Source organism: Cyprinodon tularosa, unplaced genomic scaffold, assembly GCF_016077235.1.
Source record: "Cyprinodon tularosa strain WSP-4 unplaced genomic scaffold, ASM1607723v1 ctg989, whole genome shotgun sequence".
In the NCBI taxonomy this organism is placed as follows: Eukaryota; Metazoa; Chordata; class Actinopteri; order Cyprinodontiformes; family Cyprinodontidae; genus Cyprinodon; species Cyprinodon tularosa.
In genome coordinates, this window is record NW_024039772.1 from 223,333 (window position 1) to 348,347 (window position 125,015).

General features: G+C 36.3%; 1 protein-coding gene, 1 long non-coding RNA gene and 1 pseudogene across 4 annotated transcripts; 2 read left to right on the forward strand and 1 right to left on the reverse strand.

The window, feature by feature from the left end:
• Positions 1-4,915: 4,915 nt before the first annotated feature.
• Positions 4,916-38,446, forward strand: LOC119777187 (L-amino-acid oxidase-like). 3 transcript variants are annotated; one of them, XM_038275993.1, is made up of 9 exons: positions 4,916-5,044; positions 28,230-28,339; positions 28,630-28,679; positions 29,920-30,140; positions 33,980-34,092; positions 34,419-34,620; positions 34,717-34,785; positions 36,420-36,556; positions 37,427-38,446. In XM_038275993.1, the coding sequence occupies exons 3-9, from the start codon at positions 28,649-28,651 to the stop codon at positions 38,226-38,228; spliced, it is 1,575 nt and encodes a 524-aa protein (XP_038131921.1). In that variant the 5' UTR covers positions 4,916-5,044; positions 28,230-28,339; positions 28,630-28,648; the 3' UTR covers positions 38,229-38,446. The 3 variants fall into 3 exon arrangements, with proteins under 3 accessions (XP_038131921.1, XP_038131919.1, XP_038131920.1); XM_038275991.1 differs by lacking the exons at positions 28,230-28,339; positions 28,630-28,679; positions 29,920-30,140; ... (3 more) ...; positions 36,420-36,556; positions 37,427-38,446 and adding exons at positions 12,644-12,703; positions 13,162-13,394; positions 14,229-14,341; ... (2 more) ...; positions 19,673-19,809; positions 24,306-25,131 and having other exon boundaries at positions 4,917-5,044; XM_038275992.1 differs by lacking the exons at positions 28,230-28,339; positions 28,630-28,679; positions 29,920-30,140; ... (3 more) ...; positions 36,420-36,556; positions 37,427-38,446 and adding exons at positions 12,647-12,703; positions 13,162-13,394; positions 14,229-14,341; ... (2 more) ...; positions 19,673-19,809; positions 24,306-25,131 and having other exon boundaries at positions 4,917-5,044.
• A 12,100-nt stretch (positions 38,447-50,546) lies between these two features.
• LOC119777186 lies at positions 50,547-53,753 on the reverse strand. Its single transcript, XR_005279892.1, has 3 exons — positions 53,689-53,753; positions 51,083-51,164; positions 50,547-51,008 (listed from the first exon to the last, which is right to left on the reverse strand). It is a non-coding gene; the product is annotated as an uncharacterized LOC119777186 (long non-coding RNA).
• A 64,692-nt stretch (positions 53,754-118,445) lies between these two features.
• On the forward strand, positions 118,446-123,001 carry LOC119777194 (annotated as a pseudogene).
• The last annotated feature ends 2,014 nt before the right edge of the window (positions 123,002-125,015 follow it).

Genomic DNA, 125,015 nt, shown 5'->3' on the forward strand with positions numbered 1-125,015 from the left:
TCGGAGGTCTGTTTAAAGCGCAGAGAGGATCACGAAGAACAAGGAACACACCAGGCAGGTCCAAGATACTGTTATGGAAAAGTTTAAAGCCAGATTTGAATACCAAAAGATTCCCCAAGCATTAAACATCCCAAATAGCACAGTGCAAGTAATAATATTGAAATGAAAGGAGTATCAGATGTACACCTGAGGCAGGAGACTGTCCATAGGACAAAAATCAGTTGTATACTGCACAAATCTGGCCTTTATGGAAGAAACCATTTCTTAAATATATCCATAAAAAATTATGTTTAAAGTTTGCATACCAAATTTTCCTATTTTTTATTTGTCAAAAAAGATATCACATAGATTTTGTTCCACTTTTTGATTGTAATATATGAATATTTATTTACACACATACATATGTATATATGTATATTCATATACATATATGTGTGTGTGTGTTTTTCTCAATTTTTGTTAGATAGGTAGATCATTTTGAGTTCCCTTTGCTATTTATTTGTGTCCAACACCTGTTAACCTTGTTTGTCCACTAGGTGGCACGATCAACAAGTCTGATGATACCAAAGACATCACAACTACATGTTTCACTTTTTATCTTCTCAATTAAATTTACTGTTATTAATTAAACCTTCATTAATTCTGCCAATTAATTAAATATAACATCTCATAAAACACATTTCAATAATAGTATTATGTTTTATTCCAAGATTGTTTTTTTTTTTTTTTTTTTTTTTTATGTATTGAATGAATATCTTCCCCTAACTGTCAGACTGAGCTGGTGATAAAAAAAATCTGATCTACCTGCTTTCTCTGAGAAAGAAAGAGAATTGACAACTCAGAATGAGTTCTGGTTTAAATTCCTGCAGCCAGTCAAGTTTATACTACAGGCATAAACTTTCTTAAAGTTAGTGCATGTCTGTGGCACATGAAAGCCTAGATCAGACACACAAAGCTCATTAGAAAATGTGTGTCCTTTACTGAGGGAGTATATAGATTTTAGAGAAAAAATATCATATTTTTCTTTTTTTTTTTTTAAAGTGTCCTGTCTGGCAATGTGGCAATAACAATAATTGTCTTGATGCCAAAAAGAGCCCAACAGATTTTACTTTCACAAGTGTAGCAGTATGGCAATTGCCCCCGGCGCCGGCACCAACACCCCCACCCCGAGAGAGAAAATAGCATTACAAGTGGGTTGAAATCCTGTAACTGCATTTAATCAGATACTATCTAGATAGGTATGTAGCCATGTGCTACTTTAAAGTAGCTCATTGATCACAATTCCTTATAAAAGCCTGTTTTGAACCATATGAAACCATTACATAAATTAGCTGTTAAGTTTCAGTATCTCCAATATGCAGATGTGGCTGAGCGAGATTCAAAGTTTTTAGCCTCTGACCCACGAAATGGTGCTAGAGTTGATCCATGTCACAAACTATTGTATGTGCACTCATTTTATTCTAAACTGGTGAAGATAAAAAAGAGAGGTAATATTTCTAATCTATTATTTTCCATTAATTGGGTTCCTAATAAACCCAGAATATAAGTAATATATTCTTTGTTACATATAAAGCCCTAAACATCCAAGCTCCATCAGATATCAGATATCTAACAGTCCTTTATATCCCTAACAGAGCAGTCTGCAGGTTTACTAGTAGAATGGGAGGCAGATCTTTTAGTTATCAGGCTCCCCTCCAGTGGAAATAAGCACCAGATTAGTCCATGAGCCAGACACCCTGTCTACTTTTAAGACAAAGCTTAAAACTTTCCTTTTTGATAAAGCTTATAGTTGTCATGGTTTTGACATGAAGATCCAAGTGTGATAAATATTTATATCAACAGTATGAAGGGCAGAGGAGGGGAGATTTATAAACAGCGGCTCTGGGGGTCTGGTTCTCTGAAAAGCATGGCACAGTGTTATAATGGAACGTGGCGGGGATAAATGCAGCAGGCTTAATCTTCTGAGTGACAATCCTTAACCATTGAGAGGTGAGTGGGATCTCAGGTTGTGGCTGAAAGCTTGGTAGAAGAGAATAGATTTTTCAGGTGGAGGTTGTTAGTTCAGGTCGACGGCAGTTGCTGGGCCAGATGCAAGGAGGAACAGTTTAAGTCTGTTCCAGATCTCGTGAGGGTTTCTTGGAGAGAAGGCTCTTTACCCAAAGGCTAGTAAACTCTAAGGAAAGGTTACCTGAAATGACTTTCACTTGATTTAACTAAATGACATTCATTTGATCTAACTAAAAGTTCTCAAGGGGCGTAGGATGGCTTAAAATTATATGGTCTTGGTTCTGTTGTACTTTACTTTGCTCCTTGTTTTCTAGTTTTATTGGTTTAATTCCTATTTTGTTGTAGTTTCTAGATTTATGTTATGTCTTTTTTTATAATATGGTGTACAACAGGTAAAATATTCATTATGTTTTTCAATGCTGTAAAGATTTGTATGATAAACAATGTAAACATTTCTGTCAATGAAAATTTGCATCATAACTTGCAACAGATGTTTCAGTGTGGTGCTGTGCCAGGCAGGTAGCCCCACGGTCTGCAGGTTCTCACAGATTTGCCCCTTTTTAAGTGCAGATTAAAGACTCCTTTTTCAAACTATCTTATGGAACACACTGTTTTATGCTTAGGATTTTTGTGTTTTACAATGTTTTTATCTTTCTGTGAAGTACTTTGGTCGTCCTGGTATTGTTGTAAAGTGCTACACAAACTTTGATTCACAGGTTAATTTATTCTTCTGACACATAGCCAGCAGGATATGTGTTCATAAACTATATAACACAGTCCGATTATTCTCTGATTAAATAATATATTTACCACCCCTATTGGGGTGGGCAAAAATATAACATAGTTGCACGACAGAAAACTGTGTGCCCTTGAATCTAAACCTAAAAAGACAAAGATTAGTCTAGTCTTCATAAAACAGTGTCTGTGGTGGTACCCTGAGATGAAGCTGAGGTTATCCTGTCTGCTTTGTGCATTTCCTGTTTCTCAAAAACATAACCCATCTTTTGTCACGCTTGGTGGTTGCTTATGCTGTAAGAGAAAAAAAGCATGGTTTTGCTTGAAGATGGTTTCGCTTTTGACTTGAAGTTGCATTTATGCCCCAACAACTTGATGTGCTGCTAAGCAAAGCTGACCATTTTAAAGTAAATCAAAGAAATAATAGGTCATGTTTGTATATTGAGTAATTTGTGTAAGCTGGTTTACAATGAGGAAAGGTTACTCTGAATGCAATATGACCCTCAGCTCTAGTTGAGTTGAGTAGAATTTCAGGCTGTGTTTTTACCAGAGATAGCTCAAATATCAATTAATGCGCTCTTGACTCATTAAAAGTGTCAAGAGTGTGAAGTGTAAAGTCATGAAAATTAACTGAAGACTGAGATGCTAAGGGGAAAAAATATTGGGTTCTGCGCTTACAAAAGATGTAATAAGTAACTGAGGGAAAGAGAAAATTTTTAATAAGAACTGCTCCATGGGACGAATATAACTTTATTTAGTGAGAGCCCCGCACTTTGCGGCCCACCGCCAGCTTATTCACACCTGGACACTGGGAAGCTTAGGGTCATTTTTAGCCTGAGTGCGCCTGAGCTAACCAGGTGAAGCCAGTTACGATATTTCGTCTGCATATGAAGAGCTTGGCTGAATCCTTGCTCAATGAGATAGGAGGTGCATGAGATGGACCCTCTCCAACATTACAGAGCAACTGCAGAATGTCCAGAACAACACTTTTCCTCCTTATCATTTTGGAGATCAATGACAATTGATTGTTCATTACTATGGAGACCGTTCTTGCTCAGATTGTCCAATCGTGGTCATTGAGTCGATGGCGACATTGGGGTGTACTGCCTTTCACCCAGCAGTTAAAGCAGCAGACTCGGGTTCTTGAACTTAAACAACAGCTCGATTTTTAATTTGGAAACTATGAAAGTTCAAGATGTAGAGTTCAAATATACTTCTTAGAAGCAAAATTTATATAAATCAGTACTCATGCACCAGTGCCCCCCCAAAATGTTTAAACTGCTTTAACCAAACTTACTTAACCAAAACTCAGAGTAATTATAGCAACAATAGGCATGTTTCCATCAGCTTTCTCTAATAAACATTTGGAAGTACTGTATCAGAAAATCTGGATGGAAATGGTAAATTTGTGGTTATTGCGCAACACAGGCAATTGAACTAATTTTTTTGAATCAGCTGTGATGTAGCTAACTAGCTACCATGATTGATCAGGTGTTTCTGCTAATGACTTCTTCACCTGATGTTCCGATTCTATGCGGAGACATGGCTTTCATCAGTTTCTGACAAGTTTTATTGTTTGACAAGAACTGAGCGGTCAAAGTATTTCACTGTGTTTTGAAAGAAGCTGAAAAAAAAACATTATCTTCAAACAGATACTGGAAAAAAAAAAACAAATGTGGTATACTTTTTTATCTCAATATCAATATTAATTTGGAGTGTTTTTTTTTTATTAATTCTTTAACTACTTCTGGCACTGATTGGCAAATTAGATATTAGATATCTTGGATCAGAATATGGTTACAAATTTATACATATATATATATTGTTTGTTTCTCCTTAACATTGTTGCTGATTGTATTCCTTGTATTCCCTGTGGTAGGGATGCAGCTGAGTTGTATGTATTTACAGTAGTTGTTGTTTAGCGAGTTTGCTGTGGTGCCAGAGCAGTTAATGACTAGGCGAACCAGGTGAAGTGATGATGGCTGCCAGGTGTTCTGTATCACACACAGACACGCACAAGCTGATAAAGGTAGATAAAACAGAGTTGATGTTGAGTTTTCATCAGGTAGTAGGCGTGCATGGTAGGTGGAGAAAAGCAGAGATTCAACTTGATAAGCTAACAGTGCTTCGAAAGAAGGCGGATCTTCATGCTCACTGAAAATCATACCACAGAACACATTCAGATGTAAAGAGTATGTGGCATATGGGGGAAGGAGGGTACAGTGAAACAACAAAGAGAAACAGCACCTAGATGAGGACATATGAAAGACAGGATTTTTACAACACTTAATTACAGCTTGATGTAAGTACAGTTTAATAAAAAATGATTTTGTGAAAAAGAACTATTTGTAATTACCATAGCAACTGATGGGGAGGGATGGGGAGATTGAGTTTTGTCTAATTTTGTCCTTTTAGTCTTTGTTTCTAATAATCTCTGGAAAATGAGTTCATAATTACACTTTTAACATGTTTTAGGAAAAAAAGCTGAACCATCTTTACAAATACATCCAAAAACCATCCTCCTTCTGTTAGCATTTTCAATGAAGGCCATCAGCATGGTTTATTTTAATTTAATGCCGAAAACCTTTGGACACAAAACAAATAAGCAGTATATATATATATATATATATATATATATATATATATATATATATATATATATATATATATATATATATATATATGAGAGTTTGCAGGAAACTGTCAACAGGTTTCAGCTTATTTGTGATAAATGTTCACATCTACATGTAAAGCGTTTCCGCTTCTCTAGTAAAACTAAACTTTAGGAAGTCATGTTGTAAGCCAGTACTTTACTTCTTAAGCAGCTGACGTCTTTTTGTAATGCACTCATTCTTTCCAACTTCTGCTTTCGAACATTACTGTACAACTGAAGAGCAAACTGAAAGTGTTTTTTCTTAAAAACAGTTGGGTTGACATAATGAAAATGTAATCTTTGATGAAAATGGGGCCTTCTTTACTTTATATGGGGGTTTTAAGGTGATCTTCACAGGAGTTGTTGATGAATAAGACATCATTTTTAGATCATCTAAAATGTGAATGAGATAGCTGAGCAGAGGATGAGTTTAGAGTCATTTCTAAATTGGGTTTTAATTATTTGAAAGAAAAACTGCTGTCTACTGAAAGATAGCTCTAAAGTTTATAGACACATTTTTCCTGAAGTCTGCAATGGTTTCACCAGTAACATCGGGTATACTGAAACTGCTCCCCCCTTCCCCTATCCTCCAACATCTGTGGATGCGCCCAGAAGAACGCACTCATCCTACACACACTACTGTCTCAAATGGGATTTCATGTGACCCCAGCCTTGCATGTGACCGTCTGCTGAAATCTCTGTCTTGTGTTACATGTGTTCACTTGACCTCTCAACTTGACCTCTTTACTCAAGTAAAAAAGTATGTGCACAAAAACTACCTAAAGTATAAAAGAATAAAGTAACTTAAAAAAAAAAAGCCAGATGCCACTATATGAATTTTAAAGCTCAGTTTTTCGACTATTTCTAAAAATTCTTTGAGATAGGGCAAAGGATGATGGAGGTCTTGTTGGTCTCTAAAGTGTGAAATATGCTTTTTATTCCCCTCTCCTTCCCAAATGTGGCTCCTATCTTTTCACATAGAAAAAGGCAGCATTATACAGCTGGGGCCCTCGGCAGCCATAAGAACTTGCCAAAGACAGCGTTCTGCGGCACGCATGACCTCGGTAAACCATTCTCCCTCTCAGCATGCCCCCCACCCATCCCACCCCACCCCAATGTATGTGATGTATTGTGATAAACGGTTTGTTCTAAATTGTAGTTTAATTTATTAATATTAGAACTGGTTTCAGTTTGAGCGGCCGTTAGCTAAACTGATTGGTCAAAACGTCCCTCTTTTCACCTAAACTAAGTTAATTTATGTTGAAAATATCGAAGTTCTAGCTTTGATGGCTACTCCCTGGTAGGTGGAACTCTTGAAAATTATACTCCTGTTGTTAATTTTTTGCCCCAGCAAATACTGTCTCAAATGAGAGGTGGACGTCACTACAGCCGATAATTCACACCTGGTGGTGCAGCAGTTCTGCTCTGTAGCAGACAGTGTATGATCCTCTGTTTCTCTATACCTGAAACCTCTCCTAACCCTGCTGAACAGGAAACAAAACAGTCCTAATACCCAATGGTGGATACTCAGAGTCTATAAATTAAAATCCCTTCCTAGCTTTCCTTCTTCCTGTTCACTTAACCAAGTTATCAGCCCTCAGTCTGTGTTGTAGAATTGGAAATACATATGGTTGGAATTAATCTCTGTACAGGCGCTACCAATACCACATGAAAAAGGAAAGAAATGAACTTGATCCAAGGACAGGAGCTGATATCAGGTGCAGCTTTGCTAATCAAAGGCCTTATAGCATTTGGTCTTGAATGGGCTTGAGTATAATGCATAAGCTATATAGCCCAAAGTGATCGGTTCCCACTTGCTGACAAAAGCTACTAACTCAGCAGCTCTGTGGTTTTTGCTGTCTAGCATGAAGGAACAAATACAGATGTCTCTCTGGTGCATTGGTGGTTGTAATGGTGCCCTACATATGAAACTGAGGTTATATGTCTGAACGTGGCTGGGGTATTTCCTGCTTCTCAGAAATGTGACCCATCCTTTAGTGCTGTTCTCACACTGGTTTAGATGTTGTGGTTTTTATGTTTAGGGGAAAGACTGGTGGTTCTGATCTATGGTCATAAATATTCTGAACAACAATCAACAGAATTAGGTGTGACCTTAAGCATGACTATGCAGTATCTGAAAGCAGATAAATATCCATAATAAAATACTTTTAAGTTTAGAGGTTTTACAGATTTCTTTGGTAATTCTTTGAGTAAGGCCGAATGCCACAGACCAACCTGTCCCATTTACAAAGAGATGGTCTCCCTGTGACCTACTGACAGCCTGTTAGTAAATAATCTAATTCGAGTCTCCTACACTACACATTGGGTAACATTTGACTTAAAAGAGTAATGCTTTTTGCTCGCATTCTAACTTCAACAAAGTTGTGTCTTTATAGAGCTGTAAACTATATCATGGTTGATGATGTAGACATATTTCATTTCATCATTTTAACCAAGAAAATTTTAAATAATGCACTATTTTTTGTGCATTTGCATTAGTGGGCCTTTATTTGTGTGAAATTGTGAAATAATTCACAATAATTTATAGATGCTGGAGATTGGCCTGTTATCCAGTGTAGTCCTGTTTCTCTGACCGTGACTGGCTAGATGTGCTCTGTTCATCCTTTGACATGCTAGCTGGCTAGGTGCTCCTCTGCCTGGCTGTGTGTTTCCTGGACGGGGCCGCCTTTTACAGCTGCTTTTTGTATCTCTGCTTCTGTCTCCTTGAACCCCAGTCGGCCTCGAGAGATAGCCACTCATACTGAGCCTGGTTCTGCTGTAGGTTTTTATCTGTTAAAGGGGAGTTTTTCCTCTCCACTGTCACTACAAGCATGCTTAGTCTTAGGGATTGTGTTTGAGTCAATGAGTCGATGCAATCATATGGATACATTTATAACAGTGTATGAATGCATCCATATTTGATGGGGTAAATGCATTTTTTTTTTTGGCATGTATTATTTTTCTGCGTTTCAAATGTAACATTTGAGAAACATGTTTCGAACATGTAATATGGCAGCTTTGCTCTACTAAAGAGTATCTGTAACTGGCCTACTGAACACATGATGGTTGCCTCTGGCATCAAGTAGACCAATGACATTACTGAAGAGCCTGTGTTTATATGACCTTCAGTTTTCTGCACTGTCTTCAGTGTGACGAGCGAATGTCGCTTTGGAGTAAAGTATTTCCAAAGGTCAATAGGAAAAGTAGATAAAGGAGAATAGTACTTGAGGTCACAACAAAATTAACATTTTCTGCTGCTATGTGTTTATATGATTTAATTCCAATGTTAATAAAATCAACAAAATAGACTATTTGGGGTATATATAAATATTAATCCCACTTTTTTTAAGTTCATTGTTATAGATTAAAAATGGGAGATGAAGTGTTATTATTGTCATACTTTTTCATGTAAGTGGGTGTGTCTAATATTACTGAATTTTAAGTACATTCCAATTTAAAGAAGAAAAACATACTGTGAGTATGTAGTAGTACTGTGTGTGTATGATATAGAAAACAGTATTAGGACCAAAAAGGCGTTGTTTCAAATGACATCTTTAAAAGAGGCAATGAACAAATGTTATTTTATAGAGAAAGTGCTAAAGAAGAGTTTTGTGAAGAACTAAAAGGTATCTGTTAAGATAGACTACAGTGTGATGACAAACACCATCTCTCTGAGTTTTTTTGCCGTCTCTTTTATACACAGCCTGGCCGGCCATATGTGCATGTATCTACATGCTTGAGAGCAGCTTTGACTCTGACATAGCCCCTCCCTGCCCAGAAAATGCCAGCGCCAGGCACAAAATGGTGGAGAGCACGCCCAGGGGATCAAACCGTCCTCCTGCTATTAGCATTCTTAAGTTATGAGTAACTTGTTTACTGAGTGATGATGCTGCCCTGCTGTGTAATTATCCTATGTAAATATGTGCATGCAAACTGATGGGTAAGAGTGTAGCTAGCAGTGTTGTTTTTGATTGACAGCCATCTTAAATTTAGTCTTAGTTTTCATCTTCAGGATGAAAACTATTAGTAGTTTTAGTCAAATTTTAGTCATTACTGTATGTGATAGTTTTAGTCCAGTTTTAGTTGGCTAAAACTCAAAAAAAAATTTTAGTCTAGTTTTAATCAGTTTTAAGTTGCAGCTCATAAAACATGTTACAGTTGCTGGAGATACAATGCTGCCATATAATTCGTAATTGCTGTGGGGCACACAATTTTTTTTTTATAAATGAATGCCCTACTTTACACAAAAGTGTCTCACAAGAGTTGTGAAAATAGATGATGTAGTTCAACACATCATATTGTTTAAAGTAGAACACAGACAAGCTGACAAAATTTACAATAAAGGAATGATTTTAGACATACAAGGTTAATTATGCATTACTCAGAGATCAATAAAACCTTAATTACTCCAAAATAACAAAGAACAAAAACATTGTTCTTTCTACTATGGCAATTTTAACTTTATTTCTATGAATTTACCCCTTGAAAACCGCTGCTTAGGGGCCAAAGTAGGTTAAATTCATAGGGACCTGATATTAGATAAATTACACAGAGAACCTGCATAAGTGCTGCGTAATGCCATGGGAATCCGGACCTAAATGCCATGAATATGTTGAATACAATTTTGAAATATTTCAAAGAAACAGAGAAAATGTTTTAATAAAAATACAAAGAAACGTTTACATCATATTTAAATAGATACAGACAAGAGTAGACAAGTAGTTTTGTCTTTTAACTGATTATAACCATGGCTTTAACAAGACTGAAGCAAAACATGCGCTAATCAAAAAAACAAAAAAGCATCTCCTTTTAATTCCTGCGCTATAAATCTGTAGCCAAGGTGAACTCCTACAAATCTTAAAAATACCATCACATTTGCTATGTTCACATTCTTGATAATTCCCGATCTGTAGATTCTACAAAAATTAAGATTTGAAATTTTTTAGACATGCTGGGTAGCAGCCTTTTTTGTTGTTTTAGGATTAAAAGTTTAGTATCCCCTATAATTCAATCCAATTCAAATTAATTTCAAAATTATTATATTAAATGAATGAATTCTATAATAGTAAATTAGGTTTCCTACAGCCTGTCTCGGGGGGGCATGGTGTCTGAGGCCTTGCTGCCAACAAAAGTTCTGCTTTTAATGAGGTGAAATCATAATTTGGAGTAACTAAGGAACTAAATATTATAGTTTTATACAGTATTGTTACATGTGATTTATACACTTATGCTATAGACCTTGTTTTATTACAACCTTTAAATCAAAGTACATAGGATCATAAAATTCCTAACTAAACAGAACAGAAGCATAACTGAAAGGAGAAAAACTTGTTTATTTAAATATATATTTTAAAATAAAAGTATTGAACCAAGTGTCAACAGAATATAACTAGTTTTAGTTACTTTAGTTAAGTTGCGATAACTATGTACTGATACATTTAAAATGTTTGTTAAAATGCACTGCCTCTAATAAAAACTGATTTCAGCTGTGAGAGAAGGTTAATGTTGTAAAAAAGTACCTTAGTCCTTAAGCAGCTGACTTTTTTTTTTACAGCTTCTGTGTAATAAACTCACCATTTCCAGATTCTGCTTTCAAACAGTACTGTAAAACTCAGAGACCAAACTGAAAGTGTTTTTACTGAAAACCAGGCGGTCAACATTATGCAAATGAAATCTTGGATGGTGAAGAGAGGCTTTTGTTTTAAAAAATAATATTTACTTTAGTTGTATGTTTTTTGTATTTTTTTATAAGGAACTTTATAGGATTCTGTGTTGCAAAATACAGACAGTTAAAGCCTGAACCAGATAGCTGAGCACATGACGTCAGAGGAAACTCAGCTCAAATGTGGGTTTTAAGCATTTGAAAGAAAAACAAGGAACTAAAAGATGTGTTTGGAGTTTATGCACAAACTGTCCCTGAACTATTTCATTATTTCACTGCTTTCACTCTCTTATAGATTATTTTGTGAATCAAATGAGGCAGTCTAACTAATCAGAGAGCTGGTTATATCCGAGGAGCAACTGGGATTGGTTTAACTGGTTTCCAGTGGCCAGAAGCGTCAGGGGAAAAGTAAATGGAGAGGGTAAAGCAAAACAAAAATGGAAAAAAGATTAAAACAAGCAAAAAAGGGAAAATCAATTAGAAATTATCTTTTATAAACATGTATGATTAGAGAAAGTTATTTATAACCAGATTCATGAATTGTGTTTTTAAATCATTTAGACATATGATTTGAAAATACATTTACAAATCACAGTATTTAATGATGGATTAATAAATACATTTTACAATTACTCTTTATTAATTTGAAATGTGCAATTAGAAAATACTATTCAAATTGCCTGATTGAAATGTTAATTTGAAATTATTTTTTTCTTTTTTAGTGACTCTCTAGGTCCTCCCTACTCTTTGAACTTTTCTTTAATACAGTAGTCAGGGAGATAAAATTTGCAGGTACCATGCCCCGACTTCTACACCAAGAGTCTGACTTCAACATAAATTCAAAAAACAACAACATAAACATGAGCTTTATTGGCACTGATGTGCATTTTGTTTTATGGGTCGTAATATCTGTTTATTTTCACGTAACGTTGTGTCTCGATAAAGGATGAATGGGAAGGCTGTGTAAACCATGAGTCATACAATCATGCAGCCTAGCTTGCTTGGCTAAACTAAATCCAGCAGAAACTGAAAGTGTTTGTCACAACCTTTCGAACAAGTGTAACTGCGTGTCAACCGTAGGTAAGAAACATCTATCTCTTTAATATAAATATTTAAATTTTCTTTTGTGAATATTAAATTTTTTCTCAATCAAAATTTGATATTTTTTATTTGTTTTTGTTTATTCTTGTATAGCCAGTCCAGAGATATTTTTTGGCAATTACTTTTTGTAACAACTACTACCACACCTGAACCCTGAGAAACATTTCTTTTTTTTTTTCTCATTTTGTCTCTCTGTTAATTGTAGGAAGAAAATACATTTAAATGATGATCAATTTTATTATTATTATTCTATTCATTTAAATCTTTGATGCAATATATCTGTGAATAAATGTAATGATAAAAATGCAAGACATTTTCATGTGAAATTTTTTGGTAAATTTCTTATAAAACATCAATCAAATTACCTTTAAATATAATTATGCCTAATGAATCGTAGAAATTCCCTGGTTCAAATGTTTGTCATTTATAGGCCAGGCTTAATCTTTTTAAACAACCTTATTTCTGTTTGATTATGTTTATCAAAGAAGATAGAAAACAAAATCTGAGATCCAAGATGGGACGGCATGTGGAAAAATCCAAACTATGTAAGTATTACATTTAAGATAATTGATAAGTGCTTAGTCTGCATATCAGCTAAAGAGTTGGGAAAAATTGTATATATGTATTAATGAAGCAAAGTGAAAAATGAAGATATTACCTTCCATTTTTTTTAAAGTTAATATCAACAATCTCACTTCAGTGTCGTTATTTCCTGTCTGCAGGAAAAACCACTGAAGAATCTATAGTTCTGCTTTGTGACTTTGAGGTTAAAATGACAATTTTGGATTTTTCATTATTGCTCAAATCATGTGAACTACTTTAAGACTGAGCTTATGTCCTTATGTGACATTTCAAAAAGTAACAGTTTTGATTTTTTAGCATTATTTAGGGATGAATTATACAAGTTCCAGATGTTGCTTAACTGCACATTAGCTTTAATAGTTTGACAGTGCTTTCAATCAGTTATGCCATTTTTAATTAATCAGTGTTTTAATTCAATTAGTGTATCCAGTTGCCATTGGTTTGCTGCTGCTGACTATGTGCTGCTGCCACATCACTGCTGTCAGTCTGAAGGAAAGTCTGGCCGAATGCTTGAAGGACAAAGACTACAATGAACTGCTGGAAACAGCAAAAAATGGCCTCCCTCACATTAACACCTCTAATCATGTAGTTATTGTGGGAGCTGGCATGGCTGGACTGACAGCAGCTAGATTGCTTCAAGAAGCTGGGCACCAGGTACGTGTAACCCAACCACAACTGTCCATTCTAGATTCACGAAAGTTTACTATTATGCTATGAAAACTTCACCTATGAGGGAAAATTATAGTCTAAATCAAACTTTTAGGTAAGGCACACATTTTCTATAGCCTCTTAGCTTGTTAAGGGTGGGTGCGCTGGAGTCTATGCTAGCCTGTTGTGGGGTAGCTGTTGTATTGTTTAGAGTAGAAGCCATTAAAAATATTTTCTCACTTTCCGTGATGAGCCCTTGGCCGGTCCCCTAAAATTCCTTTTAAAACATCAATCTTTGTACTAAAATATTCTTTCTCTCATGATTTGCGGACATTAAGATCTAAAGAGAAGCATCATCTCCTAGTCAGACCTTATAATTCAGTGAAAGGGTGGAGTCAGAGTAAAGAAATATGCAAGAGGGGTTCACTCCAGTGGCTGGAAGTTGGGCGGGGTTTCACTGGGGGTTGGTGGGAAGTGGGCTGCCATACGGCTGGAGTCTTGCTGGGAATGGCCATTTTGAATTGGCTGCTACTGTCGACCAAAAATCTCTGTGACAGCAAAAAAAGTTACTGCTTTTTTCAAGAGCCTTGAGCAAACAGTGGTAATCATATGAGTAAGTATTGCTAAATGGTAATCATGTGATTACCAATAAGTAGTGGCCAAAAAAGAAGAAAATCCCTGATTTGTTCACTCTAAGTTGGCTAACTCTTTCCAAAAGTAGTTCAATATTTATTTATTTTTTCATACAGTTTTAAGCAATTTGTGTAAAATTTGAATGTGTAACTTTGAAAAACAGACTCTGAAGCTCCTCTAAAGCTTACATTTATTTATTTAAACAAGGTGACGATAATAGAGGCCAGTGGTCGAGTTGGTGGACGAGTTGAAACCTACAGGAATAAAAACGAAGGATGGTATGCTGAACTGGGGGCCATGAGAATCCCAAGTTTTCACCGGTAGGTTTTATAAACAAAGTCTTTATGTCATCAAACCATCTTGAGATTTTATTAGAAAAAGCTTAAAGTGCTGCAACTAATATGACATATGATTAGAATGGATAGGAAAATGTCTTTAAAAAAAAAACCTAAACAAGAATTATGTTCAAGACATAATACTAAAACCATTGTCTCTTTCAGCAAACTCAAATGCCACTATTCCTCAAAATGTTTTATCTCTAATAATAGGCTTATCAATCACTGTCACCTGTTTTGCCAACAGCATCGTCCTTTGGTTTGCAGAACAGCTGGGCGTAAAGCTGAACAAGTTCACAATGGATGACAATAACACTTTCTATTTGGTCAATGGGGTCAAGAAAAGAACCTATGCAGTCAAAGCAAACCCTGATATCCTCAACTACAATGTAAGAAAGAGTGAGAAGGGGATGTCAGCTGATGATCTGCTACAAAAAGCTTTGCAAAAGGTATGTTGGAATGAGAAGTTGTTGGTGGAAAAGATGAAAATGATCTCCCCTTGATAGTTAAGAAAAAGTATGTTCTTCAGATTTGCTCAGTCTTTCTTATATTGAAAAAGTGACAGAAAAGGTGTTCATCATACAACAAGTAGTGAAATTTACATTTAACCCTTATATTATGTTAAGGGTCAATTTGACCCATTTCAGTTTTTGTGTTGATCAAAGTACTGGTTATCTTTTTTTCTTCTTCATGAAATTTGGTGACTTTTCCTCATCTGGGGTCATGAACATGTATGTAAAATCTGGCCACTCTGATGTGTAGTGGAGTGTCTGTGCAGAGTATGTATACAAATATGATGTTATGGGTCATTTTGACCCGGACACTTCAATGTGGGTAAGTAGCCATTCAGATAAATAAAAATGGCTCTTTGATGTACTTTACTCCTTTCATTTGCCTCTGAGACCCAGACCCAGGTGTGGTAAGGGAGGGAACTTTCTTACACTAGTTCTTGTCCCTGCTCTCACGTCATCTATATGAAAAAACTCACCAAAAACTGAGCTCCTGAAGGATTACAGCTGAGTAGTCTGTTTCACAAATTTTGAACTTGGATAGTGATGTAGAGCAAGAGGTTTCTAAGGCAGAGGATATTTCAGAATCAGAAGACAAAGTTATTGTTGACCCACATGACCAATTCTCCTACTATGAGATGGACTCAGAGGAAGAGTCTTCTATTATCCCCCAAACAGATGAAAGCCCAGGAATGAGGCAATCATCTTCTGCAAGAGTGACAACATCACAACACCAGAGTTGATGCAGACTATCATCAGCTAATTTGATAAAAATTCCTGGTCCTACCAGATTTGCAATCACATGAATTGAAGAGATTCAGTCAGCATTGCTCAGAATGCCCATATCATAATATAGGCAACCTGAGGTGCAAAATCCAGCTATGCATGATATATGCAAGTATACTGTATACTGGAAAGCTATCTGGAGGAAAAGCTTAGAAGAATCAGGGAATGTGTTTCATGCTGGAGATGAATGAAGGGCTGCAAGTCATAAAATCACTTGTGACGACCTCTATGTCCTACCTGTTTGGAGAAGAACTTCAGAAAAGAAAGCTGACAAGGTTGGGAACAGAAGGTTCTTATCATGAATATAATGCAAGCTGATATATCTCTGAGAACAAGAAAGGACTTGAAGGCACAAATGATCCTGGATTATAACTTAAAGGGATAGTTCGGTATTTTTGACATGAATCTGTATGGCATCCCCATCACCAGTGTCATGCAATCACACTGACTTACCCCTGGCCGCATCCTGTGAGCAGAGTTCTCGTCCAGTTTTGGTCAAGCCGAAAGTAGTCCGGCAGGTTTGCTAGACCCAGCGAAATAAAACGTTTCTCTTCCCAAAACATTATGTGTTCAAAAGAGTGATATTTTTGCATCCCAAAAACGTTGTAGTGGAAAAAGTCACACGTCGTTATCACTTGGTCCTATTTTCTCTCTGTTCGTATCAGTGCGCGCCGTCATTCAGACAGCGAGCTCAACAACAGCCAGATGCATGTCTCCCTCCGCCTAGCTCCTAGCTGGGCGGAGGGAGACATGCATCTGGCTGTTGTCAGGTTAGTAGGCCCTAGCTGTCTGAATGACGGCGCGCACTGATACGAACAGAGAGAAAATAGGACCAAGTGATAACGACGTGTGACTTTTTCCACTACAACGTTTTTGGGATGCAAAAATATCACTCTTTTGAACACATAATGTTTTGGGAAGAGAAACGTTTTATTTCGCTGGGCCTAGCAAACCTGCCGGACTACTTTTGGCTTGACCAAAACTGGACGAGAACTCTGCTCACAGGACGCTGCCAGGGGTAAGTCAGTGTGATTGCATGACACTGGTGATGGGGATGCCATACAGATTCATGTCAAAAATACCGAACTATCCCTTTAATCAGAGGAGTAGTTGACAATCTGGACAAAGTCACAGCAATATACAGCTGCCAGGGCAAGACTGCCCACTACCCAACCAACATAAAGTGGAGATGGGTGAAGAGAAGAGGAAAAGGTCCCAGCTCTGTTCCTCCAGAGAGGACAGTAAAACAAGTACATCTTGTGTAAAATGTATGAATTCCATCTGCAGAAAGCAGTTACATTCTTCCCATCATGTGGAGAACTTTAAAATTGTTGAATGTTCAAAATATTAGTAACTAGCGAATTTTAAAGCTAAATTTCTAAAAAACAAAATTTGTGAAGAGGGAACATTTTAAACCTAAATAAAGTGTGTGAATTAAAACTGTATGGTTTGTCACTTGACTTAATGTTTAAGTAATCTAAAATAAATTGGTTATTGGTTTAACCTGTTTTCTTGACTATTTTGCTTGTATTTACACAGTGCGGGTCAAAATGACCCGCAACATAATGAATGTAATTTTTTTTCAACATAATATAAGGGTTAATCTATTGAATTGCTCTATGACTCTATGAACCTTTTCCCCAAAACAAAAAATTGAAAACCCTTTAGGCCTGTTCACAACTCTCAAATGAAAGCAGACTTGCAATCTTGGGCCACATATCCAAAAGTTTAAATTCTGCACAAAAGAACAATAAACATCAAAGACAAAAAGGTCTCTGCAGCCTCATTTAAACATGGGGTGACAACAAAACGGCTTGAGGTAATTACACATACATCTACAGTACCTTTTTTTTTTAATCAGAAGTAGATTTTATAAAAATTTTCCAAACCAGATGTTCACATGCATCCTCCCAATGATGATTTTTGCTTGCATTTGGCCGTTGACTCTTCAGCAAAAGCATTATATTGATAGTGTGGCACTATAAAAGGAAAGATTTACCGGTACACATTTTCATGACTTATATTTTCCCCTCTAAAAATATTTTTTTAGTCAGCAGATTTAAATTACTTTCTACTATCTACTAGTAGGGGACAGGAGGATCCTAACTCAAATACTGTAACATGTAGCATAGTGTATTCTATATCGTTCATTAAGCTGTTACAGAACTGGAGAGCGCCATAGATACTGCAGAACTGCAGAACCCTAAGGGAACAAAGGGGCGCTATGACAGTACCTTCCTCCCTTAATGGTTTTCACTGCTCCCAGAAAGCTGATTAGATATTTAAATACCATACCCTTTTTGTGGACATTTCATTTAATATTACAATGGTTTTCTTCAAATGATTCTTGAAATGTAGATTTTCCTTTCCTCTACAGTCTATTCTAACCTTTTGACTTTTCTGCTTTTTTTTTTTTTTTTTTTTAGTTTTATGTGTACGGTACATGTCTACTTTAATTTAGTTGTTTGCATGTCTGCCCTCACACCATGAAATCATCCATTGCAGGACAGTAAATAAAGCATAAATCCTACTTTTTTGCATTTTTTTAAAAAGTTGAATTATTGCCAATAATGTAGTTTCTCAAGTTAGTGCATTTAAAGGTATGTGTAAATCCTTATCATCTGCATACGCTTACAGATAGAAATCAACTGTTTGGTATGGATGTGCAGAGCCAAGGCATGTTATGTCATGCAATGCATATCATAGCCTGGAGTCACGCAACAAGTTTGTGTACTTCTAAAACAAAAACACCTTGTCAGTTGCTCTGAAGAGAACCTTCTCATTTGCAGCCCAGAAGGTTTTATATTTCCTGTTGGCAACATTGTGTTTACAATCTTTAGAACATCTAGAAAGATGATTATTACAAACTGACCAAAAGATCTAGTTTAATTTATATAGCATTTAGATTGGTTTGATCTCAATCAGTTCATATGTACTATGAAAAGATCCCAATTTCCTGTAATTTGCATTTTCTTGAAAAGCCCAAAAGGATAAAAAGGAAAAGGAAAAAAAGGAACAGATATTAACCTCAGCAGCTATAAAATCTCAACTTCTGCTTCTTCCATGATCTAAATTTTTTTTCTTTTTTTGTAGGTAAAAGATGAAGTGCAAGCACATGGCTGTGTGGCTGCCCTCAAAAAATATGATCACTACTCAGTTAAGGTAACACACTGCATCATTTAATTGAACAGGCTAAATAAAGGACAAGAAGTACAACAAATACAGTTTAAAATATTTACATTGAAACCATAGTTTGCCTTTGACAATCAAAACCAAATTAAACGTAACTGACGGACCAAATAGCTTTTACTGTACTTTAACTACAAGTCTTACGCCATATTAAAATTCAGGAATTAAATATGTGTTGTTGTTTTTTTTTGTTTGTTCCTTTTGTTTTTTTTTTTTTTTTTTTTTTTTTTTTTTATAGTACATAGATGGCCAAAGCCTACCTTGTGTATTGGTGAGATTTATTACACAGTATAGAATAACAGCATGGGTCACCGTGTCAAAGTTTGTAAACAATGGGAAAGGTTTCCACTTAAGATAAAATCCTCAGTCTAAAAAACGACCACATCACAAGTGAACAGATCTGCTTTTCAGAGAATTAAATATAATTAACCCCCCAAAAAATGTACAGTATGAATTAAAATATTGTTCTGGAAATTCAATACTGTCATTACCTCCTGGTAATGGCTGCAATGAATAACCTCAGCCTTAAATTACATACTTTATATGCAATATGAATCTCAGAAAAAAACCTTAGTATTAAAGTTTTGCCATTCAAAGAACATTTGTATCTGCATACCCTTCTTATATCACGAAGCTCACTTGAGGTCATAACTAAAGAAGTCCACTGCTTCTTAATTAAACTGAAAACTGAAACCAATTTATTTAAGGCAGATGAGCTCTCCAGCCTTTTTTCACACTGCTGTATTTATCAATACACGTTTTGGCTTTTCAAATTTGGGGATAAAACAAAAGTAGCATAACAAGAATATCTTGCTTTTCCCTTTTTTAACAGGAATATTTGAAAGAAGAAGGAAATCTGAGCCTTGAGGCCATCCGGATGATTGGAGTACTGTTGAATGAACAGAGCCTCATGTACACAGCACTCAGTGAGATGATTTATGACCAAACGGACATCAGTGATAACGTCACGTAAGGAAAACTAAAAGGGCAAAATCTGTTTAAAAAAACCCTTTAAGGGCAGAATCTCTCATCTGATTTACATGTGCAATATTGCCTATCTAGAGTTGGAAATTAAAATCAAATGAGTTTAAAAATAAATGAAGGTTCTCAAAAAGATAAAGAAAACTTATATTTATGGGTTATAAACAGAATTATATTTGGTAAAGTCTACTTTAATTCTTGCAATAGCAGCTGATTGCAACGCTTCAGCAGACGTCTAAGCTTTCACTTTAAGTTTTCTCATGTAAACCGCAGTTGCAGCTTTGTTATTTCTGCATAGCGCCCTCCATTTATCACCCACACCTTCTCCTCTGGCTCTCTGCCATTCCAGGCAAACAAAACCTGATTTCTGTATCATAGCTGAAGAGTCTGTTGATTTGCCTGAACTTGCTCAGTGGGGAAGATGTAAAGCCAGACTGAGGTGTCTGAGAAATAAATAAAAATGGAACATATATTCCAAAACAATAAAAATAATAATTTAATATTTAATAATATAGGTTAAAAAAAATGATAGAAGCAGTGTGTGTGAAATAACTCCACCTAATATCCTGTAGATCTGATGTTATGGAAGAATGATGACCCATGTTTCTTTGCAAGCCTAGTTTATTTAATTGGAATTTGCCATCTTTTATTTCTTTTACAGCTGTCTAAAGATCCCACCACAGAACCACAGTAAGGCTGTGGGTGTGGAAAACATCAGGGTTTATGAAATTGATAGTGAAACTGACTGTTGTGGTTCGGTTAGATTCAGTTTTTTAGAGCTATGTTGTGACTCTAAGGACATTCCCAGTTCTCACTTTTCTGCCCTGATTTGCTTTAATTGCACTTTCCTACTGATGGGTATGAGTGTGTCCCAGTTATTCAGAGTGGTTTTTTGCTACACCCTCTATGCTCCCTTGATCCATACTGCAGCTAAAAGGGCTTCTAAGTAAGACTGCAAAAACAGGGATAGATTGTTTTTTGTGCCTCGTTAAGATGGACCCAGGAGGCAGGGCGAGAGTTAAGACAGGGCCTAAGAGGGGATGGCCAAGTCCATTCCTTGAGACCTACCACACTAAAATGTCTAGATCCATCCTTGCTCCAACACACCTGATCAAACAGCTGACTTCCCTCACTAGAATTTTATTTAACTTTGTCGAGGCCTGGTGGTAAAATATTAATGTGATTTAGGTGTGTTAGAAAGAATTAATGCATCTAAAAGTTTGCAACTCCTGATGACTGAATTTAAGCATCTCTGATCTAAGACAATTTTTGTTCTTTGGTAGGACATATTTTACTTTGACGATTTCCGGATTTATTGCTGGAATCAGCTTCTTCTTTACAGACTTTGTTAAGTTTTGTTACATGCACACCTGACAGTTTTTCTTAGCTAAGCAAAGCATTTAAAAAACAGCATGAATAAACCTAATTTATCAAATTTCTGTTGATCTTGGGATGTCCAGATCAGTTAATTTCTGTGAGTTTAGTTTTTATTTAATATAATGCTATTTTTCATTAAGATGTATAAATTTCAACCTGGAGCGACTCACACAGAGAAAAGCTGCTCAATTTATTTCAACAGGTAACAGAGTAAGATTCCTTAGGTTTTCTACCTAAGGAAACCCAGATGATTGCATCGACTCATTGACTCTGCAATCCCTTGCACTAAGCATGCATGTAGCGATAGTGGAGAAGAAAACACCCTTTTAACAGGATAAAAAACCTCTAGCAGAACCAGGCTCAGGCAGACTGAGGTTCAAGGAGACGGAAGCAGATATCCAGATATTAACATGGAAGAAATAAGTTATTTGGCACTCTGGCCCCGGCAGAAGACATAGACGCTATGAACATTTGTTTTGTTGTGTAACCACTGGACACTGGTGGTGGAATAAGCCAGAGGATGAGGGGGACTGAGAAAGAGGGAGATTGGGTGAAGGTGGGTCAAAGTTTTTTTGCATGAGGGAGAAAGAAGCTAGACTGCCAAAGAAAAAAATCTAAATAAGAAATTTCTTTCTTAAAATAAGTGCATTTTCCTTGAATTGAGGAGACACTTTGCCAATGGAACAAGACAATTGACATCTAAAATAAGAAAAAACAATGGCATTGTCTTATTTCAAGTACATAATATCTGACTAACTTATTTTAAGAATAAAAATACTCATTCCATTGGCAAATCATATTATCTACCTACTCAAATTAAGGGTAAATACAATTGATTGGCTTCGGAGAAGGTGTCCCCCCCCCAGTTGATTGGCTAGAGCTGAACAAGGGACATTGCAGGCGATTTAGGTGAAGCTGATAAGAGTCGCCATACTGAATTTTCATTTAGGCTTCATAATTTTAAAGCTTCATAAAAGAATGCCTCCATAGTTGATTGGTAAGAAGTGATAGAATTTTAGCTTCATTGTTTTACATGTCAGTATTCATTATTATAAAAACTATGGGAGAATTATCCTGCCATAATGCAAGAGCACATAATTTCAATTTGAGAAAAGAATTTAATCTTCTTGCACTCAAAACTTATAATGCTCACACTCAAAACATGCGCTCTCTCTCAAATATTTTCTCTTCTCTCTCAAATCTTTGTTTCTTCTCTCAGATTTAATGCTTCTTGCACAGATATTTTCTCCTCTCGCTTGCCTTCTCCTCTTTACGCACAAACCGCGCTCTGCTCGAGTCTGAAATGCGCTCACAAACCAAGAGGCTCTGCTTGCGGATTTTTTCTGCTCTCTCGCGGATTGCAGTTGGATCGTCGCCTAGCAACCTTTTCAGCCAATAGAACGACAGCCTGGGAAAGGGTGCGCTTGTTTAACCCTACTGAGTGTGCCTGTGCTACTACGTCACTTATAAGAGCGCCAGCTGAAACTGCTATTTACAGTAGTTTTGTGGCTCGATTCAGCAAAGTTGAGTACTAATGGATAACCCAAACAATTCTGAATTAAGTACTTTTAAACAATTAGTGGTTTGTTATGTACAAAAGCAAAGAACCAACCAAATTATTATCTTGAAATACTTTGTTAGTATTAATTTCAAAATGTAGGGGAGAAAATAAATTTTTTACAAAAAGTTAAAATGTTGGATGGTTATTTCCATTTATTATTATGGTGTTATGTGTCCAGTCAGCTTTCTTATTGACGTGAACACCCAGGTATTTGAAACTCTCCACAGTTTCCATGTCCTGCCCCTGAATGTTCACACGGGGGTCGTCTCCTGAAGTTGATTACCATCGCCTTGGTCTAACTGGGGTTTAAACACAGGTGTTTTTTCTCACAACAGTCCACAAAGTCCATGATGACTGACCAGTACTCCAGCTCATTCCCCTCAGACACACAGCCCACAAGGTGAAGGTGTAGAGGGTGAAGAGAAATGGAGACAGGACGGTGGCCTGGAGGCCGCAGTGCTGCAGACTGCCACCTCTGACTGATAGCCTTGCAGCCACAGGGCTGTCAGTCAGAGAAAATCCTGACTTTGATTTTCTTATAGAAGTCAGGAGAAAAAGATTTCTCTTCCAGGGTCAAGTCATCCACGCCTCCGAAAATTAACCATCTCACTCTTAACTAAATATAAAATTTGAGGTCTGATTAAACATGATAATAACATTTAAATAAAAAAATACAAATTTTAATATCATAATACAGTACTTATTATTTATGAACCTGCTGATATAGCCAACAAACCGCATAGTTAGTCCAATGAAAAGCTCCTTTGAGGTGAAAACAGCGGTGGCTTTCAGAAGACATAAGTCTCCTTTCCTTGTAATGTCCTACTTGAGCTGCGATTGGACTCCTCTTTCGAACCAATTGTCCACTCATCCAACATTTTAAAACATTCATAACTCACTGACTGGTTAAAACATAAAGATTTGCCATTATACTAACAAAGTATTTCAAGATAATAATTTAATATGTTGGTTCTTTGCTTTTCTACATAACAAATCACTAATTGTTTAAAATTACTTAATTCAGAATTGTTTGGGTTATCCATAAGTACTGAACTTCGCTGAATCGAGCCACAAAACTACTGTAAATAGCAGTTTCAGCTGGCGCTCTTATAAGTGACGTAGTAGCACAGGCACACCCAGTAGGGTTAAACAAGCGCACCCTTTCCCAGGCTGTCGTTCTATTGGCTGGAAAGGTTGCTAGGCGACGATCCACCTGCAATCCGCGAGAGAGCAGAAAAAATCCGCAAGCAGAGCCTCTTGGTTTGTGAGCGCATTTCAGACTCGAGCATAGCGCGGTTTGTGCGCAAAGAGGAGAAGGCAAGCGAGAGGAGAAAATATCTGTGCAAGAAGCATTAAATCTGAGAGAAAAAACAAAGATTTGAGAGAGAAGAGAAAATATTTGAGAGAGAGTGCATGTTTTGAGTGTGAGAATTATAAGTTTTGAGTGCAAGAAGATGAAATTCTTTTCTCAAATTGAAATTATGTGCTCTTGCATTATGGCAGGATAATTCTCCCATAAAAAACCTCCATCTTTCTTGTTTTTCAGGTACTATGAGGTGGCTGGTGGGTCAGACCTCCTTCCCAGCGCTTTTCTGACACTGCTTGATGTCCCTATTTACCTGAACTCCAGGGTTCAGCGTATCAAACATTCACATGAAGGCGTCACCGTCTTCTACCAGACAGATCAAGAGTCCTCTCTAAGCCACATTAATGCTGACTTTGTCTTGGTGACCACAACAACGAAAGCAGCTCTTTACATGGACTTCGACCCACCGCTCTCCATCCAAAAGATGGAAGCCCTGACCTCCGTTCACTATGACAGCTCCACTAAAATCCTTCTGACCTTCAGCGAAAGGTTCTGGGAGGCAGATGGAATCAGAGGAGGCAAGAGCATTACAGATCGACTATCACGCTTCATCTATTACCCGAGCCACAGTTTCCCAGGAAATGACTCCATCGGCGTCCTCCTGGCCTCCTACACCTGGTCTGATGACTCCCTCCTCTTTCTCGGCGCAAGCGATGAAGAGCTGAAAGAACTGGTTCTCAGAGACCTGGTCCTGTTGCACGGTGAGCGCGTCAGGTCTCTCTGCACTGGTGTTCTGGTTAAGAAGTGGAGCCAGGATCCATACAGTCATGGGGCCTTTGCTCTTTTCACCCCCTATCAGCACTTGGAGTACGCTACTGAGCTCTTTAGGAATGAGGGCAGGATTCATTTTGCTGGAGAACACACAGCGTTCTCTCATGCTTGGATTGAGACTGCAATGAAGTCTGCAATCAGGGCGGCTTCCAATATTAATGATGAAACAATACTGTTTTCAGATAAATGCAGAGGAAGGGATGAGCTTTAAATGTGTTAAATACTGTCATCTTAGTGAAAATCAATTATAATTTGGGGTACAGATAATTCCAAATCATATTTAGAGAAAAATATTGCGAAATGGGTATTTTTCTGCTTTATGATGCATTTTTTACTAATAACTTTTTCACAATAATGACATTATTTCGTTGTTTGCTTGATAAAGTTTTTAACCTAAAAATAAATTTAAATGTAATAAAAAGGTTGCCCGTTTTTTTTTTCTTTTTGTCAATAAAATTCATATTGCGAACTTATCTACTTTGAGTGTTTTCATTTTTCCCACAGATTTTTTATGAAGTAGTTAGTTTATATTTACGCATCTATCTCTAGAGTCAACTGTATACTCTCTTATAATAGTGCAGCACACATTTATATCAGTCTGACCCTCCACTATAATTAAAACAGTAAAAACTTTAAAAAAGAAAATCACATTTAAGTTTCCCAAAACCATAATAGAAATCTGACTTTTAAATGGATTTACTTGTCTCATGCCATGAAAGTCAATTTTTTTTTAATAAAATAAGTTACTTTTCTGTCACAATAGCATATATTTAACTCTTTCAATCTTTCTGAACATAACTTTTGTTGTGAAGTACTCTAAACAACCATATTTGTCTAGAGTGACATATGTATCCAGAGGAATAATAAAAAATGTTTGACAACTACATTAATACAGCCATTTAATGGAAAGAATCTACAAAATGGAATGATTAAATTGATAGATATATAAGAACTGCTGAAAGATCAGAAAAGCAGCAAACTGCAAAAACGATCTAGAAATAAGTAAAAATGTATTAAGATAACTTTATTTACCCTTTATTTTACTCTTAATATAAGATAAATAGATAATATGCACTTGAAATAAGACAATGCATTTTTTTTTCTTATTTTAAATGTAATTTGTCTTGTTCGATTGGCAAAGTCTCTCACTTACCTCCTCAATTCAAGAAAAAAATCAGTTATTTTAAGAGAAAGTAACGTATTTAGATGTACTTTTCTGCAAAACAGTCAGTGGTCTTGTTTTCTTGTATTTTTTGACTTTAGGGGTAAATCATCAAAATTGTATTGTTGAGACCAAGATAGTTTAGACATGCCTCTGAGAAAACGATGGGTGCTGAGGGCTAGTAGCAAAACAAACAGGAGTGCTTTGAAAGAAAATTGGTTTTAACTCAGTTTTATTATAAATGCTTTATGGTGTTGAGAGCATCTAGGTACTTACGTTTTCAAAGCCGTAGAGTAATGACCAAACAGGGTTGCTGTCATTTTTAAGAGGCACTGAGATTTATTTTTGGTATTGGTAACACAAGCATAAAGAGGCCATAGTGCCGGTACTATGGCCCCTCAAGGACTACGAGGCCCCCTTGGGTTCGGGCTCCAGCTGCTTTTGTCTGCCTTTCTCTGGTGGGTGTGGCTTTCCCTATATCTAACCTCCTTTTATCCCAGTGATCTGGGGTGCCTGTGGATATCTCGGGCTCATATCGCCTCTTTTTCTATCCAGGGCCCTGTAGGGCAAGTCTAGGGCCACCCACACCTTCCATTAAGCATAGTTCCCTTCTGAAGTAGCTTTGTAAATCCTTTATACATGAGCATGCCCATACATACATACCACACGAGTTTGGTTCCAGGTGTTCACAGATACACAGTAATACTGTATACTGAGCTGCAGCTACAGATATATACCATCCTGAATAATATTGTGTAATCAACATAGGTTTTGACCCCAACAAACACGGCTCTTGAAGCTTTTTTTATGTTTACTTGTTTGTTGTCTTGTTTTTGCTGTTATGTTCTTTTTTCTGTCCCTCATGTCTTATACAAGTATGGAAGCAGGCTTCTTGGGGTTACTGCATATCTTCTGTCTTGTCTTTTTTGCGAGTTTGTTTTGTTTTCTGTCTTTTGATGGAGTATTTCCTGTCTGTGTGTCAGTTTTATATGATTTTAATCCTAAAATAGTTTTACAATGAAGTTTAATATAGAAGTATCAACCTTATTGCAACAGTCATAATCATCTGATTTGTAAAAGCAAAGCTGTTGGGCTATCAGTTAGCTGTGGGACATCTATTTCCAGAGCTATAGTGGCAAACATGACACAAACTAAACAAAACAAAAAGAAAAGAAAAAAGGGGCATAAACTAAGCCCAGTGGTGTTCCACATTAGTGACATGAAGTAAAAAATAAGGCCAAATACGCTCGCAGGAAAGGTTTGGTCTCTTGATCAGGATTTTAACCATTCCAGTATCTCTCATCCCAATTCACTGCTCAAAAAGAGTTATACTTCACAACAAACTGTTTTTCGTTTTGAATGCAGCAAATAAATGTAAATTAAAAGTTGTGCATGGTTACTAGTTATAAAATGTTTTATTAAAAAAGGTAGCCCTTTTATTGTAAAGATTTTTAGTTTTATACATTTTATGTGAACATCTTCACCTGACTGGAGATATACTTTAAAGAAAATGCAGTGATTTTTCCACAAATTAGCATCATGTATTCTGATTAAAATTATGCCTTTATTGTGTTTTAGCTTTGATTTTACTTACTGATAGAGGAAATGATGCTTTTGATATTAAAAAAGAGAAATCACGAAGCTTTGAGGTTTACTGAAGAGAAATCATCAACTAACCGCACTGGTTTAACGGAAAGTGAAACTAGTTTTTACCACTTCTCCTTTCTCCATCCAGCAGACTTTTTTTTTCTGTCTTCCAGAGGTCACTCAAGGCATGTGACAGGGTGAGGGAAGTATTGTTACCACATGAAAGAAGATTGATAATTAATATTTGGTAGCATTTCCTTGTTTGCGCTGAACTGATCATGAGAGTGATGTGTTTGGTTAATTGACAAATGTCTGAAAAATCCCCAAGTTTTACCTTACCACATAGGCAGGGATGAAAATGGGAAATATTTGTCTTAGTTCTTTCATTTTTCTAAGACAAATCAGATGTAATTTATCGTCATGGTGCTAAGAAATAAATAAGGTTAAGAGTGACTGGATGAGGCTGGCGTGCAAACAATGCAAAACAGAAAACGATTAACTAATCACGGTTACATTTAACCAGTTGATTGCATGATTATAAATGAAACCAAAAGTTAAACTATCTTTTTTGTTTCACTGTTCAGACTTTAAAGTGAAACACGCCCCTTTTGGCAAGGTCTGTGGGGTACAAAAGACGCTGTGATCTCACCATCAGGGGACAGCGGTAGCATCTGGTATTAAAGCTCCTCTTAAGGTAGGTTTCCTTGATTTATCCTCTAAAAGAAATAAAAAATCCTACAAATAATGTTTTTTGTTTTTTTTTGTTGGGTTACTGGGATAAACTTGACTGATAAAAAATGTCAATTTGGATGAACTTGGAGGAGTTGAAATGAATTGAAGCAATTTAAAAATCCTCCTTGTAGATTTATTGAAAATTTAATGTTGCATATTTTAAAAGGCTTATACATTTGGGTTGATACCATTTTACTTACAAAGGATTTGTTCATTGCTTCACTCATTACATCACTGTCTTCTTAATTACAGGAAGGGCAAATAAATTTAAATGGGGGTTCAGGCGCTGATATGGACCTTATGTAAGTATTTAATACTCTCAGTAACACCTGTTGATATAAATATATGGCCAGTCTCAAAGTTGGCTGTTTCTCATTGCAGAACTTGTTTGTTTTCTCAGTACACACACCCTCTTCTACACATATTTTAATAATCATTCTGTAATTTATATAATAGTCCCTCTCTTTGATGCTTTGGCAAAACGTTTCTAACGTTACAGATCCATCCGGTTCTACTCCGGTTTACCAACAATAATGAAAATGTTGTTCTGTGAGTTTATGATTTAACGTTAACAAAGAAATGTGACAGATTGTTCTACACCATGAATCCTTTTTTATTTTATTTATCTTATGCACCAACATGCCAATCAACTTTCATTCACTGACTGTATGTTTTCTAAATTAAAAACATCCAGCTGTGCTTTTCAGGCATGTTTTAGTCATTGGTGGATATTTCATTACACCAGGAGGACGTTAGCAGAATCCTCAGAGGATTGTCATGTTAAATGTTACAATAATTTGGTCTTTCTTTCTTTCTTTCTTTCTTTCTTTCTTTCTTTCTTTCTTTCTTTCTTTCTTTACTTACTTATTAATAAAGTTATATTACATCCCAAATCATTCTTAAAATGTGAAAAAGGAATTTTCACATTCGTTTTCGCAAGGAAGTACGCACAAATTACGCAGAAATTGTGTATACAGTACACCTTCAATAATTTAGAAAAATTGACATCAAATCAAACATAATTTTATAATTAATCAACCTTCTTCTTATATTTTCCCATTTTATCAAATAATGATATTTGATGATGAGCTCCAAGTCTTTGAGGTCAGAGGGCCTCATTGTCCTCTTTTTTTTTTTGGCTCCCTCAAAAGATTACCTAAATTATTTGATATTCTCAGCTTTAGGGTGGAGTTTACTTCAACTGTTCTTTTTACTAAAGGTTATTGTTGTTTTTTTGTTGTTGTTGTCTCAGAATATTTCTCTACAACTGTTCAACTGTACAAACTGTTTTTTTTTTTTTTTTCAAAGAAAAATTCAAAATTATTTTTAAAAAGTTTTGTATGGCCGTTCTGTTAGAGGTTAAATGTGGATTTGGTATTAAGAGCAGTACAGTCCTTTTGATTTCTTTACACCACCGCTATTTGCTGAACTTTGGAGTACAGCTGTTTAAATGACTCATCTTGCTTTAATATCATGATAAGAAATAAAACATGAAACAGAGCATTGTTTCTCCACAAATATTTTTTTTATCTGTCTCTACAGTTTCGGTCTGCTTGCTGCTGTTTACCGTGCACAAAAGCACTGTTGCATTCAGCGTGAAGGAACAGCTGGCCGACTGCCTGAATGATACCGACTACGCTGATCTGATGAATATTCTGAACAATGGTCTTCCCAAAATCAACAAGGAGCATCACGTTGCAATAGTGGGAGCTGGTATAGCCGGGCTCACTGCTGCAAAGTTACTGCAAGATGCAGGACACAAGGTTAGAAATGTTAACAATTTTCACACTTTAGTTTATTTCAGCTCTTTTGTTGGATACGTGCTGCAGGTAAACGCACTCTTCAAACATCTATAAGAATACACTTCACTTCTCCTCTTCTTCCTTGAAGGCATTTCACCTCTCATCCCAAATGTCCCTTCTACCCTAAACATGGTTGCAAATAAAAGGCTTCTTAGGTGTGATCTGTACAAAAGGATCAGTGACTCACATTCCGTAAAAAGCAGGAAAAGCAGAAGTCTAATTACCTTCAACCTAAACTCCCAGGATTGTCATTTCCTGGATGACTCTACACAAGAATTTCATTTATATTTAGCTTAATTTAGCAAGTGTTGCAAGAAATTCCATTTTCTAAGGGAAGAAGATGTAATTTCAACACTGAGTTTTGAAAGTGCATCTGCAAGCTCTTTAACATTTATTGCTTAAACTTAATTACAAAGAAGTAAATTAAAATGCTCATTTCATGCTGATGCTAGAAGAACAAACTGTTCCCGGAATACAGATGCATGTGTAGAATAAGGAATAAAAGTAATAGCACACATTTGAACTCTCAGGTAGGCACATTTTTTATTGAAGCTTCGACTAAACGTTGACTATAACGTTTGTCTTAACATGTACATGAAAACCTGTTTTTCCTGTGATTTAGACCAGGGACAGTAACTTCATTCCTCAAGGGTTGATATTCTTCATCTTTGACCCATCACTTCTGAATCAAATGGCTCAATTATGTCTAGACTATGAAGTTTATCCAGAATCCTATTAGTTATTATCTCCAGAAAGGAGGTTTTCAGTTGTTTTTTTTTGTTAGCAGGATTATTTGAAAAGTTAAGAACTGATTTTATTTACGTTTTTACCAGAGGTGTCTCTCATGCTAATGGTGAATCCATTGATATAGGTGATGATCGCAATTATAATCTGGATACAGGAATTTTTCAAAAGATTCTTCAATCTTGTACCATAGTGATATTTGGGGGAGCAGTTCCCTCCTAAACCAGAAGGTGGCAGCAATGACTGTCGAAAGCCTCAGGATCGGACTAAAAAATTCCTGAAATATTATACTGAAGCCAAAAATACAAGAAAAGGGAGCCATGTCTCTAATCTTGAGCTGCCAATCAAAGAAAAATTCAATGCAGAGTGAATGAAGAAGGTGAGAGCAGAGCAGGCACCAGAGGCTGCAGACACATGCCGTGCCTTATTCTTGGAAATCCTTACCAGAGGTGGAATAAGTTATAAAATTTTGGTGATGATACAGATTATGTGACTTTTAGCAATAAGTTGTAATCAGAATATGGGGCAAAAATACGCTTCTTGAAGGAGGTCCATGGGCTCCGAGTGCTTTTCGGGACTCATTACTTGTTTTAGGTGAGCTAGAGCGAGGACACATTGAAAAGTTGCAAGCGCTGGAGTTGTCCGCTCTGGTTTCAGATATTTGTTATATAGTGATACTGTGAAAATAAACTGGATCAAACTAAATTGATATTTATCTTGGGTAGGAACAATTTGAGATCCGATTCCTTGTCTATTTTTAACCTACTTATACATGACTTAGGTCTTATTGAATACCAGTTTCTCCAAGACTATAAAAAGCTCACCACAGACAAAAATGAACAGGTTCTAATTTTTTAAGCTTTCTGCTGGAAATCAGAAGTCAGTCAGTTCTGCATTTGAAGTTGTTAAAAACTTCTTAAAAACAAAAGTTTGGTTGCCAAGCAAGTCAGGGAGAGGAATTTCGGTACAGGTTTTCTTTCTTTTGGTGTAAGAAGAAAAGGGTTGAGCGTTTGGAGGAAGGAGCATCACTGTGTGATCAATGAAATCACAGAAACGAGGTGTTGAGGTGGAAGGAGATTTTCAGCCACTTAAGAGTAAAGTCTGGTCAGGTTAGTCGAGGGAAAATCTATATTAAGATGCACCAAAGTGACTTTTAATGGCCTACGTCATGCTCTTTTACACCTATCAAAGTCAGTTAAAGGCATATGTATGATAAAATATTAACTTTGGCCTTACAGAGTAATACTTTCTTATGAAATATTACTTGTGCAGCTCAGAAGAACAATCCTGTCTTCTGATGTGAATATCGGCACTTTTAAGACATCACACTTTAGTCCCTGCACATGGTGTAATGAGACTTCTGACCACTAGAGGATTAATTAGGAACACTGAACAAAATCCTGGACATATCACAGCCAAGATACACTTGGACATTAACAAAAGTAGGTGCAGATTAAGTGCTGAAAGACCCAGTAGTCTCATGTTTCACCAGAAATGATGTTGCTCCACCTCATATCACCGCTCACAGATAGAGAAAAAATGGGTTGGGGCTGCTGATTATTTACAATTACTAATACATATATGAATCAAGGGATATACCACATTATGTGGGATTTTGATAAAGGAATAGCAATGTAACACAGCTAAAGGATTCAGAAAGGTGATTTTCCATGATATAAGCCCTTTGTCAAAGTATTTGTTGATGTCTGCAGACATCTTTGAAAGCATATGGATGATAAGGAAAAATGGATGCAACTAGAGGCAGGAGAAACTGAGTGCAAAGAAAAGATATTAAACTTCAGTCTCCCTCTAGGGGAGAAAAGAATAACTACAAGCGAAAGCTTGCAGTTAAAACCTCATTATTTATTCATATTTAATAAAGTTTTTGATAAACTAAGTGATTTTAACTTCTAAACTGTATATATGATACAGATTTGTTTCACAATGACTCTATAGGATTCAAGCCTCGAAGAAAACAGAGATTTTTCCTTTGCAATATAGCTACTGACCAGAAGAGTGTATCCATAAACAATAAACATGACAGAAGATAACAAAGTGTAACAAAGTTCCATATTTTATACCAGAAATATAATCTGCATTTACTGTCTAAATAGAAGGGAAAGGTAAACAAAGAGAGAATTAAAAAATATATTACAACTGTTATGTTTTTGAATGTAATATACAATATCTTTTAAAAAAAAACACCCTAAACCCAACATTCAGAAAGAACGGAAAATAAAAACTAAAATAACTGAATGCATCAAAATGAATTCAATATCAATCCAAAGGAAAAGTATTCATCCTGCGAAACAATAAAGAAGGACAGATTGAACCATTTTACACACAGAGATATATGGGTAATTAAACACAAGTTTTTTTTTCCTCATTATTTCATTCTGTAAATTTTTTTTCTTTACTAAAGTCTCTGACTATGCAGCAATCCCTGCTTTTCTTAGATGAACATGTGTCAGCAGTAGAATAGTCGTTAACTTAGCAGCCACATGTATTTTTTTAATCATTTTGCTGATTTACTTGGTTTTAAAACAAATGGAGTAAACATATTCAGTAAATAAAAATGTATATTGAATAGTTAATTTATTTGAGTATGTCCATAATTTATATAGATTATTTACACATTGTTGTCAGATAATTTTCTATTTACAGTTAAATAAATAAAAAATCTTTTTAGATCTAAATATTTTCAAACCATGAAAACATTACAACTCAGTAACACACAACACAATAATGTAAAAGTGCAGATTTACAGTTAATAAGTAGGGGTAATAACAACTTAAATATTTATTTTTCCAAAGGTACTGTTTCACTCTAATGAGCTTCATCGGCATGTTTATTTTATTCATAGAATATATTAAATAAACTTGGCCTTTAATAAGGCAAATAATTGCAAAACATCAATTTATTGTCTTTGTGAATAGATTAAATGAATTATCTACTTTTATTGTCTAACCTGTAATAAACATTTATTTAATAATAAATAATAGGGTGCCTTAGCTTTAAGGTAAGCTGTTATTGTTTTATTCATGTGTTTGGGGAAGGTCACCATACTGGAGGCCAGTGATCGGATTGGAGGCCGCGTTCAGACCTACAGGAATGAGAAAGAAGGCTGGTACGCTGATCTGGGAGCAATGAGGATCCCAAATTATCACCAGTAAGTGTAACTGTCATTGTGTGCATTGTTTTTACAAAAAAAAAAAAAGATGAGTAAAAAAAAGTTGTTTTTTTAAGCTTTTTTATTTAAAGTTTACCATTCTTTAACATACCTGTGTGAATTCATAGTCATTCAGGTCATGGCAGCCACTAAACAGGCTTAAAGACTCCCGGATAAGTGTCAGAGGGCAGTTGTCTGGTTGAACTGTAAAGTGCCTTGAGATGACATGTGTTGTGAATTTGGCGCTATATAAATAAACTGAATTGAATTGAATTGTCTACCAGTTGAAGCCTGTTTTTTGATTCTTCAATATGTTTTTTTCACAGCATCACCCGCTGGTTCATCAATGCATTCGGTTTAAAGCTGAACAAATTTCGCATGTTGGACATAAACACCTTCTACTACGTTCATGGCCTGGTAAAGAAAACCTACGCTGTGATGAATAACCCAGATATCCTGAAGTACAAACTCCCAGAAAGAGAAAAGCACAAATCGCCAACTGAATTGCTGGAAAAGGCTCTGAAAAAGGTATGTAGGGATAAGAAGGGAATATTTATGACTGTGACATTTATTCTGGCATTCCTTTACGAAATGGTAAATTTGTACACTCATGTGTTTATGTAGGTGAAGGAGGAGGTTCTGGCTCATGGCTGCAGAGCTATGCTGAAGAAATACGACCATTACTCAGTAAAGGTAAAGCTGATGATGATGATGCTTCCATCACAATCAGAGACTGTGATTAGGAACTTGTTACTGACCAATTTCATGCCTTTTGGCTACATTACATCCAGATACATTTAGTAGAAAACACCATACTAAACTGAAAAAGGAAGGAGATGTTCCAGGAAAAAAAGACTTAGAGATATTTAAAATTAGAATTACACCAACTTTATTTTCATTTTGTATGCACAGAGTGTATACAAAACGACATTTCAATGCATACAGCTTTTAAACAGAATGAGCAGCAGCATTTAAAAAGTGCAGAAATGAGCAGAATTTTAACAGTGTAAGGTAAAGATGAAGGAAGGAATGTTATTGTTAAGATATTCAGGTATTTTACTCCTTTGATATAGATTTTGTCATAGAAAAAAAAAATTAAATAATTATTAAGATCAGTCAAATCTGGGCTTGTCCTGTTTCACTAAAGTTGATGTGCATGATGTCTGGGGGCTATTGAGCCTTAACTTACTCTCCCGTTGCAAATATACTTGCAAATTTTATAACTCAGTGAAAAGTTGAAATTAACAGATATGAGGATAACAGTCTAAAATTTGAATACCTGTGAAATGAGCTTATTTATTGATTTACAGTACTGTAAATGAAAGTTCAGTTCGATACACAGTTCAGACTTTTAAAATTGAAGCCTACGCTATTTTCTAAATATTATTACATCTATTTTATCTTTATTCCACAACATTGTTTTATTTAAGCCTTGACCAAAACCATTTTATGCACAAGGCAAAAAGCTTTTTGGTTATAAAAATCTATATATTTTAAGTCACTAAATAGTATTTTATTCACTTGGTAAACCCTAAAACTAACCCCAAGATGGGAAAAGTTTGTGTTCTTTACAAGTTAACCTGCACTCCTTAGACGTAAAACATCATCAAACCTTCAGATCCTTCATGCAATACCTCTGATAACCATTAGATGTCCTCAAATCTGTTCCAAATAAGATCATTAGAATAATTATTTTGCCCTCCTGTCTTTTCATTTCATACTTCCTATGTTCCTGTTTTTATATTGTTTACCCTCCTGTTTTAGGTTCTTTCTACCACACTCTATTTATTCCTATTGGAACATCATTGCTTATTTATATTTACATCAGACATTCTGAGTATCGTGCTTCCTATTGCGTAAAATGACTGTGTCTGGGCTTACTTTACAAGTAACCTCCTCATTTCTTATTTACATGTATTAAATTATTTGTCCACATAAGCATTTTCTCCATTGGAAATAGGTTAATGTGAACCTAGCTTAAGGACTACCTGGACATCACTGTAAAGTGTTATATTACTTCACGGGTTGCCTGTATCACTAAGACATAAGAAATGGCCAATACATAAATAAATTTGGTATGTGGATAAGGAAGAATTTTTGATCACTGTATCTCAATTTGAACTTGCTCTTAAGAGCAAGAAATATGATCTACTGGGGTTGTTCTCTTTGTGAAAACTGGAACGGTGAAGCAAAGAGGATCAGAAACATTAAGATGGAGAACTGGACAAAGAAAAATTTTAAAAATATGCAAAAAGTGAAACCTTAACAAGTAGGAAACTAATTTAACTAAATAAAACAGAGCAATCACTACTGTTTGATTTTGACAGGAATATCTGAGAACTGAAGGTGGTCTGAGTGCAGAGGCTGTGAGGATGATTGGAGATTTGCTCAATGAGCAGAGCCTCATGCATCTGGCTTTGACTGAGATGATCTACATTGAGAACGACGTCAGCGACAGCACAATGTAAGATTGGAAAGTTGTTTCTCCTCCATTGTATTTAGGTTTTAAAATATTCAACATGAGGAGAGCAGCCTCTGTAAGGCTTCATGTCTACAGCCACCCTGATTAGGATTAGATAGGTAAAGAACTGGCATGTTTTGGTGGCTGGTGCTGATTTATCCATGTGAAAATTATACAATGAGTTAAAAGAATTGCAAAAAAAAAGGCTTTACAGAAACAATATCCACACAACTTATTCATTGACTTTCTTTAGTTTGGTTTTGGTCGCTTTTCTTGTTTTATTGTCTTTGTTTCTTAGTTTGATTTTATTTCACGTCTTTGTGTCCGGCTTGAATGTGTGTTTAAGCTTCAAAATTGGGCTGTTTGCTACTCGCCAAGCACATTTTTAACACCTGCATTAAAAGTAAGATACATTTTTATTTTAAGAAGTTGAGTTTATTTTGATAGCATTTCTCCACTGTTTTCCAAATCCTTTACAGCTGCATAAATGAGGTTTATGCATTCTTTCTGGTTTTTTAAATACATATTTATGTCCATATTTTGCATAACAGTCCATGTGCTGAGTGAAGGTGTAAAAATTGAGAAATGTGACTCTATACAATGGAGGGCATACAATGTATGAAAAGATGTTTCAAAAGTGACAAAACAGACAGGTGGGAAAAGGTTTCACTCCAAAAATTGTTTAACTGATTTTACTTAATTTTGCTCATTATTTGTTTTCTCTAGTAGATTGTTTAGTTAATGTTTTTCACTCTTCTTTGTTTTCTTATTGTTTTCTATTTGCTTTTTTTTTTTTTCTGAAACTGTTATTTTTTTATATCAAGGTTAAACAGTCAGATACAACAAACTCATTTTGATCCTTTTTGTGCAAAGGTACGATGAAATAGTTGGAGGGACGGATCGTCTCGCTGATGCTTTCCTGTCTGTCCTGGATGTTCCCATCTTACTAAACTCCCGGGTGAAACGGATCCAGCGCTCACATAAAGGTGTAACGGTCTGGTATGAGGGAGAAAACGAGCCCTCTTTGGAGAGACTGGAGGCGGATGTTGTTCTGGTAACCACTACGGCCAAAGCAGCTCTGTTTATAGAGTTTGATCCTCCTCTTTCTGCCAGAAAAATGGAGGCCATGCGGGGGGTTCATTATGAAAGCTCCACAAAAATCATCCTCACCTTCAAACAGAAGTTCTGGGAGAAACATGGCATCAAGGGGGGGAAAAGCATCACAGATGGACCCTCTCGTTACATCTACTACCCAAGCCACAGTTTTCCAGGAAACAGCAGCATTGGCGTCCTGCTGGCGTCCTACTCCTGGTCTGATGACTCACGTCTCTTCGCAGGTGCTAGTGATGAAGAGCTGAAAGAGCTGATCCTCAGGGACCTGGTGCACATCCACGGTGAAGAGGTCCGGTCTCTATGCACCGGTGTGATAGTGAAGAAGTGGGGTCTAGATCCATACAGTCTGGGAGCATTTGCTCTGTTCTCTCCTTACCAACACATCGAGTATTCTGCAGAGCTCTTCAGGAATGAAGGCAGAATTCATTTTGCAGGAGAACACACAGCTTTCCCTCACGCTTGGATCGAAACGTCCATAAAATCTGCAATCAGGGCAGCTAACAATATCAGCATGGCTGCACACAAAGTTTCAGGCAAAGGTCAACACCGGGATGAGCTGTAAGATATGGAGGACACTATGCAGATTTACTTGTCAGCTGTAGGAAAATGTCAAATCAAACCAACCTAGATTTATTTACAGCAAAAGTGCGGTCATATTCAGAACTTCTGGAAGTACTTTAAACATGAAATTATTCCATGATGTTCAATAAATGATAAGTGTTTTAATTAAGAGTAGTTTATTTGAATGTGCTTTACTGGAGGCATCCATGTTTGTCAATAAACACTACTGCCACCTACTGGTTTGTGACGTCATGGTGCGTTATCAGCTGTTGATCAAGTCCCAATGGTGTATCTGATGTTTGTCACAACGCGCTATTATCCAATTCATCTTGAAAAAAAATTCTTCTTTGAAATTGTTAGCTCTACATTGCATGTTTTTTCTCTGGCCAGAAGTTCGATGGCAAATCCCCCCTCTTCAAGTTGACAAAATGAAAATAAACCAGACTGAGTAATGAATACTGATATTTCCTGTGCTTGTGGGATTAAAGACACCTGGCAGCACCCTTTAAGAAGGTCTACTTTACTCAAAAACTTTAGCTTCCCACCTGTTTGACACAGTCCTCGATTCACAGCAGCTTAAATGAGTCAGACTTTGTGACCACATTAACTTTGTGAAAGTCTGTGCACATACCGGGGGGACTTTTCTGACTTCCTAAGATCAGGCAGGAAGATGATCGGCTGGTAGCAGAGGAATCATAGTTGCACATGTATTCAACCCTTTTATCAATTATCTTCTGCTTTTCTTTTAAGACACTGAAAATCTCTTCTGAATTTGTTTCGAATCACCTAGATCTGTATCGTGCTGTATGTTGTCTGTGTTGGTATATCCCCGAAAAAATCAATAGCCTCCTTTTAACTCTGCAATTTCTACAGCTCTTTCTTGTGGCAAATGGTCACGGATAGAGTTGATTTTTTCCAAAATTCTAGAATTTTCTAAGTGTGAAACTTAGACTGAGATACTTCACAAGTAGTCAAAGGATTGCCCTGACCGACTTGCCCAGCAAAGAATCCCTGACAAAATAGGGTTTCAGAAGGTTGATTGCCGCCCCTTCTTCCTGTACAGAGTCAATATTAGGTAATTAAGGTTTGACAGCTGTTTCAACACAGCAGCATGAAATTAGACTTGAAAATGTTACCCCACAACAGGCAATAAAGCCAAAACCGGGTCTCCCTCACTGAACTTCTGCTCCTACGAATGTCTGTCATACAAACCTTTCACCTTTGCTTAAGCATTAGCCAGGTTTTTTTTTTCCGCAATTTGTCCTGCATTGTAAAGACAATGAAGAAAACCATAAACATAGCCCAGCAAATCAACAGGAGGTTTGAGGCCCATGTATCATGAAAAACTGATTATGATGAATAGAAACCACAAATCATGACAGACATTTGTTGTCTTTAGTGTTTCAGTAAACTTTTACTTTATGTTTATATTCACAAAAACTCAGAACACATAAAGCAGTATATCTTATGAACTGTACAGTATTTTGTCTTTTCCCACACAAAAAAATTAACAATTTTAAATTTGATAATTTAATTGTACATGTGGTTGAAGTATAAAATCGAAGCTATGGTTTCTTCTTTTATGCATTCCATTATTGACCTCAACTGCTCAAAAACAAAAGCTCTCACGTGTGTTAACACTCTGAATGCTGAATGTAAAAGTGTCCCACGTTTTTATCAATGTCATGAGTTGTGTGCAAAGTTGGGAAAATCACTTTTATCGTTTTGAACCAAAGTGTGTAAATTGTGAAAATATGACATCTTGCTCATTAAATTGTCCTTCATGCAAAGAAAAAGTGTGAAGTGTGTTGAGATAAGTGCGTTTAAGAACTATATCTAAAGAGAAAAACAAGATTTGTGTTTGTAGTTAAGCAGAAATACAAACATTTTCACCTTACTTTGAAAATGTTGGCCTAAAATAAAGAAAACAAGTTATCCAGTTATCTAAGAACTAAGCCTGTTTATTGTTTATATTCTGTGCAGTATGTTCTACTTTCCCCTAAAAAACTCAAAGTGGTCATTAAGCTACACATATCAATAGCAATGAGAATTCATGCATCGGTAACAGCAAATAACCAAGTATGTTAAAACCTTCCATGTGCCCCATTGTTGGCCTCCATAGCACTAAAATGAGGCGTTACCTTTGGTCCCTTTCATCTTAAACGTATTGTTAATTGTAAAACTGTGTGTTTGCCCCTGTGATAAGGAGTGGGCAAAGGTGGAAAAATTGCTATCAGGCCATTTTTCTTTTCGAAAATGTGCTAAATTCAGTAGAAATGTGTCCAGTGTTTTTAGAAAAGAGTTTTTTCTGAGCACATCAATAGTAATTATGTTCATAGTTCAGCAGGACTAGTTCACAGGGTTCGTAGATGAGTTATGTGTGTTCAATGCACCTCAAATATCAGTTTTTGTGCATAAACAATTCAGAAAAACTATAAGATGCTAACCACATGATTCCTTTTTCCATCTACTAACTTGTTTTACTTTAAATCAGCATCATTAGAAGGTTTTTCAGCCTAAACAACTCAATCATGTCAAAATGTCCGAAATGCAGAAGTCATGTTGAAATTAAGTTTTAAGTCTTTAGCTCTCTATATAATTAATCATTCAGAAGTATAGAAACGGGTCTGTACCCAATGTCACCTGGGAGTGTGTGACAAAATAAAAATAAAAAACAACAAAAAACAAAACAAAAACAAATGAAAAATCGTTGAACTTAGATTTGCTTTCAGTCACTGTAACATTTCATTGTGCAATCAATGTTAATGACACAAGGTTTTAATGCTTTTAAACCACTATTTAGGACTGAAGCAGCTGATAGTTTGCACTGAAAAGGCTATTTTACACTGTTTGCCGTCCGTTACCCATTTGTGGGCCTATTAGGCTTAAGAATCCAGTATGTTTTAGCAGAGGTTAAGGTTCAACTGGTTTCCTTGTTTTCCACTCTTTTTCTATTCCTTTTCTTTAAGTATTTAATCAATACCGGTTGTATTCGATTTTCCTAGTGTATTGGTTGGATTGTTTCTGGTAGCTGGTCTTAATTTCCTGTCAAAATGAGTCAGACTGAGAAAAAACAGTTTTAACTTTTTTTCCAAATGGAAACTGATCTAAACCATTTAGCATATGCTGCACTAATCTTCACTTTTTACTGCATTACAAGGAACAAAGTTTCTTTACCTTCCGTAAAAACAGCAGAGGTAAAACCAAACTTCTGGGAACTCCAAAGCATTGTGCACACATGATAAAGAGACATGCAGCGTGATTGAGCAGATTTGTGTTTATAAGAGCAAGGGAAATAATCATAGCCACGAAATAGATCAGCACAGCTCCAAGTATAGCTGTGATGATCATGAAAGCTTTCCTCTTCGATCGATCAGCTCTCTCCCTTTTCCTGCCCCCTTTACCTGGTCCTGGTTGAATCAGAGCATAAAGAACAGAGAGGCTGCAGTAAGCAATGCTTATTACAGAGTAACTCATCAAGCAGAAATATGCAGTATAAGGTACAGCAGCGTAAAAAAGAATTATTAGTACGTACCATCCCAAGCAAAAAAGCCAAACACAGATGATAAGAGCATTTCTGATCCTGATCCCACCAGACTGCTTTAATCTCTGATAGGTGATGGGATGAACAACAGCTAGATACTGATCCAAACATGTCAAGATGTGAAGATTGAATTCTCCAGGATAAAGAATAGTCATTCCATAACTCCCAGCATGATAAAGGTTTGTAAAACCACTGTAACGACCACAGAAGTATATGATAGTTGACAATCCAGAAAGGAGCTGCAAGGCAGCAAAATTGTAAGTGAAAATATCAGAGTTGCTCGCCTTGGAGGAAGTCCGCCATTGCTGGTAACCGAAGTACAGTATGAAGATGGAGAGAGGTACAAAGACAGAAGACTTGGAGATTGTGAGGGCATCATAGAATAATACTTCATTTATAGAAGTAACACAGAAGGTTTTGTTGGAGGATGAAGAGTTCTCTGTCATTTTCATATATTACGTCTTTGGGCTTAAAGGAGAAAAATAAGAAAAGAATAAGAAAAGTGAGATGGCAGAATATTTAGAATGTTTAGGTAAAAAACAAATCACATCCCTGGTAGGCTTAGCCTAGAAGTCATCATTTAACATGCTTGTTTTGACCAAAAGGTACATCATTATTTCCAGCAGCCAATTACAGTAAGGGAGATATTATTTTAAGGCTGCTAATAATGATGAAAGACATTTCTACTTTAAAGACTGTACCTCATAAAAAGAAATAGGAATTACTGAAAAAGGCACTGAAAACATAAAAAAAATGGTATGGATCAAAACTGGTTGGCCAAGCCTGTTAGGAGATTATCCTCTTTTTTATAAAACAGATGAATGCATAATTTATTTTAAATGACTGACCTCCTGTTTTTTTTTTTTTTACCAAAGATAAAACATAACAAACATTTACAATGTAATGACATTTACCAGTGAAAAAAAAATATTTTTTTTTACAATTACCTTTACTTCAAGTCAGAAAGATTTATAAACCAGTAAATAAACCGTAGCAGGGAAGAAAAGAAAAGAACCCAACCTGATATCTTGTGCAGCTTCAACTAAATTGCTTTTAACTAGAACTGATACAAAGCTATTAGTGTTTTTGCATAAATCTAAATCCTGCTGCAGCAGTCGATTAGAGAGTTTGCAAATTATTTTATTTAACTTCATAGCAAATTGCATCTTTTCTATGTAGGATACTATTATTATTGACTACAATATCGAGGCTTCTGATGACATATTGTACTACACATATTTTTACCATTTTGTTTGTGTTTGATCCAGTCTTTTCTTTATCTCGGTAAATATCTGCATACTTGAAATCCATCTGATTTTAATCTTTCATCATATATTTTGCAATCCTTCAACCACAGTTGGAACTCAGAACATGAGTTGTGTTTGTTTACAGGTCATTTGAATTATGTCAAACCATGTGGACTTTCAAGGTGAGCCATAGCCTCTTTTGTGGAGATATGTAAAACAACTGTAAGCGTTTGGAAGATTTTTAACTTTTTGAAATTTATAAACTTTATATATAACTTTATAGCACAAGTTTATATATTATTAGAACATATACTATAGGATTATAAAATCCATTTTCATTTTCTAGTTTGTAGCTTCTTATTTATCAGAGATATTGAGCTTATAATGATCTGCGTAGCTGTTTAAATACAAATTGGCGAAAGGAGGATTTTAAGCTGTCCAGTAGTTCACTTTGAGTAACAGACTAGATTGGTGACAACAGATTCAGTTCATATCTTTAACTAATAATCAGTACTTTGATTTGAATGGCCTATTAATTAATCAGATTCTATTACTACACGAGTCTATTGATTTGAATGATTTTACTTCAACTCCTTTGGTAAATTAAAAATCTGAACATTTATAGTGAAAGGATTATAATCTAGTAATGTTCTGAAATAGTAAAGGCAAATCCGTTTTTACCTTTAAGCCATTTCATGTAGTTAATGATTCATGTCAACAAAATTTGAAATTGTCCTTTATGCTTTATAGACCTTTATGAAATTGGCATACAATAATCAGTAAATATCTTTTATTGAGTGCATTCTTTCGATAATGTCCTAAAACAATTAAACTTCTTTTTTAAAATGATGCTACTTGAGGCATAGCGCTGTAATGTTACGTTCCAAAATTCTGTGAAGAATAAACCTTCACTAAAGTTTTGTAGAACAAATTTAATAATTGGCAATATTTTAGTAAACATTTCACATGAAGGTTAATTGTTGGTCCTGAGTTGCCCAACAATGCACGAGATCCTTAATAAACGTTCTCGTTTACTTTGATCTGAGGTTGCACACTCCAGACCACAGTGGCGTACGTGTGATCCCTACTGTAGTAACTTCACAAGTTCTTATTCTCTCAAGAACCAATATTCAAGTTAATCCACTTTCATCCAGAGTGTTTCAAGTTTTAAGGACGCTAGCACCTCACGTCCGTGAGCTATCACACGAGTATGCTGTTTCCCATGAACCTTGGTCTCTCTTTCTACCTGTTCCGTGTAAGCCGTAACCAGAAACCCTGAAGAGTTCCTCTGTTGGAAATCTGTCTGTCTGATCTCAGAAGAACCCTGGAGAACCAAACCTGCCAAAGATCTGTCAACCTGCTCCCTGAAGAAACTGGAAGGGAAACTCAAACCTGGTAATCTGCAAGCCCTTAACCATGATCAGCCTCCACCAAGCCCTCAGCCTGCCGACAGCCACTGAACCCTCTTTTTTCCCCCCTCTGCCACATCTCCAGAACTGTAAACCCAGTCGTGACCAGCCCTGGACCTGATTACCCCCCTGTCCTGTTATTATGTTCATTTATTAATTAAACCTTTGAACTTTTCCCCAGTCTCTGTGTGTGTGTTCTGCATTTGGGCTAGTATCCACAACCCATCATAACATTAATACATAAATGTATGTATTAGACAAGTGGATAACTGGCTGTATCAGGTGGTTCATTTTACAGCAATATTGTTATTTTTATTATAAAAAAAGTACTTTTATCAGTTTACCAGTATTTGATCAATTAAAAATTTTTGTTATGTCAATGAATGTTTGCATACCTTGTCAGGGTTAGTTGTGGTAGAGGACCCAAATGCAGAGGCAGAGAGGCTGAGGAGATTTCTTGGAAGTTTAATGGGGCAAAAACAGTAACAAAGGCAGGAATGCAAAAACCCAACTAATAATCAAAAGCAAACCAGAACTATGGAGACATCTGGGGGAAACCAAACACGAGGAGCCAGGGAGAGACAAGGAACGTGGACAACAGCATGAGAGGACAGCAAGACAAGGAACCAACAAAGAGTGAGAGCAGAGGGAGAGCATATATAGCAGAGAGAGACAAAGGGAGGGCTAACGAGCAGACAAGGAGCAGGTGTGAGAGGAGACAATGAGGGAGCCAAGGGGAAAGGAACACACACACACAAGAGGGCAAAAGAGGACAACAGAAAAACATGAAAACTAATATAAATCTAGAAATACAACAAAATAGGAATTAAACCAATAAATCTAGAAAACAAGGAGCAAAGTAAAGAACAGCAGGACCAAGACCATGACATACCTAAAAAGTGATTTTAATCTAAATGCTTTTGATGAAATATTGTACTTTCGTTAATTTTAGCTTTGATCATTAAGGCTACGTTCACACTGCAGCCTGAAGTGACCCAATTCCGATTTTTTTGCCCATATGTGACCTGTATCTGATCGTTTTATGACAGTCTGAACGACACAGATCGGATTTTTTCAAATGCGACCCAGGCCACTTGGATATGTGGTCCTGAATCCGATACGTATCTGATCTTTTCAAATGCGACCTGTGTCTGTACGGCCAGGTCGCATTCACCCGACCTACACGTCATTGATACTTGACAAATGTTACTAAACGTTACTAATCTGCGTCCTACTAAGCGGAGGCGGGAAAAACTAACAACCATGGCGGAAGATAAAACAGGGAGCAGTCAATGGAGAGAAAGTGAGGTTGCTGACTTAATTCATATTTGGAAAGATAGCTCGATTCAGACCAAACTCGAAGGGTCTTACCGGAACCGGGTCTTTCTTTTTGATCTTCTTAAAAAGATTTCGTTCGTAATGTGCCTGCTCCTGTTGGAGAAGAACTTAAAGAACGCAATATACGCTGCGGTATTACGAGTCATGTTTACTTCCGCAAACACTGAGAACGCTTGCTACATGTGACGTCATCGCGTCCTCGAGTGCGCATGCGGGACACTTCGGTTGAACACTTTCAGTTCACACAGTAGATCACATACAAGTCGCATATGCTTGGAAGTGTGAACGGACACGCAAAAAAATCAGATTTCACAAAAAAATCGGAATTGAGCATTAAGGCCTGCAGTGTGAACGTAGCCTAAGAATGTTCGAGGATCTTTAACTGGGTCTTTTGATATTAAATACGTTTTTTCATTAGACATTCTGTGTTGCTTTTTATGCAGAACGTAAAGCCTACTTGTTTTTATGGATCTCTTTCGGTAGGCTATCTTTTATTTCACATTTCATAAGCAGGATATGAAGTGGAGAGAGAGAGGGTAAAGACATGCTGCAGAGTTTCAATCCCTCATGGTTGGAAAGTAATGAATTACATTTACTCACGTTACTGTAATTGAGTACTTTTTACAAGTAATTAGTATTTTTCTCAGTAGTTTTTGACATCTGTAATTTTTACTTTTATTCGAGTAAATTTTAACCTAAGTAGTTTTACTTCGCTGCATAAAAAAAAAAAATACTGATGGTTAAAAAACTAAATGCGGCCGGAAATTTAAACCCCTTTGTTACGGAACCAAAACTTAATGCGTGGCCCTGCCTTGCTATTACTCTTTGTATTGTCTCATAATCCAGTGCTGCGCTTTGGAAGATGGTACTTGCTAATCACGACGTAGAGAGTATGGATGAGGAAAGACCCGAAGAGGAAACACATTCTGGAGACAAAAGCCAGAAAAACCCTTGACCATATTTGGATGGATTATTTGTTTTCAAATGCACAAAATGGAACAATGTGATAATGCAGTGCAACATTTGCCTGCCCAGCCAAACTGAGCTTTTGGCTTTTAAAACATCAACATCCTATTTACGAAAACATGTGGGGGTTAGTTGCTTAGAATTAGCTAGTTCGGAGTATTAAAAGTATGATTGAGCTGGGAATGCAAGCATTACAGGTATTGGTATGTTTTCTTAATGTGGCGATAAATGAAATAGAATGTTATGATGGTTTCAGCATGGACCTGAAGTTCCTGAAGTTCCTCCTGCTCGCACTCATCCGGTTCCTTCCCCCATCTCTCTCTGGTGTTCTGTGAACTTCATGTTCAGCATGGACCTGCTGAACTCCTTCCTGAACATTAAAAAGCTGTCTCTAAGCTCAGAACAGGCCTTCCAGCCTCAGATGCCTGTGAGAGGCTTTTTAGTTCAGCCGGGTTGCTCTTCACAGCAAAGAGAGCATAACCTACAGCAAAAAACTTTGAAAATCAGCTGCAGATTAAATTGAACAAGAGCTTTATCAGTCTAAAGTTGTAGATTCGGGGCAGTTTTGTGGGTTCCTGTTTACACTGTATTTTGAAGTTAGATCCTGTAAGCACTTTCTTTTAAATAGTTGGATCCTGTGAGAATTTTGCTTTATTGTGAACAGTGGGATCCTGTGGCATTTTATTTAATAACAGTGGGATCCTGTTGCATTTTAGTTTGATTTCTGGTATCTTTTGGGCAATTAATTTTGTGTGCATTTTGAATACTTCAAAATGTAGTTTAAATTTCTTTATTGCTATCATGGTGTTGTCTGTTGGACAGTAGGATTAGCCCAGCTGATCTTTTGCCAGTGTGGATGTCCACTGAAATACGCCTTGAAATCGATTAAAACACCTTGTGCTCAATTTGATTCATGACTCATCCTTTTTTGCATTAAATAACTCAAAGTAACTAAGTAACTTTTACTCAAATTACATTTTAAATGAAGTAATTTTGTACCTTTACTTGAGTACATTTTGAGATGAGTAATTTTACTTTTACTCTAAGTAGAATTTAGGCAAAATAAAGTTACTTTTACTCAATAACAAATTTATTTTGTACTCTTTCCACCTTTGCAATCCCTAGATGGACTATGTGTATAGTATGCACACCCTATGCCATCCGTGTATCTAGGAACATTATTTCAGTTTCTTGTGGTATCTAATATTTACTAGATATTCCATATACACAGCATAGTGCTGTCTCAATAAATTAAGGAAATTACCTTAAACAGAGGGGGTGGACTCAGGTTCCAGCTTTCAAAAACCTACAATGCAGAGGTACAGTTGATTTCTTTCTGCTATCATTTTAACCCCCCACCCCCATGTAGGGGACCAAAATATCTCCCCTGGTCAGCCAGGCCAACAATTGCCCCTAACGACTGCCCTTTCTGAGGCATAGGTTGGTATCAGGTATTGCAGGCTAACAAAAGACCTCAACCCCATACCTAAGGGGCGGACCCGTTCTTCCAGTTCAGTTTGCTTGTTTTTTAAGCCAAATCAAGGCTTTGTTTTGGGCTACTCTATAAAACTTTGACTTCAACCCTAATTCTCTTTCTGCTATTTTCAGCTCAGCCCTTATTCTCCACCCGTCCCCTCACTGTTTGCAAATGTTGTGATTTGCATCAGGTCTGATATAATGCAACAGACGAAGGGTGAAGGGCTACAGCGTGGGGATGTCTTTATTAGTCTTTTTTCCAGACACAATGATAACCAGAAGTACAGAAGTAGCTCTACCTAAACGTAGTTTTAATAATAGTACAAATTGTTATTCACAAAAATTGGAAATGGTTTAATAAAAAGGTGGCTTAAACTGGCCTACATGTGGATAAAATGTTTAAACAAGCTTGAAAAAAAAGAACAGGCAGACAAGCATAAGATTTAAGATAATTGTGGATTTTAATGACTTCATTAACAAAAGGTTTAAAAATATCATGATTAAACAAATCAGGCAGAATAAATACTTTCCCCCTCAAACTCCCCAAAGAAAAGAACAACAGATAAAGCGTAAAAAAGGAGCCACCATTTTTTTTTTATTGTTTTCTTAAACCTGTGCTGACATTGGAGTTATTCTTTACCAGAAGAGGGATAAGAGTTGGAACAACTTTTACAGGAGTGGGATGGGACAGGATATTTTTTTTTACTTTATTTCACTTTACTCAGATTTAGACAACCTTTTTTCTATGTGTGGGATGTTTCCTGTGTCACCCACTACTGTGCTGGGGTTGGGATAATGATAGTGGTTAGGGATCTTACTGGGATGTCTGGTTTGAATAAAAGTAGCAAAAGTTAGGGCTATAATGAAAGTTGGCAGAAGTGACAGGAGGCACCTGTCACTTTGGGGTGTGGGCGGGGCTTGGAGTTTGATGGACACCCTTTTAAGCTTTTATCTCCCAGACTGATTACATACAGATTAATTTGTTTATGCCTTTTTAATGATCTTCTGAAAAGAAAAAGTAAAAACCTGTAATTTACAGTTAGATTATCTTTGACCAACAAAAGATTAAAAAGAAGTTTGCTCAATTAAAGAAGCTTCTTAAAGTCGTAGGGAAGCATCTGTTCCAACCGTTTCTGAATTCTCTTGAGTGGTGCACAACTTTACACGAGTAAATAAAGTGAATGTGATTGGTCGTTTATCAAGGGGGTGGGATTGTTGTGGCGGAAGGTTCCCAAGCAAGTTTGGTTGTGGCCGGTTTGTCAAAAGCATCTCGCTAACCTGTTAGCAACTTAGTGCTAGAAGGTTCCCAATGGGAAGTTCCATTGGGACCAAGTAGCACTAAACTGCTGTTAAATTGCTAAGTTGTTGTGGAAGAGGACGCCAGGGCGGCAGAAGCTTGGTTTAGTGTAGAAGGCTTACAGTCGTACATGTTTGAGCCCTTGCCTCGCAACGCTGCCAGTTCTGTTAGCTCTACGCCTGCTGAAGACACAGACGTCCATCCCTGTGAACACTGGGATGAACTCAATGGGAAAGGAAATGGTTCTTATTTCAACCGTTGCGTATATTAGCTGCAACATAAGAATCAAGATGCTATGACTGAAAAAATTTGATTGAAAGATGACCGTTGATACTGTATATGATTGGACGAATTTAGGTGTTCAGGCTGACGTATAACTAACTGGCCTGCATAAGATAACAGAAAAAAAACACAGATAAATAAACATTTTCTAACTTTTGGGACAATATCGTCTGATAAAGAGTACATTTATATATATGTTTAGGACAGAATGACTTCACATTTAAGTATGACTTCCCTAAGACTTTAAAGGTATTATCTGCTTTAATTCTAAGAAACAAATCCTAAATCAGATATCATAGTTAATTAATATAGTCAACTAATCAAATGTAATCCTATGCTGAAAACACAGTCATTAAATATTGATTTCACCTTAATCCAAATATGCCTAGAAAAAAAAAATCCCATATCAATTGCTTGACTCATCTGCAAAATTGATGACAACATTTAGGTCAGGCTACAGCATTTTTAGAGATGATCTTGCCATTAAGCAGGAGATACATTAAGTTAATCTTCACTGTTTGCTGCATATGCAGCATTGAAGTTTTTTTGTTTTCCGTAGAAACAGAAGAGGTAAAACTAAACTGCTGGGAATTCCAACCATATAGGAAGACATTAGAAACAGACATGCATCCTGACGACTGAGCAGATTTGTACTGGTACTAATCAGGGCCACAGTCATAAACAAAAAATATATCAGAAGAGCTCCAAGTATAGCTGTGATGGTCAGGAAAGCTCTCCTCTTTGATTTTGATTGATCTTTTTCCACCCCCCCTTTACCTGGTCCTGGTTGAATCAAAACACAAAGAACAGAGATGCTGCAGAAAGAAACACTTATTACAGAGAAAGCCAATAAACTGAAATATGCAGCGTAAGGTACACTGGGGTACATAAAATACAATAGTCCAACCCATCCAAAACAAATCAGCCAAACACAGACAATAAGTGCATTTCTGATCCTGATCCCACTAGGCTGCTTTGACCTTATGTAGAAGATGGGATGAACAACAGCCAGGTACTGATCCATACACGTCAAGATGTGAAGATTAATTTCTCCAGGAATAAGAATGTTTACTGCATGATTCCCCACTAATTTCATTTTTAATAAACCACTATAATGGCCACTTATGTAAATGATGGCTGACAATCCATAAAGGACTTGCAATGTGGCAGAATTGTAGGTGAAAACATCAGAGTGGCTTGACTGGGAGGAACGCCGCCATCGCTGGTAACCCAAGCAGAGTATGAAGATGGAGAGAGGTACAAAGGCAAAAAACTTGCAAATTAGAAATGTGTTACCGATTAACTCTTGATTTATAGAATCGCCACAGCTTTGTTGGTCATGGAATGATGAGTTCTCAGACATTTTTATGTATCAGGTCTTGGGAATGAAAGGAGAAAAAGAAGAAAAAACAGGAAAAGTGAGCAGCCAAATTAGGATTAAAGTCAAAAATCTGTCACACACTTGATAGATTCAGATTTAAAGTAACTAACATGCTTCTTTTTGCAGAAAACAACATCCGCCAACAGAAACATGGGTAAGAGAGAGATAATGTGGTGTCCCATGTACGGAGGCCTTAGTCCTCGATGTGGCTGACCTAGGTTCGGATCCAAACTGTGGTCTTTTGTTGCATGTCTCTAACCCCCTTGCTGTCGTCCTACTGTCAGAAAAACGAGCCACTAGTGCTTTAAAAACTAAAAAAAAAAAAAGATAATGGAGTATATCAGAGAAAACATTAAAAAATGTTTTTGGGTTGCCAATAAAGATTTTCTATGAATTATTGAAGAGACTGTAACTTTTGAAACAACTGCATAAAACCGATAATACCGATAATTATTTTCGATAATAAAAAAAATCATGATACCCTTTTTGTCATGTCTATCATGGTATTTAGGTTTGCTTATCAAATCTTTTGTAAAAAGAGAGGATATCCACAGTTTAGTTTACCTAATTGCCCAGATCACTCTCATTTTAAAACTATTAACAAGTTTAAAGGACTGATATGTGAAAATTCTTTATTTTATATAAAACTGATTTAACAATTAACAATTTAACAATTTTTTGTGAAGAACTAAAGGTATCACTAGCTACGTTTACATGCGCAAAATTTCCCCGATCCGATCCAAACCTTGGTTGATCGGAAATTCAAAATCTCCGTTTACATGGACACTAAATGAAATGATCCGATCATGACGTGTGTATACATGTACCAAGCGTTGGATCAGATTAAATCTTTTAAGCATGCGCAGAACTTCCTGCCAAACTTGGCAGTTCTGTCTGCGTCTGGTTTTTGGGAGGCCTGACAAACGATGCGCTCGGAGCGAGCGGAAAGAAAAAAGGAGAGAGGAGGAAAAAAGCGCTTGGCAGCGAAATGTACGAGAGAAATAGAGAATGAGCGATTGAGCCGGCGTGGGAGAGCGAGTGGGCTGTGGAGAGAGAAAAGAGGAAGAGGAGGAGGATAAATTCCTGCTTCCTGCAGCTTTAAATGAACTTGAGTGTATAAGTCGGCGTTCCTAGACTCCCCCCGCCATGTTGTTCACAGCGAGAGCGAGAGCGACCGGTGGTTTCCTGTTGTTGACAAGGCGGAAAAACGTCACGCTGACGTCGCACACATGCGCAGTGAAGATTATTTTACTCTTAAGATCCGAATGGGTGTTTACATGGACGCCAATCGGAATGGCGATCGGCAAAAACCACCTCTCTCATTCGGAATTAAATTTAGATCCGATCGGACCGAATCGGATTAGAATCTTCAGTCTGACATGTTTACATGAAACATTTTTGATCTGATCAGGCCTTCAATCCGATTAGTTGTGTCCATGTAAACGTAGCCATTTTAAAAAACAATGGTAAGATGTTACGCACCATCTGTCAGTGTTATCCTCAAGTCTTTCTCTGTTCCATTTATTCGATTTAGATACACCAAACATGATTTTCTATTTTCTCTTTATATATATATATATATATATATATATTTATATTTATTCAATAAAGGGGGTAGTAGGTTATTTTACAAGAGATATACAGTAATGTGTAGTCAATCTGAATTTCACAGGAGGAATTGATCATATAATTCTTTAATTTAATAATTTAATAATATTTAATGATTCTTTAATGGTATTAAATTTTTTAAAAAGGTAGTGTTGTGTTGGTCTACAGACAAGGCTAAACAGCACAGCAAGTGGTAAAAATTTGCTTAGTGCTCCTTTAAATCTTTTATCCACGGCACAATATGTCGTTTTAATTTTGGTAGAGATTAACTTTTGTTTTTTAGTAAATATTTAAAACATAAAGTTCTTAACAGTGTAATGACAGTTACAGAAGAACCTAGAGGATGAGTTCAAGAAAAACCAAGTAATAAATATTAATTTATTATTATTATTATTATTATTATTATTATTATTAATTATATATTATTATAAATAATAATAAATAATGAAATAGTAAACTGTAACAATAAATAGGAACACCCAAATATTTAACTGCTTTAAAGATGCATCATTAATGACTCATTTAAAACAATAGAAATAGCATTCTAAGAGAAATAAACTTTGAGATAGCATTTTAGTGAAGTCTTATGTTTTTGTTTAAGTTAAAGTGCCCTGACCTCATTGCTAAAGAACTTACTGAACAAAGACAGGCAGACACTTTCATTGTTATCTGCTGTATAAGTGTGTCATGTTATTCCCACGTGTTTCTTAATAAATGTTTGTAGTGCAAAAACAAGAATTTTTATTTTTATTAAAAAACTTATTTTTATTATTAAGTTAAATAATCTACTCAGACATACAGGTAAAAACCTATCTCTTTCTTTTTCTGAAAGATGTCAATGAAAAAAATAGTTGAAAATTTCGATAATGCAGTAAATAAACCTTAGCAGGAAAGCAAGTAAAAGGAAACCTACCCTTTATCCCGTTCAGCTCCAACTGAATTGCTTCACTGGAATCAACACACAAAGAAAAACACTGGCACAAATGTGTCAGTGTTTTTGCATAAATCTAAATCCTACAGTACATACCAGCAGCCCATTGATTGGTCATTGCTTAAATTCACAGCAGATTGCATGAAAAAAAAAAAAAAAAAAAAAATATATATATATATATATATATATATATATATATATATATATATATATATATATATATATATATATATATATATATATATATATATATATATATATATATATATATATATATATATATATATATATTGTCTGTAGGATATAATAATGATATTTTGTGTTAGTATTATTATTAGAAACAAAGCTTCTGGTCACATTTTAAATCACATTTCTATTACATTACCAGTTCCCTTATTCAGGTTCCTAAACATCCCCATTTTAAACCATGTAGGCTACTGGAACAGAATTTTTTCTTTTAGTACAATTATCAACAACATGTTAAACAATTGTTAGTAATATTTAGTCTATATTATCATTGTCTTTGTTGCAGTTATTTTCTAAGCACATCACTGAATGACAGATCGTTATTAACTTTAAAATAAAGAGGGGCTCAAGGCACGACCCTCTGCGTGAGGAGGCCCAGGACTTGCTGAAGGGACACTATGTCCTTAAGCAGGCCTAGCTTTCGCCAACGGAGCTGAAGCAGGTGTCTCTTGAGGGGGAAGTCTAGGATTCTCTGCTTAGACTGCTGCCTTTACTATCCAGAGATTGTCAGAATTAAATTAATTCAGTTAATTTTTATAGCCCCCATTTCCCAACTCATGTCATCTCAAGGCATTTTACAGAAAAAGTTCCCTTTAAACAATAAGTAACCTCCAGCAGAATCAGGCTCAGTATGAGCAGCCTTCTGCCGAGGCTGAAAGGGGTTCAGGGAGACAGAAACAGACATCCAGAAAGAAGCAGATGTAAAAGATGACTGTTAACCAGCTCCACAGGCAGCCCTGCCCAGGAAAGGCCCAGCCAGGCAGATGAGCTCCAAGCCAGTTCCCATGTCAGAGGATGAAAGAAAGCACACACAGTTTGGCACAGTAAAATCAAAAGAACTAGTGACAGTCACAGTCTAATAGTTACAGTCTAATAGTTACAGACCAGATGAAGCTACCATAACAAGAAAAAGCAGAGAGAACATAAGTTGGAACAAACAAATACTGCAGAATGCGAGAATAGAGCTGGAATGAAGCAGAATAATGAAATTTTATCCTTGAGTCCTCCAGCAGGTTAACCCTTTGGCAGCATAAATACAAAAAATAGTTCAGGATACCTAACTATTTTGAATGAGGTATAAGAAAGGTAGAGCCACATTAGGGAGAAGAGTACAACTACAAGAGGCCAGCAGGAACCCTGACTAACAAAGTTGCTATCATACAGCTGCAGTGCCAGGCATATTTTAAGGCTGCACACTGCCAGTTTAAGTAAGTAGATAAAATTTTAAATTAGTGATATTTTGCATCAACAGTGTAAACTTTGTCCTCAAGCAAACACCCTCTAAAATCACTCCAGGACCTCAGTTTTACAAAAGAAAAAATAATATCCCAAACCCCCTAAAAAATACTGGTCTAGGGTGAACATATTTGAAAAGAAAACTGTAGGATAGCAAGTGTCCCTATACATCAGCTTTCTTTAGTGTTAGATTAAAAAATAGCATTGGCAAATTGATGGCTGAATCTTCTTTTCTTAAAACGTAATTGCCATTGTATTTTGAATATATTGAAATCATTTACCTGTTCTGTTTATTTTAAGACTATTGTGTGCAGGTAGGCCATGATGTGTGGTTTGATTTGCATTTTGATTAATCGTGGGCATGGCTGACTGCAGCTCTGCTTTACTTACATTAGAGAATAAGCAGTTGTTAATCGATTTTATTTTTTATCTTTTGGAATCTTTGTGTCTTTGATTTTTACTGCATTTGAGTTCTAAGGTGATTTTTTTTTTTTTTTTCATTTTTAAGAGCTGTATTTTTAAAAGTACAACCCTGGTCCCAGAACATTTTGTATTATTAATTTTTATTCTTTCTTCATCCTTAAATACTTATCTCTCAAACAAAATATCCTTGCATGGTATCTCTTCCTGAGATATTGGAAGGTGAACAATGATTTAGGGATATTCCATATAAATGTTGTAGTGCTGCCTTATTAGATAAACACCCTGTCAATATTTACAGGCCATTTGAATTTTGTCAAACCTTGTAGACTTTGAAAATGAGCCATATTCTCTTTTATGGGAATATGTAAATTAAGTTAATATAACTTTGAATATAACTACAGGAATAATAAATAGAATGGTACATCTTATGCCATGTTTGAACTGATGCAGCCTTGTCTGTGTTGCCAATTTTTATTTATATATTCAGAATAAATAATGTATAGCACATGTAATTTGGGTTTACAGTTCATAGGTTATGCTTTTCCATTTTGGTACGCAAAATAGGTGAGGATTACCCAAAATAAGGTGGGTTTTAAGAGGTTAAGCTCTAAAGCTTATTGTATGAATAAAATATAGGCATGTCATTCTTCAGCACATTTTATTCCTGCAGATGAAAAAATGTTAACATCATTTTTGGACTTTTACAAAATTTAGAGTGTTTACAGTTTCTTTCATTGATTTATTAAGATGAAACTTACACAAAGCATGACTATTTGATTTAACAATGAAATAATCACGTTTTCAGTAACATTTTCTGCATTTTACGTTTTCAGCATAGAGAAGCTAGCCGATCTGATTTTTCCAGTTAGATTTATAAATAGTAATAGAAGATACCTCAAAAAGAACTGGATCAAGCAACAATGTGAAAAACTAATAAGCAGACTAAATTAATGGAAGAGGAACATGTGCTTCAATGAACTTTTACCCATTTTGTTTTATTGTGCCAGTGTATGTATGGGTATAGAAATATTTGTGATGGTGGGTTTAGGTGAGCAAATTTGTCTGCTTAAGATAGACAAACATCATTCAAAAAAGAAATATAGCTATCAAACAATTAGTTTTTGTTGATTTATAAACCAGTTATTATGTACATTTTGATTTAGAAAGCTTTACAATAAAAGGCAGTAGAGACACCCATTACAAATTATAAACTAGACATATTTACAGACAAGCTACAGACAAACAAAGCTTTAAACACCTTTAATTGAGAGTTCTGAATGAGGACCCAATTTCGAACCATATGGGAAATTTAGAGTTTTTACAGCAGTCAGTCCCCTCTGCCGACAAATTAAAATGGCACCAGTGTTTTGTGTGTGTTTGGGTGGTAAAACAGGACAAGCACATGTACTACGAAAGCCTGGGGCCTTTGTTATCTCATGAATAAGAGTGTGATCCCTTATTACAGCAGCTGTATTTGTAATTTTTTTCTACCAACGTCGGATGGAAAAAGAAGAAGGTAACATGATCATAAAAATTATTTGCCTAGTAAAAGCAAAAAAAAGTGTAATTTTCTCTCTTTAGACATCGTCACAATTCCGTCAAATCAAAGAAACAAATAAAGCAAAAAAAGGCCCTAAATAAAATCTACTTTGATAAATATACATTTTATATTCATATCTAGAAGAAACAAAGCACTGAAACCATAATATGGGCGGCACCACCTGACTCAACTAACTTATCCTGAAGAGAGCAACCTCCTGTCAGTTTGTACACTCACAAAAATAATGATGACTTTATATGATTAAATAAATTGAACATAATAAATTGTTTAATAGTTTGAATGGTTTATAAATATTGTTTGACAACTTGGACCACATTTAGCCTGTTGTGGTTGACTACTGCATTATTATTTAGGTATTTTGCTGCTATTTTGCCTTAATTTTTCTGTGTAGGTAAAGCAGCGGTAGCACCATAGAGCTGGGCAGATTTGTATATGATCCTGCTACTGGTGCAATACACATAACACCTTTTATAGGGAATGCCATCATTGTGTAGGAAATCATATTTCCTCCAAATCTGAAAGTCAAAACTCCCGTAATTATCAGAATGATTCTGAAAGCCCTTCTTCTAGCTTTATCCATGTGCCTCCCGTCTTTAACATTTTTTCCTGGCGGATGACGAATCAAAACACAGAGAATTGAAATGCTGCAAAAACTTACAACGATTAAACAAATTGCCATTAGAGAGACGGGTAAAATGGCAAACTCACGGTGTTGTTTGTAGATAGCAATTCCACTTGCCAACCCAACGCCCTGCAGCCAAATGATTGTAATGATAATGTTTCTGATACGGGTCCCGGTTGCCTGCCTAAGCTTCATATAGGTAAGGGGTCGAACCACTGCTAAGTATCTTTCAAAACAGATCAGAATTGGTATAAACATCTGTGCATTCCATGGAAAAGAGGAAATATACGTTCCCACATAATTAATGGCAGGCAAATTCATGATGGTGGAGTAAATACTGACAGCAGCTCCAAAAACTCCAAACAGTTCCACAGCGGCCATGTTGTAGGTAAAGAAGTCAGAATGACTCATGACCTTGGATGTGGAATGTTTCCACTCCTTAAAGCCCAAAGAGAGGACAATGGCAGAAAGTGGGAATACAAGGATTAGGTAGATACTGTCGAACACAAATTCCATGTACACTGCAACGCCTGAAAGAGCACATTGGCTTTCAGTTGAAGATACATTGAAGGGATGGAGTTGAGGCCTGGAGTCATTAGTTGAAGGAAATTCCTTGGCAAACATAGTTCTGGTCTGTAAAAGATGTAGAATCATAAGATCAAAAGAGAACCAGATATACCAATAAATATTGTTTCACAAAAAAGTTCAAGCTTTGTGTGTTTTCTTTTTAATAACCACAGTTCTTCTGGTCTTTCCTGATATATCCCTGTTTTCTCACCTTCCCTCTGTTGGTGGTAGGCAGGGTTTATGCTCATGTCTGGTGGGTTCTGATGATGCCTAGTTTATGTTCCATGGTGGTGTGAGTCAAAATGGAGGTATTGGTCGGTGTGTGTGGCTATACTGTAAAATTCATATCTTCCAAAATAACTGCTTTTCCACTTTAATTGAAAAGCCAATGTTGATCAATGATTTTTGGCCTGTTTGGGGGCTTTTTTTTTTTTTGGTATTTCCTACACTTTATTTAGAACAGGCGTTTAAGGGATTTGAAAATAATTTAAGCCACTAAAAGCCTAAAAGCTCATTTAAGCATCTTTTGTTCAGTCACTGATTTATTGAGGTAATCTTTCATTATTTGTACCATCTTTCCTGATTTACCAAGTAACAAAATCACATTTAATCTTATACAATAATATCACAGACTTATAAAATGAGCAAAACAGCCTCAGCTGGGTGTAAATTGTAAATATTTCTCTGTTGAGGTCATGTAAATGCACCTTGTTCTGTTTTCCAAGTAACATAAAGACAATTTGTATTTTGAAAGAGACCATTTTATTCCAAAAGAATTAAAAGGTCCCCTACCTAAATCTGGTGGAGGGTTTTAGTACTTGAATGATCTCAGAGGTTTTAAGGTCAGGAGCTTAAATGCCCTTGGTAAGGATTCTTAAGGCAAACAAGTTCTAGCTGATGGGCTAGAAAAAAAAAAACAGTTCAACATTCTTCATGATGATAACAAAATAAAGGCTGATGAAGTTGCCCAGACCAGCCGAACTAGAGCCTCACTGTCACTTGTGGACGAAAACCTGCTGGTCTGGTTAATTCTGCAGGTGTTGAGCCCACCACCACTTCATAAGTTACATAGTTAAATGTAACAAACAAACAAAAAAATGTAAAAGAACAGGAGTTATTGATTTACATAAAACAACAAAAACCAGAATGCTTCACCTCTACACTGTAGAAATACCCCTTGTTATTTGGTGTCTATCAAAAATCATTGGAATATACAAAGTATAGTGTCTAACCACAGAATGTACAAAGCAAAACTGAAATGTGTAAAACTTTTGTAAAAAATGTGTATTTTTGCTTCATTTAAGCATGTAAGTAGAGTAATTTGCCAGTGGAATGAATGCTGGACCCTAAAACATATTTGTTGTTGTTAAATAAGATTATGGAGATGTTTTTTCTCTTATTTTAAATGAAAAAAAAAATAATCAAACGATCTGACTTACCAATCAAAATCAAGTGTAAATACACTTATTTAAAGAAAATTACTTTCTTACTAATAGTTCACCAAGATCTTGAGTTTAACCCTAGAATAGTATTTCTTTTTTTTTCTTTTTTAAGAAGATCTTTCTTAGCAAAGATAAGAAAAATTCGTTAATTACTATTGAGTTTCCAGGCCAGGGAATATGGAATAATCCAGTGATTTGTATTTTTAAATTCATATAAATAAACTATTGCTTAACTTTTATATACCTTCTTCCTATCAGTTTGCAGTTTTATGTCACATGAATTAGATTTCCTGTAGTAAACATTTTCTTGTCAGGTCTATTGAAAGGAAGATTAAAATGTAAAAAAAAAAAATCACAAACACAAAAAATGATGTGTGTTCCTATTTCATCTGTTTTAATTATATGTATAACTATAAATGTATTGCAAATTGATCCTGTAGGGACTCGATTTAACCATTTCTGATTTGGAATTTGATTTAGAGTGCTCTAAATCTACATCATTGATTAAAAGGATTTTACTGGCACTATTAAGATAGCTCAACCTTTCACATTCGTTTTCTTCATTTATCAGCCAAACCTTACATAAAGGGGGAGATGAAATGCACGGTGACATTAGTTAAGAAGTTAGTTAAAACAAAAGAATAAACTTACTGATTATGTAGAATACAGGAACAGGAGGAGAATATCAGAGAACTAAGTAAAGAGTCAACAGGGAACAATAACTTAAATACAATTGGAAGTTCAAAGGCAACATGGAAAACAGGTTGATGTAATAAACAGAAACGCAAAACAGGTTAGAATTATGACTCCATACACTTTTATTTAGATGAAGAACAAAGTCTAGACAGCGTTTCCCCCAAGAGAAATCTGTAACATCTGTGAGAAACAATCTTAGCTCATTCATTCAGGAGTCTGAATGGATTCAAATGACCTGTAAAGTAAAACAGCTGCTATTCAAATCAGATGACCTGTGTTTTATATCAGTTTGTGAGTGTGCGCCTTTCTGTGGGCCTGTGTGTGAGGGGTGGATAAATGTCACTCTTTGTTGTTCTGTTGACTTTGCAAACATACACACAAATGACTAATGTAAATATTAATTTGCCTGGAGAATATAGTTAGGTCGTAACAATTATTTTCACAACATATTTAAACACACGCCCATTTTGATTCAAACTTTTTTCATATTGATCCAATATCAGTTACAAGCAGTTGGTGAAGGAGATGAGCTATTAAAAAAATGCCTGAGAAGTGAGTATGTTTCAATTACCGATTTATTATTATGCAGTTTATCTCTGTCTAAATTATTACAACATTATTAATGATGATAAAAATAATACAAATTGTATTGCCATTGATTTTATCTCCTAATGAGTTGTGCAAAATGTGTGTAATTATTTTATAATTTATTTACCTAAACAGAAACAATGTGCATTTTATAATAAATAGATGATCATGTCCACAACAATGAAGTACACATTTAAAACAAGATAAAAAAGTTAAGATAAAAAAAAACGTTTTTAAAAGTCTAAACAATTCATTTTCCAATGTCAAATTTCAAAATTATTTATTTTATTGTAGTTGTGTGCCTCTCTAATTTATTATTTATACATGTGCTTATAGATCAGATCTCCCTACAAATAAATAAATTGTTATAAATTTTAAACTCTGTTTTTGCCGAAATGAGGAACATGTTTAAAAAGACAGAGCTAGTTATTGGCTTATGGTACTACCTTCACTGAGCCATATCTACAGGCTGTAATTGTCAAGTTGGGTGGAGATTGAACCATGTGGCTTATATAAAAGTGTGGTCTTTATGTGGATTTTTAAGGGGTCTAAAGTCAAAAGTTGGAGATCAAAGAAGGGGCTAATTTTGATTTAGGACAAACTCATGCTAGCAACAGGCATGACAAATTAAAGCTGTTGAGGTTTGGTGGGGGACATTTCAGGAAATAGAAGCTTATAGCCCGGTGTGGTTTATATGTTATACCTTTACAGTTTAAAAAAAAAAAAAAAAAACCTTGTGGGTGCATTTTATATTGATGGGTTCTCTAAAGTTCAGAAAATATGATAGGATTGTAGGGCCTTAATTTGTCCTTTCCTATCCTGCATGTTATTTGGAAGATAGAGTTAAGTTAAATACTGTATTACTCTTGTCAATGCTCTTATGCCTTATTTGTTTTCTCTTTTTTTCTTTTCTTCACAGACTTATGGATATGTCTACAAATGGCTCAAATTACTCTTTAGATGAGACCAGCTTGTGTGTAAATTCCAAAACTGGATTGCTCATCTTCACAACTTTTGCAGCCTCCAATATCTTCTTTATTCCTTTGTTTATCGTCGTCTTATACATTGGCTGGCAGCGATGGAGGAAACAACGCTCTGGGTCCATGGCCACCAAAACGAGCCATTTAGACATCTTCACATTCAACGTTATCGTCCTGGAGCTGCTCAGCCTATTGTCGTGTTTGCTTTACTGCATTGGAGGCTTTAGAAGGATGAGGAGTCTGGTAATGACAGCCGAGGACATCTTTTCATTCACTTCACCGGGACAGTCTCTGTTTCATGTGCTTACTTGTGTTGAACGATATGTGGCTGTGGTCCATCCCATCACCTACAGGAGTCTGAGACATTCTGGTGGGGTCAGAATCAGAAAAATTAGCTCCGGATGTGTCTGGCTGCTCTGCTTCACAGCTTTAGCTCAGTCTAAATTGGTTTGTGGTTATACCCGCTTCATATTACAAACCTGTTTCATGGTGGCTCTTTTAGCTCTTGTATCTTTTTGCAGTGTCTCGGTTCTCTGCATTCTGATTCATGCTGGACCAAGAAAAGCAGCCACTGACAAAGCAGGTGTTGCCCAATCTAAGCGAAGGGCTTTCCATACTATCACAGCAATAATGGGAACTCTTTGGTTGAGGTTTGTTGGGGTTATTTTTACCAGCTTTTTCTATAATCCCAATCAGGAACTGAGGTGTTTAGTACAATCATCTGCGGCCTGGTTAACCATGCCGGGATCTCTAATGTTGCCTTTTCTGTTTCTACATCGAGCAGGAAAACTACCGAGCTGTAAGCACCACTCGGAGTTCAAATGAAGACTTGAGTAAAGATTCATATAACTTGGCAATTACTAATTCAATAAGGTTACTTAATGTGTAAAAATGTTTTCCTACTAATTGGTGTTTTTCAGTCAGATATACCTTTGATGTTTACTATTTGGTTTAAAGAAATATAGTTTTAACCTGGAGAGACTCAAACACACAAAAAAAGTTGTGAATAGAGAAATTTATTGATTAATCTGACGGCTGTTTGGGGACATGGAAGCTGTGAATGCCGATAAGTTTGGACGATCATTGTGAGACTAGGACTAGATGTCTCTACCCCTGGGATATGGACACTTAGTGGTGGAGTGAAGGCCAGAAGAGAAGGAAGCAAGAAGAAGACTGAGTGCATGATGGAGGAGAAGGGGAGGGCATGATTAGAAAATATTTTGGGAGTAAAATTACATAAACTGGACATAGAGATGGTAAGGGGGTTGAGAAACAAAGGGAGAGAGAAATAGACATGAACAAGAAAGCACATGAAAAGATAGAAAATAAACCCCAGCAAAAACAGACAACAAAGAAGATATAGAGTAACTCCTAGAAGTCTGCTTTCACACCTGAGACGAGATGGATAGAAAACAGAGAACATGACAACAGTATAAAGACAATGGACATCCAAAGTAAACATCAAAAAAGCTTCAAAAGCAGGGTATCCCGTAAATATCTATGTGTGTGAATTGCAAAACTTATGATGATTACATAATATTATTCAATATTGTATATATATATATGTAACTGCAGCTTAGTAGTTAGTATCACTGTTCACAGATACACTGTCACTGTGTATCTGTCAGCCAAACATCTGCAATATGTATGCATGTATGTATGCATGGACATGCTTGTGTATAAACGATTTACAAATCTTCTTCAGAAGGAGGATAAGCACAATGGCAGGTGTTGCCAGCTTCAAATTTGATTTTCTCTCTTTCGTCTGGAAATTCTTTTTTGGCCTTTATTTGACTTTTTGTAACACTTGTATTTTCTTTAAATAAAATGAAATGATCATAAGTATAGAATCTTTCTGTCGTGTTTTATTTTTATAATATCTGCTGGCTATTTTTTTTAATCTTATGTCACGATTTGTTTGAGGGTTGAGGACCCAAAAGCAGAGGCAGGCAGGCAGAGGTGAATTTATGGTTGATTTAATGAAGAGTAACTGAAAAAACAAAGTCCAAACAAACAGGCAACCAAGAATCTAAATCCAAAAAAAGAAAACAAAGTCCAAAAAACAAACAAGAAACCAGGAGTCCAAAGCACTTCATGGAAAAACAGTTGGTTCTGCTACAAAAGGGGGCTCTTTATTGCATCACAATTAGTTTTTAGGACATATTTCCTCTATAGAACATGTTGTGCCATATGCCATGATCATGCTTTTTGAACATTGGGAACCAGTGTCCATATTTCATCTTGACATAATGAGCAGAGAAGAGAATACAAATTTGGTGAACAACCACCTATAGAAACGCTGCAATCCCCCTTTCTCAGTCACAGGCAGGTCACATGGCAGCTCCCACAGAGGTGTGACCTGCCAGCCCCCTCTCTGTGAGGACAAAACCACAGCACAAACCAGGATTCTTCCTCTTTGTCTCCTCTCCCTTGCCAATGAAGCTAGGGTCCACTTCGGCAGGAGCTCCGGCAAGAATGGAGATCTGGGCCTAAAAAGACCCAGATATTCAGAATCATCAAAGATAAGTCAGAACCTTTCGGAGGTGGGCTGCTGCAATACAGACCTTTTGCAACACATTTCTCTTGAGTTTCAGAACTTATAGAGCCAGACTGGATGAGAAGGCTGCCTTGATATCATAGACTGAGACAAAGAGGACCCCTGCTGTGAGCCCCTGAGACAGAGAGAGATTGCCTTGCTGTTGGCCTGACTGCTGAGCTGTTGCTGGATGAAACTCAAACCCTCCAAATGGAAATGGACAAAAAGGTTTGCAGCTCTAAAATAAAAATTATTTGCATGCTGCTCATATTAAACAAACCAAAATAAAATACATTTAATATCTTTTCAACTGAGTTGTATAATCCTCTCCCTTTAAATATTTAATTCTTAGCAAATTAATGCCCATCAATTTACAATACGATCCTAATCAAAAGGACATGCAATGTTTATTTTTGAAATCTAATGTGTCCAATGGACCTAGTGATTTGTTTTTTTAATTTTTTGCACAAAACTGCGACAAAAGTCTCTTGACTAAATTAGGACATAAAACAACTTGGTTGGCTCTAAGGAGAGCAGAGAAATAATACACTCTGATTGTACTGAACTGCCATCTATGTTGCCTTGAAGAAACATTTAAGCTATATCTTTAGAGTGGCATTTGGCTGTGCTAATTCAGCCGTAGAATAAATACTATTAGTTTAAGTTTCTCTTCTCATGTTTTGTTTATGTGCAAAACTTAGATTTTTCTTGCTACTGAAAATGTGTTATGCAAATAAACTGGCCTCACTTTAAACCTACTGGTCCTTAATCTGAGACCATTCAAGTACCTTTTGACTAATATGGCCCTCTCCAGTGCATAAGGTTTAATCGCGACATCACCAAACATTGTTCAGGAGTCATTTAATGCTCGAGACAAAACTGACCATCATGTAAAATCTGCATGCTTAAGCACTTACAGTTTCATCCTCTATCTCTTATCCTGTAATCCTATCCTTTGTCCACATCTATGGATAACATAACTTACACTGAACTGATATTTACTTACACTGACAATTTTTTTTTTGCTTTCATTAGAAGACAACAAAAACTATATCCCAGCCTTTGATTCCATGCCAAGAGCTTTTTTTTTCCTTCCAAACCCTCAACTTGGTCTGGGTGCATGGAAAAAGCAGAGGATTGCTGTAAAACAAGAAACACAAACAGTACTTGTTCAAAATACTTCCAGTTGTTTATAGCTTCCGCACCTGTTAAAGTATAGTTTTTAGTCATTAATTGCCTCTATTTTTTGCACTTCTCAACACTATCATCTTGCTGTTGTGTTTATGTCATTAAGATGAACTAATATAGGCTACTTTTCTCCTGACAAACACATCTAGGACTCACTTAGATTCTGTGATTGGAGCTTGTGACCTCTTTTTAAACTATAATATAAAGGATTAGGACAGCAATTCTAGGATTGAGGAGATTCAGTAAAATGGATCACAGTTTCAACATTCAGAAGCCTAGATACATTATACTGATAAAACAAAGACATTCTCTCACAAAAATAGAATTTTGGTAACAAAATGCCTTGACCTCCAATTAAAAGTGTGTCAACAAAATATAGTACAATATTTATTTTCTAAGAAACAAGGGTTTTAAAAGTTAAATGTTTTTGAAATATAAAGGTTCATTAAAGATTTTGGAATGAGTTTAAATGACCTTTAAACTAATTACAATAAGAATTACCTTTTATATGTGTTTAAAAAACCAAATCTCAATGCTAAATAGGTGGGGAAAACATTATTTAACTTTGTTGTTAAAGAAATACCATAAAAAATTAGAAATCAGTAATCTTAAATTGTGCTAAGTCTGCTATCATCAAAAACTGGAAACTTGTACAAAGACAACCATAATAGGAAAGGAACTAACAGTTGGGTTAGCAAACAGCAGATAATAACAACTGGACCGAGGCATATGCTGATGGACTATAAGGACCCAAAGCATCATATCTATGTATCAGAAATAGTGGATCAGAGTCACCTGCATATCTTAGCGATTTATTAGATTTGAATGGTGCAAAAATGACCATCCTGTGACAAATGACCATTAGGAACAGACTCACATGGTGAAATGCTTACCTCCACATTTGTAGTGAACAGCACTCACTAAGAAAGTTAATAGAGAAGGATATGGGGACGATAAAAAGTTTGTCAGTTCTTACCAAGTATCATTTTTATCATGACTAGAAGGCATATCATGTTTTGTTTGATTCTTATTGTGCTAAATAATGAACTGTTGAGATATTGTACAAACTTCATGACTTTGAAATAAGTTGGCAGCATTGTATAGGCTTAACATGAAGGTATCCTTTGCTGTTATTTTGTCTGCATCTCCCTTTTTCCCAACGATGTGTGTTTTCCTTTCAGGTCTAGTATTTTAATACATGAAAATGTGGTGAATGTTATGTCCACATTCAGCAATCTGCTGGCCCACCACTGCTTCAACATCAGCATTGCTGTGAGATCCATACGGGCCTTCCTCTTGTTGTAATCTTGCTGCTGTAACACCAGAATTTCCTCATTGTGGGACGATAAAGGGATTTTCTATTCTACTCTATTCTATTCTATTTGTAATGTTTGCAATTATATTGGAGCAGATAAAGTTTGATATTACTAATAACATAACCTGACCCTGGAGTAGGCTAAGGTAACACAGATAACCATTAAATTTAAACAATAATTGAATGCTATAACTGATAAGGACTTTTTTTTTTTTTTACAATGACCTCTGGTTACATGGGAAAACTATGTTATGAATCAGAGTCCATCTAGCTTTAAAAAGGGCAACAAAACTAATATCACTTTAAAGTTTTCTATATACTGAAATTTTACTCATACTTACCTTTAATAAAATGCATGGTTTGGATATAATGAGAAAGATTTGTTTATTTTGTAGCACCGCAGCACTCTAAGAGGAATTTCCATAAGCATCAGTCTTTCTTTGCAGCCTATTTTCATCCTGTCAAAAACATGATAGAATAAAATTTACAAGATTGTTTGAGAGATATTTGTTATTTTTGAAAAATATTATATATTACAGGGAACACAAAAAATATAAAATTATCAATAAAGCAGAGAAAAAGGTTTAAAAACAAGCACTAGTCATCATCATTGACCAACCCAACAGTGGCACGACTCATAGTGACCTCCCACAAACATCAACAATTACACAAACATAGAAGGTTCCAGATTGGTGAGTAACTTTAATGTTAAAATCAAAAATTATATTATATATAACTATATTTTTGTTAAGTTATTTTTTTTCTGTACTGATTCACTGGCAAATTGCTGATTGAAGTATTTGGAAAGTGTGGTCATATGGTGCTTCCCAGGTAGACGATATTGTTCTTATTTTTGAATCTCTTATTATAAGTGACATTTATTCAAATCAAGCACAGTGATGGAAAAATCACAAACTAGGCCTTTTTTGCAGCCACATGATCCAGAAAGTTTACCCACATTGAGATAACTAAAGACTCATCTATAGCGCTGACAACTATATGAATTTTTTTTATTGATCAACAAAACAGCTTCTTGTTAATAAAACTGAGATAAATTACTTGAGAGCAATGTAGCAATGTTAGAAAAGAGAAGACTGATCTAAAGGCTGGAAAAGTTTTTTTAAAAAAGAGGAAAACTTCAAATTATTGTTGTTACAAGTGATTCTCTTAATCTGTTCTCCCATTTTCAACTCTTTTTTTATTTAGAAACTGTGTCTATTTTGTTATTGTAATTACATAGGTTTGTTTCACTGCTAGACCTGGGTCAAATTAAGATAAGAGTTTAACAGAAGATCTAACCACTCCAGCTTATGGCTATTATCCTATTATATGGTGCTTTTTAGGAAATATTTAACTCTGAATCACACTAAGTGTATTTGAACAACCCAGCAAATATTAAATAATGGTATATGATTTTTAAATTTTTTCAGAAGATAATTCAATGAAATTAAAAAGACCTAATGCAGTACAGAGAGTCACATTATTACCATGAAGTTAGCCTCTGACTGCAATACAAGAGAAGCTGAAAACAATTGACATTTAGAACCGCAGCAACTTATAACTTAAGCACTATATCAGCTTCCAGTTCTTACCTCAACATCATCTTGGTTCGGATGTGGAGCAGGAAGCAGAAGCGTTGGGAATGACATTAGAAGGTTTTTAACAACAAGCTGTGTTTTTTTGATAAAAACTTTTTCATGCAGGCGCCCTTGAAATTATCAGTATTTAACTTTTTGTCTACAAAACATAGTAGAAAATGTCAATATTGTGTCATCAACATTTTAACAATGCTTTAACTGGTAGCTGGGACAACTAGAACGTAATTCATTTTAAAGAGTTTTTAGGTTGGCTCATGGCCCTTAGATGTCAGGTAGTTTGGATGGACACATTTGGCTTTATCTTGGAAATTGGAACTAGTTCATGAAATATATTTACAAACACAACTTGTATGATGTTCCAAAAAGTTTAAAAAACAAACACTGGACTTTGTTTCCAAGTTTGAAGAAGTAAGACAAAACAAGGTTTTGTTTTTCGTCGACTCTATAAAGCCTTGAACTCAACAATATTTCTGACATTTTGAATTGTAAAAGCTCCCTGGATGGGAAGAGAAACGTGTTCAAACTTTGAAACAAAGACCATTGAATTATTTATTTTTTTACTTTTTTTGGCTTAATTATGACCTGATGACAGAGAATCTTTACCAGTAACTTGTATGATGTCAGGTGATCATGCATTGTGGTTTCTTTCTCTAAGATATTCTGTCAACAGGAATCAAACCATTTTTAAATTAGGAATCTTTTTTTCTGTTATATTCTTTTTAATCTTTTTTACTTTTGCTTCTTTGATCTTTTCTCCTTAGGTCTACAGTACAGTCAGTATGTTGAGTAACTCCTCCTCCACCTCTACGGGTCAATTGGTAAATGTCTGCAATAAATCAAAAATTACATCGTCCATCTTTTCTGGCATGATGTCTGTGAAGACGGTCCTTCTTGTCCCCCTCTGCATCTTCATCCTCCACCTGGCTTACCAAAAATGGCGACGGCAGTGCTCCTTTCAACTCATGAGCCACTCTGATCTCTTCACCTACCACCTGGCTGTAATGGAGCTGTTTCTGGTTCCTGGACTAATCTGTTATTTTTGTGGCACCTACATGGAAAGCCAAGTTCTATTAATTTGTGGTTCCTCCAGCCTTTCATCCACTTACTATGGAGAGGGTTTTTTCCACAGCCTGACCTGTGTAGAACGGTACCTGGCTGTTGTTCACCCAATAACCTATGTAGGTTTACGAAACACCCGCGGTGTCAGAATCAGAAACATCAGAATAGAGATATTTTCATCTTAATCCTTAGTGTTATGTTTATCTTCATCCTAACTGCAACTTTCTGCAGCGTTGCTGTGCTTTGTGTTCTGGTTCATCCAATGACAGGGGATAATGGAAGAGAAAATAAACAGTTTTATCAATCAAAGTTAAGAGCATTTTACACAATCACAGCTATATCATGTGTAGTTTGGGTGTGGTTTGGTGCCATGTTTGTCTCCTATGTTTTACTTATGTCTGTCCAAATTGAAAGTGTGTGTATATTGAATGTAAGTATTTGCTGGTTTAATTTGCCCTGCAGTTTAATGTTACTCCTGTTGTATCTAAACAAGGAAGGAAAACTATGGAGGAAAGGAAATGATTGTGACCAATCCTGAAAGGTTTGACTATAGTACACTTTGTTCAAACATAAGGGTAAACAACACTGCACTATATATCAGAAGCATCAGATTACATCAATATGTTGTACAGTACAGACCAAAAGTTTGGACACGCCTTCTCATTCAATGGGTTTTCTTTATTTTCATGACTATAAAAATTGTATATTCACACCAAAGGCATCAACAGTATGGATTAACATATGTGGAATTATATACTTAACAAAAAAATGTGAAACAACTGAAAATATGTCTTAAATTCTAGGTTCTTTAAAGTAGCCAACTTTTGCTTTTGCACACTCTTGGCATTCTATTGATGAGCTTCAAGGTTTTATTTACAGGAAACAAATCTGTTTCATGTTAAAATGTGTGTGTTAATTGTTGGCTTCAGTTAAAACCTGATAGAGAATTGTGTCTCTGAGTGGCCTTACTTTTTCATATTTATACCAACAGAAAAAATAAAACACTAGGGCAAGGTCTCCACATGGCAAGATTTTGGTGATCCTTCTTGATTGATTTCATATGTGGGAGGGTGCTAATATTAGCAAGCCTTTCTTTTATCATGGTTCATCATGGTAATGTTTAAATTCATGGGCTGCGTCCTCCGAAGGCCAGAGTCGAAGGCACGATTATGTCATAGCGCGGTGCCGAGGTCTGTTTGGATTCCAAGACTCCTTGTAATGTGGCCTACAAATGTGTCCTTCTTTTTGCTTAATTTAGAGGATGTGTCCCGTGTATCCTCTCTACACTTGGTCTTCCCAGGATTCATTGTGAGACCAAGCAACCCGGCTGCTCCTTGATTAGAGGAAATGATAGTTAGCACCGAACAGTGGTGAATATTGGAAGTTTAGTTTAATATAATCCAAGTATGTGAATAGTTCCATCTGAAATGAATGAAAATTACTGTTTTAATGGATATTGAGTCAGATATGAGGTGGGTAATGTGTGATTTTTCTAAAGGTTTTGATCTGTTATTTTTTAAATGGGTTTAGCTGTTATTTAAGAACAGATTCTAATATACCTGCAGTTTGGGGACCATAAATCTGATATGAAATTTATTTTTTAATTGCTATTTGCAGAATTTGCTTTATTTAAGTATATTTTGTTGTTTAATATAAGAGATATATTTATATACATACACATTAGTTTAGACTAATTTATATCTTTGGACCCCTTTTATAGAATATAGCAAAATAGAAAATCTCTTCATTGTCTCACAATGGGGAAATTCTGGTGTTTATAGCAGCAAAAAATTTAGAGAAAATTGGTCACACAAATTTCTACCTTAGAAACATGTATTAGTATAACATAATAATGAAGAATTAAAAGATAAACAATAAAATACTGTACTGTAAAGTGATTTAACAACATAAAACTGTGCACTTGGAGAATAAATAACCATTATACAGCTATGGACATTTTTCCAGTAAAGGATATTTGAAAATAGCAACATCAGAGAAATGCAAAACGACAGTAGCAAGTTATTTAACCAACTAAGGTTTTTATCATTACATTGGCTTTATTAGTTCCTTCTCCCGGTGGTTGGCACCATTATTCCACTCTGGATTCTCATTAGTGTAGTCTTTGCTCACTTTTCAATAAAAAAGATAAAAAGAATCAGTTTTGAAAAGTTCGGGATTCATTCTTTTGCTGTTTGTTGGTCAACTGTCACGGTTGCTAAGCCATAGAGCGTAAAGGGGGAGAAAGCCGCCCAAGGCTAGACCTGTTTGAATTCACAGCCAAAACTCTTCTGGTCTCTTTATTTTCAATGACTTTGAAGGATCCAGTCCAGGTAGACCGCGTCCTTAGAGGATGCAGCCCATAAATTCAAACACAGCCCATGACTCACTTGCAGGCAGTCATGAAGTGCTTGAGCAACTTTTTGGTTCTTAAAAAACCTGGCAAACTGTGGTAAAAGACCCATGTTGCCTCCAATGTTGCTAAAGCTACATCCATAACAATGCATAACTTAAAGCTTTATTTAGTCGGGACAACCATGCTGACATAAACAGGGCTTCTTGAGATTAGCACTGACTCACTACAGTGACAAATTGAGACCAATGCTGAATGAGGCACAGACCCTAGCATTACTTCCAGGTGATCCATACACTGAATTTTTTTAATCATATTTATCTGTAATAAAATACATGAATTGGATACAACAAATCAGATTTGTCTATGTTAAGCAAAAACCAAGCTTAAATCTGAGGGAACCAGCCATTTTTTCAGTCTTTCTAAAAACATTTAGACATCTATCCAGGAGTTTTTTCAATTCAGATTGCACAACAGCAATATATAGTTGGAGTTCTCATGTTTTAAGCAACATGGAGGACAATTCTCCTAATCACATTCAAAGTAAGATGCATAATTACAGACCCATCATTACCTAGATGACCTTGAATTTCCACAGCTGTTTGTTTATCTTGTACCATTATATTTCTGAGTTTAATTTGCATAAGCATCACTCTTCTGTACAGCTGATTTTAATCCTGTCAAAATTGATAGATTCTAACTTCAAAGGTTACACATGTTAGACCTAATGAAATATATTTTATGTGACAGCCTGGACGAATTTGCAAAACTGTGTGAAGTAGAATGAAAATCAGAGAAATTACCACAATATCATACCGTGAGTCACATCTATCCAAATCAAGGAGAGCGGTTTGTGTTTATTTTTCTATAGTTTTAAATACATTGGCCTGCTTTACTACTAGGACTGGTCAAATTAGGATAAAAATTGTTTAACAGAAGAAATGTTGTTGCTCTTTGTCCCAATGATAAAGTGCTTTAGAGGCAGTGTTAACTCTGCACAGATGTTCTTAAAAAACAAATCTAATTGCCTTTGTACTAGAGAGCAAAAAAGAGGACTATACATCATAGCATATGATTACATTAATATAAGATTTTAACATAATCACAGGCTAAAACAGCAACTAGATAATTAGTGGTTCAGTTTGGCCCATTTGCAAACCATCTTGGAAAATGTAAGAACCAGGAATACGTCCACAAACACAACTTATTTACTGTTTTTAAGACTCCAGTAAGGGCATGACTGCCCATCATACATTATGGTTTTACCCCGAAACAAACCCCCTTTGCGTCAAGAACCCTTTAATTTCACAATACTTTCCTTAATCTTCTGTACTTTCACTTCTTGCGGCCTTTTCACTTCTCCATGTAACAACAAAACAGGCTTAAAATGTAAAGCAGCCAGACTTGTGCTCAGTTATTTGACCAAAGACCAATACCTTTCCAGGAGTCTTTGCTAGTTTTTATTTATTTTTTGCCAATTTAACTGTGCCCAGTTTGGATAACCACATACTCTTAACATGTTGAAATCACTTTAAGTGTGTGAATCAAGTGATTTTATCATCATACATAAAATAGCATGAAGAACTGCATCTAACATAAAGAAGAAATGAGAGAGACACAAAAACATTGTAATTCCATCTGTGTCAAGAATTTCTGAAAAAGTCAGAAGGATTTCCTCAAAACACAAAATACCGGTAAATTTCAAATCCAACAACCCTCTCAGACAAAAACTGGTTCATCCTAGACAAACCGCACAAACCTAAGCTGAGGACTGTACAGCCTCCTCACTGGAGAAACACAACAACTACATAAAGACATTGCACAGCATAGGAGAACCAGTAGCTCTGGGCAAGATTCAGCTGGACAAATGCACCTCAAGATCAAAGGACACACCTTTAAAGACCACAATGTTCAGAATTTGGAGAGGACTAATTGTTTGAAAGAAGGATGAACTTATGGAACTCATTCCAAAGAAATTACCGAATAACTCCCACAATGGTTCAAATGGCCCATTACTTAGTTAATGCACAACAAAATACAGGAGAACAAGGGGTGGTTATTTGATTTGCATCTGACTTAGAGGGTGTTTAGGAGGATGGACTTCAATCCTGCTTAAATACCTCAGGGCTCCAGCTACAGTTTTCTCTGCTCTAAGGCAATAAGTCTGACAAAGACTCGTGGATATGTTTTGAAGCGTCTTAATAAAAACTGAACAAAAGTCTGGTTGACAAAACAATTTAAGTCTGTTTTGTGGTTTCCCTAACCCAGAATACGGAGAATTTACAAAGGCATTCTCTATAAATCTACAGTGCTTCGATATGTTGGGTAACTTCTCATCCACTTCTATGGATCCCGTGGTCTATTTCTGCTCCAACTTAAAAATTGGACATTTCATCTTTATTGGACTGCTATCTGTGAAGACAGCCCTAATTCTCCCCCTCTGCATCTTCATCCTCTACCTGGGTTACCAGAAATGGAAACAGCAGCGCTCCTTTCAAGTCATGAGCCACTCTGATCTCTTCACCTACCACCTGGCTGTAATGGAGCTGTTCTGGGTTCCTGGACTAATCTGTTATCTCTGTGGCACCTCGATAAAAAACAAAATGTTATTCACTTCTGGTCGCTACAATTTTTATGTTGCTTACTTTGGAGAGGGTTTTTTTCACGTCCTGACCTGTGTAGAACGGTACCTGGCTGTTGTTCACCCCATCACCTATGTAGGTTTGCGAAATGCCCGCGGAATCAGAATCAGAAACATCTCCATAGGGACTGTTTGGATGCTAAGCTTTGGACTCTCAGGTTTTCCTATTAATTCAACAACCAATTATGATATTATAATGCTTGCTATCTTGTTTTTCTTCATCCTAGTTCTAACTTTCTGCAGCATCTCTGTGCTTTGTGTTTTGGTTCGTCCAGTGCCAGGGGATAATGGTAGGGGAAAGAAACAAATAGATCAATTAAAGTTAAGAGCATTTTACACAATCATGGCTATATCATGCGTACTATGGGTGTGGTGTGGTGCTGTGTTTGTCTCCTATGTTTTATCAGCGTCATATGTTTGGAGTGACAATGTGATGTGTTTAGTAAATGCAAGTATTTACTGGTTCAATTTGCCCTGCAGTTTAGTGTTACCTCTGTTATATCTAAACAAGGAAGGAAAACTATGAAGGGGAGTACTAAACGAAATTTTTATTTAGTTTTTGTCATGATGTGATGATTTTCTTTAGAAACAAGTTAACTTTTCATTTTAGTGTACCTTTTTATTATTTGCAAAATATTGCATTGGAACATCACAATAAATAGTTAGAGAATCCTTTCTGTCATAAGTTTGCGTGTCTTGAGGATTTTTTGGAATTGAACCTTTACTTTGAAGTTGATATTTTTACTCTACACTAAGCTGTTTGTTTCTACAGCAGTAACATTTGCTTGAATGTTGATGGCAACTGTACAAAACATCTTGGTTATGAGTTTAATCTTTAGCTTTTAGCTATTTTAATAGTTTTTTTTTTAACATGCATATATTATTTTCCAACCTTTTTATCTTTTTGTTTAAATTTTTAAACCTATAATGATATTGAGTGAGGTCTATACAGTATAAACATAACATGCGTAGCGTATGTCATTTGCCTATTTCCGTACCTTTAAATACATAAATAGGCTTAACAAATTTCCGATTCTTTCAAAAATTTGCAACAGCCCAAAATATTTCAAGATTGCACAATATCTTTAATAAAACAACTACTTTACAACAACTTAAAACAAATAACAGCTTCTCTGTATCAGTGATATCTGTACCTTTTGTAGAGACTGAAGATTTTGTTATACCTGTCTTCTGACAAACCTGTTGTGTAAATCCCAAAAGAACCTAATTGCTTAGAATGTTTTTATTATTGAAAAGCTGTTTTCAAACATGTTGCAAACAAAGAGAGTTGGTAATGTAATTTTCTTTGGTAAATCATCTGTTGGTGTAAGAAGAATTTGTAAGAATCTTTGTAATAATTTGTTGTACTCATTTAATCATAAATGTATTGTATATGATATGCATTAGCTGTTATTTAACATATATATATATATATATATATATATATATATATATATATATATATATATATATATATATATATATAATCCTTTTCAAGGCTCTAAAACTGGGTTTGCTTAGTTTTTGGAAACCTATAGCTGTCAGGAAGTGTAGCAGTGTGTAGCTGGACCTAAGATGCAGAGGTGGAGGCAGAGATGGTTTCTTGTAGATTTAATGATGAAGGCAGTGGTAGTATAAATCCAAAAGTAATCAGGCGAGGAACAAGAACAGAGTACAGAGGAGGTGACTAACTGGGGAGTTTTTCCTCCCCACTGTCACTACATGCATGCTTGTGTGAGTCGATGCAATCAACTAGTTTTCCTTAGATAGAAAACTTTGAACCAATCTGACTGTATGAATTGTCTCTGTAAGGTGTCTTTAAATAACAAGTGTTGTGAATTGGCACTAAATAAACTGAACCGAAATTAATTTAAAGTGGCACAAACACTAGCAATACTTACAGGTTATCTATATACTGATTTCTTCTTTCACGTTTGTCTTAAGACATCCATTGTATACAATGAGTCTGATTTTTCTATGTGAGCACAAAACGAGATTAAATCTAAGGCAACCAGACTTTTGCTTAGTCTGAGCTTTTTTTAAAATTAGATCGCTCCACAGCAATATAGAGCTGGAGTGCTCATTTTTTTAAGCAACATGAAGGGCCATTTTCCTAATCAAATTCCAAGTCAGATGCAAAATCAAAGTCCCACCATGACCTAGATGACCTTGAATTTACACAGTTGTTTGTTTTGTACCATATTATTTCTCAGTTTAATTTGCATAAACATCACTGCTTTTTACAGATGATTTTAATCCTGTCAAACATGATAAATTAAACTTTAATGGTTTTGAATTTTAGACCTGATGAAATATGTTAGAGGCATGTAACATGGCACATTTGTGTAAAGTAGAATAAAAATGAGAAACATTAGAAAAATTACCCCTATAACAATATAAAGTGCAAAAAGAAATGACATGAAATCAATTCTGACAAAATTTTAGCCCAGAGTAATTGATGCTTGTAAGTATAGAAAGTTTTTTTCTCAGTGTGAACAACGTAAATGGTCTGTACTTATTAATCTTAACACAACATTCACCCATTCATGCACACACTGATGGTGGCAAGCCACAATGTAGCAACAGCTGTGCCAGGGATATTTGCTAACAGCAAGGCTGCTTATACCAGACCCTCAGATCAACCAGCAGTGGGTAATGTGGGTGAACTGTGTTGGGCAAGAACATAACAGCAATGAAAGCCAGAGGCAGGTATTAAGCCAACAACCCTCCAGTTGCAGGATAAACTCCTGCATCTGATGCCACAAACACCCCCAGCCTGTAGTGTTAAAGCAGACAAGAAATTTGAAACAGATGTCAATATGGACCGAGCCCACAGTGAAATGATTCACTGTGACCTCCCACAAACCTAGGTAGAGTCCTTAAGAGAAATTCTTCATGACTGAGCTTCAGTCACACTTCAGGGACACCAGCTCATCAACAATCAAAAATCTTAAGAGATTGCAGATTGGTGAGTAACTTTAAAATTGAAGCCAAACCTTTTCTGAAACCTAAATGTTCTCAAATAATCTAGTTAACTTTAACCATACTGATTCACAATCAATTTATGATTTGCAGTATCTGCAAGTTCAGTAATGTTTAGCAGCTTCCCCGAGAAAGATTATAAGTTATTTTTTTCAGATTTCATATCGTCAGTCACATGTATTCAAATCTAGGCCAGTGGTAGAAAGTTAATGATTTAAGTTTTGTATCCCCTAGACCTGGAGAACTTGCCCCCATTGAGTTAACCAAAAGACTAACTCTCTAAATGCGAGGCCAATCAATCCAAAAGCTTTGAGTTTCTTATGATCGAGTCAAATGAATCTAATATGCAGCAAAGCAGTGTCAGGCAGAAGAGGGGACAAAAGAGTTTCAATTACGTAAAGAAAGAAGACATCTTTAAGTTAATTTTGCTTCATATTATTCTTTACAATTTTTTTCCATTTTCAACTATTTTTATAAGAAAAATTCAGTAAAACTAAAATCAATTTGTGTCTCTATTTTTCTATAGTTGTAAATACAGTTACCTGCTCTACTGGTCAAATTGAGATAAAAAAGTTTAACAGGAGAACTGTTCTTGTTCTTTCTCACAATGATACAGTGCTTTACAGGCAGTATTAGCAATGCACCGCTGTTCTTAAATAATAAATGTAATTGCTTTTGTACCAAAGAGCAGAAATATATGGAGCACAGATCATGGCATGTGATTACAATGATAAGAGAGTTTAACATAATCACAGGCTAAGACAGCAACTAGATGATTAGTTCGACCCATTTGCAAACCATGAGGGGGCTTTAAAATTATTTACCTAACTGATACGTGGTACATCTGTGCCATGATTAATTTTAGCTTGTTTTTAGGTTAGCTTGTGTCTCTTAGTTGTCTGACAGGTTGGACGGACAGATGACATACTGGCTTTATCTTGGAAATAGGAAGAACTAGAAATAGATCCACAAACACAACTTATTTGCTGTTGTAAAGACTCCGGAAGGTGAACATTATGGTTTTACCCAGGAATAAACCCCACTAAGTCAAGAAACTTTCACTTTACAATACTTTCCTCAATCTTCTGTACTTTTACTTCTTTTGATCTTTTAACTTCTCCAAATAGCCACAGAACAGACTTAAAATCGAAGGCAACCAGACTTTTCCTCAGTTGTTTTGGAAAAGTATCTGCACCTTTCCAGGAGTCTTTGCTAGTTATTTTTTTATTATAATATAATCCTATATCAATTTTGTATTTTTTTTTTATTTATTTTTGCCAACTTAACAAAAGCCAGTTTAGATAACCAAATGCTTCAAGTGATTTACTAATATGTTGAAATCACTTGAAGTGTGGATCAAGTGAGAGTGATCAAGTGAGACCCATTTAGCTCCATTCAATTCTGCTCAAATAAATATGGGCTCCAACTAAAGATTTCTCTGGTGCAAGGCTACAGGTCTGACAAAGACTCGTGAATATGAGTTGAAACATCTTCAAAAAACTGACCAAAAGTCTAGTTAGCTTCCAATTTAAGTCTGTTTTGTGGTTTCCATGACCCAGATTACTGAGAATTTACACAGGCATTCTCCATGAATCTACAGTGCATCGATATGTTGGGTAACTTCTCCACTCCTACGGATCCCATGGTCTTTAACTGCTCGAAATCAAGACATGCAAATTACATCTACATTGGCATGCAATCTGTGAAGACAATCCTTCTTCTCCCCCTCTGCATCTACATCTTCTATCTGGGTTACCAAAAATGGCACCGGCAGTGCTCCTTTCAAGTCATGAGCCACTCTGACCTCTTCACCTACCACCTGGCTGTAATGGAGCTGTTCTGGGTTCCTGGATTCATCTGTTATCTCTGTGGCACCTACACAGACTGCAAAGTGTTATTAATTCCTGGTACCTACAGCTTTGCTGTCTCTTACTTTGGCGAAAGTTTTTTTCACCTCCTGACCTGTGTCGAACGGTACCTGGCTGTTGTTCACCCCATCACCTATGTAGGTTTGCGAAATGCCCGCGGAATCAGAATCAGAAACATCTCCATCGGTATTGTTTGGATGCTATGCTTTGGACTCTCAGGTTTTACTGCTAATTTATCAACCGTTTATGTTGTTATTTTAATGCTTACTATCTTGTTTTTCCTCATGCTAGTTATAACTTTCTGCAGCATCTCTGTGCTTTTTGTTTTGGTTCGTCCAGTGCCAGGGGATAATAGTAGGGGAAATAAACAAATAGATCAATCAAAGTTAAGAGCATTTCAAACAATCACGGCTATATCATGTGCACTGTGGTTGTGGGGTGGTGCATCATTGTTCTTCTTTGCTGTATTTGTGTCATCTCTGCAGACTGAAAGTGTGGTGTGTTTATTAAGAGTAAGTATTTACTGGTTCAATTTGCCTTGCAGTTTAGTGTTACCTCTGTTGTATCTAAACAAAGAAGGAAAACTATGGAGGGGAAGAAGCGATTGTGACTGACTCTGAAGGGTTCCACTATAACACAAGATAATAATAAAGAGAAAGGTAATAAAATATTTCAAAACCTTTACTTTTTTATGATTGCAAAAATGTTAATTGTTTGATGAGAGACTACTGCTGCAGTTTAGACTGGACTGACCACTTCACACTAGACCAGGCATCCCCAAACTCGGTCCTCGAGGGCCGCTGTCCTGCAGGTTTTAGAGGTTAACTTGTTCCAGCACAGCTGATTTTAATTGAAAGCTGATTAACAGGCTTTTGCTCTACTGCAATCATTATAATCAGCTGTGCTAAGGCAGGGAAACCACTAAAACCTGCAGGACAGTGGACCTTGATGACTGAGTTTGGGGATGCCTGCACTAGACAGAGGTACCTTTAATTTCAAAGCAAATTGACAACAGAAGTGATCTGATACTTCAATGCAAAGAGACTTGATCAACAGGTATCAATAATTAATCAGATTTTATTTAAAGGAAGACACAAAAAGCACAGATTCACCACAAGTGGAGACAGCTATGCCCAAAGGGTGATCTTACTAATAAGTAAATGAGAGACAAGAAAGGAGTCCCATTGAAGTCAGAGGGAATAAACCGATTTGTTTGGCTGGTATCTCTCATCATGAAAATCTATATGTTCAGATCCATACAAAAAAGTATTTCCACTTAAAACAGCAATGGAATGGGAGTGAGTGAATCATGTGATTATTGCTTTCTTTTCCTAATCAATGGCTCTGTTCGAAATCCTGGGCTGCATCCTTCAAGGATGCGGTCTACCTAGACTGGATCCTTCGAAGTCCTTGAAAATAAGGAGACCGGAAGAGTTTTGGCTGTAAATTCGAACAGGTCTACCCTTCGGCGGGTTTTACCGCCGTATGCTCTGTTGCTTAGCAATCGTGAAAGTTGACACACAAAGCAGGAAAAGAATGGAAACCGAAGTTTTCAAAACTGTTTGTTTATTTATTGTTTTTTTATTGTGAAGTGAACAAAGACTACACTCACAAGAATCCAGAGTGGAATAAAGGTTCCAACCACCGGGAGCAGGAACAAATCAAATCATATGTAATGATATAAACCTTAGTCAGTTAAATAACATGCTGCTGTCTTTTTGCACATCTCTGATGTTGCTGCTTTTTTCAAATATCCATCGCTGTAAAAATGTCCATAGCTGCATATTGGTTATTTATTCTCCAGTTTTATATTGTTAAAACACTTTACAGAATTGTATTGTTTATATTTTAACTCTTCCCTATTATGTTATTCTTATACATTTTTTTAAGGTCCACATTTGTGTGAACATTTTCAATAATCTTTCTGCTGCTGTAAATTTGCCCATTGTGGGACAATAAAATTTACACAGTAACAGATTAAAACCTTTAGATAAATCAAACATTATTGCCACATATCTGACTCCATAACCATTAAAACAACTATTTTCATTCATTTCAGACGGAACTATTCACATACTTGTATTATATTAAACTGAACTTCCAATTTTCACCACTGTTCGGCGTCAAGTAACCTTTTCTCTGATCAAGGAGCAGCCGACTTGCTTGGTCTCGCAATGAATCCTGGGTAAACCAAGGACAGCGAGGATACATCAGACCCGTCCTTCAAATTGGGCAAAAACAAGGACGCATTTTAAGGTCGCATAACGAGGAGTCTTGGAATCCGACCAGACCTCGGCGCCACGCTATGATGTAATTGTCCTTTGAATCTGGCCTTCTAAGGACGCGTCCCAGGATTTCGAACAGAGCATATCTTTTCTGCATCACTACCTTTATTGTAATTTCGGTGAGAGCAATACTTCCTTTAACAAAACAAAGACGTAAAACAAAGAGGAAATTAAGACTGGCATAATATAGCAGCCAATTTGCTATTGGTAGAAAACAGACCTGCATAACCATACTAAGCTTTTGCAAATACGGTCCAATAAAAGACAAGATAACCTAATTTTTTTCTATGCTATTCATCACTCTGCTAAAGTCTTGGCTAGTTTTCACTTTTTTTTTTTCTTTTTTTTTTTTTTTCATGTGATGATTTGGTTGGGAAACACTTTGGCTTTTAATTTTATTTAACTTTTTTTTGCTAAATATTACATTTGAACATTCCACTAAATTCAAATTATCTTCTTTGATAGGTTTGTGTGTTTTAAGGATGTTTTGAATCTAACCTATACATTTTATTTATATTCCTATTCTACGATAAGGTGTTTGTTTCTTTGAAAGTTGATTTCATTTGTACTAAACATCTTGGTTATGTGTTTCGTCTTTTAGCTATTTGAATAATTAGTTTGAACATGCTTTTTTTTTCAACGATTTTTGTTTAGTTTTTTTTAACCTATAATGATATTGAGTGATGTCTATACAGTATAAACCTGATATGCCTAGTAGTGATTATTATATGTATTTTCTGCACTTTTGCTGTTCATTTAATGTCATTTGCCTAATTAGTTACCTTTAAATACATAAATAGGCTAAAAAAATTCTGATGCTTCTAAAATTTAGCAACTGCTAAATATATTTGAAGAATTCATGATTTCTTTAATAAAGCATTACTACTTTAATTTTATTTCAATACAGCCAAAACATTTTGATAAAACTATTAAAGTTGCCCTGTATCTTTGATATTTGTACCCTTTGTAGAGATTGCAGATTTTGTTATACCCGTCTTCTAACAAACCTGTTGTGTAATTCCCAAAAGACCCTAATTGCTAAGAGTGTTTTAATTATTAAAGAGCTTTTTCATTAATGTTGCAAATAGAGAGAGTTAGTAAAGTCTTCTTTTTTTTATAAATCATCTGTTAATGTAAGTATGATGAATTGTTTAATCATAAATGCACTGTGTATGGTATGCATTAGCTAGTATTTAAAACACAAGACTTCCCTCTGAGTCATTATTGGTGCAATGTGCATGTTTTAAAGTTACTTTTATTTTTGTTTCCATACAATCCTTTACAATCGCCCAATATGGAAAAAAAATCTCCACAGTTATATGAGCACCAGCAGTAAGTTCATGAGAGAGTGATTGGGATCAGATTCCCTGGGAGGTTCCATTTGTTATTCAGACTTACCATCAGCCCAATATTCATAAACCCCTCCAAGGTCTGTGCCGAAGAGGGCTATTCACTAGCACTCTTCTTAAATACCTGCATAAAGCCCACCACCCACTTTTATTTCAAAATAAAATCAAACAAATCCAGTAGGTACATTAGTTTTAAGGACAAAAACAGTGTGTAAAGTAAGCAGAACGCAGAAAGACTGAGATGATAGAGGATTCCACCACGGCAACTGTAGCGTCACTGGTTGAGACATAACAACCGAGGCACGGAGGAATGGTCAGGACCTTTTGATTGTGTTGGACAGGAGTATGGACCATGTACCAGGACGACAGATGAGCAGGGATCCCGGTAATGGATATGGCACAGTGTGGCACCATTGGGACTGGCTGCCTTCCAACAGAGACCTGAGCATTATGTGTGAGAGAAACCCAACTGCACAGAACCAGCTTGCAGCAGGGAGCAGTGAGAGCATAACAATGTTTATTATACTTTGTTTTGTTTGATCAGCCTTTGTATTACTGTTGTGGGAATAAGGTAATCAACTATTAAGTCCAGTTTAATAAACAGAGATTTGTAAACTTCACTAAGTCAGCATTTTGTTTTACTTTGCAAAGTAAAAAGAGAATCAGATAACGGCCCTCCCTGCATGGTGTTCAACCCTGTTTTGCATAGACAGCATTTGTCTCTCAATAATTAACCCTGCAGAAAGGCTGGGAATGTCTCCACACATCTCTACCCAAAACAAAGACAGACAGTTTGGAAATAACACATATTATCAAAACACTCCCTAGTAAAAAAAAAATAACTCTGTCAAATCGTTGTCTTTCAGCTCTGAGGCTGATGGTATGAACTGAGCAATGATAATCCATATACACAAAAGGTAATTAATAGGAGATATATTTTTTTCCCACCACATTACCCGGTCCAGATCTGTTGAGTTATGTTTCTTAGTTTGTGTACAAAATGAAGGAAACATGTTTAAGCATCACCAAAAGTGATTCCTGTCATGGTTAACAAAATAATTGATACAAGCACAATTTGCGTAGAAAGATCTCACCTTCTATCTTAGGCCCATTTACATCTTCACCATTCAGCACAAATAGCAGAGATAAACTATTTGATCAAATGTTTTGTCTAGTGCATTTTTTAAAATACTGATTTTAGAAAAATGTAGTGTGTGAAAGTTTTTTGTAAGTACTCAAAATGTATCTGTTGTACAACTGTCCATTGTGCTGAATTCAACTGGTAGCTTCACATAACATTCCACAGCATTAGTTTTAAAGCGGCAACCTTAGTTGCACAAACATGTTGTAATTAATGTGGAAATTACAATATTTTTAAGTCCCAATGTAGTAAGTCTGGCAAATGTTATTTAATCAAAAATTATTCAGATGGCAATATTGTTCTATGAACACATGCCCTGTTTTGGAAACAACAAATACATTTAATGAAAAAGGAAGGGGCAGTCAGAATTACTCAAAATGTAGTTCCTATATGCTATTACTATTACAATCTACTAACCCTTTACCATTTAAATTATCAAAAGTAAAACAATTCCATTCAGTTTATTTATATAGCAAAAATTCCTGACACATGTCATTTGAATCCAATTTACAGAGATAATTCAACCAGATCATTCAATTAGATTGATTCAAAGTTTTCTATCTGAGGAAAACCAACTGGTTGCATCAACTCATTGACTGGAAAGCAATCCCTCACACCAAGAATTATTGGTAGAACTAGGCTCAGTGTGAGCGGCCATCTGCTTAGGCCGGCTGAGGGTTAAGGCAGGATATGATATGAACTGCTGTGCTTAATCCAGTCAGGCTTCAGGCCTATGGATGATTGTGTTGTTAACACACACATGACTGACTTGGGTCAAAGTGGGACAACAGCCTTACAAGAAAAGGACTACTAAAAACCAACACATATAAAGGTGTGTACCTTTGCATGTGTCTCAAAGAGTACATATGAAAAAATAATGGCTCAATCTAAATACCTGAAACTGTAGCCCCTAGTTTCTGTTTCTAGATCATATCCCTTTACTTTTAGTGGGGTTAACAGCTAAGATTGTATCCAAGGTAGGAAAGGAGTTGTGGACTGCTTTGGTGATACCAAACAAGCCCTAGCATCACTGACTGAATGCCATGACAAACTTGCAAATGAATGACGCTGGTCAAATTTTCCCTGCAGCCTTCAAGAAAATAATGTAGAGAACAGCTCTCTACATGTTATAATATCTGTGGTGTAATATCTCAAATACATGATTGTGCATTCACAATCAAGAGAGCAATAATGTTTTTTTGTTCAAGTACTGCCTCTTTGCCTGCTCAGACACATCTCTTCCTTGCTCCTCGCTTGCTTACGTTTTTATAACTTTTAGACTTTCTATCTCTCAGCCAAAGTGACAGTAATTTAGGCAAAACTATTTGTTGCTTTAAAGATTCCCTTGCTGGACTCATTTTTAAACATTTTTTATATTATTTTGATCACCCCGCAGAGAAGGACACTTAAGGGCAAAATGCCTCCCTTCACTGCACAGGACTTAGACAAGCTTCTATAGAGGATGGCTGTATTGGAAATTTGAAGACTGAAGATTAACTGAATTGAAATAAATGTGGAACTGAATGCTGGTTATGGAAATTATACAACCCCGCCAGCGCCGACCCTCCCAGTGTCTCAAAATGCTGATAGAACCCCACCAGTGGTGTTGAATAGCAACTCATCACAACAACAAATGACCAACGGAACAGAGAAAAATGGTGCTGCTTCTTGCAGCCCTGCTAGGAAACACTTGGAATCAAAGCCAATCAACAAACAATCCAATCCAGATTTCAAAAGCAATCTAACAGGACAAACAATGCATTTACATATCAAAACCTGGCCAAGAATTCAGAGAGAAATGTCTTCCACCCCGAGTATCCATAGGTGTGAAAAGCCGCTTTCTCACAAAACAAAAGACAAGGGACGACCCATTGTGATTACTGAGAATACAGTGATTCTGTTAAAAACTTTTTTTTGACCCTAAAAGAAACTGACCTCGAAGAGAACCGCCCATTTCTGTTTCCAGACATAGAAAAAAGGCATGACAACACTCAGCTTTCTGTTAAACAGCCTCACAACAAACTAGCTGCCAAGCCAAGCACTTTAATAAATGGTAAATGGCCATTGTTTCTCTGTAATTATGAAGCACTTTTTCAAGTCAGGAGACTTGACCAAAGCACTTTACACTACATTCAGTCACTCATCCATTCATGCACACACCCATACACTGATGGTGGTAAGCTACATTGTAGCCACAGCTGCCCTGGGGCTCACCGACAGAAGCAAGGCTGCCATACACTGGTGCCACCAGGCCCTCTCACCTTAAGTAGGCAATGCAGGTGAAGTGTCTTGCCTAAGGAAACAACAACATTGAGACACACAAACTGTAAATGGCAACACATTACTTGAATCCTTCTAATCTCTATATATACATGGCAGAGTTTTACAAAATGTACCACAATATTACAACTTGCCCAGACATTTAACTATAAATACCATACAATACAATCCCATATAGCACAACATGGATACTAATTTCCCAAATCATTTACACTGTTAGGTTTACCCAATGATGATTATTAAAGTAATGTGTGTTCATATGAAACATTATAGAAATGAGATGCTCCACTCCTGTCTCATGATTCAGTCAGGAGACCATCCTGCCTTGTCATTCTGATGCAGCATCCTGTCTTTATGAACTGATCAATTTTTCTGTCAGAACAATACTCTGTTTGTAACCATGTGTCATGTTCTGTTAATAAAACGCTCAGCGAAGGAGGTCTGGTGTGAGACAGTGTGTTTGATTCTGGGGTTCAACTGTCTCTCCTTCTGCAGAAGGCGTATGAAAAATCCCTTACTGTGTATTTCAGTTCTTCTTTTGCAAACCTACATTTATAAACCCAACATACACCACGGCAGCCATTTTCAAATCAAGGTGTTCAAATCAAATGAGGAGGACTCCACTCAAATTACACATACTATAATCTACAACAGTGGCAATAAGATTCTCTAAAAGTCAGTTTTTTTACCGGCTACCTCTTCAGTTTTTTTATATGGGTCCTCAATTCTCTGCAGATTAGCAGCTGCCTTCCTAGGTGTTACTTATGCCTTCACCAGTGTGAGGCAAAGCACTTCAGGTGTGCACACTAATAGCCCCGCCTTGAGCTGCCACCAATTAGTATGCCAATGCAACTTTCACAAAGTTAACAGAATTAAACCCAACCTTGAATAACTTAATCATTCTCATTGAAGCACAGAATTATGTTGCGAAGAGGAATATTAAAGGATGATGTGATTAGTCTCCTTAGCACTGCAGAACAGACACATTTTAGTTTTCATTAGTGGCCCTTTCACACCACCTTCAGCAGTTCATTTCAATTCAGTTTATTTATATAGCGCAAATTCAAAACTTGCCATCTCAAGGTCATTTACAATTCAACCACATCATACAGTCAAATTGATTCAAAGTTTTCTGTCTAAGAAAAACCAGCTGATTGCATCGACTCATTGACTCAAAGGGTTCACTCACACTAAGCATGCTTGTAGCAACAGTGGAGAGAAAAAAAACTCCTTTTTAACAGGAAGAAACCTCCAGCAGAACCAGGCTCAGTGTGAGCGGCCATCTGCTGAGGCCTACTGGGGTTCAAGGAGACAGAAGCAGACATAGCAAAAGAAGCAGAGATACAAAAGGCAACTGGAGATGGAGTCTTCAGCAGAGTTTCTTACCTGAATAATTGGATCAAATGAGCCTGCTCTGCAAGATCGATTGGTGTTATTGACAACTTTAATATCTTCTGGGAAAAGAGACATATGTTCAAAAGAGATGGATTTCACCTTAATGGAACAGGCGCAAAACTTAACTTAATGAAGTACATGATATGAATGAAACCCAGATAAAGAGCCTCCATGATGATAAATGATGATCACTCTGCTGAGGCCTTGGCATGCAAGATTCATTCTGTTCTTGGAACAAGAATAAAAAAGACAGCCCAAATGGTGGATGAGGTGATGAACAAATACATGTCACATAAATCAGTGCTTTGGAGCGTAGTATCCACTCCTAAAACACCAACATACAGAAATGCAATCCCAACAGAAGTATCTCTCCTCCAAACGGAACAACGCAAGTCCTGTTTCCAGCCCAACACTACAGCTGAATCTGTCCAATCAAAATGTCTCTCCCTTCATTACCCCAAAAATATCCTCCCCGCCTCCTCTTCTCAGCCAAACATTACATAAAAGCCTCCTCCACCATCGACTCTGTCTCCTCCACATGCAAAGACAGGTAGCAGTGTTGGCAATCAGGACCTTCAATTACTTTCTTGTGATATGCTTTGGGTTCAACAGGTGACCTTATCAAAACTGATTCTCTTCAGGAAAAACTTGGCCCTCAAAAGAAGATTGATGTAAAATATCAGTTTCAACACATGGCAGACAGAACAGATTAAAAAGGATAAACAGCAGTAAACCATCCAACTTGAAATCAATACAATGTAGAGCTAAATCAGCTGGAGAGACAATATATCAGCCAAGCTATTTAAACTTGCTTTAATTGACATAGGTCTGTAAGGAAAATCATTTTTAATCAATGACTTAATTACTCAGCATAATCTTGATTTTGTGTTTCTAACAGAGATGTCGCTTAATGAAACTAATGAGATATAGATTGTATTGGAGAATGCACTTCCAAATTAGATTTTTCTCCAACAGAGGAGATTGTTTAAAAAAAGGGTAGAACGTGTTGCTCTTCCTGTAACTGAGATTATCAACAAAAACATCAACAATATTGGCACCTTAATTGCAACAGGTAACAGGTTAACAAACCCTCCTATCTCTGCGGCTGATAAACTACAATCTAAGAAGGCCTGCAATAGCTTTGCAAAAGTAAAAACAGTCCTGTTATCAATGCCATCTCCAGTACCAATCCTGTCTCCAGTTAGAGAAACATGGTAAAATGTTCCTATTCTGCCCACTAAACTGCAAAATTTGGAAGAAACTGTTCATCTGCTAAGCTCTCCTTCCTTCTGTCTTTATGTTTTATCCACAGGTTTTATTAAGAAGTTGTTGTCTGATTTAGTGTCTGATTTGATTCAATTCATAAACACATCCCTCATGGCGGGTATTTTGTAGGTATAACTGCAGCCATAACAATTCCCTAGAGATTTCCAAGTAAACTGTTTTAAAGGTTCTTCCATTGCAGTCAGCTACTTTATTGTGCTTTCCAACTTTTTTAAGCTTAAGATTTTGTCTAATTAGCCATAAGTTTAAAGGTGAAAAGTAGTTGAGGAAACGCGTCATATGTCAACTGTTATCGACTGCTTAGACAAGAAAGAGTATAGCCTGCTCGGTGGAAATATGTAAATGTTTGTAAATGATTCTAGGAATCTGCCCGAATTTATTAGACAGATGTCAAATTGGCAAATAGGTTATCATTTGAATAAACAATTTAATGTTATTAGTGGGCTGTCTGTTAAAATTGACTTTAAAATCATATGATTACTCCTTTTCTGGTAGTATGGAAATCATGCATCCATTTTCTCCTGCTTAGATCTTCTCCAGGTCGCGGTGGGGCCATTTTCCTAGTATGGAAATCACGCTCAATAAAAATGTCTGAATAAATGTTTATAGTTAATTGGTAGCCATATTTTAAGAAGCGACCTATTTGAATACATGTGGTTGAACAGCTTAAATGAACAACAACAAAAATTGTAGTTAATAATGAAATTAGATGTAGTGGTCTCGCCATGCAAACAGACCAGCTTTGACTAATCGATGGTACCACAGGTGGGCCTATAAATATGCCTAAGTTTGCCATTTCACCACTTCGTAAATGTATCTGAAAACTGGAAAAAAGGATTATATACAATTTATCTGCCAAGGTTTGTGTGTTTAACTGGTCTTTAAACATTCATTATTCTCTGTTTAAACCAGTAGAATTGTAGTTAGAACTGGAAATCTTTTATAAATATCGGATTTAATTACTTCTTTGGAATTAACCAATAAATGTAATACTTTAACTTTGCCAAAAGTCAAAAATTAAACTTTGAAAACTTTGTTTGCTTGGGCATTTAACAGTAGCACTTTATATGCAATCAATACCAATACTGGAGTGATTTGCACAGGCATCCTGGTAGGCAGGCACTCAAATGGGGTTAAAAATGGCACCTTGTTTAGCACACTGAGCAACAAACTGTCTTAGTAGTTTGATTTCTTACAGGAACAGCTTAAAAACCTTGTATGCAAGTTTCTTTAAATTATGATCCATGTTGTCTGATGCAAATGTTTGAAAATGTTTAAAATATTTATTTTCTACAAATCAAAATTGAAACAACAGAATTAATTATTGCAATTCCAAATTATTATATGAATAAAAAGAAAAAGAAAAAAAAATCAAACACAGTAGTTCATAGAAAATGTAAAATAGACTATTTCAAAGACATGAATCTTGACTTATTTTTTTTGCTCGAATTCTTACATAAGAATTACCATTCTGTTTTTCTTTTTTTCTCTTTTTCTTGCTTTAAGAAGCTTCCGCTGAACTGCATTGATATATATGTGGAAGCCAACACCACCTGCCAACAGGTGATGGTGAAGAGGACACCTTGATAAATTAGTGAGCACCTATACAGTATGTTCTTAAAGATGTACGGTGACATGATGAGGAAGTAAAAAAATAATAAACTCACCACAGGGATGCGTTTGAAGTGCACTTAGGAAATTCTTAGGAAAACAACTAAATTAGTAAAGACTGGATAAGAGGTAGAACAATGACTCACGGTTTTATTGATATTGATAATTTCAAACTGAATTTCTCCCTACTTTTATTCTTGGTAATATTTTTTAATGGTCTGCAAGTAACCAATAAATGTAACCATAATGATTTGGTGCTGCTTAAAAAAAATTATATTAATGTTCTTTTAACCCAGACTTATACTTTCAAACTAATAAGAAAAGCATCATTTTTATCTTGTGCAACTGTGAAAAAGTATCACTGAAACACAATCAACTCAGTGTGACTACAGTAGGCTATGTACCTCGTGGTTCATTTCTGACTAATTTAATGTGTTCAAGTTCAACCTTCCCTAAGTGTACGCGGTGTATTTCTGCTGCTTAATATTATTTGATATACATGTTGAGAGCTGTTAGTTTGCAGCAGTTTGATGAAAAGACGTTTAAACTTCAGCTTTATGCAAAATATTCTTTTTTCCTTTTTCTCTCTATATGAGTAATGTTCTCCCCCTTTTCTTTACAGAAAAGCTACAATTATGATGAATCTATCAGAAAACTCTTCATTCACACCCAGCAGTCTACTGCTGCAGCACTGCACCAACATTTTTATTTCCATCTCTTGGATCAGATTCATCCTCCTCCTTCCTCTGTCAACTGCTGTCCTCTATCTAGGTCTCCAGAAATGGCTTCAGCAGCGCTCCTTTAAAACAGCAAGCCACTTTGACATCTTCACCTACCATCTGGTTGCCATGGAATTTTTGTGGGTGCTTGGATACCTCTGTCAAGTTTGTGCTCATAACTATTCTTCGAAAATTCTAAAATATATAACACAGCTTCTGACTTTCAATGCTCTGTGTGGGGAGATTTTATTTCACACCCTGATCTGTGTGGAGCGTTACATTGCTGTGGTTCTGCCCATTACTTACATGAGGATAAGAGCCTCATCTGGGGTGAGGGTCAGAACCATCAGCATTGTCTTTGTCTGGCTGCTGTCCTTGGGAGTGACAAGTTTTACATTTGTTAGATATCCAATCTCAAACATTCCCCTATTGTGTCTTTTGGGTTTTGCAATTACAGTTTCATCTTTCTGCAGTTTGTCAGTTCTCTGTGCTCTGATTCGTCCAGGGCCTGGGGAAAGCAATAAAGAAAATGGGCTGGTTGACCGATCAAAGCAAAGAGCATTTCACATCATCACAGTCATATCTGGCTTGCAGTGGTTGTGGTTCTTAAGCCTACTATCTTCTACAGCTATACTGCAATCTTCTCTGTTAAATTTTGCTGCTGCCTGTGTGTTGGGGGTGAGTGTAGGATTTTGTAATCTGCCTTACTGTTTGGTGATTCCTCTGATATATCTTCACAGAACAGCAAAATTATCACAGAAATAATTAGAAATGAAAATAAAGAAAAAACAGCCTTAAATAGGCAATGTCACTTTTTGTGATTCTGAAGGAGGAATGATAAAAGGTTTCCATTCATCATGTTAGCATTTATTTTGCCAACCTGATCAGAAAACATTATGGCTTAGAGTGATGGAAAACTTTTTTCTTTGGGGTTAAGTAATATTATATTAGTCAAACTTATTTACACTAAAACAGCAAATAAGGTAAATTAGGACATGTTTTTACACATTATGATAAAGAAAAGAAATGTTCCATTTGTTTGTTTTGTTCCTTAGCTGTTGAAATATATTGCCTTCCCAAATAAAGGTTTGAAATTGATGGTGTAATATAATTTTCACACTTTGTAAACATATTCAAGGCCTCATATATAATTAGAAACATACACACATAATATAGAAGACAGGGTGTTTGAACTTTAGCAAACAGAAACATTGGAAAGGATAGGTTATGTAGAAATCTTTGCAAAAACAAGATCTTAACCTGTGACCTGTATGTACCGGTAGGTTTTTGAACCAAGAGATTTTGGCAAAAACAGGAAACATCTCTTTCCTGTTTAAGGAGCAGAGCCCATCTTTGGCCAGAACACACACACTACACACATGCATACATACCTAGGAAATTTAGAGCCAAACAGACGCACATATATTCCACAAACACTCACATCATGGTTCAGGAAGGTATAAATAGGGCTCAAATAGTGTAATAGTAATGGTGTAAATCGTTTTCATTTGTCCTTCTTTCTGTCATAATGTGCACTGTTAAAATCTGTATTTCACTCTGAAAAATATGTTAATAAATAAGCAGTACCAGATATATTCACAGCGGTTATCATTAGAATAGAATAGAAAATTCCTTTATTGTCCCACAATGGGGAAATTGTGGTGTTGCTGCAGCATTACACCAAACGTGGTCACACAAATGAAGACCTTAAAGGTGTTTAATGAAAAAAACAGAATAAGTGGCAGAGTAAGACAATAAACAACATAAAATACTGTACTGTAAAGTGTTTTTACGAATATAAATACTGTCACCCAAAGAATAAATAATGAATAATAAATATTAAAAACAATAAACTTTATTGATCTCACTTTGGAGAAATTTATCTCTATATTTAACCCATGCCCTTGGGGAGCAGTGGGCTGCCATTGTGCGGCGCCCGGGGAGCAGTGTTCTGCTCATGGACCCAGGGTGGCAGTCTGGGGAGGTGTTTTTTTTTTTTGCCTGATTCTGTCCAATGATTTCCAAATACTTCTTATGATGCTTTGTGGAAAATCCCTTCATGTCTTCTGGATGTGTGAGAATTGTCAAATAAAGTGTGATTCAGTGCAAAAATGTACAAAACAAACAAATGAAAAATTAAAAGTGTGCTCAAAGTCTTGGTGGTAATTAAATTATGATGTTTTATCATTCTTTCTGATTTCTTTCTACCCAGAGTTAGTTGCTAATAGATACAACTTACTTCTAACTTAGTGTTCTGCACTTCATATTTTCAGGAGATAAAAACGTCACAGTAGAGAATTTAAAACATTATTATTTTTGGCTATAGATAACATTGTACACTGAAGAAAACAGCTCTTAAGTTTTACTTGAAAAATATATTGTAAGTATTTGCACTCAAATGATTTAAGTAAAATTTAATGCTGCAGTATCAAGTAACACTCACTTGCCAGTATCAAGCGAATTTTATTTTCCATTAAACATTTGCGAAGATATTAAGTAATATTTACTTAATTACATCCAAGTTGTAAGTTAGATTTATTTAAAAAATTAAGTAAAGTGAAATAGCATTTTACTCAAAATTTTAAGTAAATGTTATATCCCTGTAGAATTTGCTGTCATGAAGTAATTTAAGTAGATACTAATTATTTTCTCTGATTGACATTTACTTTGCTTCATAATGTTACATTACTCACTAATATTAGGTAACCGTTGCCATTTTTCTTTTGATAAATGTTACCAAATACATTAAAATAAAAGTCTATACATTTTATATACCATCCATCCATGTTCTTACACGTTTGTCCCGACTGTGGTCACGAGGGGTGCTGGTGCCTATCTCCAGCAGTCAATGGGTAAGAGGCGGGGTACACCCTGGACAGGTCGCCAGTCCATCCCAGGGCAACACAGGACAAACAACCATTCATGCACACACTCACACCTAAGGAAGAGAAGCCAATCAACCTAACAGTCATGTTTTTGGACTGTGGAAGAAACCCAGAGAGAACCCACACATGCTCAGGGAGAACATGCAAACTCCATGCAAAAAGAACCCAGGCTGGGAATCAAACCCAGAACCTTCTTGCAGCCGTGCTACCCACTGTGCCACTGAGCAGCCCACAAGTTATATACATTAAACAATTTTTAATTTTAAACAGTTTAACAAAGTAAATACACTGTTGTTTTAAATTGTTCAATCTTTCATGGGCCAGCCAGAGATTTGACAGTCTAACTGGAATTGTACTATTCAAATAGGCCATAAAAAAAGTAAAACCCTCTAAAAATCAGTTTCAAGATTCATTACAGAAATATACTCATGTAAGATCAAGAATATTTAACCTACACAAACATGCTCAAAATAACCTCTGGGCGAGGATCGCAACTGAAACAGCCATTTAAACTTTGAGCTGTGGAGTATAGATTATGTATACCTCTATTTAAATGAAAAAAGCATGTACAAATATTGCATTATTTTTTTTGGCGTATCGCATAAAATCCCCGTGAAACACACTGAGGTTTGTCGTTCTATTGTGACAAAATGTGTACTAATCTGACTCTTCATCTGGCAATAAATATCCCATCATAAACCTTGGGCAAAGTTCTCCACAGACTGGGATGCATTTTAATTTAACTGAAAATCTGCTCACTGTTATGCATTTGGAGATGTGGGCAGTTTACGTAACTTGCTCTACATTTAGGAGAAATCAGTTTGTACGACATCCCTCAGGATGCTATTCTGAGGTTCAGGGTTTCTCTGTCTCAAACACATTTTGATTCGTTACACAGTTAAGACAAATACTTTGATATAATATATATATGTCTTAAGTCCCCCCCCTCCACGTTTATATTTCAGCTATTTCTCATCTGAACTCAATTACTTTTTATAGTTACTGGAAACTGTTGTAAAAGCAACAGTTAATATAGTCGCCACTCAAATCAGCAATAAAAATCTTACAAACCTACACACAAAAAGTGCAATTTCAACATTTGAACCAGGAGTCCAGACAAGTGGATTTTAAAGAATGCAATTTCGACAATGAACCAAAATCATTCTAACCATTCTCAATGAACATAAAAATCTCTACTAAATATTTGAACATATTTTTTGTTTGCCAAATAACATACCTTGTTTGGAAAAACATAAAACATTAATGACAATGCAACCTTGAACTAACATTAACTGGAACCCACTTCTAATTCTTGGCATTTGATGCCACATTTGCCTCCTCTAAGATGAAAGCAACTTTAACTTCAAGTTCTTTACTTTTGCTGATAGTTTGAATCCATCCAACTCCAGGAAACGTTTTTGGAACACTTCAAAAGTGTAGTGCAAAGGGAGAGGGTATGCCAAGTTCAACGCATATATGAGTCCCATGAGCAGTGAGCAGGCTTTTGCAGTACTGTGGCATGGTGGTAAAATTTCCTGGCCTTCAACAAGGATGGAGACATTAACGGGATCCTCATCAGCACCATGGAGAACAACAATCTTGAGGATAGGTTTGTTGAAGTCACACCGGTTGTCCTCCTGCATGTAATGCACAACAGAAAATAATGTTTATTCTTTTATTTGAGAACCAAATAAAAGAGCTGCATGAATAAAAGTGACTTATTTATCATGGAAGAATGAACACAAGAATACCTCTGTTTGTTTGACTACTTTCTTCTTAACTTGAACATTTAAAGGGACATTGTGTAACATCTACTGCTAAAACTGCGTTTGTGCTGTTTTGGTTTCTGAGATATCAATTTTAATTTCGGCCGGTGACGTCATCACAGCCTACCGCTTCAAAATAAAGCACTATCCGGTGTTCAAAACTAAAGCAGCACAAACGCTTATTTTAAGCAAGCACGACACAGCTATCCCCCCCAATGCTAAGCGTTGTTCGTTTATCTTAAATACCTCAAGTTAAGCTAATGCTAGCTACATCCATGTTGCGACAAAAAGTTTTACAAAGAACGGAAACGCGAACAGTGACATTTCTCACGTCAATGTACACGCAGACTTAGTTATTATCACAAATGTAAAGTAGAGCAATAATAACTTACCTCAAACTGTTATCGGGACTACCTCTTGCTCCGTCTCTGACGTCTGGACTCGGAGCAGAATCAGTGCACATGCGCCGTGCTAAAATGCTACATTTTTTGAGTAACGTTTATCCAGTATTTTTGGTTTATCTTCAAACAACTGGTAAATATTTAAATAGTTTAAGAAAATCTAAGTAAAATTTACTCTTCTTCCAAAATTCATGTATTACATTTAAAAAAAGGTTTAATTTTACTTCAGAAACTCTAGTTCTTACAGAAGCTTAAAAATTCTAATTGGAAATTATTACAAATACTCTAATAGAGTTTACAAAACCAAACAGTCATTTTTATCAGTGTATCACTTGATCACTCTGTTGAGGCTTTGGCATGGGAGGTCTTGGAGTGGGAACAAGAACAGAATGAACGAATAATAAAGACAGCCAAAACCATCCATGAGGGGATGAAGAAATACATGTCACATAAATCAGTGCTTTGGAGCATAGTGTCTACACCTAAAACACCAACATACAGACATGCAATCCCAACAGAAGCATCTCCCCTCCAAATGGACCTCCGAAAGCCCTCCACAGCAAAATTCCCTGTTTCCAGCCCATCACTACAGCTGAATCTGTCAATTCAAAATGATAACTCAATTTCTCCCTCCATTACCCCCAAAACATCCTCCTAGCCTCATCTTCTCAGCTAAACACTACATGAAAAACTCCTCCACCATCGACTGTGTCTCCTCCACATGCAAAGACATATAGCAGTGTTGGCAAGAAGTACCTTCAAATCACTTTCTTGTGAAATGCTTTGGGTTCAACTTTATCAGAAACGATTCTCTCCAGGAAAAACTGGGGCCTCAAAAAGAAGATGGATGTAAAATCTCAGTTTTAATATGTGGCAGACAAAACAGCAGTAAATCATCCAACTTGAAATCAATACAATGTAGAGCTCAACCAGCTGGAGAGAGAACATATCAGCCATCCCTCTGTAAGGAAAATAATTTTCAATCATTGACTTAATTAATCTGCAAAATCTTGATTTTGTGGTTATAACAGAGACGTGGCTTGATGACAATAATGAGATGCCAACTTTATTTGAGACTCCAGCTCCAAATTACATTTTTCTCCAACAGAACCGATTGTTTAAAAAAGGGGAGAATTAGTTAATCTGTTTAATGATTCACTACAATTTGAATATTGATCCAGGGTGACTAATACTTTTAAATATTTGACCCTGTTTGAACCCTGTTTGTGAAAGTTTATAGGCCAAAAAAAATGTGATATGTATTGAAAATGACTACCTAATTTTTGTGTGGGGACTATGGAGCACATGTTGACAACCCTAAAGACAAAGGTAAAAAAGAACTGTGTGATATAATTAAAAGTTTTGGTTTGACTCCATCTGTTAAAAAGCAATCACACTTGTCATCAGCAAAGGTCAAAATATCTCTAATGTTTCTCTAACTGATGTTGCCCTTTTAGATATTTATTATATTTTATACTTTGAAAGCATTTTTTCCACTGATCTTAATGTTTTAAGAAGCGTTACCCAGGCTTACCCGGCCTTCTGCTTCTACTTTACCATGTAACTCAGTAGATGAGCTGGTTCATAGTTTCCATTCTGAAGTTGCAGACATAATTGATTCCATTGCTCTAGTCAAACTGAAGGTTGTCTATGGGAAGATGAAATCTCCATATAGAAATGCTCCAGCAGTAAGGATGGAGAAGAGGGAGTGCCAAAAACCCGAACAAAGGCGGCAAAAGAATGAACTCCAAGTCCACTATGAAATCTATAAAGAGTAACTTCACACATTAAATGTACAACTAAAAGATGCAAGAGAATATTTCATCCCTGAGATTATAAACAAAAATAACAATGCACGCACCTTACTTGCCATTATTGACAGGATGACAAACCCTCCTATCTCTGGTGCCGATAAGCTACAATTTAAAAAGGCCTGCAACAACTTTGCAAAATTTTTTACTGAGTAACTACAGGGGATTAGAAAAGCAGTCTGGACATCAACGCCAACTCCAGTACCAATGCTGTCTCCAGTTAGAAAAAACTATTTTAAAATGTCCCATTTCTGCCCAATTAACTGCAACAGTTCAGAAGAAACTGAAGAAACAGCAGCTAAGCTCCCCATCCTTCTGTCTTAATGATATACCCTCAGGATTTATTAAGGAGGTTTTACCTGTCTTAGAGTCTGATTTGATTCAAATCATAAAAGCATCTCTTATGTCTGGTGTTTTCCGCCAGGCCTTAAAAACAGCAATTATAAAACTATTGTTGAAAAAGACAAGCTTGAACAAATTGGTCATTCAAAACTAAAGTCTTATCTCAAACCTCCCCTTCATCAGTAAGATTATTTACAAAGTTGTTTCAACATTTATATGCCTTCTTAACAATGACCCGCTGCTTTGATGACTTCCAGTCAGGTTTCCGTGCCAACCAGAGTACAGAGAGTGCCCTGATTAATGTGTTCAATGACATTGTATAAATTCAAGCTCTAGAAGAACCACGCTGGTGGTAATATTGGTCCTCAGTGCAGCATTTGATATTGCTGATCACTCAGTGTCATTAGAGCTCCTGGAAACCTGGGTCGGTCTGTTTTGGTAAAGCGCTGAAATGGTTTGAATCCTACCTGATGTCATGATTTAATTAAAGGTCTGACCCAAAATGCAGAAGACCAAACAGAGAGACCAGGGAAAAGTTTAACAGATTTATTAAGAATATGGTGATGAATCCAGTGCTGCTCAGAACACTGTCAAACCGGAACTGGAAGGTGAGGGAAGACACTGCGGTTAGTTCAGGCTCAGTGGGAAATTAGATTCTTAGGCTTGAATTGGAGGAATAGTTTGCAGACTCACTTCTCCAGAAAAAGGTGTCCTTTATGGAATCCAGTCTGTGTGGAATGTTCCAGTGATTGTCTTGTTTGGTGTTGGGCAGACAAGGTTTACTCAGACTGCGGTTTTTCCTAGGTGAACGGAGAAGCTGACTGCCACTCAGATTTCCTGCGGTACTTGAACGGACTGTGGTGCAGATGTAACCTTTGCTCAGTGTGAAGCTGAAACGACATTTTGAGGAAAGTGGATCCAAACTTCCTGTTTGGAGTGACCGGAGAAGCTGACTGCCACTCAGATTTCCTGCTGTATTTGAACGGGCTGCGGTGCAGATGAAACCTTTGCTCGATGTGAAGCTCAAACGACCTCTTGGGGAAAGTGGATCCAAACTTTCTGTTTGGAACCCCTGCTCAGTTAGAAGCTCAGTTAATCCTTCCAGAGAGAGAAGGTCCGAACAAATCCAGTTTGCAGGATGACTTCCTGCCGAGAGGCAAAGACAAAAAACAAAGTTAAGACTCAGGTTGACAAAAACTCAGTTTGACTCAGCAAAACTCAGCTTGGCTAGAGTACCCAACACTGGCAAACAAAAACTCAGGTTAGACTCTGCTAAACTAAGCATGGCTAGAGTACCCAGTATTGGCAAAACAAAGACTCAGGTTAGACTCTGCTAAACTAACCACGGCTAGAGTACTGTGTATTGGCAAACACTCTGGCGACGAGGTAGTGGCAGTCAGCAGCTTAAGAGCACTCCACAGGTAATGAGGCAATGAGCTGCAGGTGTTCAGGGAGACCCAATGAGGATGGGGCACCACCTGGTGGAGGAGGAAAGGAAACACAAAAGCAGACCACACAAACTGGATTCCTGACACCTGAAGGACAAGGGCTCTGTGTTTCAGAATGGAACTTTAAATCAGAGACCAGAAACATCACATAGAGGGTTCCTCATGGCTCCACTCTGGGCCCCTCCTATTCAACATCTATATGGTCACGCTAGCTAAGATTAGAGCAAACAACAAGATCAATTACCATAACTATGCAGATGATACATAGCTTGAAATAACAATGTCACCAGGTGAGCATGAACCCATCAGAGCGTTGGCTATTTGCTTAGAACAGATCAACACAAAACGGAATCAACTGAATACAAGGAATTACAATGAAAAGGCAATTCTTTATTTATCTGTACAATAAATCACATAATAAAAAAAAAAAACTTCAAGTGGACTGAAGGTGTCATCCTGCATCACAGCAGTGTAGTAGGTATAACTGTAGCCATCACACTTCCAACAGATTTCCCAGTAAACAGTTTTAAAGACTCATTCACTCCAGCCAGCTCCCATAATAAAAATAGCACCATTTTTAAGTTTCAGTTTTTGTCTAATTAGCTATAGCATTAAAGGTGGAAAGTAATTGAGGAAAAGGGTCATATGTCGAATGTAATCAACTGCTTGGACAACAAAACATATAGCCTGCTTGGTAGAAATATGTAAATGTTTGTAAATGATTCTAGGAATCTGGCCAAATGTATTAGTCCTCCAATGCCCTGACAACCCAGGGTGCAGAACAGAAAACAGAGTCGTAGTTTAACACACCTCTCTGCAGCTTCTCTACTGTTACCCACTCATTAGTCCATCCAGACAGTGTCTTGCTTATGACCAAAATCAAATAAATTTTAAAAAAATCCTAAAGGACTTAATCATGATAATCTAATTAAAATACAAATAATTCAATTGGAGAAAAAGTTTGAATTACTAAACGTAGTTTATTTATCTCTCTCTGTTAGTTAATGCCTTGATTTGTGACAATCAAATTAATTTATTTCTCCTTTGGCTGCAGCAAGTTTGGCTGCAGCATGAGGATTATGTAAGCATAAATGAGGCAACTCCCTTTTTTTCAAATACCCAGAAATTCTGGGCAAGGAGGAGGAGTAGCAACAATGTTTCAGTCTGATTTACTGATTAGTCCAAAGCTAGTTAATAATCACAACTGGTTTGAACATCTAACACATAGTTTCCAAACAAAGCTCTTCTTTTTCTAACCTTGTATTGTCCACCAAGTCCTGGTTAAGTTTACTGAGGATCTCTAACTGGTTCGATGTTGACCAGACAGATGATGATAGATAGAATCCATCCATCCATCCATCCATTTTCTAACACGCCTATCCCAAGTGGGGTCACGAGGGGTGCTGGTGCCTATCTCCAGCTGTCTATGGGCGAGAGGCGGGGTACACCCTGGACAGGTCGCCAGCCCATCACAGATAGATAGAATCCACCTGTGTGAAATCAAGTCTCCATATAAACCCATATACTACCTGTATTTGATCTTTTCATGGCAGTCTAAACAACACAGATCCAAATTTTTTCCAATGCGGCCCAGGCCACTTGACTATGTGGTCCTGAATCCGATACATATCTGGTCTTTTCAAATGCAACCTGTGTCTGAGGTCGCATTTGTGACCAGGTCGCATTAATCCGACCTGAACGTCATTGCTACTAAACAAAAATCCCTATTCTGCGTCTTGCTACGCAGAAGCAGAAAGAAAAACAACCATGGTGGACAATAATGTGGTGAACAGTCTTTTTTTTTAACCATCATGAAAAGATTGAGTTTTTAAAGTTGGGAAAGCTCACTAGATGCGCTTCAGCACTACCATCCGTGTTCACTTCCGTAAACACAGAGCATGCTTGCTTGTGACGTCATCGAGTCTTCTACTGCGCATGCATAAAGCTTAAGCTGTATGAATGCAGTTCACACAGGAGATCACATACAAGACGCATATATTTGGAGATGTGAACAGCCATGCAAAAAAAGAAATCGGATTTCCCAAAAAAAATCTGAATTGAGCATTAAGACCTGCATTGTGAATGAAGCCTCAGAGGGTTGTTTGAAGAGCAGAAAGTGAAATTAAGAATAAGTAACATACCCGGCTGTTCCGAGGTAGTTTTCTGGAGAAGTATAAACATGATATGATATGAAAGTCTTAAAAATCCCAAGGTGCATTTTGCAAGGCATAATATTGAAACGGAAGGAGTATTAGACCACAAAGATCTACGAAGACCCTGCTGTCCCTCTAAACTTTTAGCTCAAACAAGGAGAACACTGATCGGAGATACAGACGAGAGGTCCATGATCTTAATCGGGGCTCATTATTGGTCAGGATTGTTGTCAACATTAACAATGAAACAATGTCCCCACTTATGTTTTTTAGAAGCAGTTTGTCTCAGTCTATGCAGTGATTTCCTCATATATATCAAATGTTTTGATATTTACCACTACTTGGTAATTTTAGATCCTTGTTGATCCCTTGGGACTGATTTGCTAACAAATACTGTTCACTGCCCAATCAGTTTAGCTGCACTTAATACGTTCTTGGAAAAGCTGTGATTTTATATGGGTCACTGTGGGGCCAGTTCCTAGTATAGAAATCTTGCTCAATAAAAATATTTGGATATGTTTGTTTATGATTAATTAAGAAGTGACCTATTTGAATACATGTGGTTGAACAGCCTAAATGAAAAAAACAAAGATTGCAGTTAATAATGAAGTTAAATGTAGTGGTCTCGCCATGCAAACAGACCAGCTTTGACTAATCCACCTAAAACATTGGTGTGCCCATAAAAATGCCTAAGTGTGCCATTGGAAGACGACATAAATGTCACTGCGAACTGGAAGCAAGGATTATATAGAAATAATCTGCTGAGGTTTGTGTGTTTATCTTGTCTTTAAATATTCATCATTCTCTTTTTAAACCAAGCAAGTTGAGCTACAAACTGCTTTAGTAGTGTGATTCCTTACAAGAACAGCTTAAAAAACCTTGTATGCATGTTTATTTAAAATCATGTTCCATATGTTGTGTGGTGAAAATGTTTGAAAATTTTCAAAACATTTCTTTTCTACAAATCAAAATTGGAAACAACAGAACTCATAATTGCAATTCCAGATAAAAACAGAAATAAAAAGTAACAATTGTAAATACTTAATTCATAGAAAATGTCAAATAGACTATTTCAAAGATATGAATCTCGACCTACTGTAGACTGTTTTGTTAAAAGTCTTACTTAAGAATCACCATCCTTCTGTTTCTCCTACTTTAAGTAGCTCCCTCCTTGGTGAAATGTATTGAAGGATTCATATTACCTATATACGCTTGATCTAAATGAAACCGAATTTCAGAAGCTAACACAACCTCCCAACAGCAGATGGTAAAGAAGGACACCTTCATAAATAAGTGAGCACCTATAAAGCATGTCCTAAGAGATGATGGTGACATGACCATGAAGTAAAATAAATAAACTCACCACAGGGATGCATTTGAAGTGCATTTAGGAAATTCTAAGGAAAACAACAAAATTAGTAAAGACTGATTAAGAGGTAGAACAAAGACTCACAGTTTTATTGACATTTTATAGTCTAATTTCAAGCTGATCTAAATTGAAACTGAAATCGTCCCTACTTTTAATCTAATTTGGTAATATAAGGGTCTGCTAGTAGCCAATAAATGTAACCATGATGATTTAGTGCTGCTTAAAAAAATTATAATAATTATAATGTCCTTCTAACCCAGACTTAGACTTTCAAACTAATCAGAAAAGTATAATTTTTAACTTATACTACTATTTGTAAATATCACTGAAATACAATCAACTCAGTGTGACTACAGTATGTACCTTCAAGTTCATTTCTGACTAATTTAATGTGTTCAAGTTATCACAAATGTACGGAACGTTCCCTCAGTTTACGCAGTGTATTTTTGCTGCTTAATAATATTTTATATAAATGTTGAGAGCTGTTAGTTTGCAGCAGTTTGATTGCATAAAACTTCAGCTTTATGCAAACACATTTTTCTCCTTTTTCTCTCTATATGAGTTATGTTCTCCCCCTTTTCTTTACAGAAAAGCTACAATTATGATGAATCGATCAGAAAACTCTTCATTCACACCCAGCAGTCTACTGCTGCAGCACTGCACCAACATTTTTATTTCCATCTCTTGGATCAGATTCATCCTCCTCCTTCCTGTATCAACCGCTGTCCTCTATCTAGGTCTCCAGAAATGGCTTCAGCAGCGCTCCTTTAAAACAGCAAGCCACTTTGACATCTTCACCTACCATCTGGTTGCCATGGAATTTTTGTGGGTGCTTGGATACCTCTGTCAAGTTTGTGCTCATAACTATTCTTCGGAAATTCTAAAATATATAACACAGCTTCTGACTTTCAATGCTCTGTGTGGGGAGATTTTATTTCACACCCTGATCTGTGTGGAGCGTTACATTGCTGTGGTTCTGCCCATTACTTACATGAGGATAAGAGCCTCATCTGGGGTGAGGGTCAGAACCATCAGCATTGTCTTTGTCTGGCTGCTGTCCTTGGGAGTGACAAGTGTTCGATTTGTTAGATATCCAATCTTTAACGTTACCTTATTATGTCTTTTGGGTTTTGCAATTATAGTTTCATCTTTCTGCAGTTTGTCAGTTCTCTGTGCTCTGATTCGTCCAGGGCCTGGGGAAAGCAATAAAGAAAATGGGCTGGTTGACCGATCAAAGCAAAGAGCATTTCACATCATCACAGTCATATCTGGCTTGCAGTGGTTGTGGTTCTTAAGCCTACTATATTCTAGAGCTATAGTGCAATCTTCTCTGTTAAATTTTGCTGCTGCCTGTGTGTTGGGGGTGAGTGTAGGATTTTGTAATCTGCCTTACTGTTTGGTGATTCCTCTGATATATCTTCACAGAACAGCAAAATTATCACAGAAATAATTAGAAATGAAAATAAAGAAAAAGTATCCTTAAATAGGCAATGTGCACCAGGAGATACGTCACTTTTTGTGATTCTGAAGGAGGAATGATAAAAGGTTTCCATTTATCATTATAGCATTAATTGGCTAGATTAAATTATTTCTTCCGGCACTGTTTTGCCAACCTGATCAGAAAACATTATGGCTCAGAGTGATGGAAAACTTTCCTCTTTAAGGTTAAGTATTCTTACATTAGTCAAACTTATTTACAATAAAACAACACCTAAGGTAAATTAGGACATGTTTATATACATTCTGATAAAGAAAATAAATGTTCCATTTATTTGTGTTGTTCCTTAGATTTTGAAATATCTTTTCCTCCCAAATAAAGGGTTGAAATTGGTGGTGATATAATTTTCACACTATGTAAACATATTCAAGGCCTCATATATAATTAGCAACATACACACATAATATAGAAGACAGGGTGTTTGAACTTTAGCACGCAGAAACATTGGAAAACATAGGTTATGTACGAATCTTTGCAAAAACAAGATCTTAACCTGTGACCTGTATGTAGGTTTTTGAGCCAAGAGATTTTGGCAAAAACAGGAAACATCTCTTTCATGTTTAAGGAGCAGAGCCCTTCTATGGCAAGAACACACACACTACACACACGCATACATACTTAGGAAAATAAGAGCCAAACAGACACACATATATTTCACAAACACTCACACACAATATGGTTCAGGAAGGTATAAATAGGGCTCAAATAGAGGGGCCATATTTGGAGGAAAACGGAGATGTGTGACGATGTAGCGCTGAACTTATCAAGTGTAGGAATTCGAAATGTAAATAATTGTTTCCCCCCTCCGGAGGACAAAATGGTGTGAATCGTTTTCATTTGTCCTTCTTTCTGTCATAATGTGCACTGTTAAAATCTGTATTTCACTCTGAAAAATATGTTAATAAATAAGCAGTACCAGATATATTCACAGCGGTTATCATTAGAATAGAATAGAAAATCCCTTTATTGTCCCACAATGGGGAAATTGTGGTGTTGCTGCAGCATTACACCAAACGTGGTCACACAAATGAAGACCTTAAAGGTGTTTAATGAAAAAAAAAAAGAATAAGTGGCAGAGTAAGTCAATAAACAACATAAAATACTGTACTGTAAAGTGTTTTTATGAATATAAATATTGTCACCCAAAGAATAAATAATGAATATACAGCTGTGGACATTTTTACGGTAGTGTGAAAATAGCAGCAACACCAGAGATATGTACAAATGACAGCAGCATGTTATTTTGTTATTTGTAATTATATCAGTAGAACTTTATATTTGATTAAAATGTATTTTTCAAACTGGGCTACTTGGCTTGGTCCTTTTCTGGGAAAAGAATGAAAAGTTATTGATGAACATAAATACTACATTGTTGTACTCCATGTTAATTTTATTTATATGTAGCACTCTTGAACATGACTTATTTTTAGCAATCCAGTTTAGTATTCCCATAAACAAGCAAGTTCCAGAAAAAGTGACGCTGAAAGACAGGGAAAAAAAGCTATTTTTTTTTAATCTAGTGATAACTATGCAGCTGAGCACTCTTGAAAGTTTTAATGGGAAAAGTTTTCTCTAATCTTTAGATCCCCATGAATTGACTACATGTCAAGTGTGAGGTCAGGTCGGCTGGATTTCTGGGCACCCTCTATGCTCTACTGGAAGGTGATCTATTTGACCATGGTAGACATTTGTCAAGGCGTTAGGTAAATATCCAACCCACATCCAGAACACAACTCAGGAGACTCAAACAGATATAAAAAAATATTTAACAGAATCTTGTAAATAAACAGCAATCCAGATTTAGCACAGGGGCAATCTATGATATGTTCAGTTAGAATGAGTCGTAGATGGTTTCAGATATATTTTCCCATCAAGGTTGCTTAAAGGTTTTGATGCCTTGATGCAAGGGTGTTCTTTGTAATGAAAACTGGTGGGGACATTCTAAGGATAGTGGCTGATGGACCTACAGCTACTCACGCTTTCAATAGGGTTTATATTTTCCAAAACTGAGCTCAAACATATATTTATTGAATGCTTTCCTATTGATGAGAACAAAAGGGTACCACAGTACACTGATATTAATAGTTATAGACAGATGCCTGCCTTTAGTGCATCATTTATAAAGGGTTAAAAAAACAATAATATATAAAAACTTACGAATAACAGCTGATACCGATGCCAATATCAATATATCATGCAACACAACTTCAATTCCATCCATGCATGGCTTCCCTTTAAGCAGCAAAATCAAATTTAGAAATTCATCCCATATGTCATTGACAGCCAAAGACTATATATTGAACCTTATATTTCAAAAATAATTTATACATTGATTTTTATTATTTGTTTTCAGTCAATGCATCCTCTTCTGCCTGTATCTGATGAACTAGGAAGTCTACTACTGCCTTATCCAAATAGCAGGTCAGGATAATATCTGGATCCAACATGTTCCTCTTCTTTACCACAACAAAAGCAATTGAAAATCATGTAATTTCCAAATTTTAATCGGAAACGATCGTCTTTACCGGACCAAATGAAGGTAGCATGTGTCAAATAATCAGCAAGGGGATAATGACAGTCAGGATCCAGGAACTTAGTTTTACTTATATTTTAGAATTAGCTTTGGGAAATCCACCAGAAACACTTGGTGAACCTGAAAAAGGAACCTGAGAACAACAGACTGACATGGTTTTTGTCGTAATTCAAAGGTGTTCGGTGAGAGATGGATAGGTCTCGAGTCCTGCCAGCCAGAGTTTGAAACCACGGAACAATCCTGATACTTGAATCTTGGGAAACTTTGAACAGCAGCCACGTCTAAATATGTGGAGAAAAAAACAGAGAAAAACTCAAAGATTAGTTTATTCTTAGAAACAGGTAAAGAAAGAACATGGGCTTAAGATTTACCATGTGTACAAAACATCAAAGGTGTAGCAGCAGGCTCCTTATGAACACAGCTCCTGCATAAGGTTGATGGAGTGCACCTGTGAGCTTTTCTATATATTTTAATTTCCCAACTCCACATATCTCAAGGCCTTTTACACGGACAGTTCAGTCAGACAATACTTTAAGATAAGTACAGTGATTGCAACACAGAGGAAACAAGTGCTGTTGGAAAAGTGCGGATTTTCAACCACCTTACATGGAAAAGGGTTGGTGTTAAAACTAGTGTTGTGCCAATGCCATTTTTGGGCCCAGATACCTGATACTCGGCTGTGCAGTATCGGCCAATACTATCTGTTTGAAATTGATGTGTGTGTGTGTGTGTGTGTGTGTGTGTGTGTGTGTGTGTGTGTGTGTGTGTGTGTGTGTGTGTGTGTGTGTGTGTGTGTGTGTGTATGTGTGTGTATATATGAAGAATTGCATACTACTGGGATGTAAAATAATTTCCATCACGGCTTTGTCAAGCTGCTGCCTACCTTTGTGAAGCAGAAAAAAAACTTCTGGCTCTCAAAATGGTATCGGTGCCCTATATGTACGTATTCACCAATACCGATACCACCATTTTAGTGCTGGATCTGGGCCCGTCCCGATACTAATATCGGTGCAACACTAGGTAAAACACCTAGATGCCCCATGGGCGCAACACCATAAGAAGATAGGAGCATCTGCAACCTTCAGTCTTCCCACCATACTACTATAACAGTTCATAAGGGAGTGGGCAAATATCAATTTGGTTTCAGACAATTGTAAATAGCCACTTCTGCCTCATTATCTTCTCTTTTGTCATATTTGCCCTCCTGCCCGCCTCATCACCACGAGAAACAGAGCTTTCTCCAACTCACTAGCAAGCCTTGAACAATGGTACAATGTCAGCTGCATGGATCTGATCTAATTTAAAGAAAATTAGGATGCACAATGTCTGTACTGATTAAAAACCTGAAATTGAAAAAAGCTGGGCAGACTACCTGCTCTTCTCTACTTTTTTGCATAGTTCCAAAACCACCAAGTAATTTGATAGGATTGTCATGAATCCAACAGGAAGAGTGAATGTGTGCATGGCACAGTAAAACATTTACACTTTGGGAAAATACAAGTTGAAATCACTCAGTTGCTATAGAAATGGTCAGTCAGGTTCATCCCCATTTAGAGTGATGAGTACTCCGATATGTTGAAGCAGAGGCACATGTAAAAGATGCAGAACACCACACCCTGAGAACCAAAATTGAGGAACCGTGGTCTAGAAACACAGCACACGTATTTTGTGCATATGTAGCATGCAGCGCAGACTTATACAGTAAATGAAAAAGTTAGCTTGTACATGGTAGAAGTGAAACAGCATGGTAGCAGTTAAGCAGCAACTGTAGGGACCATCCTGGCTATGTGTATAGCTTAAGGCCTGGGACTAAATAAGACCTATCACTCAAGAGACAAAAGTGGCATATCATGTCCTAAAGTAGAAGCAAATGTTAATTAAAACTGTACAAAGTGGATAAAAATGTGTAACAAATGGGAGTAAATAATAATAATACAACCACATTGTGCTTCTTGTAAATAATTGTTTTAAATCATTTATACAGCTGCAACTGGCTCTGTTAAAGGCTTGACAGTGACGAAATGGCCTTGTATACAAATTAGTTTGACAGAGGCTCAACCAGGACCAAAAGTTCAAATTGTTTGACTTATAGTTTAGATGTAGTTGTTTTTTTTGTTTTTGTTTTAATTAGTTTTTGGTTTTTTGCCTTATTCTGTCCAATGATTTCCAAATACTTCTTATGTTGCTTTGTGGAAAATCCCTTCATGTCTTCTGGATGTGTGAGAATCGTCAAGTAAAGTGTTATTCAGTGCAAACATATACAAAACAAACAAATAAAAAATTAAATGTGTGCTCAAAGTCTTGGTGATAATTAAATTATGATGTTCATTCTTTTTTTATATATTACTTGGAGATTTTGGTTTCTTTCTACCCAGAGTTGGTTGCCAATAGACATAACTTACTTCCAACTTAGTTTTCTGCACTTCATATTTTCCGGAGATAAAAATGTCATAGTAGAGAATTTAAAACTTTATTATTTTTGGCTATAGATAGCATTGTGCTAACCACAGTGCAACCAGTGGTAGACAGTAGATCTTACACATTGTTAAAGTCATAATGATTTAGACTTAGACTGAGACAGATTTTATTTGGTCATTTTATACAGACAAGTATAAACAAAAAGATATTTCGTTAAGTACAGCTCTCTAGACTATTTAAAGGTAAGCAGTAGTGATAAAAAAACAAAAACATTGTGATGAAAAGAATTGATTTAAACATATAAATGTATAGTTACAATTCCAACATTCAGGGTTTTTTTTTTTTTTTTTTTTTTTTAATTTAAGAATAATAAAGATATGATGAAAAATTTGTTCTGATCCACCGGTAAAACAGCGCAAGAGTGGAGAGAGGCTACAGCTGACTGGTCAGCTATAGAGGGTAGAAAGAATGTTTATCTACCTTCCAGACATGATTACTGCATCAACAAGTAACACAAGACTTCAATATCAAGACCAATTTTACACTACGCCTATCTATATAGAGGCAGAACTAGTCATTACTACACATTTACCACTCCTGCAATGACAGTACGCTGTCGTCAGGTGTGAAATCCCCATAATGTCATGTCAAACTATGCAATGTATATACGGTACATATGTACAATTAGATGCAATCAAATATTTCCTTAGAAAAGAACAAAAACGAGAAAACCAGAGCCAGTTTATGAAAGTATCATGTTCAACTGGCAAGGACTTTTTTATTCAAATAAATAATTACAGGTCATTTGTATCCTGTCTAATATAATGGAAAACTAAACTGCTTTATTGTTGCTGTTATGGTGACATGGAAATCAGTCTCAATAAAAAACCTTTTAAATAGATTAATATGATTGATTGACTTTAAGAAACAACATATTTGAATATCCCTGACTTAACCGCCTCAATTTAAAAATAAATAGAGTGTACTAAGTGAAATGAAATCTTAATACTGGTTCCAATATGCAAATAAAAAATTTGTCACTGACCAATGAGCATCATTTCTAGTAAGGAAGCCAAAGTTCAGCATTGGAAAAGAAAAGAGAAGCAGTCACCAAGACCTGGAAGCCAGGACAATCTGCTAAATATCTGTCAAGGTTTGTGTGTTTTTCTGATCTTTTTTAACTGCTATCACTGTAGCTAGAACCGAGAATTGCATTTATTGGTTACAAATAATTACTGTGTTGGATGTTGCCAAAAATATTATCATAAGACTTCTGGTCCACTTTAAAAATCGAATTGGTTTTTGATAAGAAGTGTCAAAAATAATAAAAAGTAATCAGACAGATGTCAATGCATCAAAAATAATTTGAAAATACACTGAAATGTAATCAAGTCAGTGTGACTGCAGAACTTTTCTGTTAAAAATTGTTTTTTTAAATCTTTTTTAATGTTCAGTGTTAAACTCTTGCTTGTTGATTGATTGCTCTAATGTTTGTTTAGAGCTCAGCCGTCGGTATGAAGAATATGTCAGAAAACTCAACAGTCACCACCAGTAATCTCCTGTTCCAGCGCTGTGACATCATCATTGCCATTTCTACAGTCAGATTTATCTTCCTCCTTCCTCTGTCCACCTTGGTCATCTGTGTAGGTCTCAAAAAATGGTGTCAGCATTATTCCTTTAAAGCAGAGAGCAATTTTAACATCTTCACCTACCACCTGGTCACCATGGAGTTCTTATGGGTCCTTGGATACCCCTTGGAAATGTGTGGCCACTACTATGGGATGAAAGTATTGCTTAATGTCTCAGTGTTTATGTGTTCCTACGCATATTATGGAGAGATTTTTTTTCATACCCTTATCTGTGCAGAGCGTTACATTGCCGTGGTTCTGCCAATTACTTATATGAGGATGAAAAACACCTATGGGCTAAGGGTGAGAACCATCAGCATAGTCTGTGTCTGGGTGCTTTCTTTTGGAATCACATGTCTTAGTATAGGTGAATTATTTAAACTCACAAACTTTATCCTGATATGTATTTTGGGTTTGGCAATAATACTTTCATCTTACTGCAGTTTCTCAGTTATTTGCGCTCTGATTCGTCCAGGGCCTGGAGAAGGCAATAAAGGAATGAAGCAGTTTGACCAATCAAAGCAAAGGTTGTTCTATACCATCACAGCCATATCTAGTTTGCAGTGGATATGGTTCTTTTGCTTACTAGCTTCTATTACTATGGTTCAATTTTTTCAACAAGATCTTGTTATTATATGCTTTGTAAGAGGGTTTCTTGGTTTTTGTAATCTGCCTTACTGTTTGGTGATGCCTCTAATGTATCTTCACAGAGCAGACATATTATTATTTTACAAATCATAAAAAATGAAAACAAAGGGACATTTTGAATGCAAAAAACTTTTAAAAGTATGCATTCGTATTTAGCTGCATTAAAAAAATAGTTCAGATGTATTTAAAATGTTGGCTATCTGGGAAATCTATAAAATAGTATTGATAAATGTTCCATTAGTGATTGGAAATTAAGTTCTTTTTGGATATACTAAATTACATAGTCATAAGGTTATGAAAATGCTTTGTTTGAAAGATTAATAAATATATAGTTATTTAAAAGTTAAAAGGCAAGGCAAAAAAATTAGCTTCAGTGCGTTTAACATGGTACTTTAACTGTGTTTTATGTTGTTTATGAAACAAGCAATAATGATCAGATTGGTTTTTCAGGCTTTCACTTTGAAGAAGGAAAAAATATGGCCATAAATATAAATTTTGGGTGAAAAGAAAACATCTGTTTCCACATTCTGTGAGACAAATATTCGGCTGAATATAATAAAAGTTTTTTTTCCGTTAAAAACGATGTGAAAATATGGGGTCTTTTTAAAATCGGGGTCGAACCAATTATACGGGCTGACGGTTGTCTGGGGTCGCTACACGAACGCAACAGCAGAGGGCGCCGGTTTTTTGTAAAGCAGGTGACCTCACTGTGGCTGGGGTCACCTTTCTATCACAACAGAGAAGAAGTGACAAGAATTCTACAAATGCAGAAATACCCCTGAGAAGGGAGTGGAACAAAAGTTAGACATGTTTGCAGACATTTGAGGCCCATTTTAAAATAATGGTGGAAGCATTATACAGCTGGCAGGCAGCAAATAAATACCGAGTTACGGAGTGCAATGTCAGAAGATGACATGTTCAAAAAGACCGGAAAAATGCAAACAGCAAAAGAAAAGTTTATCAAATAATTCAACCTATTCCCATTATCGGTTCGTATGAAATCGTACCAAAAGTTATGCACCGTAATTTCGTACGTTTTAGACGTTTTTTTCTTGGTATTTCGTCGTATTTGTATGTCTTGCCTCTTGACAAGATATCCTTGCGCATGCGCATGTTACGCACCATTCAATAACATAGAATTTAAAATACAATTAACTGTAACCCTAACCCTAAGATGCAAAACAGCAAGCAACCTAGTGAGAGACATCATGAAGTAATTATTGCACTGTTTTTCCCAGTTTTACGTCCGTCCGCGGATCTGCTTTTTTTGTCTGTCTGCCTGCGCATGCGCACTGATCTGTTTTTTCGAGGAAAAATGTCCAAAATGTACGAAATAGTGTGCATAACTTTTCGTACGATTTCATACGAACTGATAATGAGAATATGTTGAATAATTGCAGAGCTGCAGGGTGAGAGCAGGAGGACAGAGGACGCCTGTGAGTCATGCAGATTTTTGAGACGTTTCATGAGAAAAAAGTTCAGCTTGCATTGGAGTTGAAGATTTCACTTGAATGTGTCGATGTTTTTTTTTACTTTTTGTTTCACTGCACAAATCTTTTACTGCAAAATTATTTTTAATGACATTCTTAGCACCGCAATACAAAATAGTTTCTTCAAACAAGATCAATTTGAGTTTATCTGTCTTTTTTGTTTCGTTTTGGTCTTTTTGTTATGTTCTTAAAAAGTGGTCCTGGAAAGACAGGACACAGTAAAAAAATAAAAATAAAAAATCAGGGTTGTTCTATATTAAGATCAGTATGGTAATTAGTTCAATCCCTCTGTTATCTTTTTGAGATAACATACAGAAGGCAGATTTTAGATTTTATTTTCTAGGGGGAAAAGTTTGATTCATGAAAACACACATAAATATCAGCACACATAAATACTTTTGGTTTGAATGCTGAGTTTACATATATAAACATAGTTAGCATGTAAAGGTAAATTGGAGACACAATATGTTTTCATATATGTTTGTTTTTGGTTGTTAGAGCTTGGTCTTAGTTGTTTTGTTGTAGCCTACTGTTTTGGAATTGATGTGAATAAATCACCTAATGAAAGGTCATAAGTCTTTAGTTTATGTGTTTCTTTGCTCTGGATGATAATGTTGACTCTTAAAGCAAAATTCAGATTGCAAACAAACTGAGTGTTGATTGGAAAAATTAGAATTTTATGTTTTTTCACTAGGATTATATTTATATATTTTTTTTTAAAGCTTCCCTTTTTACATCTTTAATAAGAGTTATTTTGCATTTTTGTTGATATTTTTTTATGTAAATATGCTACTTTGTGTTGTTGGAAGTGACATTACACAGATTAATTTTAGTTTGTAGAAGTTTAGGACAAATGTGGGAGATTTAGCATCAGATTCAGATGTAAAGGGTTTTGTGTATTAAATGTGGCATTTAATTATTTGTATCAAAGGTCATTATCTATACATTAAAGTACTGACAAAGGTGACTCAATTTTAATTGTCCTGATAAATGAAGAAATATATTTCTTATTGACAAAAGTTTAAATGGAAACCATTGTAATTAACTGAAAACAACAGATTTGTTTTTGTTTTAATATTTTCTATATATATTGTGTTTGTAGATTAAATAACAAACATTCTTTGTAATGCTGTAGTTAAATTTCCCTGCGAAGTTCAAAGAGATCTGCAGTTTGTTGAAATATTAATAAAAACAAATACTGATTAATTGAATGTATATGTTTTCGCTCTTTCAGACGATGTGTCTAATCATGTAATTGATTTATCCAATTGCTGTATTTAGAGATCTTCAGCTTTGACAATAGTCTTTTCTACAACTGCTCCAGAAAAATAGATTTTTTTCATTCCTCTCTAACAATGATGGTGGGAAAAACTTACCTCATCCTCCCTCTCTATTTTCTCTTCCATCCATGGTACGAGCAGCACTGCTTTGAAACCTGATCTCTTCCATCTTTAATAGAAATAGAAATCCTTTGTTAAAGATTTTTGTTTTTTTTAGGACTGTTTTTATATTCATTTTCTTTGATGACTAATGTGTGATACCCTAACTTTTGTGGAGCTGTATTTAAGTTATTTAATTTTAACTTATTTATTTGTTTGACAGGAACAATGTACATTAAAAAGCATTCCTGCAAATGCACCAGAATTAGCCAAAAGGCTATTTTTCATTTTCTGTACCTGGACAGATCTTAAAATTGTCTACTTAAAAGATACAAAAATACAAATATAAAAGAAATAAAAACAGCTATAACTCTTAAAAACTGATTTAAAAATTCAGAATAACTGTTTGCTGGACTACAGATTTGAGGTTCATAAAATAGAATATAACAAGTAAAATAGAATATAACATATATATATATATATATATATATATATATATATATATATATATATATATATATATATATATATATATATATATATATATATATATATATATATATATATCCTTCAGTTGGACTGAAGGACAGCACAGAGGCACTAATCATGGCAGCACATGAACAGGCACTCAGTACAAGATCAATAGAGGCCAGGGTCTACCACACCAGGCAGGACCCCCGATGCAGACTGTGCAAAGATGCCTCTGAAACAATACAGCACATAACGGCAGGGTGTAAAATGCAGGCAGGAAGTGCATACATGGAACGCCACAACCAGGTAGCTGTCATAGTGTACAGGAACATCTGCCATGAGTATGGGCTGGAAGTCCCAAGGTCAAAATGGAAGACACCTCCTAAGGTAGTTGAGAATGACCGAGCTAAGATCCTATGGGACTTCAAGATCCAGACTGACAAACAGGTGATGGCTAACCAACCAGACATCGTGTTGATCGACAAACAGCAGAAGAAGGCAGTAGTGATAGATGTGGCAATCCCAAGCGACAGCAACATCAAGAAGAAAGAACACGAGAAGCTTGAGAAATACCAAGGGCTCAAAGAGGAGCTAGAAAAGATGTGGAAAGTAAGAGTAGCAGTGGTGCCAGTGGTAATTGGAGCACTGGGGGCTGTGACCCCCAAACTGGGAGAGTGGCTACAGCAGATCCCAGGCAAAACATCAGAAGTCTCTGTCTCTGTCCTCTGTTCATTTCCCTTGTTTAGACATACGTAGGGTGAAAGGTTGAGATAAATCGGTTTGTAGACGCTGTTTTGTTTTAACAGCGCTAAGGATCACCTCACAAATTCAAACATGTCTGATTTTCACTAAACCAAATGATTCCTTATTAGGAATCATTTGGTTTACTGGAATCATGGTCATGAGAGGACCCATGATCAGGCAGAAACTTGACCTGATCCAAAGAAATTCTCACACTTCTGAAGAATTGGCCCAAAAAGGGTAAAAGAGTCATATAGTGTATGCTTGTCTTTAGTCCTGTTAACAAGGCTTTGGATGTGTGCAATGACATTCACCATTGTGGTCCATTTTGAGATCCTTTACAAACATTCAAAATCTTGTGTTCTCAATTAGATTTTTAGCACTTGTTTTGAACTCTTTGTTTTGTAAATGTGGAGTCGAATAAAAACTGATGGTTTTAATGGTAATATATAAATAAATGTTATTGAAAAAACATATTTCTTGCCTTATTATTATTATTGCATTATTTTGAACCGTGTAAAACCATGTAACATTCATTTGACTGCAGTGTCTGTGTTCTCGCTGTCAGGGTTCGGTGTTCCTCTGCTCGGCTTACTCTCTTGAACAGGTGGTTGTTGCCAACCGGTGGGCGTGGCCCCGCACCTGTGGCTCATTGGGGCTGCTCTACTGGTGCTTAAATGGAGCATTCAGTCAGCTGAAGGACGCCAGAGTGTTAAACCGTTGTGGTATGCCAAGGCCTCTGTCCTGTCGACAGATATCTGAAATCTGACTTTTTGGGTTCCTGATTCTACAAGTTTTCTGTCTCCCTCAGTTCGTCAAGCTCTGGATTGCTCACCCGCCTGTCTCCAAACTCTGAAGACTGGTCACTAAATCTCTGCTGCTCAGATTCTGCTCTGGCGTTCCCCTCCAGCCCCCTCGGTACTACCGAGTCAGACAAGTCGAGTCAGCTGCCTCCGCTGCGATGCTGCTCGGACCCCCGCCAAAGTCCCGCCTGTCGCTCAGCCACCTCCTCCCATTGGAAAGCAGTCAGTTACAGAACCCATTCCTCCAGGTACGGATGACCTATTCCTTCCCGGATAGGTCATCCATACCTGGCGATAAGCAGAGCAGCAACAGCACAGGTTTATTTTGCTTTTCTTAGTCTTAATCAGTTTCCTCTTTCCTCCCGCAGAACTCCAAACACTGACATTCCGAACCTCGTCTGCGGCCACTGTTCTGATTTGACATTTATTTTCTGTAATCTAATAAACATCTTAAACTGCTATGTTTGCCCCCGTCTGTGTCTCAATGTGGGCCAAACACCTTAATACCATGATACTTGCCCTTTTTCTTTTTCTTTAATGTTTTATTGTATGATTCACTTTGCAAATAAAAGAAATGATTAATCTTTTCACCTCAGGTAAAAGTGAAATATCGGATGACATGGTTACATGTGAGTTGTCGAGGCTTTTCAACACTGCAGCTACGGTTACTGAAATACATGTTTGAGACAGAGAAATGCAAGGTTACTGTATAGTGTTTTTTTACAAAAGTAAAGTACAAATCAGGACAACATACAAATAGAAGGCCTATTTCAAGGCTAAGACCTTTGCACATTACAGCTTTTATTTTCTTTTGCACAACCTCGCATACATTTATCATCGCTTACATTGACTCATAGTTTACTTGTTTATCAGTTCGATTTCTTTTTACTTGGACAAACTTGTCATGAGTCCAAGTAATTTCTACAGTGACAAACTAGGTTTGTTTGGGTTCATAGTTTATTTATCCTTGGAGCCGTTGGGTTTTTTTTAAGGTGAAGCCGATGGCTTTAAAAACAATTGGCCCCAGTCTAGAAAATCACTTGGAAAGAATTCTGCAGAGGGATAGAAGCAAAGATGACGAAGCTCTTCATGCTGATTTGTCTGCTATCTGCAGCTTTATTACATGTAAGTTTCATTTCACTTCATTTAGTTTATTGAAATTCTTACATTCTTAAGTGAGATGTTATTCTGCATGTCAATGACTGAAGCAATAAGTAAACATAAATAACCTCACAAGCCAAAGATGAATATTGATATTTCCTTTGATTAACCTTTCAGGTGCAGACTCTTCACTTAACCCAGGATGATGGCTCCAGTTTACCTCCAGCATATCCTAATGTTGTTTTAGGTGCAGACATACATGTAGAATCCAAAATAATGATTTATGTCTGGTCAGACTTTAAACCTAAAAAATTTAAATGCTGTTTCTGAGTTTACTCTATAACTTTTCTGCCTTTCAAATCTGCTGATATGAAACAGTGTGACTGAACAGGAAAAGCGATAAAAATCGCTTTATTGGGGCTAATACTTCATTGCACTGTAAAATGATTTATCACCTTTTAATAACCTAAAATACATTTGTGATCAGTCATTATCTCTGTTTGATTTTTCTCTGTGTTTGAAGGTGCTCGTCCTCTAGTTCCAAGGGAGCTTTTGGCAGAATGCTTAAATGATGATGACTATAACTAACTGTCAGAAACTCTTGAAAATGGCCTCCCCCGCACTAATACACCTCTTCATGTAATCATTGTTGGAGCTGGCATGGCTGGATTGACCGCAGCAAAGCTACTCCAAGATGCAGGACACAATGTGAGTAAATATTTCCTATATTATTTATAGTTTATTTTGTTCTTGACAAAATATAGTCTGTGAGGTTTATGGGATCAGATCACCAAAGCGGACACAATTTATGAAAAGACAGTAGCATGTAGCATGTTATGTCTAAACAAGGTGACCATATTGGAGGCAAGCGGTCGGGTTGGAGGCCGGGTGGAGACCTTCAGAAATCACAAAGAGGGCTGGTATGTGGAGCTAGGGGCCATGAGAATCCCAAGTTCTCACAAGTAAGTAAAGTACTTCTAAACATCAAATGCAACCATGTTTACCAATACATTTAAGATTTTCCTCTTTCTTGTCTTTAAATGTGAATTTATCTTTACATGTTTTAACAGAATTCTCCTCCGCTTTGCGGAAAAGTTGGGTGTCTCACTCAATACATTTATAATGGATGACGATGAAACCTTTTACCTGGTCAATGAACAAAAGAAATACAAGAACTATGAAGTGAAAAAGAACCCAAACATTTTGAAGTACAACCTGTTGGAGAATGAGAAAAACAAATCAGCCGAGGAACTTTTACAGGGAGCTTTAAGACAGGTATTTCCAACCCCATTACTACTTTTATTCCATTTTTCTAATATTCAAATGAGGCGGTGGGGTTATACCTATGTGGCAGTGCTGGTCAGTGATTCAAGTATGAGTAGAGGAATGCATCTTGAAATAAATAAGAATAAAATGTTAAAATAAGTTGAATTTGCAGTTTCTACCTTAGTCAGTTAAATAACATGCTGCTATCATTTTGCACATCTCTGATGTTGCTGCTATTTTCAAATGTCCATCACTCTAAAAATTTCCATAGCTGAATATTGGTTATTACAGGTTATACAGGTGCACAGTATTTATAGTGTAAATAAACAGTACTGTACTTTATTTATTTACTTTTTTAAATCTTGTGGTCAGAATACTTAGATTTCTCTTATTTCATAAATTTATTTATGCTAATTACTCACTATAAAATTTGTTCACCCAGTCTGTTTCACCTGCAAGGCCACACAACTATAGCCTGATAAACCAGACAAAATGTGAGATTAAATGTGTAATATAGTCTGGCCCCGATGAATGAAACATCGTAAGATTGCTGATGAGAACAACCCGTTGTTTTTCAAACCATGTTGGCCAATGCTCTGACCAATGAGGGCAACTGACTGTGACGAAGTAAGCTCAACAGAAATCTGGTGGGGGAGAGTAAACAAACAGCATGTGAAACGGCTGACGGTGAAACGGCGAATACGTCCTTCTTAAAAAAGAATGAGCGTAGATCCTCTTCCTGCTCACGTTTCAATGAAAACCCCAAGTCTAATCCTTCTGAAACTGATTCCAAAGCTGAGTCAAATGAGAACTGTTGAATAGTTGTTGCCATCGTCCTTGTTGTGCTTTCTCCAGCGTTGCACAGCTTTGTCATCATGCCCTTCAGTTAAGAGCCTTTGAAAGATAACAGGAAGGAACCAGGAAAAAACTTTAATACATTTTCCAATTGCAAGATGACTACTCCACCCAGGGAACCACAGTCCAGAACCAAATCATTTTACACTGGTGTCTGTATCACCACATGATCACAAATGTATTGCCTTTACTCAGTTTTCACAGTGTATGTAAAATTAAATTTTTTCAAAATTATTAAATGAAAAATAACTTTTTTATAGATAGAAATTGAAGTGGTGGAACATGGGTGCCAGGCTGCTTTGAAAAAATATGACAGATTTGCTGTTAGGGTAAGTTAAGTTTAAGTTCATTCAAATTTATGACAAATCTCAAACTTTCCTGCTGAGTCCTTTTTGGCTTCACTAATTTGAAACCCTTTGTTTTCATTAGGGATACTTAAAGAATTTGGTCACTTGAGCAAAGAAGCAACAAGGATGATCGGAGACCTTCTTAACCAGGATAGCCTAATGCACCTCGCACTGAGCGAGATGGTCTATGAGCAAAGTGTCATCAGTGATGACATCAGGTAAAACTTGCCAGCTACACTATACATCAATTTATAAGAAAATATCTTTGAACTAGGGCCTCAGGTCAGTGTAACTTCTGAGAAGTCTAATTAAAATCTGCTAAGTTAAATGTTTGGTGAACAAACTGGCCCAATGACACGTCGCAAAAGACATAAATAAATAGTTTCACAGATGGAGGCCAGGGATAATTTTTAGCTCTCCTTATTGTTCATGATTTAGCTAGTGTTGATTTCCACAAAAAATATATTATGGGTGTTCTGAAGATATTACAAATATTTCAACATTTGTGAAAAGAAGACAAGTTATTATGTTCTACAGTATAGCTAGAGGTCTTTTTTTTCCTTTTATTTCCCCAAGAGCAGCCTGTTAATTTAGGAAAGCTGAAAAGGATCATAGATGTCGCTTAAGGATTTTATGCTTGTCATGACTCAGGAAAAGTGTTGGTAGGCTTGTGATGGTCTGAGAGAGGTCAAAGGCCGGCTAGTAGCCCACTTTCTGCCATGTTAGTATTTGTTAGTATGAAAACTGTGTATTTGCACACCTTACACTGGCATAGTTGGTCCTTCATTCCTTCTGGTACTTGTCCACCTTTATATGTTGGTCAAATGCAGTCAACCTCTGAAGCATAACATTTTTACCATCAACTGCTCCCCAGGTCTTCTCTGGCCAAATTCCAAAAGTGCATATTACTGACATTTTGTCTCATTCCTCCTGGATTTGCTGCCCCTAAGCCTGACCTCATATAAGTGGGCAACATTGGCTAGCTGGCTGGCTGGTGTGTATAATAGGCAGAGGCTTCTTCATAAATGTACAGAGGTTTTCCATTGAGAAGTGATTTGTTTTCTTTTAAATGCTCGACCAGTTGTTGAAAGAAATACACTATTTTATGGCATTTGAGAATGAGCATTGTTTCTTTCTTTTTGCATTTCAGGTACTATGAAGTTAAAGGTGGGACAGATATTCTCCCAAGAGCTTTACTTAAAGTTCTAAATGTCCCAATTTTACTGAACTCCGAAGTTAAAAGGATCAAGCAGTCAGATGAAGGTTTGTTGGTCTCCTATAAGAAAGATGAGCAGTCCTCTCTTAGTGACATGAAAGGAGATGTTGTCCTGGTTACGACCACAACTAAAGCAGCTCTTTACATGGACTTTGATCCACATCTTGCCACCCAAAAGATGGATGCTCTTAGGTCAGTTCATTATGACAATGCTGTTAAAGTTGTTCTCACCTTCAGCGAAAGATTTTGGGAAAGAGATGGCATCAAAGGGGGAAAAAGCGTCACAGATAGGCCTTCTCGTTTCATCTACTATCCCAGCCACAGTTTTGCTGAAAATGAGACTTGGAGTTCTCCTGGCTTCCTACACGTGGTCTGAAGATTCTCTCCTCCTCTTGGGTGCAAGTGACGAAGAGCTGAAAGAGCTGGTTCTGAAAGATTTGGTACTGATTCATGGGGAACATGTTAAGTCTTTGTGTACCGGTGTGGTGGTTAAGAAGTGGAGTTTGGATCCTTATAGTAAAGGTGCATATGCTCTATTTGCACCCTACCAAAATGTAGAATATGCAAAAGAGCTCTTCAGGAAAGAAGGCAAGATCCATTTTGCTGGAGAACACACAGCCTTCCCTCATGCCTGGATAGAAACCTCAATGAAATCAGCAATAAGAGCAGCAACAAACATTAATAATGAGGCTCAGAGGACATAATCTAGAAAACAGGTTGTTGTTGAAATGATAGTGTGAGTTTTCACAGTCATCCAGAAGGAGCTGGAGAGTAAACGTATACATGGTTTTTCCTCCTGAAAGTGTTTAATTGAGATGAGATAAATGGAAGACAATGAATATTTGGAAACTTGACGGGATAAATCCACTGTCCAAGCAAATAAAGTCTTCTTCAAATCTTTATTGTATTTCTGTATATTATGGATGCTCAACACTGATGGTCATAGAGGGATTTATATACTCTTTAAATTGCAGTATGGGTATAATACGACCGCACTACAATATACGATGCTGTAATGTTGTGGGTTGAGGCCCCTTAGTGACATATCAAGGTTGCCCAGCTCAGCAAAATTTGGCCATACAACTTGTGATAAATAGAGTTGTTATTTTCAAGGCACACTGTGCCGTACTGGTCCCAGAAAGGGTGATGCTTTGACTGGGACTCAAGGGGGAACACTAGGCCAGACTGACATGGCTTGAAGTAGGGAAAGGATTAGTGTCAACATGTTTGTGATTGAACTGTCATAAGTTTCTGATTTAAGTGCACCAGATGTCTTCATGGCCTGAGAGACTGCTCTCACAAGAATGTGATGTGGCTATGAATGTCATCGTGATTTGCAGATAAATGATAATGTGACCTTTACCAAAGACTGTCATTTAAATATATAAAAAATATGTTCTGAAGGGGGTTTCCCACTGATAAGAGATGTATAAAAGGGAGCTGTTTTCACCATTTGTTAGCTGATGCTCACCGGTGACCAGCTCCGTGTGAATGTGCTGTTTTTGGCAATAAAAACCCTGGACTTGGACTCAGCTGCCTCTGTCTGAATTTTTGGATCTTTGTTTGAGACTTTTTCTGCTTTTTAAGAACTTTGAATTTTACAAAACTTAGCTTCAATTTTAAGTCGTCAAGAAGACAATAAAAGACGACAAATTGGCGAGCCAGCCAGGAGAAAAGCAAAAAGGGGACGTCGGACGATCTGCAGGCACCAGCTGGAAGGCGTGGAACCCCAAGGGCCCATAATTCACCATTGAAGGTGAGTCAATTCGTTATAATTTTCTAAATTAGTGGGGAACCAGCCTCCGGCGACTGCTTGTGGGTGTCAGGCGTCACAAAGCTCTTCTAAAAGAACCTAGTTTTCCAAATTTAATAAAGTAATTTCCAAATTTGATAAGAATTTATATAAGAATATATAAAGGCAGATTAAGCTGAGGAAGGGTCCAGGTATGTATGAATGTATGTTTTAAGTGTTATTAATGTTTGTGTTAAAGTGTTCTGTGTTTGAATTATCTTGTAAATAAGTTAAGCTTAACACGTGTTGTTCTGAGCGGATGATTGGTAAAGGGACAGATTGGTCAAAGCGTTTTGACATAGTCTGTGGAAGCCATAAATCCGGAACCAATAGTGTGCGCGTGTTACGTGAGGGTATCGGTGACTAAGGTAGTCAGCGTGCTCCACGAGACGGCTTAAGTAGTATTAAGGTATTGGAATAAAGGTATTGAGAGGCTAAGCGATAGCCAGGCTAAGGGATAGCCAGAATATTACCGATTAAGCGATAATCGGAGAATAGTACCGCTCGACCATCCGGAGGACGTCTATGCATTTCCAGTTATCTGGGTGCAGCCGGGGCAGCAGGGAAAAACGTATATGCCACTGTAGGAAACAGTGAGGAAAAGGAAGAAGTGCACTGTAAATATATATAATCATTTGTCTTGTGTGTCTTTGTTAGTGTGTCGAGTGAAAGAGTTGAGTAACTGAGGGGAAGTAAGGGGTGGGTGATATTAATAAATAAAGATTATAATATTGATAAAGCTTAAAGATATAATAATAAATTAATAGAAGTAATTAGTACAGAATATAGTTAAAAAGAATAACCTGAAAATTAATAAGGATTGGAAAACAAAATTGATAACTAAAAAAAAAACAAAAAAAAAAACACAAGAGTTATGAGAATGAAATAAATTAACAAAATTCCTAAATAAGATTGGAAAAAATTGTAATCTTTATAAGATAAAGATATTATAAGTATATATTATTACAAACTAAGTTACATAAAAA

What these genes read in the sequence shown, in the direction of transcription:
- LOC119777187 (XM_038275991.1), top strand. Translation starts at nt 12,673, where the DNA reads ATGGGACGGCATGTGGAAAAATCCAAACTAT. An exon ending in TGTGGAAAAATCCAAACTAT is followed by an intron (nt 12,704 to 13,161) that starts GTAAGTATTACA and finishes TAATTCAATTAG; the next exon opens with TGTATCCAGTTGCCATTGGT. An exon ending in AGAATCCCAAGTTTTCACCG is followed by an intron (nt 14,342 to 14,603) that starts GTAGGTTTTATA and finishes TTTTGCCAACAG; the next exon opens with CATCGTCCTTTGGTTTGCAG.